This window comes from Sinohyriopsis cumingii, chromosome 1 (assembly GCF_028554795.1).
Source record: "Sinohyriopsis cumingii isolate HCF-2022 chromosome 1, ASM2855479v2, whole genome shotgun sequence".
In the NCBI taxonomy this organism is placed as follows: domain Eukaryota; kingdom Metazoa; phylum Mollusca; class Bivalvia; order Unionida; family Unionidae; genus Sinohyriopsis; species Sinohyriopsis cumingii.
This window is the reverse complement of record NC_142961.1, coordinates 170,621,187-170,765,365: the sequence shown is the minus strand read 5'-3', so window position 1 is coordinate 170,765,365 and position 144,179 is coordinate 170,621,187. Positions and strand designations below refer to the sequence as shown.

Here is a 144,179-nt window from a genome sequence, read left to right as displayed (position 1 = left end):
TGAAATTCCATTCTAGCTTCCTGATATTTTGAGCAGCTATTGAATATATGTGGCAGGTCTTCAATGGTTTTGCAGTGATAGCAATTGATATTAGCAGGCTTGGGTCCTAGATGTTTGCCAAACCTTCCTGCTAATTTTGTTTTTCCGGTTACGATGCGATTGATAATTGTTTGGTCCAGGCTGTTCGCTTTGGGTGGTTTGATGGACCTATTGGTTTCTTTTATAATGGAGTAGAGTATCCTGCCTTTGGTAGTGGAATTCCAGTGCTCCTACCATTTCTGGTTAATATAGTTTCTTGTCATGCTTTGGGCTTCTGTTATGCTATATCTGAGTGTGGCAGGGTTAGGGTTCCCTAACATGTTTTTTGCGACTTTGTCGGCTAGCTCATTACCAGGGGTTTCTATATGCGAGGATATCCACATGAATTCAACTATCTGATCCGCTGTGGATAATTCCTTAAGCATATAAAACGCGCTAGCCAAGAATTGTTCTCTTGATTTGGTGCTGTGTGATTTGATGGATTATATTACACTAAGTGAGTCACTGATGATAACTACTTTTGGAACTTTTTGGTCGTTAATCCATTGTAATGATTATATTATTGCCCAGAACTCCGTGGTGAAAGTAGAGCAGTGGTCTGGTAATCTGGATCCCATTTGTATGATGAATTCGGGAATAACCACTGCAGCTGCTGTTCTTGGGGTGGGGGGGGGGGTGTTCGGTTGTTTTGGATCCGTCAGTGAAAATGTTTACGAAGCCAAAGTAGGTGTCTTGTATTTCCATTGCTACGATGGTTTGGAGTTTAGGTTCTTGTTCCAATTTGTTTCCATAATTGGTGACTCTAGTGTTCATCCTAGGGATAGGGTTTGTCCAAGGGGCTGGGTCAGGGGAGTGAGTGTACTCTTCTTGTAGAGCAAGTGTTGGCAGCTTTTCCCTGTGTTCTAGGATTTGTTTGCCACCGGGACGGTTAGAAACTAGTTTGCGGCTAAACGGTTTGTTGCATTTGCTAATTGTTACTTTTGTAGCATGCGAGTCGGGATGATTTGTTAATTGATTAGAGAGTATCGGAGGAGCATTTCCTGTCTTCTTATTTTTAATGGCAGTTCACCGGTGAGGACTTGAAGTTCGTCCATTGATGTCAATGGTAGAGTGCCAGTGCAAACAGATAAAGCTTTCCTTTGGATGGTATCCAGTTTGTTCAGTAATGTTTGTTTCGCTGAGTTGTAAACTTGGCATCCATAATCTAGCTACGACCTTATAAGTGATCTGTAGATGGTTAATAGGGTTTCTTGATTGAATCCCCAGGTTGTCCCTTTAAGATTTCTTAAGAGATTAATATCTTTATTGCAATTTTGAATTAGTTGTTCAATCTGGTGTTTCCAAAATAGATGCTTATCGAAGAACATACCTAGGAATTTTACTACCTTAATATATTTGATTAACTGGTTTTGAATATAGAAGTTGTGATAAATTATTTGGTTATTGCGTTTAGGGGAGAAGATTATTGCTATCGTTTTTTTCATGTGAGATCTCCCTATGTTATCTAGGCTTTCCTGGATTTCTTTGACTACTTGATTGCTAGCAGGGTTTCCTGCCCTCCAGATACCGCTGTCATCAGCAAATTGGGAAATGTTAACCCGTTTTGTCGATAGGCTAAGGTCAAGGTCGTTAATCATGATGTTAAATAGCGTAGGACTGAGTACACTCCCTTGTGGGGTACCGTTTTCAAGGGGGTATTCTTTTGAGGTGGTGTTTCCTACTCTGGTGATTATTCTGCGATCTGTTAGGAAGTTTTCGATTAATATAAACATGCGGCCAGTAATTCCGAAGTGGATGAGTTTTGCAATCAATGCTTTAGTCCAGACAAGATCAAACGCTTTTTCAAGGTCAAGGAAGACTGCTATAAGTTGTTTGTCTGATTTTCTTTTGGAGTTGAAAGCAAGTTTGATATCGGCTTCTAGTCTTAAAAGTTGATCTGTGGTAGAGCGCCTGTTACGGACGCCACATCGGTTTTCTGATAGGAGTTTGTTACTTTCTAGGTGGTGTTTTAATATTTTGGCTAGGATTGTTTCCATCATTTTACATATGTTATTAGTGAGGGAGATGGGACGATACGAGTTAATATTATTAGGGTCTTTATCTGGTTTAGGGATTGGGATGACAATTGCTTGTTTCCAGCTGAGTGGTAGTTTTCCACTTCGCCAAATTTGATTAAGCAGTTTTATAATGGTTATTGTAATGTACAATCATCATTTTAATGAAACGAAATAATACAATTTTCTGAAAAATAGTCTGCGACATACTTCAGACTTATTGCAGTTGCAGATATATTTTATCGTGAATTAGACACTTTTTTGCGTTTTATGTATTTGCTATTACATTAAAGCGCGCTTTTAATAAGACACGATACAAAAACCACAGTTCTCTCCCTTTAACAATCTCGCAGGACCTGTGTTGTCATCGTCGTCAATATCAATAAATATTTATCACAGATACAAACAAAAAGTCCCTATGTTATGTATATTCAATTTTTATTGTTAGTTTGTTATTCTTCAAGATCATACGGTGCATATAATTGTATTTTGCATGTGTATCGAGTTCATTGTGTACAGAACATCCTGCTTCATCTTTTGTGTCTTTTTTATTATTTATTTATTCTTGCTTTAACATTCTGAGGCAAAATCAGCTTTGTTGTGCTCAGTATTATATTTGGGTGGAATTATTTATTCACTGGAAATACAAAGTGTTCATCAATATCATTCTTGGACAGAAAAATTAATTTGGAAGTATAGTGATTTCAGACAAGACCAATTTTGGATTATATTTTGATTTATCAAAAGACTGTTGGCACATCATCACACTTTAGGTCATTGACACATTACCATATTCGAGACTACAGACACATTATCACTTTCTGCGTAGGATCTTATTTGGAATACCACTGGAATTTAATTAGAACTTTATTTATTAGGACTGGCAATAGAACGTTTTTGACTATTTTGGATTTAATTCGCAATACTGTAAGTACTTTTTAACTTGTTATTTTTGTATTCTATGGCGTTACGACTCTAACGTTACAAACTTAAGTGACAAAAAATAAGCAAAACCAAAAAGATTTTAAAAACTTTAACAATTTAATTATCAAAGTTATAAATGATAATTGTGAGAGGAACTTACAGTGTTGTGAAGTGAATACTTCGTATTAGTCCTTATTAGTCCTTATAAACATATATGAATGTACTTAAGGAATGAAAAGTTCCTTTTAAATTTCAATACCAGCAATTTACTGGTCCTCAAAGAACCGTGACGTTGTCAAGATGTTTAGAATTCCTTCGAATAATTTATAACAGTTCTAGAATAGTATAATCCAATCGGCGCCGTAACAAAAGCGTGTCGACTTCAGGGCGCCAACAAAAGCGCGTCGACAACTGCATGCAATGATAAACAACCCGACAAATACGCGCAAGACAAAAGCAAACATGTATGCAAAGATACGTTTAATGAGAAGACAATACACACAAGTAAATTGTACAATTTAACTGTGTGGATCAACTGACTTTTTCTCATAGTACATTAATTTTAAGCAATGCCAACTTCTCAGTCTTCTCAACCGTTTAAGTTAATTGATCCACACAGTTAAATTGTAAAGAAGACCGTAATATTGGACTTCATGGTATCTGCTCAACCTTTTCCACTCATTCTTGTTTCGATCAAATATAAATAAATTTAACCCTCCGTCGATCGGCAATAATTGACCAGTGTAGCGTGTTAATTGGCAATACATGTGGTTTGTTCGAAAATGTTCTAAAATTTATAAAGACGTATGCCTAAATTTTTAAAATCTAAAACAAATTTACAATCATGGAGAAAATGCTATCGCAGAAACAAAAGGATCATCTTTTGTATGATGGATACAGACTTCATTTGTTCACACGTTCTTAGGAGCGCTTATGTCGGCGCGCATTTGTCTTGCGCGCTTTTGTCAGGTCACCAGTCCAAATAATAAGCACTTTCTATTTCCACTGAACAGTCCAAACCAATGTTTTTCCTCTCGAAATATATATAAGCACAACATAAAACACGTCTTCAGACTTGCAACGGGAACACAATAAGTGAGAATGATTCCAAAAATTGGTAAGAATCCGAATGCTTAATTTTCTCCTTATAGACACCGTATATTGCGACTTTATCTCTCCAATAGACCCCACGTGACAGCATATGCTACTCATTTTGCGTTAATTTGGCCTGTTCCTGTGACCTAGCGCAACCAATGGGAATTATTCTCGAAACATCGAAATCCCATCAGTCACTGAGAAAGTAAGGCATAGGTGTCATATTAAGTCTTATTAAGATTATTGAGATTGTTATTTTAAAAAATTTAACACCAACGTTAACATCTATTTAGAGTTCCTATGCAATATGGATCCTTAACAGAGCCAGATCACGTACAACTTGTTGGTTTTTGCTCTTTCCGAATATTTTATCCTCATGCTTAGAGGTCTGCCTCGGATGCGGGAGGTCAAGTCATACCAAAGATTTATTTAAAAAAATGGTACAAACATCTGCCTTATATATATATATATATATATATATATATATATATATATATATATATATATATATATATATATATATATATATATATATATATATATATGTGTGTGTGTGTGTGTGTGTGTGTGTGTGTGTGTGTGTGTGTGAATACAATACGCAGGTGCTCATATATATATATATATATATATATATATATATATATATATATATATATATATATATATATATATATATATATATATATATATATATATATATATATATATATATGGTATTTAAAACGAAGGACAAATAATATCGTACCAACTTCGGCGGATTCAATATTTACAGAACTAAATGCGGTGAAAGAAGAGAGGAAAAGAAGCGAAATGTAAACCGGCAAATAAGTCATATCATCGTATAAATTTCAGGAATGTTAAGTAGTTGTTTTCGCTAAACACTGCAGATCACAACTGCACTCTCAATACGGAAAGTTCTTAGCCATCGTCTTGCAGTTACGCATACAATATGACTGTCAATGATTTGACCGGGTTCATTGGAAGAAGACCGATACAACAGTCCAAATTACGTGGTATGGCGATCTTTACCACAAGCAGTGTATGTATGGTGTATATGTAAATGCAAAATGTAACGCTCGATGCTTCTTGCTTCGTTTTCATTCCACACGATAATTACAATTCAAAAGCTCCATTATATCTCAATATATAGATGTATTGGGCATAAAATGCAATATCAGATTGTCTATTGAAGTTCTTGTAAATACTTTTTCCGCAAAACTAATTGTACCTGCTCATATAAATGGCAGTTTTTTAAAACAAAAACTTAATGTTCCATTTCCAATAAATGATTCTGGCTATGAGACACCCACCCAACCTTGATACCTATTCACGTTACCAATAACCATTAAGGGCCAATAACTGTGGCTACAGTATTTGACCTTTACAAACAGTTGATAACAGTCGCAAAGTTCTGAGTTCTCGGCGCAGAAACCTTAATCATAACGGTTGAAAAAATGGTAGAACAGAAACTTCTGAACCGTACGCGCGTTGAACTCGTTCCCATCGGCGGCATCGATGATAACGAAAAATAAACTGCACAATGTGAATCATCTAAAATATACCACCACCAGCCAGAAAATTATTTCATTATCTGACTTCCCGGAGTTTTTCTTTAATTTTATTTTAATTTAGGAAGTATACTTAGAGGAACCTTCAATTTATGTGTTAATATTATTGAGATTTCAAAGTAGCTGAGTAAATCTGAGGATAAAATTTTAAAATTTGCAGCATAAATGTAGACGTATCATAGAGAGAAGCTACTGGATTGACTTGGATTGAACGTTATTTGAATTTTATATAGTTACTATGTTGTTCAGACTTCTTAATCCCCGGGGCAAGAGCAGAGAATTGTATTTTTGTTCCTGTTTGAAATTCTTGCATATTTTGAAGATGAAAAAGATGGAAACGAAACAACATCGTTTATAATTTATTTGGTAAAACATCCGAACATCCAAATGAGTAATAAAAATCATGTCCGCGTGTTATAAAGACATTGTTAAAATATTTTTAATTGTCACCTTAAAGTTTACTGCATGAATTACAACTTCCTATGATAACATAAAAAGTACTGACTTTGTAAGTACTGTAAATCGATGGGCCTTCTGTACATTTAAATGTATTTCTGTTAGTGAATTAGACTAGCCCTGAAATTAGCTTGAGTAGGTGGTGTATTCAGTAAATAGGGTGTAAGGATGGGTGAACTTACAGGTCACATAGCCGTTTCCCACTAACGACACAAAAGAATCCACTCATCTGTGCAATGTCAGTTCATACGTATCATACAAAACATTTTAAATTGTATCTAAAGAGGACACCACCAAATCAGTGATGCAGACAACCCTAGCCCTGATTTTGTTTTCTTCAGTCGGTTGTATATAATCTTTTCTCTTTTTTGTTGAAAAAAGAATATATTAAAAGTAAAAAAAAAGTTGTATGAATAAAAACTGGATATGTAATGAATAAAATGTCAGATTATTGCTCTTTATCAAATCGGGAGAGTGAACTTGTTTTATATAGCGTACGAATAGATCCTTCGCCATATGAAACTGGGTTTTTACGGTGACTTGGACAAAAAAGCCTCCTCTACTTGGATTTATTTTTAGTGAGATATAAACAAGCCAGCCAGTATGGACGATGGAGAGGTAAGAAACTTAACAATTTGTAACTGTACTCGTAGAGCACTCGTTGTATTTACAAGCACAGGAAGCAATAGTAATATCTGACACTTTAAATTAGCATTATGGCAACCATCTCTTACACAATGAAAATTATGATTAAAAGGGAACATAAGGTCTATTGGAAATGAACATCATGCCTTAATGGAAACATTAACACTTTGACGATATGGAGCCATTTTATACTAAGAAGGATCAAAGAAATATGGGGTCATTGGGGGTAAAGTATTATGATATCAGAGTGTAACATTTGCAAGGGAATATGGGGTAAATGGAAGATCAGCATTATGACCTCATAATGTCCTTTTTGCAATGGAATATGTAGTCGATGGGAAATTAACATTTTGACCCCAATGTGTCATTTTTGCAAGATGATATGGGTGAATTGGAAGTTGACATGGGAAGTAACTATAACCACACAATGTTATTTTTCCATGGGAATATGGGATCAATGGAAAATAACCATTTTTTTCCCCACGGAGCATTTCTACAAGGGGATATGGGGACAACGGGAAATTAACACTATGTCCCAATAGTGTATACTTTGCATGGGAATATAGGATAATTGGGAAAATAAAATTATAACTTCGCAGTGTCATTTTTGCAATGAAATATAGGATCAGTGAATATCAAGATCGTGACCCCGTAGTGTCATCACTGATTTTATTGGAATATGGAATTGATGGGAAATTAATATAATGACCCCATAGTGTAATGTTTGCAAGGGAATATGGGATCAATAGCAAATTACCATTACGACCCCATATTGACATTTTTGCAAGGGTATGTGGGATCAATCGGGGGTAAACTTACATTATGTCCCCATTAGGTCAGTTTTATAATGGGTGGGTGGGTCTTGGCAATGGGTCAGACCAAAATTCCTGGATATAATTCTATATTTATGGTGTACCGGTAGTATTTAGAAAGCACAAAGGTTATTCCGAATATATTTTTATAGACTCATAAGAAGGCCGAAGTGTAACATTCAACAACTTTGTCAAAAGCAAAGAATTCATTCCGTCTCATTTCATTATATACCTTTCTATTTCGTTTCCTTGACCGTCCGCCATTCAGTTACTGATTCACCAATGCGGTAAGTGTGAGAAACGATTATTTCCAGCGTCTTGATTCTGAATGCCAAGCAGTCATATTAACCGATCTAATAAGTGAGTAGATAAATGACGTTTTACAGTAAAACTGATACAATATAAACTAATAAACAGAATCGATAGCGAGGTCAGGAAGTTCGTAACATATAATCGCTGGGCTATGTCGATTAAGTTCTTTTCTCATCGTCGTCATATTATAGTAAAGCATATAAAGTTCTTACCTTAAATAAACAAAAATGTAAAAAAATTGACCATTCTACAGCTGAACATTTTAAAAAATCAATCGAATCAATTAACGATCATCAAGAGCTAGATTTGGAAATAAACAAAAACATAAATGACTAAACTAACTGCGGATGTGAAATGCCGAGATTTATTTTTGCCGTAACGTTTCAGCTGACTTGACGTCATGATACTAATGTATTTTAAAATGACTCTCTAGAGAGAACCACAGTCCTTCTCTCGTCTTGGTCGATCGATTGATCGATCGATCGATCGATTAATCGATCGATCGATCGAGAGAGCTAGCTAACTATGTCCTCATTTCCGTTTAAATCTGGACCAAAATTGCCATACAATCAAGGTTTGTGACATCATCCGGAAATAAGCGTTATATTTTCTTCACAGAGCTACTACCCGATAGTTATTTAGTAGAAGAAGCAGTATAAAACGTTGTCAAAGGTTGCCTACGACAACATTATTTACTTAATTCATTCCAAGGAGCACCGCTACGGTGGCCTGGTTGTTTGAGTGTCTGCTTCGGATGGGGGAGGTCGCCTGTTCGAACCACGGCTGAGTTATACAAAAGTCATTTACAAAAATGGTACTAACAGCCACCTCGCTAGGCGCTAAGCATTAAGAGGACGGTGTTAGGATTGGTTGACCTGGTGTCAGGATAATGTGACTGGGTGGGACATCATGCCACAGTGCTAGACATCACTAAAAATGGCCACACTGAGGACATCGAAGCGATATGACTGAACATTTGTTCAAGTTACGTTAAAAATCCAAATCACACACACACACACACACACACACACACACACACACACACACACACACTTTCCAAGGCCTATTAGGAGAAAGGAATGAAAGCATTTAGATGGTCCGTATGGTCATTTTATTATGTTCAAAATGGATGAGCAAATTACATGGAGTTAAGGATCTTCACAGATAAAACAAGACACATAGACCTTGTTCAATCTAAAACAGATACTGTCCCAATACGTCTAATTTAGTTTGAGTTACAAGGGAATATCTGAAACTCTTGGACCACGAGGAATTAAAGGAGTATGTGCCCAAGGAACGTGTATCGCTGTGTGTTTAGAAAGGGACTAGACTAATTAACATCGTTATTGCCCCTGAGCAGTCTACTCTAATCAGTTCAGTGGCACTAATACGTAGATCACATGAAATGGACTATAGTATGATAACAGAAAATCTTGTTTATCTTGTAAAACCTTCTACAAAGGATATCTATCTCACACAGGAAAAGCAACATCAACTCACAGAAAGAAAGAAAAAAATCAAAGCAGAATACAAAACTGTTCCGTGGAAACATCCATCTTCACTATTCAAATCTATCCCAAGGACGTGCCGTGCTGATTCTATAAATTTCTTACCAATGATCTATACCTGCGTTTTAAAGAATAGGCATTCGCCAAACATAGAAATGTCTCAGATCCAGTGTCAAGAAATGGTTAGGAGAACTAATTTCGTGTGGAAATCTTACTTATTGGTACATTTGCTGCTGTTGTTGTTTTTGTTGTTGAAGGGTTTAACGCCATTTTTCAGCACACGATAGGCAATACATGGCGGACAGTATGAATGGTGGATGAAGAACCCGGGAAAACCCCGGAAAGAACCACCGACCCACGAGAAGCTACTGGCAAGCTTTCTCACATACCCACATTGGCTGAATCCGATACGCCAACCCACGCAGACAGAGGTGAGATGGCAGTGATCCGTAACGGAGAGCGCTTTAGACCACTATGCCACTCGGGGCCCCTTGTTACATTTGTGTGCGATAGGGACATATTTCTATCGGACAGTTGTAATGGAATCATTGACTGTGAGACTAGAGTTGCAATTAAATTTCCAGCTAAGCCAATAAACGAACTTGCAACAAGTTAAAAATATGACGGGACATTGGCAGGTGATTTCGATATTCTCAACCAAAGAGGTACAGTCAGGTATGTAGTATAAACGATTTTGTAGGAGATCATGTATCTCGTGTATATTATTTTGAACAGCTACTTGTTCACATAGATGATGATTTCTATTCAAAGAGATTGAAGCCGAGAGAACGGTATTTGGCATTATGTAAGAATTGAGTGTATGATATCATCTCTTGTAAAAGCAATTCAAACCTGTATATTTCAAAGTAGTATGATTCCCAGAGCTGGCTCAATCACCTCACTCTTTACTGTGTGCATTCTAATTTGTGTCCTTTTGGTCTTGAAAATCCTGCTGAGTAACCACGGGAAGATGATGCCTCTCTAAATCTCTTTTCTTTGATCAGATATTGGTTCCAGTACGTACTGAGTACGTAGCTTTAACAATTTTGGTCATATCGCTACGATGTCTGAAGTGTGGTGATTTATAGTGATGTCTAGCACAGGGGCATCAAGTCGTAGACATGTAGCACGATGTCCCACCCAGTCACATTATCCTAACACATGGCCGACCAGTCCTAACGCTAACCTCGTAATGCTGAGCGCCTAGCGAGGCAGTTGTTAGTACTATTTTTATAAAATTTTAGTATGACTCGACCAGGGTTCGAACCCGCGACCTCCCGCATACGAGGCGGACGTTCTAAAAACTAAGTCACCCGTGCGGTCCTTAGACGTACGTCATTCTTTAGTTAATTATGCCGTCCACTTCAGCGCCTTTTCTGTTTTTAGTTGCTTAAACCAAACTTATGTTGAAAGTTTGTGATTGATTGACAATTAGTTTTCCCTTATCTTTTTTTTTTTGGGGGGGGAGGGGCATTTGTAGACAGCCACAATTTAGTGGACTTTTTATCCACATTATATATAGCCTGGTAACGTTGAATCTTGTTTTAGTAATAAAGGTTAAAGCTTGGCATGCATATCTACGTTACCTTTGTTTGCAATGATAAAATTGATTCGCTCCTCTTCATCCACACAGTGAGCATATTCCCCTCATATTAAAATTCATTGTTTTGTTTAAGACAATACAAGATTGTTATCAGTTTGCTTTACGCTCGAAACAGTATGACATGTTAGTAAATTTCTTCCGTGACAAAGTACAAACCATTAGAGATAAGCTTGACACCATAATTTAAATTGACTCGTCGTCACCATACAGTTGGGATACAGAATTTGAGTGGGAACCATTAGCAGCATTTGAACCTGTCTCTATGGATTTCGTACGTATAATCCTGATGAAGAGTGCATCAAAGTCATTGAACTTGATTCAATTCCAACATCGCTGCTGCTTGAGTGCTTAGATCCAGTATTGCCTTCACTAACTGATGTTATTAATACCTCTCTCTCATTAGGAGAATTCCCATCATTTTTTAAAACTGCCATTGTACAGACTCTGCTGAAGAAACCAACACTAGACCATAACGATTTAAAGAACTACCACCCAGTGTCTAATCTCCCATTCATTTCAAAAATCTTAGAAAAGGTTATCCTATCCCAGCTTGTATCTCATCTGAATTCAAACAGTCTTTTTAGCACTGTACAATCTGCATATCGCCCTTGCCACAGTACTGAAACTACTCTTCTAAAAGTAGTTAATTGCTTTCTCTCTGCTTTGGATAGCGGAAAGATTACAGTCCTCAGCCTCCTTGATTTGTCTGCAGCATTTGACACAATAGACCATTATATATTACTTCACCGTCTCCTTCATGTATTTGGCATTCATGATACAGCCTTACTGTGGTTCAAGTCCTACTTGGTCAACAGGACACAAATTGTGTCTGCAAATGGAATACACTCCAGCCCAGTTGATCGATGTTGTGGTGTTCTATAGGGGTCTGTTCTTAGACCTGTTCTCTTCATTCTATACACTCAACCGCTCTCAGGTGTCATAGATCATCATCCAGTGTATCACCAATTGTATGTTGATGACACCCAAATATACAAATCTAGCCACCCAGCTGAAGTTGATTATAGCATCCAAGGTGTAGAGAGTTGCATTTCTGATGTGAAATCATGGATGACATGTAACAAGCTGCAGATGAATGATAATAAAACCGAGGCCATTCTGATCACAACACAAAGACTTTCTCATTCACATCCTTTACCTCAAACAATAAATATCAGCAACGCCAACATTAAATTCACACAATCAGTACGAAACCTAGGTGTTACTCTGGACAGTACTCTCACATTGCACCAACATGTCATGAACATATGCAAGGCTGCATATCTTGAGCTGAGACGCATCAGCTCAGTTCGCAAATATCTTTCAGTTGATGCCACTAAAACACTTGTGTGTTCATTAGTACTTTCAAGACTAGACTATTGTAACTAAATTCTGTCTGGTTCATCTCAATATCTACTCCAGAAACTTCAAAAAGTTCAAAACACAGCTGTTCGGATCATACTTAGAGTACCACGATCAGAGCACACCTCCCCGCTGCTCTGTACCCTACATTGGCTATCCATTCGATCCAGAATCAAACACAAAATTTGTTCTCTGTGCTACGTTTCATTGACAGACTATAGTCCAACATACCTATCCGACCTCACCCGTGTGTACACACCAGCAAGATACTTACGCTCCTCCTCTGACGATCGTATACTCATTATTCCCACTATGAAAAAAAAATCATATGGACAGCGTTCTTTTGCATACCAGGGCCCAGCAACGTGGAATGAATTGTCCACTGAACTTAGACACAAAAACACAGTGATCACATTCAAGAAGGCTCTCAAAACTCACTTATTTCGACTGCAAGAACAAACTTAAATATCTAATAATGTTTCCTACCTGAAATATTCTCAGCATGCTTTTATTTTTTAATGTTTTTTCTTCTAATATCATGGTGTTTTTTTTTAATATATTGCTATATATTTCTTTTATCTTATAGGTGTTGTCTAATGTTGTAAAGTGCTTAGAGCTTCTAAAGATTAGGCGCTATACGAAGTCCTCATTATATATATATATATATATATATATATATATATATATATATATATATATATATATATATATATATATATATATATATATATATATATATATATTTCTGGCTTGAATTTTCAAAACTTTACTTGAAAGTACGTTTCACAATACCACATCAAAGGTAAAGATAGAGTGAGTTTTGAATGCAGAAAACATGGAGAATGTTTAGGTACAATAAAATCGCTTAATTGTCGTATGTCATGAAACCGCCAGAAACAATGGAAGATTTATGTTTAATTTTGTAGATTATTTTTTTTCTAACAGAAACGATTGAAACTGGATGGACAATCGAACTATGCTTGAAAAGAAAGGTGTTAATATCACGCGAAAGAATGTTCTAACATTTCGCAGACATGCAGTTTCAGATGACAGATACGGTATAGGTTCCTTCTTTTTGTGTCATGTATTTATTCATACTTAAATTTTCCTGAGACAGCTTCGTATTTAAGTGCACACTGGAAGATGAGAAATACATCTGAAAAGATTTCGGAAATAAAACAACTCATTATACTCCCTTGCAAATTAAATCATTTTTGCAGAAAGCATAAGGGAAAATAGAAACAAATTATCGCATTCAGTGACACTAATGATTTTGAAGAACAATAGTTACATACACGGCATTCAAATGGATGTTGTTAACATTGATAACGCGTCCATTCTGCGTCAACGTTATAGTGAGATATAAGCATAATAAAAAAACCCAATATGGACGGCGAAGAGGTAAGAAATTTCAGAGTACAACACATAGTTACAGTTTTGAAGTGAGTTATTTCAATTGCCTAATAGGTACAGGGAACAAAGTGTAATGCATTAATAGCACATGTATTTCACCTATAAGCGTATTGCATTAATAGCACATTTATTTCAACTGTAAGTGTAATGTATCAATAGCACATGAATTTCAGCTGTAAGCATAATGCATTAATAGATCATGTATTTCAACTATAAGCGTAGTGCATTAATAGTAAATGTCTTTCAACTTTAAGCGTAACGCATTAATAGCACATGTATTTCAACTGTAAGTGTAATATATTAATAGTACATGTATTTCAGCTGGAAGCGTAAATAAATGCATCAATAGCACGTGTATTTCAGCGTAAGCGTAATGCATAAATAGTACGTGTATTTCAACTGCAAGCACAATCCACCGATAGTACGTGTATTTCAACTACAAACGTAATGCATCAATAACAGGCGTATTTCTACTGTAAGCTTAATGCATTAATACTAATGTATTTCAACTGTAAGCGTAGTGCATTAATAGCACACGTATTTCAGCTGTAAACGTAATAAATTAATAGCACATGTATTTCAACTCTAAGCGGAATGCATTAATAGCACACGTTTCAACTGTAAGTGTAGTGCATTAATAGCATATGTATTTCAACTGTAAGTGTAGTGCATTAATATCACGTTTTTCAACTGTAAGCTAGGTCCATTAATGGTAATGCATTTCAACTGTAATCGTAATGCATTAATAGCACATGTATTTAAACTGTAAGTAAAATACATTAATAGTACATGCATTTCAACTATACGCCTAATGCAGAAAAAGCATATCTAATTCAACTTTCATCGTAGTGCATTAATAGCACGTTTATATCAACTGTAATCGTAATGCATTAATAGCTCATGTATTTCAACTGTAAGCGTAGTGCATGAAGAGTACACGTATTTTTCTACTGTATATTTGATGCATTAATAGTAAATGTGTGTGTGTGTGTGTGTGTGTGTGTGTGTGTGTGATTTGGATTTTTAACGTAGCTTTAACAATTTTTCAGTCATATCGTTACGATGTCTGCAGTGTGGCAGTTTATAGTGACGTCTAGCACTGGGGCATCATGCCGCAGACATGTAGCGTGATGTCCCACCCAGTCACATTATCCTGACACCAGGCTGGCCAGTCCTAACACTAACCTCTTAATGCTGAGCGTCAAGCGAGGCCGCTGTTAGTACCATTGTTATAAGTCTTTGGTATGACTCGGCCGAGGATATAACCCACGACCTCCCGCAACCGAGGCGGACGCTAGTAAATCTGTTTCAACTGTAAGCGTAGTGCATTAATAGTACATGTATTTAAAGTATAAGAGTAATGCATTAATAGTACATTTACTTCAGCTGTACGCGTATTACATTAATAGTACATGTATTTAAATTATAAGTGTAGTGCATTTTTAGTATATGTATTTCAACTGTAAGCGTATTGCATTAATAGTGTACGTATTTACTAACATATGTGCTGTGCTTCAATCTGAACCATGACTGCTTCAAATACAGCCGAACGCATGCGAAATTCGTAAGATTTACTTCAAGATGTCTTAATTTCTTCTGCTTACGATATAAATGTTAGATACTATGTCACAATGTTACATTGGTTAATAAACAAGAGTTGCTCAATGCGACCGTCACTCTACGAACCCAAAAGAATTTCTAGGAATCTAAAATAAGACGGTCTCTGCTTTCTGACTGCTTCGTGTTGATATCATCTCATAGTTTTGAGAGATAACAAGCTTTTCCAATTGGCCGCTGTAGCGTACATATTGATGTAAAATCGGCACTATTTTCGTATAAGACCAATTAGATATCCTTGGAAGTCTATTTGTAAACACCCACGCCATTATGGCCGTGAATTCAAGAAGGCCGGAGTAGCGATAACAAGATTTCAAAGATGGTAATGGTGGCAGCCATATCGATTGCAAGATTAGCACCATTTTCATTTACATCCAACGTCTATTGGTGGGAAGCTGTTTAAAGTTCTAGAAGCTCTAAGAAGATTTGTTTGTGACAAATCCCGGCTGATATCACCATCCAGTCAGCATGAGAAACGTAAACAATATTTTTCAAGATGGTCGCGCTGGCCACCATACTGGATGTCCGAGGGGAACAATTAACATTTAATACCAACACGACCAGTTGACGAATGTATGTATACATAGTCATGGCAATCCTCCAAGTAGTTTAGGACGAGTTGCTATAACACACATGTGTGCTTACGGACGGAAGGCCGACATCACACGATCCCATTACTTCTTCTGGTCGATGATGAAAAGAGTTGACATACAACGCCAGTGTGTTGACATACAACGCCAGTGTGTGTGCATATGAATGTAGTGCGCTTGAAAGAGTGAATTTCTTACCGATTCTTGAAATCAATCTAGCTTTTGTGCACTCGATGTGAGTATACATTCGAAACAATTTTAGAAACCTTTACTGTATTTTAATTGCAGTAAATGAAAGTAAATTGCATGTTTGCTAATAAGACAAAATTGTCAACAGGTATTTGAGGAAGCATTTGATTCAGTACTTTACAACGTACACAATACTCAATATTCTGGAGTGAAGTTGTTTGTTTATAAATATACTTTTCGTCAATGCCGACTTTACATACGCACGACTTCTTTTTTGATAAAGGTATCGAGTGCTCTCACTGGAACGACACCTGGGCAAGGGTACGGACATTCTGTAAAGTTTCAAGAGGGTGAAGAATATGGGTGCTTTTCTTTCAAGCCCAGGTGAGTATATACATATATATTTGTGTGTGTGTGTGTGTGTGTGACAACATATACATATTCGGGTTCTTTCGGCAATTTTGAGAATGGTTCTTTTTTATGATTATATATAGCGAAAATGCTGAACAAAATCAGTTGAAACTTGTTTAAATCTATATGTCTTTTCTTCTCAAATCAAAGGCATAAATACCAGTTTATGATAATCACTCACGACCGACTCATTAACAGCTTTCTAGCATGCGATACGTGACGACATGCTTGATGCCAGAATCGAGATGTGATATAGCTGTTACCAAGTACCGTAGTCGAAAGTGATACAGTTCAAACCATTGTCGATATTCCGATGTGCCAAATGAACAAAAGTCACGCATTTGTATGTACTATCTGTAAATATTCACGCTGCACTTGAAATAAGAAGGAATATGCTGCGCCTGCGTGTGTGTGTGTGTATATATAATATATATATATATATATATATATATATATATATATATATATATATATATATATATATATATATATATATATATATAACGATTATGTCTATAGTCTTTTCTTTTCAAGATATCTATCGATCTGTACTTTGACTGGTATGAAATAATTACTTTGTAGTCCTCAAAACATCCACTATAATTCAAATGATATTGCACAGTTCTTTCATATAATATTATTATGTCATATTAAAGAAGTTAGCTTTGTGAATTATTTCTTGTTATAATTTCTTCATGCATTCCAGTAATTTTCGTAATCGAGCAAAGTCAGAGAGGCGTGGTCCTAATTCTAATAAAATTATTTTCAGATATCTTCAACGCTTCAACATTATCGGGTGGCACGTGTTTTGGCAATGTGTTTTCAACTTTTTCGAGGGTTTTGCAGTGAATGGAATAATAAACGTTATCATTCCAGCTCTGGAGAAAAGATACGCCCTGTCGAGCTCCAGGTCTGGACTCATCTCCAGTAGCAACGACTTCGGTGCCTTTTTGTGTTATTTCTTGATTGGATATTTTGGGGAACAGAGGCATAAGCCAAGGATTCTGGCAACCGGTATAGTTCTGATGTCAGTTGGATGTTTGATCTTCTCCCTTCCACATTTTATTGGCGGCAAATATGAGTATACTATTTCCGGTAAGGATGATTCTCGTTGATATTCACCTGGGAAAAGTCTTTCTTATTTTATCTGTGTCATTTCCAAGGTTTTTCATATTTAGAGTTTCAAGGGCGAAACATGCTGTTGCAGGATTCTGGCAATATCAAACTAGAGCACAAATTCTTGTCTATACAAATTCTCTTTTCATTAAACTTGATATTTTAACTACCATATTTGTAAATATCCACTTTCAGACGTATGTCTTGCACCCTGTCTCCTACTTGAACCAAATGTAATATTAGAATCGCTGCCCACCTGAATTGCAAACAAATTAAGCTAAAGATGGACGTTATCCTACCTAATTGTCTATATATCGACGTCCAAGAATTATTATTCTTTTGAAAGTAGAGAGATCTCTGTATGATCGACGTCCAAGTTATTGTTTTTCTTTCTAAAGTAGCTATTACTCTGTATAGTCGACGTACAAGAGTTATTATTCTTTCAAAGGAAGCTATCGTCTGCAATGAACATTTCATTCTGCTTGAGGTTTATCGTCTTTATTATTCTAGATGAAGCAATGTTTTTATGTTTTTCAATCCTGTTTGACAATTCAAGAACATATCTATAATACCATGGTTCCCGACAAACAAGAATAATCAAAATTAAAATAATTATACAATCAATATTGAGTTTGTACATTTAATAGAGGGAAATAACCAAGCTGCAAACGTGAAAGGCATAAATATGTAATTGGAAACAAAATATATCCATTTTAGAAAACGAAGTTACGGAATGAAGAAAATTGTTGTAATTACCAGATTCATTAAACAACTGTGAAAATAACATGGCATTAACATAGCTATCCTGACTGATTTCAAAACAGATAAAAAAATAACATAGAATTAACCTCTCACCTAACTTACCATACTTATTTTTTTTAAACACTCACACAAAAAAAAACCATGAATCAACCTCGCTTAAAAGACTGATTTAAGTTAAGTTAAGCCATCGTTAGTATATATATAACCAAGCCTTCACGATACAATGTCATATAAAATCAATGCATTTTAATTTAGTTTAAACATGTTTTATTAATAAATTTGAAAGTTGGAGATTGCAAGACGTATACTATGGAAGGTAAAGGATTAGAACGAAAATCAATGGCTTATAATGTTGTTCTCTCGTTAAAAAAATGTTTAACTTAGGGAATAAATTTTTACATACAATTGAAAAGGTACATGATAGGTTCTGCACTAGATTTCAAAACCTTGTGGAAGACTGCCTCTTTATTTTCATTAATATTGAAAATGTATTAAGCATTGGATTAGAGTGATTAGAAAGGGAGATAACCGATATCCAAGAAAATGTTATATTATGCTGAAAGAAATGGACGAGTCGGGTAAAGTTCCGTGGGTTTCGAATGTTCAAGACGTACTTTTCAGATATGTATTTGGCTATAGTTGTTTCACACAGGATGTCGGGAAAAAAGTATTTGAGATAGGTACCACCAATAGACGACAATGTTAGAGTCCCTTTCATACATGCTTTATCAATACCAATGGTCACGGGAGATGAAATTCAGTTCGAACTATTCAGCTATTCGTACGGGCACTAAACCATCTTTGGCTTGTGTGTTTAAGATGTATCATTACATACATTGGACAGTTTCTGAACAACCGTTTGATGACAATGTTGCAGAATTTACCGATAGTGTGTTGGGCCAGTTTGACATAAGATGCCAACATTGATACTGATGTTGTGCCTCTTGTCGACGAGTATCTGCTTCAACATTGTGGTATTGGTAATCCATTGTATACGCTAAAATATAATCGTGTCGAAGGCTAAATTAGCAATGCCAAGTCAAGGGCACCTGGAATCATTGTATCAGCACGTAGAAACACCCAGTCGGCGACTACACTGTCATGCATATAACTCAGAGATTGTTTCTACAACGAAATAGTGCAATTCACCACAAATTCATCCCGGTTACATTCCTTGTCGATTATTTTACACAAAATTCACTCAACGAATAAGAGATAATCTCGACTATTATTCAAGAAGTAAACACTTGCCTGTATAACAGCTCTTTTGCAAAAATGAGAACAATTGTTTCAAATACCAAGCACGGGCGGAATCAGCATGGTTATATACGAAGTTTGTGCCAGGCCCCAAGAACGCACAATCGCCGGAGACAAATGTTCCCCAGGTAGATATTTTATGATTGTATGGCAGTTGTACCAGAAAAAAGGTAATTGGTGATAAATGTATGTGCGTCTTGTACCCAAACTAGACCAATGCCAGTCATTTGTAAATTACGATCACAATATTAATAGAAGAACTGTGACTGACCCTTAAAGCTAGCGACACGAACAAATAATCGAAGCGTAACAACAGCTGTGAGATGAAATCACCAAGAAAACTGCTTTACTCGCGAAATATAATCGCACGTGTCTGGCCGTATATGATATATGTAGAATCACCTTGGTGTTGCTTGAATTATGACCACAGCAACATCAGTCGGATTTGCTGTCGGGACTATATAAGTAGTAACTGGTGTCAAGGGTGGCCCTGGGGAAAAAATGATTCCGCTACACCTACATTCGTGAATACATGTCTATTCAGGATTTCTCGCTTGGACACTAATTAGTTTGATCATAATTGCCACGCTGTACTCAGTGATAATTGAGGTTAAACAATTAGTATTGCGGAATTTCGACATGGAGCTAGTTGAGATGGAGATGTGCAGACATGCTACAAGCCGCTAGCGACCCAGACCTAGCATCTGATTTACGGGCAGCAAACGTCGAGCTCACTGCGGCTGTATTGAGCTGATTAAGAAACCACGTGGGAACTTCGCTTGTGAACTCACACAGGTTACAGTCACACATTTTGAGGAATGCACATCTTATGGACGAGAGAATACCTTGTCATAACCCATATTGATCTTCATTAATTATCTTCCTTTCAGTTGACTATGTTGTCAGCCTGTTATTCAAGATGCCGGTGAGTTTCTTTTTTAACACACCAATGAATAAAAAGCCTCGATAATTCTTGGAATAATCCCGTTTTTGTATATTCGCAAAAAACAAACGGTCTCCCCCTGCATATATTAAACATTTGATATTGAAATACAGTATTAAACAAATGGATTAATTTTGTTGAATAATTTCTGCCACAGTGTGTTTTAACATCTCAATCAACATACCACCTCGATTCCAGTTTTCCAGATCTAATATTTTGCATACTAATAAGTTCTTCCTCCTTAATATTCCCCTCATAGATATTATCAGCATAATCGCCATCGGGAAGTGAGTCCACATGAACCTGAATATAATTGTCTTTGTGTAGAAGTCTATTAAAGTGATCGTACCACTCTTAAAATAAAATACACTACTGACTGAAGGAAGAAGTGAGTTGAAGAAAAGTACTGTTCGATGCTGTATTGGTTGTACATAATGTAAGTTATTGCGAGTAATATCACTAACAGCTGGTGGAATCAGAGATATGAGAGATGACATGGGTTTGAACCAGTTCTCTTTTATACAGAAGTGTCTGAATTTGCACCATCGCTGCTACGTAATCGCCTCTGCTACCTGGTAATTTATTATCCAGTTTTGGGTATTATCCATACACCGACCAGCAATGCGGTCATTTGCATATGTTAAGAGTCTTACATAGCACTTCCGAACACCTGAAAACATTATTTTGTTTTCGTTGTAAGGACTTGCCATTGCCGCTCTAATATATCTTATTTCCAGTTTGAAATAAGACTCAGTAAAATTCTTCATAAAATTGTGCAAAAGATAAAGTTGTCAATACTCAAAGGTTCATTTCCGTTGTGAGATCTTAAATTTAGAAGTATGTAGCTATAGCACGTTGTCAAGCGGTTTAGGTACTTAAATCTCGCCTGTAGTCCGCAATCCCATGATGCTTTAATAGAAGTGATCGGTTTTTACTAATGACGTTTTGTATCAGTTTGTGCTTTCGTCGACTGAATTAAAGACTTCACCAAACTATTCACGGTGTAAAGCTTTAACAGATACTTACTGTGTTGCACAGTCACAACCTTTGTTGCCTTGATTAGTATTTTTAGTTCAATTTTCTCAGGTAATTTGCAGTTCTCCCAAACCACATTACCATATTCCCGAATAGGTTACATAAAAGACGACTGTATAATTTATAAGTTTTCTGTCAAGCTGAAGTATGAGTATGAACATTATAGTTATTCTTTAACAGTCCTTATCGTTTGTATACTCTCAATATTTGTGTCATTGGCGGTGTTTTGAGAGAAAAACACTAACATGTTTGCACGAGTCAACTGTCTCAACGTTCTGATTGAGTGTATGTATGTATATATATATATATATATATATATATATATATATATATATATATATATATGGAATAGTCTTGTTCATTTTCTTAGAATTGTCAGGGATTTGGTGTTTAAACAATTAGAGAGAGAGACGTGTATCATCTGCAGAGAAACTTATTTTGGATTGTACATGTTGTACGATATCATTTATCTATAAACTAAAATTAAGGGACCTAAATCGGATCTTTGGGGTGCAACATTTCTAATACACCTCTTCTCTGCAACATACATCAAGAAGTATTAATCGTTCTTTTCCGTTTTTGAAAACACGTAGAAAATCATTTTACTAGGTCACATGTAAAGTCAGTAGGTTTCAATTATGAACGAGTCCTTAACAACACACGTGATCAAAACTCTACTCATATCGCGCAAGAACAATTCTAAATTTCTTACCGGAATCTACTGTTCGGCAAAACATATAACAGAAATACGTTAAATGTTTGGTTGTAGAATCACCCGGAATGAAAGCTGACTGGAATGGTGTAAAAATGTTATTTTCACATTCCCCTTAAACGATATATCTGGATCCGTAGATGTCTCGAATCAAGTAAACATTCTCTTTCTATTTGCAGACATCTCAAATGCGTCTGACAACCTATGCAACAAACATAATCAACTCAACGCATCAGAAAGTGAACATAACGTTGTGGATTCTCAGAATTCAAACGCTGTCATGTATGGATTGTTTGTGATTGGTCAAACTCTTATTGGAGTCGGGGCTTCACCTATGTTCACCCTCGGATTAACTTACATAGACGAAAACTGCAAGCCGAAGCTGACGTCATTCTATATCAGTAAGTGGAATTAGCACGTGCTGTGCTTGCTATTAATTCTTTTTTAAAAAAATGCAAATCATTTATTTAAGTTTGATTTATTATTCTTTTCATCACTGACCTATAACCAAAGATATTTAAATATTATTATCGTAGATGATCGTATAGTATTGCAAACTGCTAAGAAGCGTTAATTTGAATTTAATTAAATGTAAAAATTAGATACATGATCAAAATGCAAGATCGTCTATTAGCAAGAGAAGAAGAAATTCATACAGGACATTTGCTGTCGATATTTTAAAGGTCTCCATTTCCGTTTGAATCGGAACGTAAAATTAAAAGACCTGGTTTTAAAATAACGGAATGGCTGTTACAGGTTGGACGTTCTGTTTTGCTGCAATTGGCGTCGCTGTTGGATACGTCGTAGGTGGACAGACACTAGGCCTTTTTGTTGACGTTAACAGAATTGACCCATCCAGGTAAATAGTTTTTGAAACAAAGCGATGACTATTAGAAAGTTTGATAGTAAGTGTTTGATGCTATGCACTCTAGTCTTGATAAACAACCCTTGCATATAGAATGTATGGTAGTGAGAGAAAGCATGTCATTTTTGTGTTTGACAAAAAGTATCCTATCATCTTCAAAGGGACGCTAGAAATGAAAACTTAACGTATTAAAATGAGGATTTCTGTCGGAAGGTGTGTGTGTGTGTGTGTGTGTGAGAGAGAGAGAGAGAGAGAGAGAGAAACAGAGAGAAGAAAAGAAGGAGAGAGATATATATTATAATACACGGTTTTACCGGAGCACGTGGAAGGATACATTTAGAGCCCGAAGGTTTATGGTTCTTTTCAAATTCTCCAGCAAATCTTTGTACTCGTCAAGTAGTGTACTATCGCTTATTATTCCATGATAAATTACTAAGTGTCATAAACTTTATAGCACATACCCAGAAAATGAGATTTAGACATGAAACAAATAAGAAAAATGAACTCGGGCAGCTGACATAAAAACACATAACTTTGAGAGAGCCTATAATAACGTGTTTGTGTGTGCATGTGTGTAAAAGTTTTTTTTTGCAGAGCCAGTATTATATAACCGTATCGGTCTAGAGTACCATGTAAAATAATAATGGAATTGATATTATGTTGAATAAGACTAACATTTCTTTACTGATAAGATTCTGATTCTTAATTAGTTAAGCAAATTCGGCAAATTAAAACATGCTTGCCGTAGTTTTGTCTATACCAAAATGCTTACTTGGTAGTTTTCAATATTGACTTACAGCTATATTAGATTTTCTTTCAAGTAATGTTAAGGAAATAAGAATTTTAGAATCAGTGAACATTTCAATATTTCTATAACTTTTGATGTTAAAATTAGTCCGACCTTTTCAGTGTTCCTTTAACTTCTATGGATCCCCAGTGGGTTGGAGCTTGGTGGATTGGTACAACCATTTCTATCGGAGCTTTTCTAATCGTAGCCTTTCCAATCCTTGGTTACCCGAAAAGGCTTCCAGGTACAACATTTCAGCCTGCTTAGTCACAATCAATTCACAGAGATAGATCTTCAGACAAATTTCAGTTGAGGTAGTTTGTCAATTAAATTTTCTTTTCTATCGATGGACACTAAAACTTCTCTTTCACTCAGATGAAATAAGTTGTTTAAAATTACTTTACAGAGTGAGAGAAGTTTCCGACATTGTTAATTGGTTTGATAAATTGTATATGGTAATATTTACACTGTCTCCACTTTAGAACTGCTTCTTTGGAGCATACAATTTAGTACAATAAGCTTTTTAATTAATTCCTGTATTTCTTGACCAGCAGCTAACAATTAAATTGTGAGTATATTATTTAAATTCAAAATTTAGTTACAGTAGAACGTCGATTATCAAACTCGTCGGATGATATACAAATCGTTCGGATGAACGACAATTCGGATAATAGAATTTATTCGCCTCTCTTATTTATCGCAAGATGGGGCGAGTGTGCTATGAAATTTCTAGAATGGCTCTCTTTGCTCATTACTAAATATGTTGAAACAGGGAACCAAAAGGTTGAACTAGACACACGCTCCGTCTGGACATGCATTGTGTAGGGGAGTTCCTTTATGTATTCGTGCATGTTATAAATGTCTGAGGGACATGGTGTTGGTTCACATAAAATGAAAATTCCAACAATCGGTATTATTATAATTTAAGGCATATTGTTCACATTTTCTTTTTGTCGGGAAAAATGGAAGGCCAGTATTACCTCAGTCTAACTCCCTATGATTAATGTGAATTGCCAAGTTTGCCAGAAGCTGCAATGATGCGTTTTTTGTATTTTTATATACCTTTCTTATAGTCTATTTTGACGAATATTTAGTTGCTTTTAGAAAGCATATTGGAAAATGACGGCCCCTATGAGTTTCATTTTAAATTTCAGTTACTGGTATTTTTCACCTCGAGCACTAATAACAAGTTTTAATTTTGAAAAACTTAACATAAGTTATCTGGTAATTGAATTTTCGAACAGAAACTAAAACTGATTCACCAGATTATGTTTCTGAAGGATATCATCAGCTCCAGCAGATGCGTCGGTCAGAGGCACACACGGGTACCGATAACGAGTTGGTGGCACAAGCCGGTTTTGGAAAATCCATCAAAGACTTTCCTATGGCTCTGCTATTGTTGGTATGCTTGAAACATATATGAATTCAAATTATTTACAAATTACAGAGATAATTTCAGATATTGCCAATCCGATATGTATTAATGTTTCCTTTTTGTCTCTGTTAACCGTGTTTCCTGACATATTGTCAGAGTCGTGACTATTTATAGGTACTGTAACATTTGTTCAGTGCAGACGTTTTTAGCGATTTATTTAGCATTGCAGTTCAGATTCTAATAATTAATCAATTTTAGTTCATTAAAGCAACAAATAGTGGAGAAAATGCGATCTAATTTAGTAAAATAGTTCATAAGCAACAAATAGTGGAGAAAATGCGATCTAAGTTGGTAAAATAGTGTCTCCCAACCATCTGCTTTGCAAAAAGTCCATAAATATATTTAAATTAAACCAATAAATACTTGACACGAAGTGGTTCAAAGTTGATTTTATTTCTAACCAAATCGAACACATCGGTCAAAAGATGTTGCATATGTGTAACTGATTTGTTAAGGCGCATGATATCTGCGTATTCAGTTTTATGACATGGGTATCGCAGATGATTACTAAACAAATCATGTTTCTTTGAAAAACCAGCCCCTAACATTATGTACTTTTCAGAGTCAAAATATTCTCAAGAAAAGAAATGCTAAATAATATAATTAAATCTTGCAATTAAGACTCTTTTTTTGTTTCATCACTAGGTCTTACTGATGTGAACGTGTTCAGTTTGCCGACACAATTCATTAAAACCATTCAACTTAGACTAATGTTGTTTTCATGTGATACTATCTCATATACAGCTGTGGATTTTCATATCGCTTTCCAGTTGCGGAATCTCCCGTTTCTGCTAGTTTCTTTCGCATGCTCGGCGGAGGCTCTCATCGTCGAAGGGTACGCCACATTCGGGGTAAAAATTCTCCACCAGAGATTTAACTTGGACCTTCCTACAGCTGGGAGCATTTTTGGTAGCACATAATTATATTTGATTTACTTTTAAATACAAATATTTTTGTTTAACGCAAAAGTGGCCCTTGGTGACGGAAAAGTCATTGAATCAACAAATCTTTCTTGCAGCAAAGTTTTGCTTTAACAAACCTAATATCAACAATGAGTTTTGCCTTCAAACTGTTAACTTGAAAACAGCATAATAATTTCAATCAATAAGAAACAACTACTTGCCAATGTTTACAACAACAACAACAGTCATACTCCGCCATAATTTAAGAAGGGGAAATGTATTGATTTGATTATGTAATTTATTGCTCATACAATCGTACAAATTGAAAGGATTTCAAATACACATAATGTATAGTTTCCTTTGTTCAGGGATCGTGACAATCATTGGTTCTGGTGGTGGAATGCTTCTAGGTGGCTATCTGGTGAAGTGGTTCCATCTGAAGTGTCTCGGTATACTGCGGCTGTGCAGCGGTTTTATGCTCGTCTCACTGCTACTGTCTCCGACCTTTCTGATATACTGTCCTTCCCCGTCTATTCCTGGAATTTCTGCATTTTATCCTGGACAGTAAGTTATCTACTGTAAAGATAATAAATTGTTTTAATTTATAGTGGATTGAATGGAGACTGTTAGGGTGTTTTTATACCAAGTTATTCATGAATTTAAGTATTGTTCTCTTTCATTTCTGTCAAAGATATATCACCTGAAACTTTGTCACATTCATGTATATTTGTACTAATGTTAGAATATTATTCCTTCAGGGCTTTCATGTCCTGTCGGTTTTTTTAGGAAGTTTTCTTTTTTATATTTTTACTCGTATTCTAAAGAGTTATGCATGGTACATACTTGGATGTATTTAGAAGAAATCTAACGGGAGTTAGGTACACATGGAAGGAGAATCACAATGACCATAAACAGTCATATTCTGGATCGTAATATAAAGAGGCAATTATCACACAATGCAATCTCCAAAGAAAACTCTCTTCATGCATATAAATTTCTATATAATGTTGTTTGTTTTGTTTGTTATTTTGCTCGTTAAAACTTGTTAAATTTATGAAGAGACAGTTACGAAGGATTATCGTCCGGCTGTAACGAGGAATGCTTCTGTACCACGGCTGGTTTTGAACCAGTGTGTTCTGGCTTGGAAGAGATGATGTTCTTCAACCCATGCTTCGCTGGGTGTAGTCAGGTGATACAGGAGAATGGAAGTAAGGTAATTTAAATTCATCTGTCATATCTGGCTATTAATTCTAGGTGCAAAAATGGATTTTAAACGGGGTAATTTTTCATAACTTTGATTGACAAGGGAGAAAGTATGCCATGAAATATATCTATTAGACTGAAATTTCCCGTTTGATATTGACACAATGTATTTATTACTTATAGTATTCTGTGTTTGAATTTTGTCCTTAGCTCTGCGAGAATAATATTTGGACGGTTGTTTACCACTTGCCGCACTTTCAAGCATTACTTAGTGCATAATGTTACTCAATTCTATTGACATCATTCAACATGAAAACTATAAATTTTAGGCTAAACCTAAACTGATATTTCCTGTAACAGTTGTTCAGATCAGATACAAACGATACATAAACGTTGAAAAGCACACTGACGTGCTGCTTTTTGCTGCGGTTTCCGGTTATACATATACGAGGTTAACATTAGCTAATGTTATTGACGAGATGATGAGGGCAGAAATAACTTGTGTGTTTAAATGTTTCGCAGATACGTGCAGAAGGTCCAAATGTTTGGCTTGAGTTCTGAGTTATTGAGATTTTCGAGGAACAATATTAGCTGAAAGTTTACGCTAAGACCTGGGAAGTCATTTGAGTGATACTGCTTATTTGAGCAATTGATGTTCGAGTTATCGAAGTAAAATTACAGTATTTTTACTTCCAGATTTTTAAGAATTGCAGATGTTACAATGAAACATATACCAATAGAACAATTCCTGACTTGATGGGCGGGACGTGCACAAACACATGTGATCGGATGTACGTGTACTGTGTACTAATGTTTCTTATGATGATTGTGACCTTCGCCACAATGTCACCAGCGACAACAGCTACCTTCAGGCAAGAACACATTAGAGCTGATACCTTGACTGAGTGATGTCTTGGTTGTGATTTCTTAGCAACTATAAATGATATTAATTACTTTTGAAATTCTAGGCATCATATACAATATTTTTGATAAGTTACGTTTTCTATGGAGTACCTGAACTTGCGCTATTTTTGAAAACTCCAACATTTCCTCCAATGGCCTATTTCTTTCGTAAAAATATTAAAATTGTTTTCTATTTCTATCCAAAGAGAAATACAGAGCATGCACACTTTATTTTGGAGTTCATTCGAAAGACAATGACTAATTAATATATGGTTCGTTAATTAAATAAAGCGTTTTCATAAATTAAATATGGCATGCATTTCATTGTTAGTCATATATTTCATTACTCGCCTATATATATATATATATATATATATATATATATATATATATATATATATATATATATATATATATATATATAAAGAGAGAGAGAGAGAGAGACAGACAGAGACAGACAGACAGACAGACAGAGACAGACAGACAGAGAGAGACAAAGAGAGAGAGAGATTCACGAGTCGAACTTTATACTAGAATTATTATTAATTTTTTATATTCAAGGTGTGTGCCGAATAAGATGAGATCAATGGCCCTAGGAATAAGTATTTTGATTGTGCGACTCTTGGGTAAGATATAATTTTCTGAAAAAAATAATACAACAACGTTTTAGTGGTGCTCCATTTAATTAGACAAACGAAACGTTGCTAACAATCGTAATGCCTTTCAATGCAAGAGAGATTCCGTTCTTAACATAAATTCAAAGTTAGTACGTAACAATAAGTGCGAATTATCGAAGTACATAAATTATATTTAATATAACGTTTTAGGTGTAGCGTTCTAGAGAAGGTTTTTGCACTGTTTTCTTCGATTTATTCAGCATAATATTCAGTTTACTGCTGTTACTACAATGACAATAATTGCAATTAAAAAGATACAGTAGCAAGCACATCTAAATTGTAAGGTGGCAATGTACCATTTTATAGCGAAACGCATTGCTAAAGAGACACGTGGTAATTATGCAAAAAGAAAACTTTTGCAAAATAGGAACTAGATATACATTATATTCAGGTTTTGAAAGATCTCAAACTTTGTATTGGTTATACTTAAGGGTATTGGTGTATTTAATATTTTCAGGTACAACGCCTGGTCCAGTTTTACTGGGAACCATCATTGATAGCACGTGCCAGGTCTGGGAAAGCAAGAGGGGAGGTGGCATCGGCGCGTGCTGGGTGTACAACAGTTTCGATATGGGCGTTAAGTTAATGATCTGGTGGATCGCTCTCAAAGCTACAGGGGCCTCACTTTTTATAATAGCATCATTTATATATAAACCACCAAGTGAGGATGATTCGCAAATAAACATTCCTAGACCAGTACCAGTCGAAACCGTACACGATGACATCTGCAAGAAATATTTTGATGAAGAAACTACCTAGGGACGGCATTCTATAATTTTTTTCTTCTTATACGTTTCTGACAGGATCAGTAGAAAACAAGTAAAACACAAAAGCATATTTTATTTTTTTCATCATGACCATTGCGTGGACTGGCGATAGTTCTGTACCCATCAGATAGACAGACACATAGAAAGTCGATCGATCGATCGATAGATAGATAATAGATAGATAGTCCAAGTGAATACATTGTTTTAACTCAGCCTTGTAAAAACAAAGAGAGTTTATGGAACTGCCCTGCCTATGTATTGCTTCGATCCACCTTTTGCTTTTTTTGACGTTTCAAACACCGTCGTGAAAGTTTCAAGCAAACTTGAAGGAATTTTCCTGCATGCTCTAAAAACAAATGTATCTAGGATGGCCGACTTAGCAATGGTGTGATTTCTATAGTAACCATATATAAAATATATCTTCAAATTCTCGAGAAATACTTAGTCAGTTTTTATCAGATTTGATATATATTTTTCTTAGGATCTTCTCTGTCAAAACTGCGTCAGGACTGGCTCTCCCAGCAACAGTGTGGTTTCCCTAGCAACCACGTGGAAACCCTATATCAGCTTTTTCTCTAAAACCAATGAGCCATTTTTGATGAAAACTGTCAGGAATATGTCTCAGAATAAGCTCTATCGACGCTGTAATTAGGGGCCCCGAATGGCCGAGTGGTCTAAAGCGCTGTACGGATCACTGCCATCTCACCTCTGTCTGCGTGGATCAGCCAATGTGGGTATGTGAGAAAGCTTGCTAGTAGCTCCTCGTGGATCGGTGGTTCTTTCCGGGGTTTTCCCAGTTCTTCGTCCACCATTAATACTGGCCGCCATGTATAGCCTATCGTGTGCTGAAAAATGGCGTTAAAACCCACTACAACAACAACAACACTATAATTATTCTAGCAGCTCATCTAGTAACGGTGTGGCTTTCGTATCAAGCATATGAAAAGCTTATCTCAACTTTTCAAGAATGTCTCTTTTGTCATTCTCGATGAAAATTAGCCATGACCCTAATTTTAGCAACTTGCCTGTAGTTTATCATCCTTATACTGGCAGCTGGACTTTCAAACATAAATAATTTTGAAGGATCTCGCAGATGGCTATACCTAGCATAACTGATCATCCATAGCCAGTTGTCTCAATTCTTTCTATACCAGCGGCAATCTAAACTATTAATTATCAGTGGCGTACTAAGGGTAAATGGTCCCCGTGGCGACAATTATGGCCCGAAGGGGTTTTGGTGCCCCAAGACTTCTGGCACCCGTGCCCCGTCCACTCACCCCTACCACCGTTTCAACGCTACTGATAATTATACAAATGCTTGCACTGGGTGCAGTAGAACATTCTTTGCATTTCAGTGAATTGAAGTGCTTGATCAAAAATAGTACAACTCTAGTATGTCGCATCTCTAAGCAAATTGACATACCGTAAAATTAATATGTGTGATCGTAAAATTAACATGTGTAAGACTTTCTCGTATTGTCGTGAAATTCGATCAAATTTTGGTAGGAATCTTTCTTCGAATAAACTCTCTCAAAATTGTCACGGTGACTCTTCCATCAGCAGTGTAGATTCATTAGCAACCAGTTGAAAATGACTATTTGCAACTCTTTCAAACAGCGTTGCCAATTACGATCAAACGCGATATGAGTATTTCATTGGAAATATCTATAAGAATTGGTACTGGAATGGCTCCCCTGGTGATGCTGTAGCGTCCATAAAACCAGACAAAAACTTGTTTTTAACTTCGTTTACATTCCGTAAAAAATTAAATAAAGCGTTTTCATAAATTGAATATGGCATGCATTTCATTGTTAGTCATATATTTCATTACTCGCCTATGGGTGGGGTGGGGTGGAGAGAGAATCACGAGTCGAAATTTATACTAGAATTATTTATTTATTTTTATTAAAGTGTGTCGAATAAGTTGACATCAATGGACCTAGGAATAAGTATTTTGACTGTGCGACTCTTGGGTAAAATGTAATTTTCTGAAAAAATAATACAACAACGTTTCTGTGGTATTCAATGGAATTGGACAAACGAAACGTTACTAACAATCGTAATGCCTTTCAATACCATTCCGGCTGGGTCAATTTAGATCAAACGTGGTAGGAATGTTTCTTAAGTTATTCCCTGTCAGATATTTATACATGCTTGCTTCCTTAGCAACGGTGTAGCCTTTACAGCAACCCCGTGAAAAACATTTTCTTCTTCTCTACAACGGATGAGTTAATGTCGATTAAGCTTTGTATGCATAATTTTAACATCTCCAGAAAGGCTAAACCAGATCGCACCAGCAGCAGAAGAGGGAGACCAAAATTAAATAGTGACCGATTTTGTTTTTGTCGCGGGGGGGGGGGGGGCTCATCATGGCCCCGTTTTGCAAAATAGGGGCTAAACAAAAATGTTTTCGCCAAGTGACGTTGACTCATTAAACTATCCAAATGCCAATACGAGGCCTGTATGAAAGTCCGACCCCCCCCAACAAAAAAAGAAGTGGTGACGACTTTTTTTTTTGGGGGGGGGCAGACCCCTTCATCAAGGCCCTCGAGACTAAAAAAATTATATTTTTCAGTAAAATGACGTTGACTCATTAACTATCCAAAAAGCCAATCCGAGGCTTGTATGTAAGCATGGTTACTATTCATGAAGGAGGTTGGTCAACCTCAAAAACACGCGTTATGGGAGGGGTTCGGGCGACCTGACGACACGTAATTAACCACGTTACTTAATTCTGAGGTTTTGTTATTATTTTATTTGGCATAAATAATTTTCGTTAAAATACCTTCCTTTGGAGTTTCGTGCAGCAAAAATAAACAGTAAGAGCTGAACATTTTCTTTGTGCCAATTTAGTTTATTCCCATTTTATGGGGTCTCTTCGTGCAGTGCCCTTCACATTTTGCCAGTTTAAGATAGGTCAAAAATTAGTGTACACGCATTTATTAAGTATCTGAGCATTTCGGTTTCACAACATGTATTAGTTTTCCCTGAGGCTGAAAAACCACATGTGCCATTATCAGCGATCAATTTATCACAGGTATTATTAACATGTCGCCCGGGCGAAGTCTATATTATGAGTCGAATTAAAATTTCGGCAATTTGCTGCGGTAAACAAAATTATTTTCTGATACACTGAAATCTTTTATGTCAACTGACTTAGTAATCTGTAATTAAATAGTTGTTGTAACAATAATAATAATGAGTGATTCTGCTCTTATCATGGCATCTCGTGCAGAAACGACTGGGGAAAATTAAGAAATATCTTCCAGTCCGTGAGTCTGTAAAACAGGAGCTGAAACAACGTCAGCAAGCTCACGTGGAATTTCCAGAAGGTACAGAGCAGCTATTTAAACAAATCGTCGAACCAAACCAAAAAATCGTTACAGCAACTGAGGCAATACAGAAAACTCTTGAGACATTGAACCACAACCACCAAAAGTTAAAACCAGTATGATGGATAAATCTACCGAGGAAGGTATTGCCTCAATCACTGATAAAACCAAAATAGTTTATATTGCCGCGTTTGGTTGAGATGAAAGAGAAAAATAAAAGAAACCTGAACATAGTAAAAATGTAAGCCGTACTGATTGACTTAAATATACATATCGCATTTTTTCCGGTGCTAACCAGGCCAAAGTTGATAATGCAGATTTTAACAACTTTAGACGGGTAGTAGATATACATGCTGATAGAGTAAATGAAAAAATGACGCAAGCTCAATACAAAGTTGAGCGTCAGCTTGAAAAAGCGAAAGAAGAAAGAAGAAAAACATGGGTCTAAAACAACAAGGGGAAAGAGAAAATCGGAAATGGCCTCGCCTTTTGCTATCGACGTCGTTAAAAACAAACCTTGCCGGTGATTCAGGATAAACTTTGTCCAAATAATATCCTCGCTGATGTTGATCGACTGGAAATTCTGATTGGTGGAAGAAGAGCCGGCAATAACTCCCATAAATCATCAATAAAGCAGCTAATGTTTGTCTGTGTTTATATGCCGCTGTCATCATGGACAGCAGCGTCAATCGAACTGACCGATTAAATTACCCACGATTGCTACAGTGAGTGATCAATTAGATCGGCGATAACAAAATAGCATGATTATAAACAATATCTAACGTGGACATGAAAGCTTCAGGTTCATAATTTCACGAACACCTGTTTGCAGCGCGATCTACGGAGATGGACTCGGCGATATTATTCGGAGTTTTTTCAGAAGGATGGCCCCAAAAGCTATTCCGATTGCAAAACATTTAGGCATGAAAGCCATCAAAGTTGCTCGTGATAAGGGTATTTTCACTGTTGATGATGTTGTTGGTAAAACATTATCGGAGATCAAAGAGGGTATACAGACCACAAGCAATGCGGCCACCACCGGTTAAACTTCGCAGCACCGACGTGATGTCAGCAAGATAATAAATCAAGCCGCAAACGAGAGGTTGAATTAATGAGCTGGCGGGTCATCTCTGACAAAAGAAGCAGCAGACGACATAAAAAAAATATATAACCGCAAACCTAATAACGGGTAATGGTCTGGCCCGTCTTACCCGGCCATATTAATGACAAACGTGGATTCGTTAATGATGGTGTTATGGCGTTATTTAAAAGTGCCGTGACTATGATTGATAGTACACAAATCGAAGTATGTCACATTGACGTTGATGTTGCTACGATGATAATCGGTCTTGCAAGATATTCCGATGATCATTCAAGGTCTGCTATTACATCAATGATGTTCTCAAAGGATATTACTGACCATCCTGACCACACACAGTATGACATAAGACAACCAAGAAACTTCGTTGACGCTAACGACTCCGACGTAAACCCGGTAGCCCATGGCGCTAATCCAGAATTTAACCTGTGATTTGCAGCCCGACGATCTCAAACTGATGCTCAAGAAAGATTTAGCTGTGTGATACTGCTTTCAAATATCTTTCGATTCTGCAGGCATGTTAGGAAAGTTATATTTGGGGCAAAACGCAAGGTTGAGTTTGTTCGAAAATCCACCGACAGCGACGCAGTTTGGTCGATAAAGTAATACTAACAAAACTCGCGTTCAAGGATAGTGGTGGTAAGTCAACGTTGTCGTGGCTGACAATGACCACAGATTCAGTTACAAGCACAGAAAATTCACTTCTATGGCAGATAGCGTCTCAGCAGGGAATTGCAGCACCACGGCATTAACTCGTTTCGTTTCAAGATAACACAAGATTTCAAAAATCAAGAAATAAACCCAATGGTGTTTGACAGTTTAACAGTTACCACGACTTCACTGAGAATAAACGGATATCAGAAACCACCCGAAAACATAAAACTGAATTTCGAACAAAACAACGTAGCACGGGCATATCATAGTTTGATTTCATGATATTGATATTCGTGGGGCGTAAGCGGAATGCTGAGTTTGGTTTGCAGATATCTCAAGCGTGGTTTCTTAACACTGTATCCAATCTATTAGTTTTCGTTTGAATATCTGGTTTTGTTCAGACAATCTGTCGTAGATATACACGTGCTAGCTACTATGAACGATATACCGGCTGGTCCTGGTGGTTGCAGAGCAATCGCTGTCATACTGTCAGATAAAACTATGTTGCTTGAAGGTGTTGGCGGACGAATGAGAGTCTTTGATGCGCCCATAGAAAATATGTCATTAGATCATTCATGATAATATGATGTCATATCATCACGTCGACTTTACTCAGACAGCCAGTCAGACTAAAAAGTTGCAATGGGCATCAAAGAAGAATTCTGGGGCAAAATATACCTGAAACCAGCGGCGTTACAAGGCCCAAATAAGTTATCACTGAGAGAACGTTAGCTGAAAAACTACAATGACGTCAAGGAATCAAAACCCGGAGTTCGACTTGAATTTTCCGCGAATGCAATCAGCGACACAGCAAAGATCGGTGGCATATTTCCGCTGCAGCTCAAGCTGTTGCAAAAGCAGCTTCACTGGCTGCCTGTTGGAAGAGCTGCCGGCATGGCGTTATAAAAAGGCAACAGGACACGGAATGTCCCGACACGGATTAAAGACCTAAAAAAAAATGGGGTCTAAGATTACCAGGAGCGTGGTACGGTCAAGATCTGAGACTGCCGGGTACTCTTCGTTAAAGTTCCCCATGTCCAATTTCTATTTACTAGATGTTGATCGGCGATTAAACATAAAAACTTCAAAGGCATTTTAATGCCCGATCATTTGCTGAGAAAAACCAAACCGCGTTGAAACTATTAGCATTAATCTTTCTGGTCCAGGTACTCAATGAGTTGCATACGCTGTTGACCCACGTAGCGCTGTTTATTTATATTCGTATGGACTGGCATCACCGATGGAATTTTTAAAATATGTCAACAGAGTGTGAATAACTCCAATCTAGTATTCAACATTACCAACGCAGACAATAACTGATCCACCAATATGAGGTCCAGAAGTACCTGCCGTACTTGACGCCGTGTCAAGGGCATCAGACGGCGGCTCAGGAAGTAATGCATTAATACACCGCCTGCCGTTTTAATCAGGTTAATGGCTTATAATGGTAGATATTTACAGAAGATCTCCTAAAGGGAAGCCCGAGGCTGGTATTAATATGTCGGCGTATGCAACACGAGATGAAGTTGCCGATATTTTGCTTCTCGCCGATATTGATCTGGATGAGGTTGTTATTTTTCAGGATCAGCAAGATTGAATGGGTCGATATTATCCAGCTAGTTTCATGTGCAACCATCAGTAACATCGGGATTCTTACTGGCGATGGAAGAATCAAAGACTCAGACGTATCACTCACGATTATCCACATTGATCTCAGCAAACGTGTTGCTAAAGCCGGAGGTACAATGACAGGTGAACTCAACATGGGCAGAAATAGTATTTTTAATTTGAAAGAACCAGGATCATGGACAACAACGACATCGCAATAAGGACCTCGTTAACAACAATCAATGAATGATTGGCAATATTCAGAGCTGAATATAATAATCATATGATCGTGTTCACGAATTTTCGAGGAGCCATAAGTAGAATCATCAATGGATTCTTTGGAGTTCCAAATTTTGCCGACATTAGTCTCGCTGAAATTCACACAAGACTTGATGAAATCGCCGAAAAACATCAAAACAATTTCCACTGGTGTAATTTATACGACTCCACTCATCAACACGGCATACATAGTAGCGTCTGGGTCAGCAACGTGGTCGCAACAAAACAACTCGCTCAAACATACCGTTGAGGTCACCCGGGTATACAGGCTGTCAGTATTTAGCGCCGCTAAATATAGGGTATTCGCCAAATGTTTATGGTGTTATTCCACCGATAGATTTCCCAGAACGTGTCAGTCGTGTTAAATAAAAATGCAGAGGAAACTTTCATGCTGGAAACAGCAGATAAAGTCTTAACCACGAAGACTCATTGGTGGTGTCTGGAATGTGTCGCACAAACACCTCAGTTGGTAATTTAGTATGTACCATAATGAATCGCACACAGACATTCCGGTATAATTAAGCGTGTGCGTGGAAGGAAATTTCTGAAAGAAATCAACGACAAGAACATGACAAAACAGAAAACATATCGCGGACAAATCATCTTCATTGACGCGGTTTCCTCGCTGATCGCTGAAACAACGACGTTAATCGGTATGCTATCAGCGACGCACGTGATATCGCCCGTGATTGGAATCGGTGTAACTGTTGTCGTCGGCGTCGCTTATATCCTCAATATCATCGCGAAAAAATATCTACATGTGCCAGCAAGAATTTACATCAGCACACAGAAATAACGTACACAGCGAAGTATTCGAGTATAAATATAACGTCGATACTGTCAAGCGGGTTAAACGACGTTGCAATATCAGACAATGCATTTTCTGTGTTCAGGGATATTTATTATCGGTATCGCAAGAATGCAAACTCGCCGTTGCCAACGTTACCACCACCACATTTAGAAGACGCTATATAGATAATAATAATGAACACAGAAATAATCACATAAGCTTCTCTCGGCCAAGGAAAAGAACAAAAGAACATGTTTGTCGTTATTTTTATATATATTGCTATCCCAATTTTATTTTGTTACCGATGACTTTGCTATTCTGTGGATTCCTTGGCGGATTCGAAATCTGGAATACTAACCGATTCCAACACGAGTTTCTTTAGCTGTCTCGCACGCGCTCTTACAGCCGCACGAGTTTCATATTGCCGAGACATCGCTGATCGTATGTCCTCAATGGCGCTTGCCAGTGGAAAAAATGTAGCAATCTCATGTTGTTCCTGTAAATCTGCCAGTGACGACTCCATTTCGCCTGAGGTAATTTGATAAATATATACTCTGCCGCTAGTGTGTATATGCCTTCTTCAGGTATCATCTCAATATCGTCGTTGACTTTTTCAACATGAAGTTGAAGCGCGAAACCATCTTGCTGTAATTGCTTGATCTCAGAGATAATCTCTTTAATATTTTCTTGGTTCATTATACAACAAATGTATTTCTTTAATAATATATTTTCTCGAGACCAATTCGATAGCGTACTGCTGCATCATGTAAACTGATTGTGATAGATCCATGCGGGGTTTTCTGAGCATGTATAAAGAAATTTTGAACTTGTTTGAGTCAATGTGACCGGGACAACATATCTGATAAATATTTACAAGCGTGTGTGTGTGAATACCGTCAAAAATAACCAAAATCTTACAATTATATCTATTAAATTTGGGAATCTAAGTGTAGCGCTGTGTCACGTAAATGACATCTGTGTTTTATTTCTGCCTCGCGAAAATATTCTGGCTGGATTTGTTTGTTTGTTAATCATAAAATCATCGTAAACCCACAGATTGTTGATATCCCCGTCAAGATCTTCGACGAACGGAGCATCATCGATGTCAGAGATAAATTCAATAAAGTCGATGCTTTCCAGACACTCCGCCGATTCACTAAATTCTTTAAGAACGTCGTAGCTTCGTTGGTAATCTAAATTCTTTAAGAACGTCGTAGCTTCGTTGGTAATCTGCGGATGTCACTACTAAATAAAGTTTGTTCCATTTGAGACACCTCATTATCAGGTTGAGCAACAACTGAGTTTTACCAGAACCGGACGAATTAATTATGAGAGCTTGAATGGAATTGGTAAATATGGATGATGCCTGACCGGTACCTGCTCGCGTATCGCTGAAAGTCAATCACGTTCATATTGTACAAATATTATCTATATGATAGATCTCTATGTCGTATGCAGTTTGACAATTTATAATGATGTCTAGCACATACAGCATCGCGTCCCACCAAGTCACCAGGCCTACCAGTCCTAACACTAACCTCTTAATGCTGAGCGCCAAGCAAGGCAGCTGTTGGGACCATTTTTATAAGTCTTTGGTATGACTCGGCCGGGGATCGAACCCATGACCTCCCGCATCCGCGATGGACGCTCTAACCACTAGGCCACCGGAGCAGTCGAAAGATCTGCAGCAACAACATATAGTGGTAGTCAACTTGATTCACACACTAAAGTCGATAAAAGATAAAAACGTACGAAAATCACTTGCGAACAGGTTGATAAGATCGGCGATGAACGTAAAATAGTGTTAGGAGCTGATAATTAATGGTCGACAATTACATAATAGAGTCGATTTATTGTTACCAAAGAGGATTTTGGAGAAGCGTTGGAGCGATTAGCAAACTAACTGATGAAACAGGTGTCACGCGTGCTGTTTTCGCAGATTGATTGTCACGACAGGCCGTATGGCAAAGTTATCTGCCACGAACCAAAACGATTCAGCATAGACGGTTTGATGTCAGCACGCCCTGTGGAAGTTCATCAGGCAGATACATTGTTTTTGCCACATGACGTCGTTGGCATATCACGTAAACGGCGCACATACAAATAGGCACTTACGGTCGTCGACGTTGCAAGCAGGGACAAAGAAGCGGAGCCGGTGTCGACTAAAACTGAGACTGTTTGCGTAGAGGTCTGCATTGGCCACAGTAGCTACAGGATGATCCTGGAAACGAATTTCTCGGTGCAGTAACAACACTGATGTAGCAACTTAACGTCAAAATCAAACGTGGACATATCGCATTACATCGCGATCAGGCAATCGTTTAGCAATTTAATCAAATACTTCCACAGCGACTGTTTGGACATCAATACACGCACGAATTTCTTGAGGAAAGACAGACATATTAAATGGGTTGGGAGACTACCTCACGTGGCGGCCGCGTTAAACAACGAGGTCACGAGAGGAATTAACATGAAACCCATCTATGCAATTGCGAGAAAACACATAACACGACAAAAATCGCCAGGAAATCAATTACAACAACCAGTACTGGGCTGCAACGTGACAGTCGGGTATTTATACGAATCTGGCAAACTTGAGGGCAGTGCAGCAGGAGCAACGGATCCTATCTAGAGTGTATACATGCATACAATTCTCAGCGTGGTAAGATCCACTGTGCAGACACTAATCTATGGATTATATTCATCCGCTCCTCAACGTGGATTTGTCCGTGAACAATGACAGGTATTTCGTAAAAACACCCATTTACCACCGAGTTTGATACGAGCAAACAAAACACGTTAACCTTGCCCAGGTGGACTTTCTCGGATGAACGAATATCCCTACTTCTGTTACATTACAGAAACAACAATGTGACATCTTCTCGTGTGTGGTAGAGACTACTATCGATTCTGTCCACGGTAAATTGTCACGCAGCTGTAGTTTCCATATTGTAAATCAGATCGATACCACTTTCATTTCCAATTAAATATATATATCATAACAAGCCTTCTGATTAAAACCCCATGTTGATGTGACAATCCATTCAGGAAGATTATTAATAATATATTTTGTAAGACTGTCACTGCGATGATCATATTGGACATCATTTAGGATAAACAAGGTGTTTTAAGAAGTCTTCTGGTGAAAATTACTCTTCATTCAGGATGAGTAGCGATAACAAAATTTTCTTAATGGCCACTATTTCAATTTATGCCCAGCTAGGCATCATAAGAAGTCTTTTACTTTTACGGAAAATCCCCTGTTAATACTACTAATCTTTCAGGAGGAGGAGAGATACTAATATTTTCCAGATGGCCGCTATGATCCTGACGGATAGATCGATTGATAAGCGTAAATGTGGATAATCTGTGGATCATTGTGAATGAGTCTCCATCTGTGTACGACAGTAAATCCCTCCTCAGCGGTAATTCCATGAGTAAAGCCTAGCAGCATGTCAAGGGGAACGTTGAAGCAGAACGTAATGCAGAAGTCCTGTGTCTGAATTGCGGGATGTTTATGCCTACAGGTGAGCCCACTTCTGACTGAAGTGTCTAATATCCATGCTGTGTAGTCTGGAACTGGAGCAATCAAGATGTAGATTGTTAACATTCTTGAAGAAATGGTATCATTGGCCTTTTCCATAGCTGAAGAAAGGATCCTGATAATCGACTAGTGTAGATACAGTCAGGTGATGACCGCAGTCCCTACATAAACAGGGTGTCTTCCTCGGTGCCTTTAAAGGTCTATGTATTCACTGATAATTTGTATTCTTAAAAGAGCGTATTGAGGTTTTGGTGGATAATTCAGTGTAAACTTAGAAAGAAGAAAAAAAAAACACACAGATCACATAAACTGTTAAGTTAGAACTGATATGTAAGAGACAGACAATGTCATTTCATGATATTTATCTCAAATTTGTATTGTGTGTTGGCATTTATCCATGATTATATGTTATGTATATCTATATCTTGTGTTTGGCCTAGGTCCGTAATTGTCTTTAGGCCTACCTCATTTTAGATTATATATTAAGATCATTATTATTGGAGGCTAACGTGTTTGCCTGTGTCTGAGTTTAGGGACATTCATTTTTCACTAGGACATTCATGATCTTGTTGACAACTAAGAATGTTCTACGAATAATCAAACATTTTTTGACTGCACTGCTACGTTTCGGAATTCTGATTTTTGATTCACCACTCACCTATTTAAAAACAAAATTAACATTTATTTTCAGACTATATTTTGGATTTCCGGTTTGCAGCTGCCCTAGACACGGTGCTCTGCTTGTGCATCTAAAGTTTAGTCTACAGCTAATATCTTCACTTTGAAAATGATTATAAAGACAGTCGAGAAAGGTACAGACACCCTAATGTACCAAACTACTCGATTATTATTGGTGTAATTACTGTATAATACCATTTTATTGTCAGTTGCCTGGTCAACATGTTTTGGGCGCCATTTCCGGATCTTAATCATATGCGTGATTGCGCTTTAAATTTTATAGGCGAAGGTCGACTTTAGTAATTTCAGGCACAGGTAATGCAAAAAGTTAAGTCCTGTGTGACTCGCTCTAGAATAGTTAGTAGAAGTATTCATAACACTACAGATACTACCATGGCAATTGTGTCGCAAGTTGGAGAGATATTGGAGACCTCCAGTTTTGAAAAGAAATCAAGGTTGAAATAATAGAAATGCTAGTTAGGATGAACAAAGGAATTGGCGCCTTGAAAGTATCACTGAACGAGAAGATGTATCGGATAGAAACAAAATTCCTGAGTCTATTTGCTGACATGGAAGATGAGATAGAGCATGTTAAAGTCACTTTCTCTTCTGATATGGAGGACTTGAAATGTAGAATGAACGTTGTCGAAAAGACCATGCAGTTTCATTCTGAAATCATTAGCGCGTGCAAGAGAGAGAGAGAGAGAGAGAGAGAGAGAGAGAGAGAGAGAGAGAGAGCAGATATCTGTGTTAGAGGCCCATGAAGAACAAATAATAAGACAAACTGAGGGAAAGCAAGGGTAACTTCAAACAAGGCTACAGAATCGGGCACATACCGTTGCAATGACAATCGTTAACTAATTTGTAAGAATATACCCGAAGCCAAATCTTTCCGAAGCTCTGCAACAGGAGTTAGGATGTCGAGCCAATAAACCAATCTATCTTGTGACATGCAATAGCTGTGCCATTCAGTATGTTGGAAAAACAATTATTTCAGAAAACAAATGAATAATCACAAAAGCCACATTCGCAACAAACTCAACGCGCAAGTCGCCAACCATTACAACTCGAATGGACATTCAGTTGAGTTCCTCGAGATGTCTCCGACTGAATCTTAACCTTGGTGGACAGACAATGTACAATAAGGAACGATACTGGATACTACAATTGAAACATATGGAGAGTTTTCTTCAATGAAAATATATTCCCTTTGCAGTCTTAACAAAATTGAAGCCAGTCATCAGTTTTGCACCCGACGCAACTTATGCGCTTATATCTACCCAAGTAAGTATATACTATTATGATTGCATTGGTTTTATTATTAGTATTATTATTATTGTTCTTTCCATTATCCCGATACACAATTATCTTAACATCTTTCCTCAGAACCTCTCTGCATAACTCTACCGGGACATGATTTCTTTACCAAATGATGTTGATGGCGTTGATCTCTCTCGACGCTATGCTTCCGTCCTTTGTTCACAATTTAGAATTAGGTCAAAAGATCCTGGTTCTCTATGTGATAGCCACTATAACACGCTCGTCTGTTATTTTTGAGCAAATTTGTAAGTTTATATCTCCTTTTGTAGATTGAAGTAAGTGATTTTAACATTTTGCAGATTTTGTGTTATGTGTTTGATTTGAATATTTAAATTGTCCCCCCCCCCCTTGACAAAGAGCTTGTTTAGCCAGAAACGTTCGGAAACCATTTTCAATTTGCGCCGTGTGTGTGTTTGTGTACTCTGTAAAAAAATACACTTTATTAAAGCAGCAGTTAAAAGCTTTAATACTTTCACATAGCATATAGATATATACTCTATGCAGTTATCTTCCTTAATCCATTTAATTTGTGTGTTGTTTTAGCATGGTTCAGTAAGTAGTTAAGGGGGACACCATAGGGACAATGGGACTTATCATTAAAAACACCCCTGGGACGATATAGGGACTATGTAAATTTAACATGGGGAAAAATCGTGGGACGATATAGGGTCAAGGGGAATTAACATGGGGAATAAATCGTGGGACGATATAGTGACCAGGGAAATTTAACATGGGAGAAAAAAGCAATTCTAGGGACAAGGGGAATTGAACATGGGAATAGAGTTTGGGCTTGTCTAGGGACAAGGGGAATTTAACATGGGAGAAAAAAACTACTTTAGGGACAAGGGGAATTTAACATGGGATTTTTTTTTAAAAAAAATGAAATAAAAAAGGGGTTGGCAATTGAAAGTCAATCTCTTTTCGAGACCTATGAGTGGCCCTCAAAAGGGCCTTTTAGTTTCGTCTTCTTCTTTTAATTTCTTCTATTTCTCCACCAGCTTCTTATTTTCTGTCCTACACTCTTTCTCTTCTTTTCTTTCTTTTCTTCCTTCTTTTTCTCTTCTTTCTGCTTCTCCTCCTCTTCTTTCTTCCTCTTCTCATTTTCTTCTTCCCATTTCAATTTTCTCGTTCCATACTCTCATCCTTATCCTTTCCTCTTCATCCTCCTTCTCCTCTTTTATTTCTTTCATCAGAGCACTGATCATTTCCTTTACTTTTCTTAAATTGTTTGTCTCCATCTTCACACAATGGGGACTATAAGAATAGTGATCCTCGTTTATGTTAACCAACATTTGCTCCCTCATACCCAAATTCTCCAGGACGTCTTGCAATGTTTTCATTTTATCAAGTTGGTTTGAAGTCATCTTCTTTTTTATTCTTTGTAGAATGGTTTGAACGACGAATACTGTGGGTTCTTATAGTGAAAGCGCGGACGTGATGGAAAACATCCCCTAAAACAAAATTGATCTTACCTAGATCATAACCAAACAACGCGCGGACGTGAAGGAAAACATCCCTACTTTTTTCTCATTTCATATGATCTACTATCCACATACGTGAACCAGCAATAAACAAACCCCAAATCTACTATTTACACACGCAAATCATTAAAACTAAATTCATAATCTACTATCCACACAAACTTACGTGAGCGCTTACAAAACCCCATAATCTACCATTCACACTAACCTACTTGATCACTTACTAACACTAATACATACACTCGCAATTAGAAAAAAGAGTCAGTGTTTATATTCACACTACTCTACATACACACATTGGCAAATAGATTACTATATCTTTTCTAGAGATTGGGGTAGCCCTGAAAAGGGTTGTTTGTTTTTGAACTCCAGTGACACCTGGTTAATGATGGCACCTTCCAGGCCTGGCACCACACACACATCTTCTTCCCCAGTCTCCTTTTACTTTTTTTCTTGAGAGCGCAGAGGGAGGATGATTGGCTTCAGCACCCCAATCCTCTGTCTCTGGTATCTTGTAAGCCATCCTCTCTCCTATTTTCTTTTCCTCCTCTTCCCTCTGTCTTCTCTCCTCCTCTTCCTTCTTTATTCTTCCCTCTTCTACTATGGCCTCCGCTGCCAGTTCATTTAACAGGCGCCTGACATATTCCAGATGTATCTGGAGTTCAAAAAGTTTGCTTATTTGGTATTCATTGTCTTGTTAACGAATGAACAGGGTAACTAGACTGCCAAGCGAGTTTCAATTTAAACTAAAAGCGCGGACGTGATGGAAAACATCCCCCTAAAACAAAATTGATCTTAGCTAGATCATGGCCAAACAACGCGCGGACCTAAAAGAAACACTCACTCACTTTTTTATACTGCCCATCACTATTCTAAAAAATTTTATTAAACAAATAATATACTATTCACATACGCAAAGCAATCCAATCAAACCCCAAATCTGCTCTCCCCACACCTCAAACAGCCAAGAACATGATCTTAATCTACTATCTACACAAACGTACGTGAGCACTTACAAACACACAATCCTATACACAAACACATACACTCACACTATAAAAAAGAGCCATTGTTTATATTCACACTACTCTACATACACACATTGGCAAATCGACTGTCATTTCTTTTCTAGAGTATTGAGTAGCCCTGAAAAAGGCTGCTTTTTTTGTTTGCTATGGCAATCTTTTAGTTTCTAAGAATGTGACGTCCTCTGAGGATAGACTTTCTGACGATAGGTCTGCTTCTTCGGAAAGAGAAGAAGAACTCTTTGGTGTCGATACGACAATCGACAAAGCCTCTGTCAGGTTCAGGTTGCTGCTGCTGCTACTGTTGTTGTTGCTGTTGCTGCTGTCTCTGAAGTCTGTACTTCTCTGTCCATTCTTCTTTCTCCCTGTTCACTTCTTCTCTGAAGAGCTCTTCTATCAGGTCTTCAGTGACTTTTAGCATTCTCACATTCTCTATCTCTTCTGGCTTCGGTATCAGACTGTGTCTGACCCTGTGCAAATTCACGTAGGCTTCGTTTAGCTTAGCTAGTTTGGAGCACATCTTCGTAGGAGGATGAGTCGACAATGGATGGTTAGACTGGAAACTACCCCGGTTCTTAAAGTCAAAGCGCGGACGTGAAGGAAAACATCCCTCTACGGTTTTCGAGCCGGAACGATCAATGAGTGTCATGAGAGAGATAGAGAGAAGTCAAAGAGCATGAATCAACATTCTTATAGCCAAACAAAAGACAAAGGCATTTGTTTCAAAACACAACATTTTTTATTCAAAATCACTTAACACTAACCAACAACTCTAACATTTTTAACAATAATCCAACAATATAACATCAAACATTTTTTTTCAAATCACAAACATTTTTTTCAATTTACACATTATTTTGGACAGGGCTGACAACGTTGTGAATGAAATTGTGATTTCCACTGTTGGAAGTCATTAGGCCATTGATGGACACTACGTTTCCTTGCTTGAGACAAAAGATAAGCATAATGGTCACAAAACCATCGATCTACTTTCACATCGTTTCTTGAAGAAGAACGAGGATCAAAATGAGTCACTAAATGTTCTAAGGAATAGCCCAGGCTGCGATGATGCAGAAAATACACACAATATTGTCCACACACCAAGGAATCTGTGCCTTGTAATTTCACATTATTGAATCGGGTGGTCTGAGCATTTCTTCTCATAAAGTCGATGATATCGTCTTCCAAAGGGGGCAATCCGTACGAATCGAAATATTCCACACATCCTTCTTGAGGAAAGTAGACGGCTACCCAGTGGGTTCCTGGGAGATGACTGTCGTCCGTGTTGATCACATAAGCTTGATGGTCTTGAGGTCTGCGATGAGGGAGTTCATCTCTAGCACAGACGACAGGATTCCAAGAAGCCGTGTACGAGCTGTGGTTCAAAAGGTAATAAAGTTCCCAGGTATCCATGTTTTTTTCTTCTTCACAGGTAATGATAAGTGATCAATTCGATCCTGACTTTTTGCTTGAAAATGTCTGACAAGTAACCGTTTCTTCGCTTCGTCTCCCCACTCTGATTCAGGACAGCTTCGATACGATGAATCTCTTGCGTGGTTAATGGTGGACAAGAATATTCACGCAAGTCTTTATACCACTGATGCAACACGACTTCGTCCGAGATGAGACTCCAAGCTTCGTCCAGATACTCATCCAATTTTTCTTCTTGACTCAGCATCAGGCATTTATCTTGTTGAATTTGACTGGGATGATCAGGCATTTTTCGTGTTGAATTTGACTGGGATGATCGTTTTGACATCCATAGCAATCTTTCTTGATCAATTCCGTCATTTTTTCGACCAAGTGTTTGGCAAAACAGGAGACTAAATGGGCTTCTTGTTCTGGCCATCTTGACTTCATCATAACTTCATCGTCTTTGTCTTGGGATTCTCCTTCCACGGTCTCCTCACATTCCATCTCCAAAGTTTCTCCACTAGGTAAAGAGGGATAACAGTCTTCCATGGCTTCTAATAGTCTAGAATGACTTCTCTCAAACTGTTGATTTCTATGGTATTATCGAATTCGGCATACAGGAGGACGTTCACCGTCTCTGTTAGATTTGTAGTAAACTGAATTTCCACACGAATCTGGCCAGATTTTATAGGGTGGAAATGTCCCTCGTCGCTGCCTTGGTCTGGAGTGAAATCGAAAGTCCACAAAGGGTAGCCTCCTGCGTAATCCTCGTACGTAATGCCGTGACTGGTGTTGGTTCCTAACTGACCGGTGGCTTCGTACAGGGACAAGTACGACCTCAAGTAATTCTTCTTGTCAAAGTTAGGTTCGAAAGGTCGGGTACACAAGGTCTTGCCATCGCGGAAAGGATTTTTAGCCAAAGCTCCGTTGAAGGTTGCATTCTCGACGATACCAAGGATCAAACGTTTGGGTAACTGTCCTTGGAACAGATGATCTTCGATCATGGATCGCAGCCCCGTAGGAATGGTGAAGGTTTTCACTTCCACGCGTCGTATGGGATACTTGGCGGTCGTTCTGCTCAACGTCTGATTGATGTCGTTACCCACTTTAGGTAACACTTCCACGCGTCGTACGTAGAGCCTGGCTTCCTCGATGACAGTTTTGCAAGCACTAGTACATATCAAATGGAAAGCGGCACTACTACGATTCAGTCTCAGGCGGAGATTCACTCCGTTCAGCAAATACTTTTCTTGTAACCACATGTCCAAATGCAAACGATCCATCAGTTCTAAACTATCTCCACTTTTGATTCTGTCTCTTCGTTCTACAAATCCCGCATTGTGTTCTTTGGTTGTATTAATTTCGAATTCTTCAAACTGGCCTGCATCGTTAGCTTCCCATACCACACAGGCATTGAGATGAGTGTTCTTGGCGTCTATTCCGTACGTCAAGAGATTTTCCAGGTACGCTCGATAAGGGTAAGTATCCATGCTTCTACTGACTAGTTTGTTATTCAAGTACAAGTCCACTCCACTGAACAAGGAATGCATGAAATTGTTGACGGGAGCTATTACCTCATCACCATCTAGGGGCGTATTATCCTCATCGACAACTTTGACTTTCAGGACAAGTAACTGCTATTCAGATCGATGTAATCTTCGGGCTGTCCTTTGATTTCAAACTCGATGGGAGCTGAGGCTGTCAAAGAGGAGACGGGGTGAAATTCCACTCACTGAGATTCTTGCATGGTCATCATGGTGGAGGGCATGGCAAACAGATCCAGTTCCGACTTGGAATAGGCGCATGACTCTCGGTGCATCATTTTTTTGTTGCTGTGTCTCAATAATCGAAAACGTCTAAGTCTCGAACGGTTCTTCTTTTCTTTGCCTTTCTAGCTTTAGACGTGTGAAGTCTGGTGAAAGGGTGTTTTCTTCGTCGTCTCTTTCTGCATTGTCCTTGCTGAATGCCTGACTCGGTAGCGTGCAGGGCATTTATAGGTGTTTCTCGTCGGCCCAAAAGGTCTTTGCCCGTTTGCAGCAAGACATTTTTGCCTGCCCTCATGAAGGCTTCTTTAGGGTTTTGTTTGTCGATGATGACATTTTGGAGAAATTCTTTGCCTTGTGTCAGTGCCGCATCTTTCAAGGCGTGCAATCCGCGTGTCACCATCGGTTTCAAGACTGGGGCCACCGAACGAAAAGCCGATTTCAGCATATCTCCTAAACCGTGTCCTCGCTGTCGAGCAACCCCTCGGTACACTGGATACATGACTTACGAGTCGTGAGAGAACCGTTTTCGAAAATGGAGTTTCACCGTGACTTTTCCTTTGGTGAATGGAATATTTTGTCCCAGATCTCCTTTTATAGCAATGTTGACCGTGTCCAAATAAGACTTACTGACAGGCAAATAGTGAGGATGTACAAATTCGCGGTGAACGTGGTAAATGTTTCCACCTTCCTCGTCAGCGGTCGTGGCAGAATCCACTTTGAAAGGAATGACACGCAGTAACGGTACGGAGGTGTGTCCCACCACGTTGTACTCCACCACATCGGAGTACACAAACATCAAATTCAGTCCTTGGTTCAGTTCTACCGGGGCACGAAATAACTTGCTAAAAGACTCGTTGTCGTAAACGATTGGTAATTCGTTTTTCTTGAGCATGGCCATTCTCATGTCCATGTCTCCGCCCAACATGTCAAACAATTCAGGACAAAATAAAATGGACAGGATTTTACTCCTGTCAAATTTCATCAAGAAGCGACGAGCTGCTTTGTGGTATTCCATAGTGACACTTTTTTTGACACTTTCCAAAGCTTTCAGAAACACGACATTAAACCTGGAGGTAATGGTGCTCACCAAATGTTGACCACTAAAATAATAGCCTGGGGGAATGAACAAGTGATAGGTGGTGTACTTTTGATTTTTTGTGCCAGGGGTTTTCTTGTCATATTTGCCATGGGTATCCAAGTACTGTTGCATTTGCTCGTCATAAACTTCCACATCAAAAAAGTGTTGATTGGGAAGGACATTGAGGACTTGGGTCGGGTGAATGATTTCCACTAAAGCCACTTCCCAATGGGCTTCGTGATCTAATGGGATGGCCTGAGGTAATTTGGCCGTGTAACAGCACAACGTGTTGTTGGGAAACACCTCCATGGAACTGTCACTGGGTAAGGTTAAGTAAAATTGGTTTTGGTGACTCATAATTCCAGAGTTCTGTGGCTGTCCGAGGGGTTACTGGACGTCAGAGGCGTGTCTCCGCCCAAAATGGGGTTCTGGTTGTGGTTGTTGTTGGAGTGGTGACTGGCACTGGCACTGGACACAAGGTACCCGTGGTTCCCGTTCGAGGAGAATTTCAGGGAGGGATTGGGAAGCAGGTAACCGATGCAACTGCTCAATAAAATGGTCCACAATTGTTTGTCTCCTTGATGCAAACTCAAATTGGCAATGGCTTCCCCGATGACACAATACACCACGAAGATTTGGCAGAAAAAGTCGATTTGCTTTTAGGCACACGTTCTCCGCACCACACTCACAAAGGTTTTGTTTTTGTAAATCTTGCAGAGAAGAACTGGGTGAAGGAGTGGTCAACGTAGCTGCGTCTGTGTGAGAGGGCATGATGGTCACTTCTTTTTATAGTCGATGACTTGCGAAGCGTCGATCCAAGAATCAAAACTGGGTGGATATCCTTTCCAACGTACTTTGACTTCTTTGACACGTCGTTTACCCACTTTACGGGTTCTGCGTTCGAGAATGCTTTCGATGTCGTACACGTCGTCTTCTTTTTTGGTGACACGTTGTAACTCGGGCAAATTAAACGTTCCTTTGAGCACTTCTCCGTTCATGTCTTCCAATTTATAGACAGCAGGATGACGGCCATGCACTCGTCCAGTGACACGAAACAATTCGGTAGTCCAGTTAGGTAAGTAACCTTTGTCGAAAGTGCGTTTGGTTTTGCCAATGCGCACCCAATCTTCTACGGCCAACTCTCCACTTTTCTTGGGGAGAGCCCTCGTCGGGGACGTACCAAACAGGCGCTCAAACACCAGCACTTCGTTGTCGGGAGTCACTTCTTGCGGGGCACGTCCGATGCTTCGATGGTAAGATTGGTTGTACGCTTGCACCAGGTGCGGTAAGATGTCGATGTACTTCAGAGTGTGGTGATGCGTAAAATATTTCCACATGCGTTCTTTCAAAGTGCGTTGAAAACGTTTCACAATGCTGGCTTTGGTTTTGGGATTCTCGGTGGTAAAAAAATGAATGTCACGTTTCTTTAATTCTTTTTGGAAAGCTTGGTTCAGAAATTCGCTGCCTTTGTCCGTTTGCCATCGAAGAGGGTGTCGACCGCTTTGTTTCAACACTCGTTGCAGGGCTCGAACTAACTCGCTGCTCGATTTGGAAGTCAAGGGTACGACCCAGGCAAATTTGGAAAAGACGTCGATGACACAAAACAAATATTTGTAGCCACGATTGTAGCTGGCCAAATGATAGACATCGGCTAAATCGGCTTGCCATTGATGATCGATGCCTTCCACTCGGGTGCGACTTCTGGAAAACTTGCGTCGAATGGGTTTGTGTAAAGTGTAGGTAGCTTGTTCTTGTAACCATCGTTGCACTTGAGGTAAACGGAGACTTTTCAGTTGCATTTTGGCAGCACGATACAATTTTTGAACTCCTGCGTAACCTGCAGGATGGGAGGGATCGTAGTAAATGCTGGTTAAGACTTTTTCCATTTTTTTGTGTGTTTGTTTGTTAATAAGACACCCACTCTTGGAGGATGCTACTCTTTCTCTCTTGGGGTATTTTTTTGGATTGCAATGCTTTGCGTGTGCGACCGGCAATAGGTGTCGAGGAGGAGGATATGTGAACAGGGAATATCGGTTCGTGTTTCACTTCTGTCTTCACTTCTGTCTTCACTTTCTTTTTCTCTTGTGATGAAGAAGGGGTGGCCATCATCTTTTTAATCCATCCAATTCTGGAGGTACGTGGTGATGTTAACTTGCGTACTTTTTCTGGTGGAGTTTGAAACCCTTCTTCTTCTCCTTCTCCTTTTTCTGTCTTGGTCACTGGTAGTGGTGGTAGTGGTACTGGTGATGGTGCTGGACTTTTCATCAAGATCTTAAAATCTTTCAGAGTGGGTAGGGCTGTTTCGTCTAAAGCTTTCTGGTGAAAGAGCTGCAGTCGTTGCAAGAGTTGACCGTACTTTTGCGATTTTTCTGTTTCGGACAAATCTTGGCGATCCATCAAGGACTGCAGTTCGTGTTGTAACTGGGACATCTCGCTCAAATTGGGATTGGGAGGTAAATGCGGGGTGCGTTGTTCTTGCCAACGATGGTATTCCATCCATCTTTTGTAAGGCTCTAAAGCTAGTTTTCATCCTTCCATGGGGTTGTCAGGGGTCGATTCTGAGATCTTGGGACTTCAGAGAGCCTTTTTATCTTGCTCCCACCAGTCCTCCCAACATGGTTCCCAAGACTCCTTTCAGTAAGGGGCCTAACAAGAGGGGTAAAATACCTCCACGTTGGACCAACATCTTCTTCTTTTGACGAATGGGAATTTTCTTTTGAATCATTTCGCGAAGAACGTGACGATGTTTGCCTAAGCATTGTTTCTGGTGTTTGGACAAAGGGATCGTACCTTTCAAGACGTTCAAACAACATTCGCACACGGTATCGATGACCTCTTTGGAGGCTGATTGAATGAGTTTTTTTCGTAGAGGTGGAGAAGCTTTGGACAGGACAGATAACATGTCCCCATGTTTGACTAAACGAGGAGGCAGTCCTTTCCTTTTCTTTCCTTGGGGTTGTTTAGAAGAGGGATGTTTTCTGGAGGGTGACATCTTTGAGTCTTCAGCACCAAAAACAGATACCCCGACTTGGTCACAGACCTTTTTTATACTGGAACACGTCGTCACTGATTGTCTTTACGTCGTATCTATTTGAGGACAGGCATGACACGTCGTGCAGGGGTACGCAACAGACTAAATCGAGCCAGTTCTTGCTTGGACAAATCCAGTAAACTTTGTAACATGCCCGATCTTTCTTGGACTTTGATTTTGGGAGAAGGTACTTTGTGAGCAGCAGCCACTGCCACTAAATTGGAGGGTCCTGCCACTGGGGAAGTTCTTGGGGTCATCAACGGAGAAGTTCTTGGTGTGATCAACGTCTCCAAGTACTCTTCAGTTCTTGGTGTCATCAACGGAGAAGTGGATGAACGTGAGGCTGCCGGAGACGCATTCACCGCCGTGGCAGGTCGTGGTTTGCGAGTGTAAGGTTGCGTCCTGGCCGAAGTGCCTCTCTTGCGACTAGTTTTTTGTGGACTTTTCTTTTTCTGGGGACTTTTTCTCTGTTTCTTTTTCTGGGGGCTTCTTTTCTTTTTCCGGGGTGGTGTTTGGTAAGAGGAGGGTCCCGCCACTGGAGAAGTTCTTCTTGGGGACCTGGTCTTTTTCTTCTTGTAGCTTCGTTTGACTTTTTTCTTGGGGAGAAGTTTGGGGGCATTAGGATCCCATCTTAAGAGAGAGCGAATGATGACCCCTCCTAGAGTACCACTCCCTCCAGGTTTCAAAATGATTTGTTTTTCGGTTTGAGTGTCGATGCGGGGATCGGCCAGTTGGGTCAAAGCGACTTTGTTTCGATCAAAAAAGCGTTTGGTTTGATGAGGAATCTGAATGATCCCTTGGAGTAATTGACGTGCCGTCACCGTGAACCATCGTAAGACTTCTTTGAGACTAGCTTCTAAGACACGAGCTCGTGTTTGTGGATTTTTTTCTCGACTGATGCCATACAAGGCACGAATCAATTTGACAGGAAGATGCGACTGAAGGGACGTCATGTTCAAAAAGTGTGTGAGACAGACGAAAAGGGTCTGAGGTTTTTATAGATTTTTTTGTGGAATGAAGTTAAGTCGAGGACAGAGACGTGTACAGGACAGGCCCTCCGTCTTGTCACCAGTGGTGAAAGAAGTGGGTACGAAATCGCAAATCATCGGGGATCGTAGGTTTCAAATCGACGAGTAAATAGGCGTGTGGAGTTTGAGTGGCATCGTCGTACGCCTGAGTCAGCCAAGGCGTCCCTAACTGTTTGGCTAAGACTTGCACTTGCGATTTATCTCGAGGGCTTTTAAACAAGACCACGTAATGCGCATTGAGACTGATGGTGCGATGGGCTTTACTTTGTTGAAACAAATTTTGAGTGATGTAAACGACACTGGCATTACGATGATGCCCTTTGCGCGTGAACCACAGTTTAATTTCTTCTTCGTCTTCTCCTAACATGTCGTCGAAAATGACCAAATGGGTTTGACGGGAGTCAGAGACGATGCCGTCGTCTTCTTTAGGAATGCCTTCCACAAACACGATGGAATCGCCTTGACTTTCTCGCAAGAGGCTGTACGCCGATTGCCACTCTTTGTAAGACCACACTATGCGTTGAGGTGGTCGATCGATCAAATGATGTTTATGTTCGATCAAGCGTTTGACGAATTCGGTTTTGCCTGAACCGCTAGGTCCAGCAATGAGCATGTTAAAGGGATGGCGAAGATACAAAGCCTCCCAAATGGCACGATCTAAGTGTTCGTCGACGACTTTGACAGTGGAGGAAGAGGGAGGAGAGACAGTAGAGGTAGCCATAGTGTTAGAAATGTCACTTGTGACACGAAAACAAACAAGACGAGAGTTTATATACTTTTTTTCAGAACACGTTTATTGAATGTTTTAAACATGAATACGAAAGACAAAAATACATAAAAGCCAAAGGCTTAAGTACAACGATAAAAGGCACATGATGACCATCAATGTGGAATAAACACAAGTGTCTGTACAACATGTTTTGGGTAATGTTCTGACCAGTTCTATAGAGGGTAAGGTCACACAAGTGTCCTCCCGAAAGGGTCTTTCAGGCCTGTCCACGGCAGGCCTGTCCTGGGTGATGGGTTCTTCTGGCACCGTCACTAACACTGGTTGAAAAGTAACTTTTTTCCTTGAACAACTCTCGTGCATACTGGGCCACTTCTTGGGTCCAAGCCTCAAAATCCCATTCTTTCCATGCACGGACATCTGTCCAATGGGGGTGTAAGTCACAAGCTACACACACATCGTCATACATGTCTTGGGTATCTAAAAGTTGACGAATCTTTTTTTTCCCGTAGAGGTCGAGAAGTATCCAGATGAAAACGCAAGGCTTTGAGCAAAAGGAGTCTTTCGTGGCCATTTAAGGCCATTGGGGTGGTAAGTACTGTTCGTAAAGAGTCCACAAGGAATCGGCTGGTAAACGAAATCCCAGAAAACAAGTCACTAAGACACACACCACTTGTCAACCCAAATTGAATGGATACAGTTCTTGTAATAATCGATGGTAATGATCCACGGTTTGAATATGGTCATTGAGTTCCTTCCACGGAATCTGTTCGATAACATGTGACATAATCCATGGCATGGCAGCCTGATTTTATAGTCTCTTTGTTTCGGAAGCAATAAAGGTAATTTCTAACTAGACATCTTCGTTCTTCAGTAGGGAATCTAAATCTTGCATACTGTAACCGAAACGTCAGAGTTTATCTAGATGTTTCGTCTTCCGCTAAGCAGATTCCACGTAAAATATGTTGGTAATCCTTTAACTCGTCTTCCTCAATACGTTGCACTAGGTGAATCTCGAAGTAACCAAAATTACGAACGTTTAGTTCATTCACTAACTGAAAGTGTTCAACAAGGTCTGACCACTGAAACAATTTCTGACGAATCAGTCCTCTTATACCATTCAGGTACCAGTGGTTAAAGATCTGGTGACGTAACGGATGCAACTGTTCTTTACGTTTGACTTGTATTTTGACCAGCTCTCGGTAAATGCGTTCTAACTCCACAGGCAAAGCACGAATGTTCTCTTGTAAAGTATCCATGAATAGGTCAGTCCGTACAATTCACAATCTTCTCCTAGAGCAAAAGTAATCCACATAGTGAGTAATTTCTGACCACTGCCATTCAGGGTAACGTCCAAGAATGTCACTGAACTCTTTTGATGTAAACTGTCTAAAGCGATATAATAGGATGAATGCACCCTTGACCCAGAGAAATCTAACACACTGGTTGACTTTTTTCACTTTCCTCTTGTGAATTTCTCAGCACAAAAGTTCTACAGTGACCCATTGAGATTTCACTCTGGCAAGTCCCTGCCAAACGTCCTTGTAAATCTTCTCTTGTAGTTCTTTAGGTAATGATTCAATATCTTTTTTGAAATGAAGTTTAAATACTGGTCTCGGTGATGTCCAACATTTGACTCCTAGCCAAACTGGTTTCTTCTTCGTCAACGACATGGTAAGTTACTTTAATGTCTCGGTCCCACTAAGGGTAAGTAATGACAATTCGGTGACCATCGAGCATGTTCTACGTAGGCCGAATCTTTCGGTTCCCAGTGGTGAAGTGACACACCGCAACTGAAGCACTTGACTTTATCTCCTTCGCCCAAGTAGAAAAATCCGGCTCTGGTTAATTCTTCGGGGGTCGGGCCTCCCAGATACTTAGGCCATTTTCCTTTGAACGATTGAAGACGATTTTCAAAGTCGCAGTATTCCGACAAACGCACAGGAAACGAATATTCGTCTTTCACAGGTTCGTTTCGATGAGGGTTGGGTGACATGGACAGGAGTTTGCTCAGGGCTGGATGACATCCGTAGGGGGGTAGACGTGAAGGTGAACATCCACCTTCAAAACGAAACCCAGTAAAATGTCCAAGAGGACGAGCGGCATCGCTTTCGCATCCCTCAGGTTTGACACGCACAGCATCACTTTCCATTATAGGGGTAGTGAGAACAAAGTTCCCATGATGCTTTACGGCATCGCTAAGGTCACAACGTACAGCATCGTACATATCGCAAGGCTCACAATCGCATTCCACTTCAGAAGCCCCACACTTGAATTGTGCCTTTCTAAATTTGTTTTGTGTTTCTCTGAAAGTATTCATCTTGTTCGGTTGGTCTTGGTAGTCACAATGAACTATCGATCTTGCCTATTGTTCCTTTTTATATACAGACCAATACCGACGTGTCCATACGGTAAGGTGAAAAGATTGGGATGTCGCAATCGCTTCTGGTACACGATTTGATAGACTTTTTCCAAGGGTCGACTGACGATGTGGTGAGTGGGTAAACGTACAATCTTGTTGGGCTGGTAGGTGGTCACTTTAAAGTTTGCATCCTCTCCAGATTGCAAGGCTTCTTTCAATACCCCAAAGTTCATCACACGGCTGGTACGATAATTCAGAGTCAATCCCTTCACTTTGCACTGCGTGTGCACTTCTCCTTGTTTGTCCCGGTATTCGTAGCCGTAATTTTTGGGACCACCACTGACGAAACTTAGAATCTTGTCGTCGGGATGCTCGTCTGTCCAGGCTCCTAAACGGTCTCCTTCGATGTCAGGGTGCTGTTGACTCGGGTGATGGATGTAAATGCAACTGTCCGTGTCAAAGGACAGGACACGTTCCCCTAACAGTTCTAAAGCTTCGTACAATTTTAAGCGAGCATGAGCTGTCACGTAATCCGCAATGATGACATTTCCAAAGGGGTCGTCTTGTACAAAGTCCAGATCTTCTTCGTAATTGACCAAGATCAAATCCTCGCGAACAACGTCCACGTGTTTCATGTATTTGGTTTTGTCGTGAATCATCTGGAAGTAGCGGGAAGGTTCTGTCAAATATTCCGTCTTGGGTAAACACGGTCGTTGTGCCATTTTACCCCACAAGCAATTTAACATCACTTTGGCAAACGATCGCCTGCCTTCGTTTTTCTCGATGTGGTCTAAAGAGATGCCTTCTTGTTCATAGTATTTCTCTTTGAATTTTATTTGGTCTTCGGGAGTGTGACACCAGGAAGGATAGCCGCTGGCTTCTTGCTTCAGTTTCAAAAAGGCATCCACGTAGTCGGCGAAAATGCCTTTCTGAGTGGGGTCACACTTGTGGTATTGTTGTGTCTTGGGAAAGTGGCAAATTTCGTACACTTCTAACAGTTGGTATCCCATGTCCAGAGCTTTGAACAATTCTACGCTGACCCAGGTTCCCGTCAAAGCCCGTTCTTCCTGGGTGTGCTGACAAGGCTGATCTTGGTTGCACGTTTCGGCACAAGTACGGCACAAAGGAAACATCAGTTTGCCTTGGCAATGGTGAGGTAACACGGGATGGTACAAGTCCGTGGGAGGCAAAACTTTACACTTGATCAGACCTTCGTATTGTCGAATGTTTTTCAGGTCGATGTGTTCCGTTAACAATTGTGGATGCCCTACAGGAAAGCGACAATATTTGCACACGTAGGGATACAGCGAACACACGTCCAAGAATATGATTTCTTCTCCTTTCTCTTCGTCGGCTTGGTACAGCAAACAGGTGGCATTGGTTCTTCCTCCTTACAAACTATCCCTCGGGTTCAGCGGATCCATGAACTGGTAACTTTCCACGAGGCGTTTAAACTCGGGATCGGTTTTCAAACGGTGATCGTACTCGTGTTCCCACATTTCCACCACTTGGTATCCTTCCTGTTCTAACTTTAGGCGTCGCTGACAAGTGGCCTGGTACAAGTCTTCCATGGTTCGTTGTAAAAACTGATTTTTAGTGTCACGATCAGGGTAACAGACGGGACATCCGTGAAATAAGCAACCGTTAAACTCGTACACGATCTTGGGGTTTTCTAAGTCCCAGCCATCGACCGAATGCGTTCCGATGGTCTTTTCGCCTCCTCCGTTGCGGGCATGCTGAATCCACTTGTCTTCCTTGTCGCACAAGTAATGTAACCAGCGTAGGGCTTTGACCGAGTATTGACGTTTGACATAGTTGGTCGTTTGAGGACTGATGACAGCCACGGTCTTTTCAGGCATGAATCGTTGTCGATACACTAAGGAACACGCTTTGGCAATGGTGCAAGCCTCTTTCAAAGGATCGACCCCTCCGTGTTCCATGAACAGTTCTCGAAATTTTCCACAGCAACGCCGTAAAATGTCCACGTCGGAACGACAATACTTTAGCATTTCTTCCTGAAAGTTGAAAGGGTCCGAGGCGTGAGCCTGGTACCAAGCGTAGAAAGCTTCTCGTTGTTCGGTACGCATGTTGTCGGGGTCGTAATAGTGAGCCTCAGGTAAATGGGGTAGAACGGCATGTTGATTGGCTTCCGTATTGAAAAAGTGTGGAAAGTACCCTTTAGCCATTTCTGTCATTCCAAACGTTTTAGGCATTCGACTCAAAGGCATGGCCAAATAGCTCATCGAATCTTTAAACTGTACTTGTCCCACTTGCATGAAAATGATTTTGGCTCCGTTCAAAGTCACTTTAGGACGTTCGGTGCCATGTTCCGTATAGTACCTCAAAAGAAACTGTCCATCGTATCCGGAGAAATTGTGAGCCATCACCGTGGCATGACGATGACAATCTCCGTAACGCTCGATGTCCTCTTGGCTCCACGTCTTGTCGATGGGGTGTAAGACCCATCGAGCGAAATCGGCTAGCGTGTTCGGTCCCCGAAAGATTTTTTCACGTCCTCCAGGAATCTTGCTGCAGTGAGGGCAATGACTGAAGATAGGTTCTTGAATGCACTTCTCGCACGCCCGATGAGCCACGCAGAAATTAGGAATGTGAATACCAGTCTCTTGCATGCATTCGAAATCGAAAAAGATGAAATTGCATTTCTCCTTGTTCTTGTGACCATCCTATTTCTCTGGTTGGGCTTGGTATTTTTGCACGTAGCATTGGTGTTCCAAGTCCACGATGTAGTGACAAATGTGACATTTTTTCTTTCCTGAACATACGTGTGCCTTGGCATTATTGGTACGTATGCCTTGTCCACACGTAGGGCACAATCTCAGCAGTTGACAAGCACATTTCTTCTGTGAACCTTACGTCTTCAGATGTTGTTGGTAACAGGCAGGGTTGACAAACGTGCGCAGACAAGTTGAACAATGCACTGGTCCTTCGCTCAGACAGGGTTGAGAGGCCAAACATCCTGAGCATTTCAATCCGCAATGTTTGTGTTGCTCTCGATTATTATAACCATGGTCACATTTCTCACAGTAATATTTGTATCCCAGGAATCCGGTGATACTGGTAATGGTATCGAAATGGTCATCGTGATAATAGACATGAATGTATTTTCCATCCTTAAAGTCTTTCCCTCGAAACAACAGAGGCCCGCGCATTTCTTGAGGGTACACTTTCAAGGTGTATCGTGGAGGTAGGACATCTTGCAATTTTTGCATTTCAGGAATGCCACAGGGTGTGTCTTTGGACAGTCCGGCTTGTTGCAACAGGAGTTCTGCTTCACTTCGTTGTTTGGCTCGGTCCGATTTTCGAATATTCTCCCAGGCTCTTTTCTATTCTACTGTGTCGTTTTTGTTGGCATAGGTTCGTCCCACCACGATAGCCCTGGCTAAACACATCTGGTCTTGAGGGTTGTAAATTTGGACAAGGCTACGCTTAATGCTGCGAAGCTCGTTCACCAATAACATCTTTTTGCGTCCAGTCCCTTGAGGAGGAGAGACGTGGGTCATGTCCAGTGTGTCTTTTCCATCGGTGATGTCAAACTTATCATTGGATTGTTGTACGTGTTGAATTTTGTCCATGACTTTGGAAGCGGTCAATTCTGCAGGGGTGCTAAACTCGATCCAAACAGGGGATTTCAAACCGTCGTGTTGTATGGAGAGTCTCAAGCGATCGTCTTCTTTGGGTTGACATTGTCGCTTGAGTGTGGTGAGCAAAGAATCCCACACTCCGGTGATGAACCCTTCTGCTTTCTCTAACGGTACTTCAGCCTTGAAATCTTTAAACTTCACCGTGTATTTGTAAGCCGTGGTTCTAAATTTTCTAGAGGAGCGCTTTTCGGTCTCTCGAATGGAATAGTATTTTTCAGGGTTGACTAAGGGTGGCGAACTTTGTTTAGAGGGTTTATATTCTGGTTCACTCATGTCCTCTTCAAAATCACTGGCATGAATTTGTGCCAAGACTTCAGCTCTGGTACGAGGCGATAGATCACGTTTCTGCCTCTTACTTTCTTCTTCTTTCTTCTCAAATGAATTGGATCGTTTCATCTTGAGTGCAAAACGTCAAATGACTAAAGTTTAAACACCATAGACTAATTTATAGTCATGGCAGACCAGCGTATATAAAAGGGTGTGTGTCTTGTCCTTTCACTATTCATTTCACTCTCAAACCGAGCACAACGATGGAAGAGACTACCCAGATGGAACGTTTCATCAGAGCTTTGCGAGGGGTCATTAGAAAATTCTCTTCAGACCAGCCGACGGACTACTCTCCTTCCTTTCGGGATAAAAGTCAAGATACTTGCTATACCTGTCAGAAGAAAGGGCATTGGTCTTCAGAGTGTCCAGACCATCAAAAAAGAAAAAAAGGGGCTAGAAAAGACAAAAGTCAAGATACCTGTTATTATTGTCAAGAAAAAGGACATTGGACTCCAGATTGCTCAAAAAAGAAACAAGAGGAGTGAGAAGAAAAGAAGGATTCTTCAGAAGAAGAGAGGGATTCTTCAGAGGAAGAAAGCAGCCAGGTAAAGAAAAAGAAACAGGAGAAGAAAAGAAGAAGGGAAGAAAGTGAGGAGGAAGAGGAGGAAAAGACTGTGACGGTGAAGAAATTGAAAAAAACAGAGAGACTAAACAGTGAGACAGAAGAAGTGTATGAACTTTTTAAAGTGCTCTGTTGTGAATTGTGAATTGGATTGTAACTATTGATAAAAGAATACATTAATTATATAAGGTAAGTGTCTTTGGGTTTTGATTTTAAAATAAGAACGTACACTCACGCACTCATACACACGTACTATAGGGGTAAAATGTTGTTTTTTTTTTTTTTGTTTTTTTTTTTGAGTTATTGGCAATTGAAAGTGTATCTCTTTTCGAGAGAAGTGGGTGGCCCTGAAAAGGGCCTTTGGTTTTTGGTGTAGGGGTGAGTTTAAGCAATCAACTTTAACTGCCTTAAGCCTTTGCCACGGCCGAGGCCTACTTCTGATGATGATGATTGGGTTGAAATCACTAAGGGTGGTACGGTAGGCTTAGTCACAGGGTTGGCGTGTTTAGCTCGGGAAGGTCGTATTCTCTTCGGTCGTGATAAAGAAGTCTGATACATTTGTTTCAGACTTCTTAACTCCGCTAAAATGTCTAACAGTACCGTGACCGTTTGATTTTCACCCTCTTGTTTCTTTGCTGCTGCTTCTTGTTGTTGTTGTTGTTGTTTTCTTCTTACCTCTTCTTGCTGTTGTTGCTGTAAAAGAAAAGCTTGTTCCGCTTCCTTTTGTCGTTGTATAAATTTCTCCAATTCTTCTTTCTGTCTCTGTCTAAAATTCTCCACGTGTGGTAATGAAGGTGACGAAGGTTCCGGAACAAATTCTTGCGAGGTAAGAAAATCCACAAAATCCCATTTCACCTCTTCTGAAAGTAAGTCCGGGTTCCCTTGGGTGGTCTCCACTGCTGGTGCACCCCAATGAATCGTTTTCTGAGTTTCCGTCATGTTGAATCACTATCGCATGGATTGACACCGCACAGGCGCTAGCGAATCTATATAGACCACGTGACGTCACAGACTGTTCTCTTCGGATTGGATGCGGACTGACTGAATTTTGTAACGCGTGTTTGGATTGGTCAATGAACTCAATCCGTTTCAATCCTTCCTCTACCTATAAATAAGCGCAGTTCACTGCATTGATTCACCTGTTCTCGGCGCCTCAAGATGTGGACCACAGTCGAATCATCCACCCTTGTGTCTTCAATGATGTTTAGGACGGACATGCTAATGTATGTCCGATCCAAGTGGACAGTTGTCCACAAGTCAGACACCAGTCTGTGGATACGAAGAGTCTATGTGGAAAGACAAGGATGCCTTAAGAGGACTCTGATTTATGGCCCTACACTAAGACGCAGCTTGAGGACAAGAAGATGCCGCAGATGCCCTTTATGTTAAGGGCATATTAACATAAACCCAAAGGCCCTTTTCAGGGCCACTCATAGGTCTCGAAAAGAGATTGACTTTCAATTGCCAACCCATTTTTTATTTCATTTTTTTTTTATAAAAAATCCCATGTTAAATTCCCCTTGTCCCTAAAGTAGTTTTTTCTCCCATGTTAAATTCCCCTTGTCGCTAGACAAGCCCAAACTCTATTCCCATGTTCAATTCCCCTTGTCCCTAGAATTGCTTTTTTCTCCCATGTTAAATTCCCCTTGTCCCTATATCGTCCCACGATTTTTCCCCATGTTAAATTTACATAGTCACTATATCGTCCCAGGGGTGTTTTTAATGATAAGTCCCATTGTCCCTATGGTGTCCCCCTTAACTTCTTCAGTATGTTTTTTATACTTTGGCTGATGCTGATGCTTGCATTTTAGCATTGGCAGCCTTGCTTTAATAACAGCCTAAATAATGTTGGTACTTTTAGAGGGGTTGCTTTTAGCACCAAAACAATGAATCTAATAATACTCAGTTATATGTATTCAGTATTTCTTTTCTTTTGTGTGAATATCAATTGTATCACAAAAATAACTCTTTTAAAGCATTGTGTACCGAGCTAATCTGGTTGCTTTCACAGTTTACTTCTTAAAGTTTAGACCATCAGCATGACACACCGCAATAGTCGGAAGTCTAGTTTGCTATGGAAGCATTTTGTTTTGTATTATATGAGATTTGCAAAGTTAGTAATACACACGAATGTACTCTGCAAAGAATATTATTTATTAAAATATCAGATAAAAACTTAATTTTGTTAAATACCATACACATGAATATACTTATACATAGGTACTGCAAGGAGTTAGCTCATTTTAGTCCATACGATTCTTGTTCCCTATACTGCACCATGACGCCAATGAGGATTGTGCATTATAGACTAACAGGATTTAATATTTATAATTTAGGCAAAAGACATTGACAAAATTTAAACTTGAAGGACGGGTATACAAGTTAGCTTTTTCTTTTTGACATTGACTTTCGGCCTTGTGCTGATCTCTTAAATGATTTGAAATTTACTAATCAAATTTGTTTACATGGTCATTGTGAAACTTCACAGATATCTAGTACTGATTTACAACCATGTCTCATCTTGTTTAACATAATATCTGCATAATCTGGAGATGACATTGGTCCGGTACGTCCACTATCAAACATTTCTTGAATAGCAAAATGGAAGCCTTTCAGATTTTTACAATACCATGCCAGGGACGAGGGACCCTAGCAAGAGAAGAGGTTTTCATTTTTTCTACGCAAACAACAATTTATATATTTTACCAGATGCACGTTTTGTTAAGAATTTGTAAAAATTCACAAGGTTCACGTGGGGATATGAATATTTATTTTATTTCAATACATGTAATGTAAGGGGTGTTGCTATTTTACTAAATAATAATTTTGAATAGCATTAAAGGGGATAATCAGGGTGATAATCTTATTTAAAATATTGATATCCAGGATCGCAAAATTATATATATATATATATATATATATATATATATATATATATATATATATATATATATATATATATATATATATATATATATATATATATATATATATATATATATATATATATGTCTTTTATAAACAGATAGCAATGGCTATAATGAAAACAAATTTTGCAGGTAACTCTACCCTTGCAATGAACCCTACTATAAAAACGTATCATTATTTTAATATGAATTATCGAAAGGTAATGGAGAAAGTCGTTGATCGTAGTCATGAATTTTACTGTTATATCTGCAGGAAAGCAAACCCTTTAAAATTAGCTAGGTTATATATCTTTTTGGTATCAGAACATCTTTTAGTGGATATTAATGAAGCTTTGATCTAACCTGTGTACAGAGCAAATTGCTCTGTGGTGATTTTTAAATTTCAGTTATAAAAATTTTCAAAGGGAAACGCTTATTTGAAGTATAAAAATGCTTTCCTGAAAGATGCAGAATATGTACAACTAGGTAAACAAACTGTGCATGATGTTGTAGAGCAATACGCGGAAAACCCACTTGAGATTGCACATGACGTATGACAAATACCACTTGTGATAAATGAACCGTTATTATTTGAAATATTATTATTATTATAAATAAGGGGTAAAACTACGTCGTATGCCACATACAAGATAGAGGAGAACATTAAAAGATGCATAGTTATTAGAGGATATTAAGGAATTAAAATGGTATTATGAAACTTTAGAAGAAGTTATAGAAATGAGCAGGTAAAACGAAGAGTTGATAGAATACAAGAGGATGAAAATGAAATGGTTTATGATTAGTTCTAGAACAAAATGGATTGACAAAGCAGAAAATGTTACAAAGTATTTTTTGCACCCTTGAGAAAAGAAATTATATTAGTAAAATGATGCCTATGTTAATAAGGGGCAATAAAAGTCCAGCATCAGATGGTATTACTACCGAGTTTGTTTGGTTGGAATTTTTTTGGAGCGATCTAGGATTTATGTCATTTTCTTGTGAGATCCATAGACTATGATTACAGTATAGGGGAAATTTCATCAACACAGAATGAGAAAATAATTAGATGCATACCGAATGGCGACAAAATAAAACAGAACTGGAGATCACTAATATTACCGAATGCTTTCTCTGAAACACTTCTGTTTGTATAGATAACAGAGGGAAAATAGTTTTACCTCACCTTATAAATGAGGGTCAAAACGGTTTCATTAAAGGTATAATTTATTCGGGGAAAACATCAAAACTTTGTACGATTGAATGTTTTACATTCAAAAACACAAATTTATTATCATCAATTGACTTTGAGAAGGTATTTGATTGGGATGATTGTTCCTGCATTCAGAATGTCTTGTCTTTATTCAGTTGTGGGGATCCTATTATATGCTGAATATCAACATTTTGCAATAATATCCAATCACGTGTTACAGTAATTACAGTAATTAACTTCATCTCTTCTTTGTTTTACATACAAGGAGCACGAAGGCAAAGGTCCCTTGTCTTCATATACAGCTATCATTTGTGCATATATACTGGCACATATAGAAAGGATAAGTCCAAATAACAACGGAATACAAAATAATGACAGAATATTTGATCTCTCACTATGCAGAAAAAAACTATATTTACCCTGGATGGGAATTGTAAAATCGTCAAGTCTGCCCTTGATCTTTTGTATCACTGTTATGATATATCATCTGCTTTAGAAGTAAAGATGGATCGATTTTGTCATTGTTATCAAATTAGTCAGACTGAGTTTACCTTAATATGTGTGAAGTTTTCAACTCAAAGAGCCCTTGCACCATTTTCTTGAATCACTGTTGTAAAATGTTTACGATTATCTAAAAAAAGCCATATACTTCTATTCTTACCATCCCCATAATAAATTCTAAACGAAATTAACAATATATTTTATAAATTTATTTGGGATAGTTGAGTTGATAATGTTGGAAGAAAAGTTCATCACGATTTGGGAGGAGTGAGAAATATTCATGTTTTTGTATTCGCAGAACTTGGATTAGAGGACTTACAACAACATCAAATGAAGAAAGTTACACAAATGAATTCTTTGATGATTTGAGTGAATATTTAAGCAGCGGTGATGAAGATATCCAAGAGCAAATCAATTAATTAAATGTTTTTGCTATGCTACGAGTGTATGCTCTTAAAAATGGTAAGAGAACAAACAAAGACAACAAACTTTGTAAAATATAACAAATAATTTATTTCCCTAGAATACAAAGTGAAAATGAGGGAAAAAGAACTTACGGTATTGTGAATTAAATCCCAGTTGTAATCCAAGAATTAAAAACACAAGTCCTAGTAACAAAACGTCCTGAATGAAACTGAGTTCAAGTCTCTATGATATCCAAAATTGAAGGCGTTGACGTGTCTGTTATGGTCAGCGAAGTGCTGATGTGTCAACAGTCTCTTGTTGAATCACATAAATATAATTCCAGGTTTGAATTCAGTATAAATTCCAATGAACGTCTTTATCCAAGAATTTTGTCAGAGCACTTTGTATTTCCAGAGAAAATAATCACCTGAATTCAATAATTTGAAGAAAATAAAATTCAGCCCAAACTAGTCACAACATAATACAAATTATAGTGCTAGGTTTTAAAGAACGGCCGGTAAAATTCTCACAGTCACAAGATGTGTGCGTGTGTGTGATTTGGATTTTTTAACGTAGCTTTAACAGTTTTTCAGTCATATCGCTACGATATCTGCAGTGTGGCAGTTTATAGTGATGTCTAGCACTGGGGCATCATGTCGCGGACATGTAGCATGATGTCCCACCCAGTCACATTATCCTGACACCAGGCCGACCAGTCCTGACCATAACCTCTTAATGCTGAACGCCCAGCGAGGCAGCTGTTAGTACCATTTTTGTAAGTCTTTGGTATGATTTGGCCGGGGATCGAACCCACGACCTTACGCGGACGCTCTATCCACTAGTTGAATATTCATTGGAGTGCATGAGCGATTGGAACAAGTTTACTGAAACTCAGTTGCCATCGACTGAAGCGTTTTATTCATCGCTGTCACGTGAAGGTATTTCTGCCAACAACTATGCGCACTCAAACAAAGTTTGGTCGGCATTTGATTGTCAAAACATGAGTGACTATCACGATTTGTATCTCATCACTGATGTATCGCTGCTCACTGATTTGTTTAAAAATTTCGTGACACTGCAATGCACGTGTACAGGTTAGATCCTGCACATTACTTCTCATCACCGGGAATGGCTTGGGATACGTTGTTTTCAAAAACCAAAATCGAGTTGGAATTGCTCACCGACATTGACCAATATATGTTTAAGTTGATATTTCTATGGCGAGCCACAGATACACGCATACAAACAACTCAAACAATGACGGATATGACCCGTCTGTTCCTAACAGTGATATCATGTATCTATATAATTTAATACCGGGTAAGTAGTACAACGTTGTGCACCTTCTAATACTCCTGATGCATACAGATATCGAAAAAACTTGTTTGCGAATGTTGCAACGGTGTAAACTGTGAAATCATTTTCTGAGTAGTCTTTGGCTGAATCGCATCAGCTGGTCTGATTACACACGTGACGTCATTGTTTTGTGCTGCTATGACAAATAGAAGTCGTGTTACCCATTTAATAGTTCTTGCTCGTATTGATGACCAAATAGCCATTCCGAGAGTGTGCGATTAAATCGTTCTACAATAGTTCGATCACGATGTATATTGTATGTCTAACACGAACTAGTACCCGATGTTTCGCCAACAAAGCAGCAGCAGTAATTCTTTACCATGATCCACTTGTAATAATCGTGGCCATGTTAGTGGCACGCTTGCTTAAATGTGCTCGAATGCATCTGCGACACTTGTAGTATCTTTTGATGTCAATGGCTCAGCTTCTTTGTATCTGCATGCAACATGAACAATGGCTTACTCGTGTTTGTATAGTTTGCCAAGTAAACGATTATGTGGCTGACGTGGGTGGGGTTATACATGATTATGCCGTCGGCTGGTGATCAACCATATTATGATGTTTTAAAAGATTTTCAAAAAGCGTTGAATGACAATGTCGAGACGACAAAGTCGTGGCTACCACCATTGATGAAACACTGACGATTTACGCTTTGGATGCAGGTGAAAATAATCTTGTAGTGTAGGACGATGTGATGCTTGAGCACCAAAATCAATCCCGCGCAAATATTTTCAGGAGGTCGACACAAAAGAACTAACCTGCTTATTTGACTCAACGATATGCACTTGTGCCTACAGTGATCAGTGACAATTATAACAGGATAATATTCGTTGCATTAACGCTCACTGCCTTGCAAATATTCATTGGATATGGTGTGCCGCCGAACACTCTTAGGATGAATTTGATGCCATGTGGGCGCGAATCACAAGCAACCCACATATGTTTTTCACTATTGATTCATCCGGAACTTCCGTGCGATGTGGATAAGAACGCCTCTCACGTAACAATTTTGCAATCATAACAATTACATAAAATGTCTGCCAGCAATATCATAGAAGAGCATGAAATGCGACGCCGTAAAACCGCTCGTGAGCACCAGGAATCGATTTTCAATGTTATGGAAGTCTGCAAATGTGTCAAAGACATGTTACAGTTTCAACAGCCTGCGCGAGAATACCTCACGGGGGGTTTTGAATAAACATTTGAGCCGCTGATTAAACAAACGAAGGAAATTGTTGAATGAGCTAAGGGTGTTAAAAAGACAACAAAATAGACAGTGGAACAAGTGGCAGAATAAGAACCGTGTCCAATTCGGAAAATAGCTAAATTCAGACCAACTGCAGAGACTATTAGATCCGTGCCACATGAATATGGAACTGGCATCGGTGACGTTTCTCGTGATTGTTCACAGATACACCAAAGGTACTCGCGAGATGGACTTCACAATCTCCACCAATCGCTATACAAGCTGCAATGCGAGTCGTTAATAGAATCCAAAACGTTGATGCGTAAAGGTTAAACAATCTGAGATTTTTAGCGGTTCAATTGATACGACATTTATTACGAGCACCTTCAAAATCGATACCAGTTACATAACCATAGAGATAAAAAATGCCGGTTCTTGTTGGTAGCAGTATTAATGAAGTTCTTCAACAATGACTGCCAAATTCGATGATTGTAAATCTGGCAATGTAGAGTAGATGCAATTTGATGTGGTTTAGGTGCCACTGATGGTAGAATTGAGTTAGAAATATTGACATTGTGTATGCTTGTACGAGTGGTTGCATGGGGGTCTTTGATGCGCCTGTGGAAAATTCGTAATTGATTTTCTTATTTATTAAATAATATTGACCTATCATGAAGTGAATGTCGGCGTTAGTGAAAATCAGCTGAAAAATTAAAACGCAATATAAACAGGTGTGGAGTCACATTAAAACGATCGTCAACAAAACTGACTGGAAATATTCCTGTGTGGTTGACTGTTACGACTATGTAGTCTTAAATTAAATAACAGAAAGAAGCAACAACCACTAAATTGTTAAATAATGAAAATGTAAGAGGAACTTACAGTATTATGAATGGAATCCAAAATAATCCTAACATGTTTTATTTAAGTCCAAAAGAATTAAACGTTCCGTATTAACTGCAGAACTACGAATATACTGATCCGTCAACAGTTATGACGTGTCAGAATGGCGTTGTCCACAACTTCTTTGAATAATTCACGATAGTCCCTGAATAATAATATAGTCCAATGAGCACTTTCTATTTTTACTGAATAATCCTAACAAATGTTTCCTCTCAAATTACCTACACACAACATTAAATACATCTGCAGACTGACTGTAACATATGAAACAAGAATCTAATATAGGAACGGATCCACACAAAAAAGAATGAATATGATTACTCAGTTCTTTTCTTATATACATCTCATCTTCAAGATTCTATTACAACTATATGCAACAATATATCCTACCTGATAGATCCTACTACTCAATTTAATATTTCAAAACACCTATTCATGTGATCTAAACCCTCCAGTGGGATTTAACCAAAAACTAGTAAACAGTTCTTATCATTAATAGTATTATTAATGGTCGTAAGCGCCTAAGTCATCAACTATGTACAGATTCTACATACTATACACTCTTAAAATATAATTTTATATACGTGTACAAAAATTAACTATCTAATATGTTGACCTTAGATGATCATTACAATCTATAATCTTAAATAAAAACTACATATAAGATGGACACAACCATCTACCAAGAGTTACAAAACTATAGATATACATAACATTGACCCAAAGAGAACTCAATCAGCTTAATGCAGAAAACATAATACACGTCAGTGCTAAAATTATCCTAATCAGAGGTGATGCAGTTGTACAAGACCGGTGGAAAATATCCATTACGATCCCAGCGTTGTTAGCAACAACCGCTCCAACGGTTTCAAACGCAGCCACGTTAGGGGCTGTCGGAACTGCATCAGGCATAGCTTTGAAAAATGCGGTTTTCTGTAGCATACGGAAAAAAGGAAAAGGACTTCGACTACTCGGTACAACACGCAGAAGGCCATGGGCCAATTTACTAATCTTGATTTACTCACGAGGGTAAAATTAGTCAAGCATTTTTGTTGTGTCTTTATGAGCAATGAATTGCATCGATGGTGCCACGGGCACCTGAAACTGGTATAATCAACCTGGATTTGACAACATGGCCTTAAACTCATTGGCTCACATATGTGGTTACATCTCGATATCGTTTGAATTTTGACTTGTGAATTTTGACTTGTAATGATTTGAGCCACCATTTGAAGATGTCAATTATTTAACGAAGGACACTAGCATCCATGGTGGATTACATCAGTGTTTTAGTCAACTATAAAAAAAATGAATGCAAAGATCGCTGAGTTGTCCGCATCACCACGCATAGTAAGTTCATATACAGGATACTTAAAACTAATGGCCAGGAAACAAGAGGAAATAACTGAATTTCAAATAACAAATGGTCTCATTACTTTTGATAACGTAAATGGTCTTGACAAACCAAAATCTCATTTCTTAATAGTGCGTGAGTCTGGGTCGTATTTATTTACTACATCCGGTTATTATAATGGATGAAGGCAATTAACACCATTGATAAATAATCAGCCTGGTCAACGGATGATAATACATAACGAACACGACACCGGTGCTCCAAAATCTTTCACATATACGACAACGATATGACTAATAGCTAAAGATGACATTCAGTTAGAAGCAGTTCACATCTATCTTGCTGAATACTTAACGGTCTTTGGTGTTTGCGTTTAAGATTAGATTTTTCATTGCGTGTTATTAATGAGTTCTCACCGTGGTGATGAGGTTGCGACATTTATCGACGGGGTATTAGACCAATTCACAGCGGATGATGACATTGATGGTGATAGTTTTGCACATGACGAATATCTGCGCCAGAGTGGTATTAGCAGACCCTCGTATACACTAAAATATAATCTTGTTAAGCACCAAAGAAAAATTGACCAGTTGTGTCATCCACATGCACCAATGTCAACTCGAGGTTAGCTTGGAATCATCGTGAGTACAAATGTCCAACAGTTGACTGCAATACCAGGAGTCAAAGCACTCAGGGATTGTTTCTTCAATGACGAAGTGGAATTCACAGTTGTATTCATCCCGGTTATGTTTTTAAATGAATATGTTACACCAACATTGATCTCAAATGAGACAAAAAGCTCGACTGTTATTCAGCAAGGACGCACTTGTCTCCTCCCCCGGTACATCTAACATATGTCATCAGTTGTACGTATTTGCGTCACATTTTAAGATCCCATTGGTCAGATGATGAAGATATGATGAGACATTACAGATTTTTGTGTACTTGAGCAAACATGCTTCTACGTAAATTTAAAAATTGTTCTTTGAAAATTAAACTTAGATTATTCAAATCTTATTACTGCACAATGTATTGTACACCTCTGTGGACAAAAGTTAGTGAATATATGAAGACAAAATTTAGTAAACGTATGAAAAGAAAACTAGTTATTGGTTATAATAATAGTCTTCGGTTTTTTATCAAGACTTCCAAGGTAGAACAGTGCCTCCAACATGTTTGTAAATTATAACGTATTCAGTTTTGATGAAGTAATGAGAAAGTATGTGTTCTCAATGATGACAAGAATATCTAATCTTCAGAACTGTATCTTGAAATCTCTGTGGAACTATGACATTCGTTTAAATTCTCGTATTATAAGTGAATGGAACAAATTACTCTTTAAATCTACTACATAATTTCATCCTTAACAATGCAGGACACACTCCATTGTTGTAGATGTATCTGTATACTTGTACATAATATATCTATGATCTTTTGTGCTTAAAATAATTTTATTTTATATCCATAGTTTAATTTAGATGTACGGACTATGTAGGGTGAAATAAAGAATTCTGAACCTATTTCATCTTATCTTATAATAGTTACTGGACGAAGATGAGAACGATCGTTTCAGACCCTAGGCATAGGTGTAACCGGTGTATTTTTATTTGACCGTTATGATAGGCACAAAGAACTTAGAATTGTTGAAAACATAAAAATTCTTCAGCATAGACTGTTTATAATTGTATGAGAGTTGTGCCAGTACGAAAAGGGCAATTGGTCTGAAGTGTGTGTGGGAATTGCGCCTGGGCGCGGTTTGCCAGGACAGGTCCTGTCTGTCGTGCAATTGTACCACGTGATTGTATTTTTAATGGAAGAATTATGATTGATCATCGATTACATTCACGAATGCGTATTTATTCAGAACTGCTGGCAGCTGCATGAAGTAATCTCAACACGATTAGTCAAATGGCTATCGAGGATAAAATAATTAACATGGCGAATTCGAGACAGTGTTGGCGGAAATGGAAAATCACCGACGACTCCTAGCACAGATAAAGAACCGCGTAACGGATTTACAGACATTAAAAGTCGAGTAAAACAATCTTCTCTATCGCGGATTAATAATCCACGGTTGCAAATAGTATGTGGCTTGCTTCCTAGATTTAGCACAAGTCATGGGGATAGAGGCTGTGACCTATGTCAAGAATAACAAGTCCAAATAAAAGACAAAACCCCTCTTATGACACTGCTCCAGGTTATGATTTGACATTACATCACACGAAAGTAGTCTGGTGTTGATTCCTTTCATGATATATGATCCTGTAACCAGGGTCTTTGTTGGTGGGAGAGGAGCATCACTAAATCGATGTTGATCTGTATGAGGTTGGGATCAGGTCACAATTAAATAGTTCCGGTTCAGTACCCACGAATGTAGTTCTAGTCTATTTTTAGAACATTTAGAAGAGTTTAGGTTTATGCATATTTGGTAGGAATTTTAAAGGTAATTGTTTATTCTTGAGAATATGAGCTCAGGGTGTGGTTATCCGTGTGTATTTCGGCGACAGTGCACAGTGAGTAATAAAGCCTTGGTGATGATCCGGAAATGAAAGATGTGTTCTGTTTACATGCCGCTTTGTTTATAGTCCAGCCTCTCAAAAAAATATAGGTGAACCTTTGACAAGAACTTCACCGTGAAGTCATCTTTGAAGGTATTTTAGATTAACATATGATTTGTATTGATTGTCACACAGTGAAAAGGTCAGTACTGAGAAACAAATGTAGACAATATGTAGTAAAATTAATTGCTGTTCGCAACTTTCTTAAGTGTGTATTGGTTTGCCAGTTACTGATTTACCCCCTGTCTATCTGGAGAGAGGCCCCTTGGTGTTCTCACTTTGGATACTTTGTATTAATTCTTATCAATTCGACTACGTTTTGTGTTTTGTTTAGTAAAACAACCGTTTTCGTATCTATTTTATATTTGACATCTAATATTTGCTGTTTGATTTCTTTAAATCGATTTTAAATTGATTCTTCATACACAGTCATGCGTTCTTATGTTTACAAATGTTTATTTTATATTGTTTGACAGAGTCTGCATTTGGATTAAAATGTCCTTTGTACATGCATGTAATTCATCTATCGAAGTATGATCCGCTCTCAAGCCCTTAGGAGTTTTCTACATTGAGTACAGAATCAGAATCATACTGAGTCAGTTTTGGCTAAAACGAACACAAGTATCATGGTAGAAAGACATGCTAATGTTGCAACTTCCCATGTTTTTAATTTTTTTGGTTGATTTTTCTATTAATTTACAATCGGAGCTACATATTTGTTTATTTTCTGCTTCGGTACTATTTTCATCATGAATCGCTAGACACTGCTTAAGATTATATATACCTGTTTCACCTGAGTTATACTGTCGTCCACAATGCTTGGTTCTTTCTCCTGGCTATTGAGCTTATCACAATATGCATCGTTCCTATGTTCACCTGGTTCATCGCCATCCAGTTCTGAAACAGGGACATCACTTTTCCTGACAGTGCAAAGTGAAGCGCTTGATGGGGTTGATTCGTTCTCTTTTCGACCTGCAGGTTTTCTTAATATTTACCTCCGTTTTCTAGCTTTCAAACGCGGTACCTTATTGCAGAGTATGTGTCTGCTGTAATGCGCTGCGCTTTGAAGATATTTTTTCGTTACGACTACAAATGAATTCACGTGTCGGCACCAATCATGTCTCTGTCATGAATTTTGTTGTAGTAGTTTACTTCGTAAAGATAGAGAACACTATCAGGGTATATATCTTTCTCGTGATTCCATGTCAACTTTCGCAAGTTCTCTATTGGTTTGCTGAATGAAATGCATATACTTTGTGCTTGTAGTTGTGATTACAAATTGCACTCGGACGAGGATACTCGCAAAGAGTAGAAGGGAATTGTCTAACATTAGAAGTCTGTACACGGCAATTTTCTTTCTTACAGTTTGGCTACTGTCCACACAATGTAGTCATGGGTCGTCCTCTTTTAAGGAACATAATGTATATCATGCCCGATAGACTGATCAACATCCTTTGTTGAACAATGGGCTCCAAAAATAAAACTGTTGTAACACTCTTGAGTTTTGTTTCAATGTGGGTTCATAAAATAGCATAAAGGTAAGTTAATGAATGATGCCATCCCTTCCAATTTAGAAAAGTTGTTTTCTAGACATGGGACATACAATTAAAATTTACGAGGGTTGGGGTTAACTATAAATATGCCATGTACTATAGCATAAGAATATCATAAGTTATAATTATTTAGTGGATTTACTACAACTCGCACATATAAAGAGCTTAATTAAATTTATGAATTTAAAGTTGAAATTTTGTTATCAAATGTGTCATTTTACATAATTTTTCCTGACGTTTTTTAAAAATATTTCTTCGACTTTGCTACCGTAGTACTGACGATTACTGTACAAGGCTAATAAGTAATTCACCATGTAAGCGATGCAAACAGACCTAGTCAAGGACGTTTATCAGTTGGTTTGTACATAATCTTTCATAAACTTTCAAATGCCATAATTAAGACTTTTGATCTTCTTATGTCATATTACATGGCATATGTATCGTTAACCACAAGCCCCGTAAATATAATATAATATGTAAATATAACATAATATATAAATCTAACATAACAATATGTAATTATAACATAACAATATGTAAATCTAACAAAACGTAATATAACATTATAATATCACTAGTCATAAGTATTTAATGGATTTACTACAAATCGGGCATATACAGATCTTAATTTAAATTTATGAATTTAATGTTGAAATTTTTTATCAAATGTGTCGTTAAATATATTTCCTGATGTTTAAAAATATATATATATTTTAAACTTTGATAGCGTAATAACGATGGCCACTGTTCAAAGCAATAAATAATAACCATATCAGCAATGCAGACAGACCTGATCCTGGATAGTTATCCGTGTGTTGTACATTCCATTAGATATACATCCGGGTTTTTCGTCAAAGAAAAGGATGTGTGAATAACACGGAAACATGTATTACATACAGTGCTTTGTACCGAGTCGGGGCAATTAATTCGTTTGATACCGCATAGGAATACATCCTACTTTCGTTGTAAATTGGTTCTTTCCGCCGACTCATAATTGAACACGTATGTAGTTTTCAATATGTAACGAGTTAATTTGACTCCACGCCTTGTGAGATACAAACGAACGAGCCAATATGGACGAAGAAGAGGTAAGAAACTTAGAAATTGTCTACTATAAGCGTACATCATTAGGAGTATTTTCTGACACAGCAGGCAATATAAAATTTGACACTTTGGGGATAATGGGAAATTAACATTACGTCCTCTATCCCCATACAAGGAAGACACTTTATGGGAATTATGACTCGATAGTGCCTTTTTTACAAGGGAATAGGGGGGTCAGTAGGATACTAACGATGCAAAGAAATATGGGTTCAATGGGTTATTAACATTACGACCCCATAGTGTCATTTTTACAATGAAATATGGGGTGAATTGGAAGTTACCTTTATGGCCCAGTAGCGTCATTTTTGGAAAGAAAGATGGCGTCAATAGGAAATTAGCATTATGACCCCACAGTGTTATTTTTTTCAATAGAATATGGAGTCAGTGGGAAATTAATATTGTCTCCATGGTGTCATTTTTGCAAAGAAATATGGGGTCAATAGGAAATTACCATTATTACCAAAATATCTCTGCTCAGAACCATTTAACATCGCTGGGAACCAATAGCCATACCTAAACCGCGCGTCGAAGCAATATTGAGTCCGGTACTTATGACATTTTTCCTTATTATACTTATACTTATATTATGACTATTATTATTATTATTATTATTATTAACATTATTTCTCATTACCACACTGCTGATTAAAGTTAAAAATATTATCATTGCCCAATTATTGATATAGCAAAACTATTGTTATTGATGTAGGCCCTTTAATCATATTTATAGATATAATATTTAACATTTAAGAAAGTACCCTTTACTTCTTTACTGATTTGCCTTAATGAAATTGAAAATTTTCTGACAAACTTACATCGGCTCAACTAGGTCAAAATCTGGGTAAAACAGACTGGCTGACCGACGAGGGCATGTTTAGGAGCTGACTAAAGTGTTCTTTCCATCTTTCCTTAATGCCATTCTTGTCCTTTATTAGTGTAATGCCATCTGCAGCGAGCAAGGGCGCAGAGCTGGACTTTGCGTGGCTGAAGATTGACTTGATGGAGTTATAGAATTCTTTGGAGCTGTTAGTGTCAGCATAGCTTTGCACTTCATCTGCTTTCTTTTCCCACCAATGGTCAGGCATCTTGCGGATTTCCCTCTGAGCCTCAGCTTGATAGAATTTAAAGCGGTCTTTTTTGTTGATGGAGTTTGTGTCATTCTGCTAGTCCATGAATGCTTTGTTCTTTCTGGCAAGAAGATCTTCAATGGCATCGTTGTTGTCGTCGAACCAGTCTTGATGGATTTGCTTCTTTTGGCCTAGGATCGCCATAGCTGTTTCTCTTATCGTGTCCCTGAGCTTGTTCCATTTTTTGGAGGCATTTCCACATATCGGTCCGTTTTTTGACAGCTTGTCATCTAGTCTTTTCTGGAAATTGAGCTTTGTGGAAGGCTGCTGGAGTTTGACAATGTTGAAGGATGTGCGCACAAGTTTAGGACGTCTTAGGTGATGAGGGGCAATGTGCAGCTGTAGGGTAGTTCTGACAAGTCTTTGGCTGTCCAGCATTCTGCTCCTCGCATGGCCTTGGTGATGAAGACATCCTTGGCATCACGCCGGCGGACTATTACATAGTCGATTAAGTGCCATTGGCGAGATCTGGGGTGCATCCAGGTGTTCTTGTGTTTGTTCGCCATTCTGAACATTGAGTTGCGATTAGGAGGTTAAATTCTGCGCATTTGCTGAGTAGGAGCAGGCCGTTGTTGTTCATTCTGCCGACACCGTGTTTGCCAAGCACACCTTTCCATCGACCATAATCACAGCCAACACGGGCGTTGAAGTCCCCCAGTAGTATGATCTTGTCGTCAGCTGAAACTGAGCTAAGGGGCGGAGGCACTGATGATTGTTGTATGGCGTTTGTGGCTGATAGGTATTCGCAATTTCATTAGCCTCTCATTGATACCAAAAGGCATTTCCGGAAGCTGCTTCAGAAGACATGATTTGATAGCCAGGCCGACTCCATGCATCCTGTCTCACTTTGGGCTTTTCCTTTCCGGAGAATGTGTAACCGCTTGCTAGCTCAGTAAGAGAACCCTCCTCTGCGAACCTGGTTTCACTCAAGGCTGCAATGTCAATATTGTAGCCTGAAAGCTCCTTAGCAACTAGAGCTGTTCTCCTGTGTGGTCTTGCTACGTTCTCTTTGTCCATGAGAGTACGGATGTTCCATGCTCTAATAATAAGCTTTTTCTCTTTGATTATTTCGACCGCGGATATGGATGATCTTGCCAGCCGCGGAAAGCTGGCCAGATATTTTAGGGCAAGCTTTTTTAGGCCACCTTTTCTAGGCCTCTCCCTATACAGGGTGAGCAGCGCCGTCCTGAAAAGGTCTGCTCAGTCGCCCCTGGATGCCGCAGAACTGTTCTGCTGCCCTGGGTGCAGAGCAAAACGACCACTTGTCCAAGGGCCGCCTTCGTGCAGGTCTCTGACTACAACTCCCAGTGGTCATCTCCACCTGTTGCATCGCTAGTTGCCCATCGCCGTAGGACTTTGGTAGGTTCAGGTAAGGAACAATGAGTGTGATGATGAGGATGAATGATAGGTGCACAACATAACCTGTGCGTGAAGGAGATTAAAGTGAAACAGCCTTTGCACAGAGACAGCCTCACTCTCTCGGCCTTGGTAGTTAGAACTCAGTGGTACGAAGATTCGTCACGGTTGGGGACTACTTTGGCTGCATTGGATGGCTATGACGTCGTCCGTGCCTTGTCATACCCTCCGATCTCCACAAAACGTTTGCAGATTCGCCTTCGTGGCCGTTGGATCACTCAGTTGATCTCTTCCTCCCAGTCTGCCGAAACTGGCTTTGCATGCAAGGATAGGCAAGCTCCTAAGTCACCGAGGGTTTTTTGAGGCCCGTCGGCTGCCCTCTAACTGGTTTAGCCGGCCAGTCGAAGCCGTTGCCCGTAGTGTGGCAGCTGCGCATGCTACAGCTACTTGGAGCCACAGGTGAGGGCTGAGCGCCTGGTGAGGACCAAAGATGGACAAGCTACTCCCGAAGGAGCACGACGTGCCCATCCACCAGAGGTACTACCCCTCCCAGGTCACCCCGAACACCACAATGATGCTGGAAACAGTGCTTATAATTTTTGTTTTTTAAGGAAAGTATTAACAATAAATACTTTTAGCACTGTCCTTTCTAACGGATTAGTCGATGCATGTGTTCCATTGGAATCATCATTTCCAAAACTTTACATTCAAGAACATACTCACAAAGCTATGGGTAACTGTGATAGAGAAAGTCAGTGTCATCCATGTTATCAGGGTAATTCATGATTAGGTCAAAAGATAAGAAGTTCTATATTACATAGCGGTGATAAAGCCAAAATTAGAGATGATATTTTATAACTCATTTCTAAAAGAATTGTTTTCCTCCTAATTACTTTCAATTTTACTATTAATACTTCATTTGGATATTACCTTCCTATTATTGTTTCGTTCATCGTCATAGCACCATAATCTCCTTCCAATGACGCTTTGCCTTTTTCTTAACAATGAATAGCGAAAGCAAACTTGAACAATAAGTCTTCACTTAACTCATCTCTCAACATTTAGAACCACAAAGTGTTCGACTGAAGCAGTACCATGAGATATTGCTACTACGTTATTCAAATAATATAATCTTATCCCATATCATAATATTCCTGCAAGAAATTATTTTGAATTAAACGCTTAATGATTCAAGTGTGTAATGCAATTAAACGCTTTAAGCAAAACTTTCACTGAGTTCTCAAGGCATTATAAGTGTCACAACCCCGCTGCTGTATTATAAATAATGCTGATCTTCAACGGTATCATAAATAATACTGCAGAAGGTGTGCATTAAAATTTAATGACTCACGAGCCACCAGTCAGCAGTTCCGACTCTCTAGACACATATAACAACTCAAGGTTGAATAAATAACAGTTTTATCAAATATACCAATGCAAGAATTTCATGGACATACATCTTCAGCTCAATATATCATAATACAATAATGGCCGGGTTGACCAAATGCCCTTTACTCTTTACCTCGTCATATAGAAATTACTGTCCTATTGTGAGAGTCTCTGTTAAGTGAGTTTTCCCAAGTACTCATCTAATTTCTCTTCTTTCCTCCTTCCTTCCACGGCTTCCTTCTTATTTTCTCGGTGTCGTCACTTCGTACACCCTGGAATATATCTGCACCGACTCTCACGGCATCCTGGGAGCTTCCTGAAGAAACATAAGGGTCGTGCACCTTTGTCGCCCCACTCTACCCTTGCCCTATGTACATATAAATTTCCACTTATCGGATTCATGCCTTGCGCTCTACACACGAATAGCATAACTCAATAAATTTTTGTAACACACTCACACTGTATCTACCCATGGCTATTATGTAATCATTCCTATTGCATGCGTCCTAAGAATTACAGAATTATACCTGTAAATACTGATGCACATAAATCCAACTTCGTCTAATTTTGCATAGTGCTCAATCTACATTCTGACAGATGTTAAGTACATGTCATAATTGAAAATTATTTAATAAATTCAACAATAGGATGCGATTAAATATCTTAATAAATGCAACTATACGTGAGAATTCAATATTCTAATATATTCAACTATCTACTCAAATCATGGGCAGTGGCAGATGGTTTATCTGCTCGGGAAATGGACGCACCCGCCCATCCATGATTCTCCTGCTGCCTGTTAGGTCGGCTTTGGTTAGCCAAAGGCTAAGAGAGTAAACCATAAAAGAAAATTCGGAGTGGAGACCCTAAGGCAGCTGGACGATGTACTACATCCCCTTCTGGCAACTCCTTAATCTGGAGAGGGATGGGCTCCGCCAGACGACTTTTGCCCAAGACACACTGATAATGCTGGACATATCTGAACTTATCATACCGGATCAGTCGTCGCCCGGGTCAATAAGGACCGCGCCTGCCGTTGTCCACCAGGACGGAGGTGACAAGTGTGCTACTGGTACTATACATACAATCAGAGCGAGAGACAACATTGCCATCGCCACCTGGAACATTAGAACTCTGGCGCAAATAGGAAGAATCCAAGAGTTGACACATGAGCTGGAACACTACACATGGCACATTCTGGGACTCTGTGAAGTTAGATGGAAATCCCTAGGAGAACACCAAACTGAAGATGGGCATATATTATACTATAGTGGAGAGTGTGACAAGTCCATAAATGGAGTAGGCTTCCTTGTAAACAAAGCCATCAAGGGATCTGTGCTTGAATGCTGCCCTATATCTAGCAGAATCATTTCCATTCGATTGAAAGTATCATCCTTTAACATCACAATTATTAAAGTCTATGCTGCAACTACCAATCATGATAATGAAGAAATAGAGGAGTTTTACAACAAACTACAGGGTATTCTAAACATGGACAGTAAGAAAGATATCCTCATTGTCCAAGGAGACTGGAATGCCAAAGTTGGCAAAGATGCTCTAAAAGACTGGGGAGTACATTGTGGACCTTCTTGCAATGAGCTTACCAATGAAAGAGGGAGACGGCTGCTCGAGTTCGCAAGCTACAACAACTTGGTACTAGCCAACACCCTGGGACAACATAAAGCTTCACGATGCTGGACATGGCACTCACCAAATGGAACCCATCACAACCAGATCGACTACATACTGGTTCAAAACCGTTACCGATCTGGCATCAATAGAGCAAAAACAAGGACATTCCCAGGTGCTGATGTTGGGAGTGATCACGACCTCGTGATTATGAACTTCCGAGTGAGGCTGAAGAAAATTAACAAGCCAAAGAACATCAGGCTCAAATTCAACCTTGAACAACTGAAGGACCCTAACATCTGCAAGTCATTCCAAGCCACAATTGGAGGAAAATTTGCTCCACTCCTTGTAATGGATGGTGATGTCAATGAGATGACAGACACCTTCAACACAGTCATGACAGCAACTGCCAAGGACATCATTGGTCTCCATCGACCGACGAAAAAACCCTGGGTTACAGAAGAGATTCTGAAGTTGTGTGATGCCCGAAGAGAACTAAAAAACACCAGACACACAACAGGGGCATTGAAGTACCGAGAAATAAACAAGAATATCAGAAAAAACTTGAGCAAAGCAAAAGAAAATTGGATTGGACAAAAGTGCACAGAAATGGAGAACAGTCTGATAAAGAATAACAGCAAAAAGGCATTCCAAATTGTGAAAGACCTCACCAGACAGAAACAACCAAGAGTCAGTACCATTCAAGACAAAAATGGAAAATGCCTCACAGAAGCGAGTGACATTGCAGAAAGATGGATTGAGTATTGCAAAGAACTCTACAACCATCAGTCCACAGGAGACCCAGAGGTGCTTGAAGTTCCAAACTCCACAAATGATGATGACTTCCCCATTCTCAAAGAAGAGGTGGAGTCAGCAATAAGAGCACTGAAGAATGGGAAGGCAGCTGGAGTAGACAACATCCCAGCTGAACTTATCAAGAATGGGGGAGAATCAGTGAAAGAGCTACTAACAAAAATCTGCAACAAGATCTGGCAGACAGGTGAATGGCCAACACAATGGACCCAGTCACTGATTATAACACTTCCCAAAGAAGGCAATCTCCAGCTATGCCAAAATTACAGAACTATCAGTCTGATCAGCCATGCTAGTAAGGTAATGCTGAAGATCATCTTGAACAGACTGAAACCACAAGCAGAAGAAATAATCGCTGAAGAACAGGCTGGGTTCCGGAGTGGAAGAAGCACAACAGAACAAATATTCAATCTCAGGGTTCTGTGCGAAAAGTACTCGCAACACCAACAATACATCTATCACGTGTTCGTCGATTTCAAAAAGGCCTTTGACAGAGTGTGGCATGATGCATTGTGGGCCACAATGAAGAAGTAGAACATGGGTCAAAAGTTAATCAATACCATCAAGCAGCTGTACGCCAAGGCTACCAGTGCAGTAATTGCCCAAGGTGCTGTGGGGGACTGGTTCCAGACAACAGTGGGAGTGCGTCAAGGCTGTCTCCTGTCACCCACGCTTTTCAACATCTACTTAGAGCGCATCATGAGCGAAGCCCTGGAAAACCACTGTGGGACAGTCAGCATTGGAGGGCGTAACATCACCAACCTCTGCTTTGCAGACGACATTGATGGACTGGCAGGCAGTGAAGACGAGCTAGCCACCTTAGTGAGGAACCTGGATGAAACATCTTCCAGATTTGACATGGAGATAAGCGCTGAGAAGACAAAACTGATGACAAATAGTGGCAAACAAATCTCAGCCAAGATTGAAGTCAGAGGACATGAATTGGAAACAGTGAGCCAGTTCAAATATATTGGTTCCATAATCACTGAAGAGGGATCAAGAGCAGAAATTTTGTCAAGAGCAGCACAAACAATGGCAGCTATGTCAAAGCTAAGACCATCTGGAGAGACAAGAATATCTGTCTGAAAACTAAAATCAGACTATTGCGAGCTCTAGTCATCTCAGTCTTTTTGTACTCATGTGAGGCATGGACCCTGACAGCAGAATTACAACGAAGAATCCAGTCACTTGAAATGAGATGCTACAGAACCATCCTTGGCATCTCTTACATGGACCACATCACAAATGAAGAAGTGCGTAACACCATCAGGCGCAAAGTGGGCCAATATGAGGACCTCCTCACCACCGTCAAAAAGAGAAAGCTGAAATGGTATGGCCATGTCACTAGAGCCAACAGTCTATCCACAACAGTCCTGCAGGGCAGCGTCCAGGGTGGCAGAAGGAGAGGTAGACAGAGAAAAAAGTGGACTGACAACATCACAGAATGGACCAGGAAAAGTTTTGCGGAGACACAGGTATTGGCACATGATCGAGACAAGTGGAGGGAACTGGTCAGATGTTCAGCAGCACAGTGCCTCAACGACCACACTACGTCACGAGACTGATGATGATGATGACTCAAATCAAGCACAAAGACTCGGCCAATATACTGTCTTACCTTTGATAAGCTTGTTTACCAAGTTCAATTCCCTTCTTTTTACGAGTTAAGTCTCGGAGCGGCTTTTAGCTAAAATTCCCTCCTCAACATAAGCTTCCTGCTTTCCGATACAAAACGTCTCTCTCCTCCGAGAATTAGCAGCTCACTGACGGATCTGTGCGTGTTTACGATTAAGAATGAAGCATTTTCCCGCCTTAAGTATTAGCCCCTCCCAGCGGATGATCTAGCTTCTCTCATCCCTAATTAGTCGACACGCCTACCGTTTGATGTTCTTTCCGCCTAGGTACAGGTTTCTTCACACCATCTTGGCACGCTACGGGGTATCCGGCCCGAATATGCCCTTCGGCAGAAGCCCCGCTTGCACAAGGATTAAGTACCTTTGAAGCCAATTTAGAGATAAATAGTTATGTAACTCCTAGTAAGCCGTCCGGCCCACATGCTTTGATTCTGCAAAATTCTGCCCTCGGTTCGTTACAATACGTTTAAGCTTCTTGTTGTTTCCTAACAAATCCTTCTCTTTCTTCCAGTTGTTTCAATAATGCATTTAACATTTAGTTTTGTATCACGAGTTGATGCCAAAATAAAAATAAGTATAATTTTACAGTCCTCACCCTCCTTGATTTGTCTGCAGCATTTGACACAATAGACCATTATATATTACTTCACCGTCTCCTTCATGTATTTGGCATTCATGATACAGCCTTACTGTGGTTCAAGTCCTGCTTGGTCAACAGGACACAAATTGTGTCTGCAAATGGAATACACTCCAGCCCAGTTGATCGATGTTGTGGTGTTCCATAGGGATCTGTTCTTATACCTGTTCTCTTCATTCTATACACTCAACCGCTCTCAAGTGTCATAGATCATCATCCAGTGTATCACCAATTGTACGTTGATGACACCCAAATATACAAATCTAGCCACCCAACTGAAGTTGATGCTACCATCCAAGGTGTAGAGAGTTGCATTTCTGATGTGAAATCATGGATGACATGTAACAAGCTGCAGATGAATGATGATAAAACCGAGGACATTCTGATCACAACACAAAGACTTTCTCATTCACATCCTTTACCTCAAACAACAAATATCAGCAACGCCAACATTAAATTCACACAGTCAGTACGAAACCTAGGTGTTATTCTGGACAGTACTCTCACATTGCACCAACATGTCATGAACATATGCAAGGCTGCATATCTTGAGCTGAGACGCATTAGCTCAGTTCGCAAATATCTTTCAGTTGATGCCACTAAAGCACTTGTGTGTTCATTAGTACTTTCAAGACTGGACTATTGTAACTCAATTCTGTCTGGTTCCTCTCAATATCTACTCCAGAAACTTCAGAAAGTTCAAAACACAGCTGCTCGGATCATACTTAGAGTACCACGATCAGAGCACACCTCCCTGCTGCTCTGTACCCTACACTGGCTATCCATTCGATCCAGAATCAAACACAAAATTTGTTTTCTGTGCTACGTTTGACTGACAGACTCTAGTCCAACATACCTATCCGACCTCACCCGTGTGTACACACCAGCAAGATACTTACGCACCTCTTCTGACAGTCGTATACTTATTATTCCCACTATGAAAACAAAGTCATATGGACAGCGTTCTTTAGCATACCAGGGCACGGCAACGTGGAATGAATTGCCCACTGAACTTAGACACAAAGACACAGTGATCCCATTCAAAAGTGCTTTGTTGTTGTTGAGTTGGGTTATAGAGGTGTTCGTCTGCAATAGACATGTACCTCTGGTTTGTTTGCACAAAGTGCAATTTTTGATTACTCCTGAGGGGAGGAATGGTACCACACCCCTCAGGCATTTATGTACTCATAGAGTACTATTTAATTGGGCCGTTAGGTCGTAAACAGTAGTGGCGTGCCCAAACGATACTAAATGTAAGGCCTTAGATATGACTAGGAGTAGTGCAAGCCCACACTCGTGTATTCAGTTTGCTTTTAGCTGCCCCAGGTGTCAACCCAAGCAGTATGTAACGTCAGCTACCATAAGTCAGCTATGACGTCACATTAGGACACCTGGGCTTGTGGCAAGTGGAAATCGTTCCACATCTTGCCACTTTTGTACGAAATCCGAGATTGGTAAAGGAGGAAAAGGTGCTCAGCAAGCCAGGCATGGATGTTGTATACTTCCCGAAACGCCAGCCCGTACTTATTTCAAATCGAGTCCAGTTATACTAATGGACAGAAAAATACCAATATTGTGTAAGCCACCTGTGCAATTTAGTTCAAATTCTGCTAGTCTGTTGAATTTCCTATCCCTAAACGTTCTATATAATCTAGTACAGAAGTGTACATAAACGAACTCCCTATTATTCCTTATTTAATGTAATATGTCTAAGCGACATTTAAAAGTTTAGTCACTGGTAGGTTTTTAGATAGTTGTGAATTTTGAGCGGTGGTCCAATGGTTCAAATTTGTAGGTTTTTTGGTAATTTCAAAGAGGGAAACCACGCCAATTTAGGTTTCCCTATTAAATAAGAGGCAAACTTTTTAGCCCTAAGAAGGGCTGTTTTTAGGAAAACATCCCCCGTCTGTTTTCCGCCTCCCAGCATCGCTGCGCCGTCCTTTTTTCTTCTTGGCGAATTTTCGGGAAGGCATAGCCGTGGACTGAGGCAATGTGTTGAGCCGCTGTAGAGAGCTGGTGAAGAGAGAAATCCGTGTAAGCTTTGGGGTAGAATTGGCTCAGGATTCGGTGACCGTAGTGCCATTGGTGGGTCATTGGTTGCTTTGTACGTAGGGAGCGCCAGTTGACGTACGAGACTGCATTTATGTAGTGTCCCGCCTTTTTTAAATCGTCTAATGCTGGGCTCAATCCCATATTCCTGCAGTCAGTGGTTATATTATCTCTCGTCCCAGTTTCTTTTGTTGGTCTGGTCTCAGTTTCCTTTGTGGTGCTTGTTGTTTTAGCCTCAGTTTCCTTTGTTGCCCTTGTTGTTTGAGTAGGGGGGCTGCCGTTGTCTCATCTTCGCTAGAGGAAGATACCTCTAAGTCCGCAGCAAGCGTGGAAGAATTGTTTGATGCGGGGTCGTCTCCTGTGAAGGCTGCCTCAAATTGTCTGAATACCGGCAAAGTGATTTCCTCTTTTGCTTTTTCGAGTAATTCAGTTAGATGTTGATAAGTGATCAAATGTTCTTGGTCCTTAGGTGTTATTTGTTGTTGCAGTACAGCTAGATCAATTTCCTGGGCTCTTTGTTCTTACTCCACTCTCGCTGGGGTGGTTTCTTTGTTAGGAGTTGACTGCTGTTGGCTGCTTATTTTTTCTTGATGTCTCGCTGTAGTGGGGCTGCTAACTGTCTGGGTCTGCATAATCTGCTCCCGCTGACGCTGCATATTATTTCCTCCACGTCGAGTTCTTGGCCTGTTTCTTTCTTCTTCTTTGTTTTCCCATATTAATAAGAGCGTGGTTCGCTTTTGTTGCGCTCTTATGCTCCAGCCGGAGGCAATGTTCAGGCTTAAGCCTTTAATTGCGCTTAACGCTTGGGAGGGAATAACTGTTTCCGTCGCTAGCTCCATTTCTTGTGTTGCTTGTTGCTCTGTTCGCTGCAGACCCCTGACGTAATAAATTAATAGCACATGTATTTCAACTGTAAGCGGAATGCATTAATAGCACATGTATTTCAACTGTAAGTGTAGTGCATTAATAGCATATGTATTTCAACTGTAAGTGTAGTGCATTAATATCACGTTTTTCAACTGTAAGCTTAGTCCATTAATGGTAATGCATTTCAACTGTAATCGTAATGCATTAATAGCACATGTATTTAAACTGTAAGTAAAATGCATTAATAGTACATGCATTTCAACTATACGCCTAATGCAGAAAAAGCACATCTAATTCAACTGTCAGCGTAGTGCATTAATAGCACGTTTATATCAACTGTAATCGTAATGCATTAATAGCTCATGTATTTCAACTGTAAGCGTAGTGCATGAAGACTACACGTATTTCTACTGTATATTTGATGCATTAATAGTAAATGTGTGTGTGTGTGTGTGTGTGTGTGTGTGTGATTTGGATTTTTAACGTAGCTTTAACAATTTTTCAGTCATATCGCTATGATGTCTGCAGTGTGGCAGTTTATAGTGACGTCTAGCACTGGGACATCATGCCGTAGACATGTAGCGTGATGTCCCACCCAGTCACATTATCCTGACACCAGGCCGGCCAGTCCTAACACTAACCTCTTAATGCTGAGCGCCAAGCGAGGCCGCTGTTAGTACCATTGTTATAAGTCTTTGGTATGACTCGGCCGAGGATATATATAATCCACGACCTCCCGCATCCGAGGCGGACGCTAGTAAATCTGTTTCAACTGTAAGCGTAGTGTATTAATAGTACATGTATTTAAAGTATAAGAGTAATGCATTAATATTACATTTACTTCAGCTGTACGCGTATTACATTAATAGTACATGTATTTAAATTATAAGTGTAGTGCATTTTTAGTATATGTATTTCAACTGTAAGCGTATTGCATTAATAGTGAACGTATTTACTGACATATGTGCTGTGCTTCAATCTGAACCATGACTGCTTCAAATACAGCCGAACGCATGCGAAATTCGTAAGATTTACTTCAAGATGTCTTAATTAGCAGCAGGGAAGTTTAACAGACCTTTGCGTTCCACCAAAATAAACCTTCCTACGCGAACTTTCTCCGTAGAAGCCTCAGAATTAAAAAATAAAGCCTTCTACGGAAGCTAATTTTCATGCATTTCAGACCGGGTGCATCGGGTGGTCGCGCCGGTGTGTTAGTAAATATAGCATCCGAGACAGGAAAAATAAATGAGGGGAATAATTTTTGTTTTTGTTGCAACGTGGGGCTGCTTTGGCCAATTTTACGTCGCATTAAAATAATATACTTGAAAATAATATGAGTTCGAAAACTAGCATAGTTGGAGAGCCTCATTCTGCTAGATTAGCGCGAGAACAATTAGCGGCACTAAAGAAACTTATTCCAGTAAAAAAATTGTTCAAGAAAAATGTTCGCGATTACGAAGACGCGAAGTATCATCTTACCGATTTATCGTCGAGATTGTTAAGTCCAGTTACCGAAACAGTCGAGCGAGTCGCATATGGTGACAAAAAAGATGATAAGGAACTCAGGAAACGCGGAATTGTTCCCATGGTGAAAGACATTGAGGAACATACTCGAGCAGTGCCAGATAGACTGGATCAAATTCGCCAAGCACAAGCACAAGCGCGGCAAGAACAATTGCAGCAAGCACAAGCACAAGAACGAGAGTTGCAAGAACAATTATTACAAAAAGAAGAAGAATTATTGGAAAAAGAGGAGGAAGAAGAAGAAGAGGAGGAGAAAGATCCTATCGGTAAAATAATGGAATATTTTACCCCTGGAGGCTGGGCCGCGTTAGGAATTGAACTTGATAAAAAGGATGATATCAATGAAATTGGTGAATTTGCGGAAGATTCTTTCACCGATAGAGGAATAAAATATTTAACGAAGGAGGGACTAAAAAAAATTAATGGGCGAGATAAATGGTATAAAACGATATATCGGGCTAAATTTAGATTACCCAGGATAGACACCAATGAGGCGAGGTATATTCAATTTCGGATATCTGCGCGTAACAGAAAGGATCCTAAGAGGAGAAAAATAAAGATAGATACATCTTCAGGATTTTCCCCTAAAGTAAAAGAAAAATTACCGGAAACGACATCCAAAGTTGAAAAACCTAAATTTCATATTAGTAGTTATTTTACCAAAGATGCTCTTGAAAAACTCAAAGACGAGGATAAATTAGTCGATATTGCCGCAAATTATGATAAAAGGAACGAATATTTAATAAAAAGACTTCACGAAAAAGATATCGACAAATTAAAATGGATCGATTGGGTGTATTTTGCAGCAAAGCCTCACCCTCACGAAACAGATTCTAAATATATAGAATATTTAGAAAAAGTAAAACGAAGAGAGAAAGAAAAAGAAGAAGAAGAAAGAATAAAACAAAAAGAAGAACAAGAAGATGAAGATGTAGTGTCGGCGTGGTTTAGTGAGCCATCAACGCCGGTACCAAAAACAGGAAGCGGATATACCATTTGCCCTGACAGCGTTGTCAACGACGTATCTCGCCTCGAAATATTAATCGGAGGAAAACGAGCCGGAAATAACTCTCGTGAAATAATCAACGAGGCCTCAGATATTTGTCGGCGATTATTTCGCGGCGGTGTTATTGATTCTTACATTTACAAGGAACTCGTTGACGAACTCATCGATTAAAACAACGCAATTGAAATAACATGATTGTTCACAAACATCAGCGCAGACCTAGACAGGTCCGCATAGTTAACTCTCGATTGCCTGTATACAAATATATTCACGGCAATGGACTCGGCGACATCGTTAAAAGTTTCGTTACGCGAGTAGTCCCTAAAATCGGACCCGCAGCCAAACAAATTGCATCAAAGGCAATAGGAAAGATAGGCGAGACTGTCATTTCTGGTATTGGTAATTTGGCCAGCAAAGGCTTCGATTTTGTCAAAGGTAAAATATCAAATTTAACGCGTAAAAAAAAGCTGCCCGTCAAATTACCTAGCACCAGCGAAATGCCCCCCGAGGTTAGTAAAGCTATAAACGACGCGGCAAATAAAAAAATAAATGAACTAGCACAGGAAGTTGCTAACACAAATCTTGCAAATGAAGTCGCGAACACAAGTTTCATATCGGGCAGCGGTCTTCGTTTTAGATGAAATTCTTATTAATAAATGTTCGCACAAGTGTCAAACGAAGTGTTCGACATGGACGAGCCTGTAGGTAGAGACACATCCGTGCGAGATTTCCAGTATTTCTCGTACGACGCAGTTGAACCAAATACTGGAAATCGCTTGGAAATTCAGGTTCACGATACAACAAGATATTTTCTCCCATCTGAGGCGTATATCGAAGTTGTTGGGGAAGTTGTTAAAACGGATGGTACCAATTATGGAGCAGATTTTAGAGTCGGATTTGTTAACAACGGTATTATGGCATTATTCAAGAGCGCCACTTATATGATTGATGGAAGAGAAATTGAGTCAATTACCAATGATGTTGATTTGGCAACGACGATAATAGGCCTAGCTAGATACTCGGATGATTTTACTAGATCAGCTGGCCCTAGTATGATGTTTGCCAAGGATAATACTAATCGTCCCGAAAATAGGCCGTTCCTTGTCAGACAACCCAACGATCGCGCCGCTGCTCCCGCTGCTATAGAAGATATGATCATTAACTCTTATCCTGATTATAATCTCGGATTTACCACGCGAATGTCTATGCTAGCACCAGGTAACAGAAGATTCTCTTGTGCTATCCCGTTATCCCATATATTCGGATTTTGCAGACATTTCAGGAAAATTATCTACGGAGCAAAACACACCGTTACGTTTGTCAGAAAGGAAAATAGCAACGATGCTATCTGGCGAGAAGGTGCTGTCGATTACGCTACTGGCGTGATAGGTCCCAATGATGCCGCGAATAATAACGGTATAGTAAGATTACTTAAATTTACTTTGTGGATGCCAGCGATAACTCCATCAATAATCGAGGAAGAAAAATTATTATCATTCATGAACCAAGGTGGTAAATCTATCATGTCATGGCTGACAACAACAACAGATTCCATAAACACCAATATTAACGGTGATTTTACTTGGCGTATTGCATCGCAGCAAGGTACCTCTGCGCCTAGGCATATCTTTATCGCTTTTTTGCGTACTAGTAGATATCATCAATTATACAGTCACATGATATTTGATCACATTGGAGCAACAAACGTATCGTTGAGAATAAACGGGCAACAAGAACCATCGGAGGAAATATCGATTGATTTTGCCAACTATTCTACGGCCCGCGCGTATCATCGCTTGTTAAGTTTCATGGGTCGTGATCAAAATATCGATACCGGATTGCAAATATCACAGCTAGATTTTAATAAATTTTATCCTATCTATTACTTTTCCCTGGAACATCTCGATTTGGTAAAGCAATCTGTCGTTGATATCCATTTCAAAGCCAGAATTAACACAGGTGGACTTAATCACAAAGCGATCGCGGTTATTCTCAGCGATAGAACAATGATCTTGGAAGGAATTAGTGGCAGAATGAGAATCATCGACGCTCCTGTCGAGAAAATGTGACAAAAATCTAGATTTTCTAAATTTAGATTAAACGATTATTAATATGCCATACGAACACGTCAGCGTAACTCTGACCCCGGGTCAGATGAAAAAACTCCAAACAGCAACAGCAAAGCGATGCGGTGTGAAATTAACCCTGAAAAATGATCAAATTCAGGGCGGTCCTAACAAACTGTCGCTAACTAGGGGTCAACGTGAACGTTTCACCAAAGCCAAATCAGCGAATTCCGGCGTTCATGTGAATCTTAGTATAGGTGCCATCAGAGACATGGTCAAAACGGGCGGAATTTTCCCTTTCCTAGCTGCTATTCCTGGATTATTATCCGGGGCTCTTCCGGCAATTGCAAAAGCGATAGGATTAGGTGCGGCCGGAGCTGTAGGCGACAAACTAGTACACAAAGTAATGGGAAGGCGATATGGTAAAAAAAAAGGAAGCGGCCTTTATCTAAGACGACCCCCGTACGGATCCGGCCTAAGATTAGCACGGCCTATTCAAATTTAGATTTATTCAACGAAGCAAAGAATAAAAAAATAAAATTTTTCAGAGGCGTATTTATGCGGGATCAACTACCAGAAAAACCAAACCCCACCGAGACAGGAATAATAAATCTCGATTCAAATACCGGCCCTGGCACACACTGGGTCGCCTAGGCGATTAATCCTCGCGAAGTTGTTTACTTTGACTCGTACGGACTAGCGCCACCAAACGAATTTATCAATTACGTGTCAAAGTTAAATATTCCAATTTGGTATTCGACACTTCCGACGCAGACGTTAATGGATCCACCGATATGCGGCCCAGAATCAATTGATGTCCTCGACGCAATTTCAAAATCATCCGGTCCGTATCATAGAATCGTATTTGAATATGCCATAGATAAATATCATGGTTGATATTTACGGTAGATTTATCTACAGGAAGAAGGAAGCAGAAGTGACTGACGTCGATCTATCAAAATTCGCCACAAGGGATGATATTAATAATCTTCTATCGCTGTCAGAAGTGGATCCTGGCGAAGTTGCTATTTTTCAGAGCCGCGAAGGAAGATTACAAACAAGCAACGTCAAAATAACTGATATAATCAAGCGAGACGAATATAACGATCGCATTAATCAATTTACTAGCCTGTCAGATTCGGTATCAAAATCCATCGCTGATATCGCCGATATTATAGCGAAGTTACCCCTGAAGGCTAATATCGCGGATGTGGAAAAAAAGGACAACGAGCTATCAGCAACGTTGCTTCTAAAGGCCGATAAAACATTACACGACGATCTTCAGGACAGAATGACAAAAAGACTTAACAGGCTAAATCACGACCTTAAAAAACTCGACGATGCCTTAGCTAAATTTAGCAAAAAATTTGAGGATGATATAAAAACATCCAGCGATACTTCCTCCGCCGCAAACGAACTAGCAAAGAAAAAAACCGATCAAGCATCGCATGACGATCTTAGCGATAAAGTGAGAAAAATCAACGAGGATATTACTAAAATTCTCGCCGATATTACCAAAATAAATACTGTAATGAGTCAGAAAAGCGATCAAGCATCGCACGACGATATCAACAAGGAAATAAAAAGAATCAACGAGAATATTGACAACATTGACAGGGATCTTAACATAGTGCATGGATTGGCGCTTCAAAAGGTCGATGTATCGTTGTACGACGGAGAAATTCGAGACTTAAATGCGAAACTTCTCGACGCAACTACAAAAATTAGCGATATTAACACAAAAATATCGCCATTGAATCTTCCAAAATTAGCGCGTTTTTATGTGCCGGATGAGGTGGTAACAAAAAATCTCCCCTGCCATGTACCATTTGTGGTAAAAACACTGAATAGTATATGGACACCCGAGAATGACACATTTAGCTTCACCGCGCCAATTACTGGCATATATCGAATATATTTTATCGCTGGGTTAAAATTTAAAGTACAACTAAGACAAGATAGAAAAATCCATGAATTTTACCCTGGATATTTTATTATTTCGCTAAGTGAAGATAGCAACACAGTATTCGTTCTAGAACCACCAGAGAGAACCACCACAGGATCAGTGCATTATTTTGTAATTTTCGAATATTTATCGGTATGGTATGAAGTTGGTGAACTCGAATAAACTACAATTGTTCACATAGGTACTAATAAATGACCGCATCGGATTACCGATACAATCAGGCGCGTTCATGGCAGGATTCGTTAAAAAAGCTCCTCGACGAATATCAAACAAAAATAAAAAAATATCAGCGTAGATTAGTTGCCATCGATGTCGCCGTGTACGCGGTAAGCGCAATAATCGCCGGCGCAGGTATAATCTTATCCGCGGTGACAACAATCGCGCCGATCGCAGCAACGATAATAATCTCGTCGACAACAACAATCGCTGGTGTTCTTAATATTATCGCAAAAAAAATATCATCATGCACGAATGAAAAATTGTCCTTGTACACGAGTAAACTATCCCAGGTCAACGAGGCGTATTCGAAATTATCATCGCTGCTTTCTGAGAGTCTCAACGACGGCGTTATATCCGATCTAGAATTTTCTGTGATGGTAAATATCTACTCTGAGATTGAACAAATGAATATCAATAATGTCGGAACTAACTCAAATCGTGACAAACACGACACCGCCGATAACAACGCTGATATCGGCAAGCTCAACCAGGCCAGAATTTAGTATCGATTTTCCAATACCAATTAGCGTCAAGGAAATTGCGCTGTCACAGTTACGCGTCTATAACAGCTGGCCCAATGTTAGGTCGAAATCATTTGGTAGATTATCATCGAATAATTCGCTTGTTTTTGCCAATAAAAACCGCCCCGATGGAACTCCTGATTGGATCGTCGTTGGCATACCAACAGGCAGTTACGAAATTGAGCAAATCGACAAGGAAATAACCTATAGGATATCAAATATAACCGGCGATGCTGAACCAGGAATAAAAATATTAGCACACGAACCAACGTTGTCATCGATAATCGAAGTAAAATCGCCATATGTCGTCGATATTTACCAGTCATCGATTAGGACAGTTCTAGGTTGGCCCGAAATCGCACCTCTGGCAAAACCAGAAAAATCTGATTTTATTATTCCAGGTTGGCACGAAGAAGCTCCTCCAGAACTACCGGAGCCAAAAAAATCAGATTTTACCACCGACGAAGGATGGTACGGAGATTTTAGACACAAGCCTATAATCCACAGCGCCATTAATCTCATGAACAACCACAAATTTAACCTGGTAATGTTCGCTTTTACTTTTAGGGACGAAAGAATTCTCTCGTGGTTGCCTCTTCCTAAAATTCCCCCCGGTGTGAAAATCTTCGACGCTACCAATATTAACAGGATAATAACCCCCGTAGACGGTATCTTGATAAGAAGAACCCTCGACGAATTTATTCAAGAACATAAATTACAATTAAATTTATTGCGGGAATCCTTTCATGAATGCATCTTAAATAAATCAGGTTCATGTAGCGAAATTATCGAACGCGTGAAGATTTTAAATCAACTCGCGAATGATGTTGAATATTATCATGGCATGTTCATTCGGGCGATAATCGACGATATATCAATTGCCGATTATGTTCTTCCTATTAGCAGCTTCACGTTGATCAGAAATTCAGGAGAAAAACAAAAATTCATGAGAGTATTTGGATTAACCGAGGAAACGCTACCAAATTTCAAATTTCCCGATTATGATGTTGATAAAATGAGAAAATCCGTCACTGATACCATCGATGATTTATTTCCGAAATTACATGCCGCGTGGACTAAAAAAATACAATCAGAATCGATTCTCAAACATAATAATGATCCTGCTGGGCAAGGGCGGCATATCTCGCCAGGTATCGTTAACATAACGGAAGTTATCGCGATTTATCTTCACGCGGATGTCGTCGAAGGTAGCTACAACGTGGATTCGTCTGTGTCAGAGCAGGCACAGCAGGGATTTATCTTATATTCGTTTTCACCTAGCGCCTCTCCGGGTTTTTTGATAATAAAAGAGCCAGTAAATCCGTTTTATCTGCGATGTCACAATCGATTATTATCGAAGATAAATTTCAAACTGACGGATCAGAATGGAAATTTACTTGATATACGCGAGGAAACACTGAGTATCAACTTGCTGGTGAGATCGTGAAATAATCGAAGATTCTTAAGATTCTTAAATCTGCCCGCCAGAGAAAAATAAATAAAAACCAGGAAATTTTTCAAAATTAGTAAATTTCTTAATTTTGATGGGGTAAATACCCGTCAAATTGAATAATTTATATAATTTAGTAAATCTGTTGGGGTAAATACCCGTCAAATTGAGTAATTTATGTAATTTTATGTTTTTGATGGGGTAAATACCCGTCAAAATTAAGAAAATTGCACAATTTCAGTAAATAAATTAATTCAGTAAATAAATAAAAAAAATAATAAAAATCAGGGAAATTAAGAAATTTGTGTAATTTTATGTTTTTGATGGGGTAAATACCCGTCAAATTGAGCAATTTACATAATTTCGTGAATATGCTGGGGTAAATACCCGTCAAATTGTGCAATTTATATAATTTCGTAAATTTGTTGGGGTAAATGGTAGTCAGAAACAAGAAAATTGTACAATTTCAGTAAAATGAATAAAAAAAAAATAATAAAAATTAGAATTAGAATCGAAGATTCTTAAGATTCTTGAAATTTTGTTTTTTTTTTTGTGGCAAGAATGAAAATCAAAGATTTTTAAGAATCTTAAGAATCTTTGACGCTAATTTTACTTTCATCGACCAGCTTTTTTAGCTGCCTGACGCGCGAGCTGGTAATTTTTCTTGACTCATATTCGTCAGACAAACTCGACCTAACTTTTTCTACCAGCGTCGATAATTTAACAAAATCCTCGATTTGATCATCGCTGACAGTCGCAAGAGATTGGTACATCGCAATCTGGATTTTCTTTATAAATTTGTATTCTGACGGTAGCGTGTATCTGTATTCGAGTTTTCCTTGGACGATCGTCTCAAATTCGGACCGGATTTTACCTGTGTCCAAATCTGAGGATAAATTTACATTTTTATTTTTTAAATCCTCGATGGCCTCGATGATGTTATTTATATTCTTCTCGTTCATTATACAAATTTGTAATATTTAATTAATTTTTAGAAAATCCTGAAGAATCTCCGATTCCTTATTTTTAGTCTGAAATTATCGGATTATAAGAAAACTCGATCCATTCACCAAATCGATAGGAAAATGTCGCGTTGATTATTTTTTCTGTTGCACGTCGCACCGAGACCATGTGAATACCAAAGTACCTTGCAGCGGCATTCATCGATGTGAATATGATTTCTTCATTTGTTTCTTTATTTATTGATTTAACCGCCTTAGCTGGTCGATATTCGCGGCCGGTATTGCCGGATATGCAATTTTCACTCTGAGTTACCGCGCGAAGATTGGACAGTTTGTTGTTAAGTTTATTTCCGTCAATATGGTCGATTACCAAATTATTCTTGATGGGTCCGTGAAAACACTCGAACACAAATCTATGAAGGGTATAATTTGTGTATCTTCCTTTTCTACCCCCGCTGAAGGTACATATCAAATAACCCGAATTGCCAACTCTACCAACATGTTTCTTCGTTTTGATATGTCTGACAACACCATCCGATGACGCCTCGTATCCTTCGATCGTTGGATGAGATTTAAACTCGCATGTCATTGTTGTTTCTGGAATCACTGATTTCAAGTTCATTATATAATAATTATATGTCTAAATCGTTATTTGCCTTGAATCGATTAATATAATCTTCTTCACATGTTATCACCGACGAGGATCTTTTTTCATAATATCTCCGCAATTCCCGATAATTCTTTCCTCCGCAGGCCAAACACAACCGAGTTTTTCCTCGCGTGCCAACTTGACAAACTAAACATCGCTGTGGTCCTTTACTGCCACGTCGAATCGCATGTATATGAGCGCCGCAATAATCGCCTCTGCAGGATTTGTCACAGAATTTTGTTGAGCCGATTAATATCCACTTGCATTGATTCATTATAATTTAAACATTTGTCTAAAATATAATCATGGATGTATTTGATCTTGATGAGGCAGAATATATTATACCTGAGGCTGATCTGGCGAAGAAAGAATTTTTCGATGACGGAGCCGTTCACACTTGGTCGACATGGAAAACAAATTCCATCGATGCCACGATGAACCTGGAGCGAGCTAAGAAAATAATCGAGTACATAAAAACCGAACACAAAGAAGAGCGATTTATCTTTGGAATAAAATTTATCGCACAAATGCCCGACGATACTTGGATTATTCGCGATAAACGAGATCCAGTGCGTGGCGGTAAGAAAAATGTTATTCTCGATAAAAATTCTAAGCCTGGATTATTACTGGGAATCGATGGCCCTTATTATGCTAGGGCATATCCATCTAGTGCAGTTGTTTATGGAATTTATCGGCTAAATAATAATCCGGATGTGAAAAATCTACCTGCGATGAAAGAATCGCCGATGATAAATTGCGTGGCTAAGCGTGTTATCGAACATATGAAAAACGCTCGACGTGGATCTGGTTTGACCCAGTTGAGGTTGGATAAAATTAACGCGTGGGCGAAGACCGTCGCTGATGGTGCATCGGTGGACGATGTAGCTGCGTTGAGTAAAAAACTTAAATTTCCGATCACGGTGAAAACGTTATCGGGAGAAATATTATATTCGTCGCCGTATAGATCCCGAGGAGCACCAATCGAGATTGTCGATCATAATTCACATGCGTGGTCGCAGTCGGTAATGATATTTCCGCGGGATCGTATTGTTAAATTTTATCCCACAGATAATAAATCTGCGGAATTTTCCACGGCAGATGTTGAGAATAATAATTCCGATGCCATGTTTAGATTTATCAAAAAATTAAGCGCATCTGATCCAATATCGATATGGTTATTCTCGAGTGAAGAAAAATACGATCAATTTATTTTGCCATGTGGCGATATTTACAGGGATGAAATATTACACGAGTCGATGAGAAAACTTGCGGTAAAATATTCGTCGAATCCCGATCAGTTACTGACAAATTGCTTTACAATTCCGTCTGTGGCCGCTCACGCCGCCAGAGAGAAAAACTCGTGGAAGCCTACAAGGAACGAATTCCTCGCTGATGTTCAACTTAGTTGTATCGAATACGGCCATGGTGGATTGTGGAATACCAAGTACGATTTCGAAGATATGATCTCTGTTGACATGAGCGCGTGTTATCCTGGAAGTTTCCTCGGATATGGCGATTGTGCAGATTATTTTGCTAAATTTGGCCATCCTACCAGCGAAATGAAAAGAGTAGCGATTAACGGACCGTTGCCTGATTTTGTCATGACCGGATTCGCTTGTGTAACGTCGTTTGAGTTTGCTGAAAATTTACATAAAATTTGTTATATTTGGTTCGGAAGGCATTCATCTCAACGCCGTTGGGTTCCTACGGTGTTATTGAGATATATGCTAGATTCGTCGATGTTAGTGTCGTTGACGGTGAGTGAGGCGATTATATCTTACAAAAAACAGATCGAGGTGTGGTTGCCGACAGACTGTGACAACGCGAAAGATATAGGAAGAAAAATAATCGGTAAATATACTCAAGGTGGATCCGTTGATCACAAACATCGACACGCTAGATTATTTATCAATGACGCCGAGATGGATTTTATAATCGCCGATACGGTATCACGAGGAATATTTTGTAACAGAGAGAATATTATCATTGATGGAGCAAAATTAGGTACCGTGATTAGCTACCTTGACGGAGAATCAGCGCAATATACGCATTTGCGGTCGTCGATGCTCGCCTATGTAAGTATAAATTTACTCTCGATGATAAATAAATTTTCTGATATCGCAGTAAGGGTCGCGACGGATTCGTTTTATATCGATAAAAAATATCAGGACAAGTTGGAAAATTTAATCACCGATGGTAGCTCATGGGGAACTTGGAGGATAAAAAACGAGGATATTCTAGATTATTGCGAAGACGCTGATGTTGAAGATCGCGATGAATTTCACCAAGGTAAATTTGGAGAATCTTCGATTCTGGAATCTTCGACAGCCGCATCTGCATTTGACCCAATTTCACGCAGCAAATTCGTTTACCTAAATGGGCCTGGTGGTAGCGGTAAAACAACGCGAGTGATAAATTTATTTGCGAACTCCGATATGATTGTATTAACTCCGACACACAGATTAGCGCGAGAAATAAAGCAACGTGGCGTTAATTCGTGCACGTATCACAGTTATTTCAAATACAGCGGTGGATCATGGGACTCGGTGCGTATGGGAGACAAATATATCAACAAGATTATAATCTTCGATGAGATTTGTACGGTAAATTTAGATATATTAAAATCGATATTAGCTTGGCTGGAAGGGAAAAATACCGCCGTAATAATGTGCGGCGATCATGGCCAACCTAATCCGATTGATGGTGAATCGCCTCACCAATGGCTCAGAAACTTCGTTGATTATTACGAGGAAATCGACGCTGATTATAGATCGACGGATATTTTGTTGACCGAGCTTAAAAAATTGATTCGACTACAACCGAATAAGATTCAGTGTGACGTTATGAGAAAAATAATCGACGAGACTCCGATGAGCGATTTTCTAAATTTGTGGCGTCCCGATCATTTGATCGTCGCTAGTAGGAAAATTATTCGTGATATTATCCAGGAAATGTTATTCAAGCTGCATTGCGAGAAATTTCCAACACTGCAGGTACCATTATGCTACAGGCCCGCTAATACTCGACGACAAAATATTAATATTACTTTGCCATGTGGAAAGGAAAAGATTTTGGTCCTAAATGATATTATCTTTGTTGATATTAGTCTCGTTAATGACGCGATAAATGCAGAAAAATCACCGTGGAAATTAGGCTACGCAACAACGATACACTCGTCACAAGGATTAACCGTAGATGGACAAGTTTGGATCGTCGATGATAGAATATCTTGGTCAAATCTAGTGTATTTGGCCGTGTCGAGAGTAAGAAAATTATCTCAGCTAGGACGAATTCGAGTAAATTATCTTAGTGACACTGGCGGTAGTTGAGTATCTTCTGGTACTATTTGTAATTCTTCTTTGGTAAATCCGCGTTGAGGCGCTAACGAATCTAGGATATAAATCGCTGGTCTTCCTGACGATCTTGTTACGGCGGATATTTTGTGTGTTGTAACGCTCCAGGTTGGGTCGGTTGCTCTTTTTCTGCCTCCTTCGGCCTCACCTTCTTTATACAAATATCTGACTGTGACACTACCTAGTACAGGCTGAATTGTGGAATCTCGCTTTAGGGGTATATTCGATTTTGTAATTGCAATTGCGGGTTTCATTGCTATTGTTCGAGTCATCTCATTATTCAGCGCGTTGATTACATGAGGCAATCTTGATACCCAATCGTGAGATCGATTATTCTGAATAAATTCACGCGCGTATTGGTATCCGAATAATCGTTCTGCAAGCGTTTTATTGAATCTTTCGACGATAGCTTGATTGTGATGAACACCTACGATACCGCGTCGGATTTTCACATTATTTTTTTTCATCAATGAAGTAACCACGCCAAGAAATTCTCGACCTGGATCAACCTGGAGAAGATTCGGCCATGTTAACGGGGATCGGGAATAAATTTCGCTAAACGCCTTAGCGATCTCCGTTGCTGTTTTATTCGATAATGGCTCTGCTTCTTTATACCTGCTAGCGATATCAACGATGGTCAAAACGTATTTATATGTGACTCCGTCGACGGTATCGTGAGGAAGAAACATAAGATCCGCTTGATGGACCTCGTTGGGGACACTGACGGTGAAACTCGCGTACGGTATTTTTTTAGGCGGAGGAAGATATATTTGCCAAATTGCCTGTTTTGATAACCACGATTCAGCGACGGATTGTTTTACTTTAGCGGCTTTAGCGAGTTTGGCAATCGCTGATTTTCCTCGCCAGAATCCTCGCGGAGAATAATATATTTGCTCCATATTATTTAGCAGCACCGAATACTAATTTACCTTTCATCGCGCCTTTTATCAACCAGGATGCCAATTTTTCTTTGAAACTTTTATTAGGAATCGCGTCTAATGCGTGAATTAGCTTGATATCAGCGAGATGTCTTTGTTGTAAATCTCCGCTGCGATATGCGAGGTCGTGATCATAACAAGCGTTATCGATGGCGTTTACTGGATCTTCACCCTGAAATGGTTGGTTATTATCGTCGAGTCTGATATCGAGCCTCGTTCCGGGTCCGCAGTAATTGTATCCTGGCAGATGCTTCTCTCCGGGATATTTCGCCCAGGGCAGCCCAGGTAGATTTTTCATGGAGGCGGCAATGTCTCCTCCGGTTCTAGTTTTTTTTTTACAAATCTAAACTTGCGTGTCTTGCAAACTTCGCATTCTCCTGCAATTGCGTTCCTGTTGTTACGTGTAACGATTTCGGTTGGATTTATCGTAGCTGTGTGCGTGCGACACTTAATACAATATAGATCCATGTATTCTAGTAACATGAATGTAATTGATTTTTCAGCCACGAAACGACGAGAGCAGGTGAAACATCATGCGGTATTACCAAATTCGATTAGAATGATAATCATTGGTCCATCTGGATCTGGTAAGACGCAATTGTTATTGAATTTGATCATGCGATGGCTAAAATGGGACAAATTGTATTTGGTTGCACCATCCGTTGACGATCAACGATGTTATCAAGTGTTAAGGGAATTTAGCGACAATACCGACCAAGGCACAATCGAATTCATCACAGACATCAATGAAGCTCCATCTGTGGAAAATTTGGACGGCGATGTTAATAATCTTGTTGTATTCGACGATGTTATGCTGGACAAGCAGACCAACCCGGCTAGGATATTCTCGCGTGGCAGACACAAGAACACCCATGTTATTTACGTAACACAGAGATATACGCAGATTCCAAAGGTGATTAGGGACAATTGTAATATTTTATCGGTGTTCAATGGCGTAGACACGCACACGCTGAGAAATATTCATCAGACCTGGTGTAACGGCGACATGGATATAAATAAGTTTAAAAATTTGTTCAGCCGCGCTCAGGCAACGCCGCATGGGTTTATTACGATAAATCTTCATGATCCACGCAGTCGGTATCGAATTGGTCTCGATCAAATTTATTCATGAAAAAGTAGCCCCGCGTTGCAAAAACTTATTCCCAATAATTTATTTTTCCTGTCCTTAACGCTATATTTACTAACACACCGGCGCGACCAACCGATGCACCCGGTCTGAAATGCATGAAAATTGATCTCCGTAGAAGGCTTTATTTTTGAATTCTGAGGCTTCTACGGAGAAAGTTCTCGTAGGAAGCTTTATTTTGGTGGAACGCAAAGGTCTGTTAAACTTCCCTGCTGCTCTTAATTTCTTCTGCTTACGATATAAATGTTAGATAATATGTCACAATGTTACACTGGTTAATAAACAAGAGTTGCTCAATGCGACCGACACTCTACGAACCCAAAAGAATTTCTAGGAATCTAAAATAAGACGGTCTCTGCTTTCTGACTGCTTCGTGTTGATATCATCCCATTGTTTTGAGAGATAACAAGCTTTTCCAATTGGCCGCTGTAGCGTACATATTGATGTAAAATCGGCACTATTTTCATTAAGACCAATTAGATATCCTTGGAAGTCTATTTGTAAACACCCACGCCATTATGGCCGTGAGTTCAAGAAGGCCGGAGTAGCGATAACAAGATTTCAAAGATGGTAATGGTGGCAGCCATATCGATTGCAAGATTAGCACCATTTTCATTTACATCCAACATCTATTGGTGGGAAGCTGTTTAAAGTTCTAGAAGTTCTAAGAAGATTTGTTTGTGACAAATCCCGGCTGATATCACCATCCAGTCAGCATGAGAAACGTAAACAATATTTTTCAAGATGGTCGCGCTGGCCACCATATTGGATGTCCAAGGGGAACAACTAACATTTAATACCAACAAGACCAGTTGACGAATGTATGTATACATAGTCATGGCAATCCTCCAAGTAGTTTAGGACGAGTTGCTATAACACACATGTGTGCTAACGGACGGAAGGCCGACATCACACGATCCCATTAGTTCTTCTGGTCGGTGATAAAAAGAGTTGACATACAACGCCAGTGTGTGTGTGCATATGAATGTAGTGCGCTTGTAAGAGTGAATTTCTTACCGATTCTTGAGATCAACCTAACTTTTGTGCACTCGGTGTGAGTATACATTCGAAACAATTTTAGAAACCTTCACTGTATTTTAATTGCAGTAAATGAAAGTAAATTGCATGTTTGCTAATAAGACAAAATTGTCAACAGATATTTGAGGAAGCATTTGATTCAGTACTTTACAACGTACACAATACTCAATATTCTGGAGTTAAGTTGTTTGTTTATAAATATACTCTACGTCAATGCCGACTTTACATAAGCACGACTTTTTTTGATAAAGGTATCGAGTGCTCTCACTGGAACGACACCTGGGCAAGGGTACGGACATTCTGTAAAGTTTCAAGAGGATGAAGAATATGGGTGCTTTTCTTTCAAGCCCAGGTGAGTATATACATATATGTGTGTGTGTGTGTGTGTGTGTGTGTGTGTGTGTGTGTGTTTGTGTGTGTGACAACATATACAAATTCGGGTTCATTCGGCAATTTTGAGAATGGTTCTTATTTTTATGATTATATATAGCAAAAATGTTGAACAAAATCAGTTGAAACTTGTTTAAATCTACATGTCTTTTCTTTTCAAATCAAAGGCATAAATACCAGTTTATGATAATCACTCACGACCGACTCATTAACAGCTTTCTAGCATGCGATACGTGACGACATGCTTGATGCCAGAATCGAGATGTGATATAGCTGTTACCAAGTACCGTAGTCGAAAGTGATACAGTTCAAACCATTGTCGATATTCCGATGTGCCAAATGAACAAAAGTCACGCATTTGTATGTACTATCTGTAAATATTCACGCTGCACTTGAAATAAGAAGGAATATGCTGCGCCTGCGTGTGTGTTTATATATATATATATATATATATATATATATATATATATATATATATATATATATATATATATATATATATATATATAACGATTATGTCTATAGTCTTTTCTTTTCAAGATATATATCGATCTGTACTTTGACTCGTATGAAATAATTACTTTGTAGTCCTCAAAACATCCACTCTAATTCAAATGATATTGCACACTTCTTTCATATAATATTATTATGTCATATTAAAGAAGTTAGCTTTGTGAATTATTTCTTGTTATAATTTCTTCATGCATTCCAGTAATTTTCGTAATCGAGCAAAGTCAGAGAGGTGTGGTCCTAATTCTAATAAAATTATTTTCAGATATCTTCAACGCTTCAACACTATCGGGTGGCACGTGTTTTGGCAATGTGTTTTCAACTTTTTCGAGGGTTTTGCAGTGAATGGAATAATAAACGTTATCATTCCAGCTCTGGAGAAAAGATACGCCCTGTCAAGCTCCAGGTCTGGACTCATCTCCAGTAGCAACGACTTCGGTGCCTTTTTGTGTTATTTCTTGATTGGATATTTTGGGGAACAGAGGCATAAGCCAAGGATTCTGGCAACCGGTATAGTTCTGATGTCAGTTGGATGTTTGATCTTCTCCCTTCCACATTTTATTGGCGGCAAATATGAGTATACTATTTCCGGTAAGGATGATTCTCGTTGATATTCACCTGGGAAAAGTCTTTCTTATTTTAACTGTGTCATTTCCAAGGTTTTTCATATTTAGAGTATCGTAGGGTCAAGGGCGAAACATGATGTTGCAGGATTTTGGCAATATCAAACTAGAGCACAAATTTTTGTCTATACAAATTCTCTTTTCATTAAACTTGATATTTTACCTACCTTATTTGTAAATATCCACTTTCAGACGTATGTCTTGCACCCTGTCTCCTACTTGAACCAAATGTAATATCGGAATCGCTGCCCACCTTAATTGCAAACAAATTAAGCTAAAGATGGACGTTATCCTACCTAATTGTCTATATAATCGACGTCCAAGAATTATTATTCTTTTAAAGTAGAGAGATCTCTGTATGATCGACGTCCAAGTTATTGTTTTTCTTTATAAAGTAGCTATTACTCTGTGTAATCGACATACGAGAGTTATTATACTTTCAAAACTAGTTCGTACTCTGTATAATCGACGTACAAGAGTTATTATTCTTTCAAAAGAAGCTATCGTCTGCGATGAACATTTCATTCTGCTTGAGGTTTATCGTCTTTATTATTCTAGATGAAGCAATGTTTTTATGTTTTTCAATCCTGTTTGACAATTCAAGAACATATCTATAATACCATGGTTCCCGACAAACAAGAATAATCAAAATTAAAATAATTATACAATCAATATTGAATTTGTACATTTAATAGAGGGAAATAACCAAGCTGCAAACGTGAAAGGCATAAATATGTAATTGGAAACAAAATATATCCATTTTAGAAAACGAAGTTACGGAATGAAGAAAATTGTTGTAATTACCAGATTCATTAAACAACTGTGAAAATAACATGGCATTAACATAGCTATCCTGACTGATTTCAAAACAGATAAAAAAATAACATAGAATTAACCTCTCACCTAACTTACCATACTTATTTTTTTAAACAGTCACACAAAAAAACCATGAAATCAACCTCGCTTCCCAGACTGATTTAAGTTAAGTTAAGCCATCGTTAGTATATATATAACCAAGCCTCCACGATACAATGTCATATAAAATCAATGCATTTTAATGTAGTTTAAACATGTTTTATTAATAAATTTGAAAGTTGGAGATTGCAAGACGTATACTATGGAAGGTAAAGGATTAGAACGAAAATCAATGGCTTATAATGTTGTTCTCTCGTTAAAAAAATGTTTAACTTAGGGAATAAATTTTTACATACATTTGAAAAGGTACATGATAGGTTCTGCACTAGATTTCAAAACCTTGTGGAAGACTGCCTCTTTATTTTCATTAATATTGAAAATGTATTAAGCATTGGAGTAGATTGATTAGAAAGGGAGATAACCGATATCCAAGAAAATGTTATATTATGCTGAAAGAAATGGACGAGTCGGGTAAAATTCCGTGGGTTTCGAATGTTCAAGACGTACTTTTCAGATATGTATTTGGCTATAGTTGTTTCGCACAGGATGTCGGGAAAAAAGTATTTGATATAGGTACCACCAATAGACGACAATGTTAAAGCCCCTTTCATACATGCTTTATCAATACCACTGGTCACGGGAGATGAAATTCAGTTCGAACGATTCAGCATGTATTCGTACGGGCACTAAACCATCTTTGGCTTGTGTGTTTAAGATGTATCATTACATATATTCGACGGTTTCTGAACAACCGTTTGATGACAATGTTGCGGAATTTACCGATAGTGTGTTGGGCCAGTTTGACATAAGATGCCAACATTGATACTGATGTTGTGCCTCTTGTCGACGAGTATCTGCTTCAACATTGTGGTATTGATAATCCATTGTATACGTTAAAATATAATCGTGTCGAAGGCTAAATTAGCAATGCCAAGTCAAGGGCACCTGGAATCATTGTATCAGCACGTGGAAACACCCAGTCGGCGACTACACTGTCATGCGTATAACTCAGAGATTGTTTGTACAACGAAATAGTGCAATTCACCACAAATTCATCCTGGTTACATTCCTTGTCGATTATTTTGCACCAAAATTCACTCAACGAATAAGAGAAAATCTCGACTATTATTCAAGAAGTAAACACTTGCCTGTATAACAGCTCTTTTGCAAAAATGAGAACAATTGTTTCAGATACCAAGCACGGGCGGAATCAATATGGTTATATACGAAGTTTGTGCCAGGCCCCAAGAACGCACAATCGCCGGAGACAAATGTTCCCCAGGTAGATATTTTATGATTGTATGGCAGTTGTACCAGAAAAAGGTAATTGGTGATAAATGTATGTGCGTCTTGTACCCAAACCAGACCATTGCGAATCATTTGTAAATTACGATCACAATATTAATAGAAGAACTGTGACTGACCCTTAAAGCTAGCGACACGAGCAAATAATCGAAGCGTAACAACAGCTGTGAGATGAAATCACCAAGAAAACTGCTTTACTCGCGAAATATAATCGCGCGTGTCTGGCCGTATATGATATATGTAGAATCACCTTGGTGTTACTTGAATTATGACCACAGCAACATCAGTCAGATTTGCTGTCGGGACTATATTAGTAGTAATTGGTGTCAATGGTGGCCCTGGGGAAAAAATGATTCCGCTACACCTACATTCGTGAATACATGTCTATTCAGAATTTCTTGCTTGGACACTAATTAGTTTAATCATAATTGCCACGCTGTACTCAGTGATAATCGAGGTTAAACAATTAGTATTGCGGAATTTCGACATGGAGCTAGTTGAGATGGAGATGCGCAGACATGCTACAAGCCGCTAGCGACCCAGGCCTAGCATCTGATTTACGGGTAGCAAACGTCGAGCTCACTGCGGCTGTATTGAGCTGATTAAGAAACCACGTGGGAACTTCGCTTGTGAACTCACACAGGTTGCAGTCACACATTTTGAGGAAAGCACATCTTATCGACGAGAGAATACCTTGTCATAACCCATATTAGTAGTTATGTGGGACAGGATAGCGACAATGAAAATTAGCATTACAGAACCCCTTGGGAACATATAGCGACAATGGAAATTTAACATGGAGAAAAATCGTGGGAACATATAGCGACAAGGGAAATTTAACATGGAGAAAAATCGTGGGACTGTTGAGCGACAAGGGGATTTGAACATGGAGAAAAATCGTGGGAACATATAGCGACAAAGGAAATTAACATGGGATTTTTTTTTAAAATTTTAAAAAAATAAAAAAAGGGGTAGGCAATTCAAAGACTATCTCTTTTCGAGAAATATGGCTGGCCCTGAAAAGGGCCTTTGGGTTTTTTCTTCTTTTAACTTCTTAACTTCTTCCACCATCCTCTTATTTTGTCCATCATTCCTTTCTTCTTTTTCTTTTCTGTTTCCGGCAACCAGTCCGGGTGACCCATGGCTCGGAACTTCTCTTGGATTTTCATCCAGTTTGCATTTAGTTTCTCTAGTTCTTCCTTTTTCTTTCTATTTTCTTCTTCTTTTCTTTCCTTTGACCACTTTTCTTTGATCTTCTTGACCTCTTCGGTCAGCACATTCCTCATTACTTCTTCCGCTTTCTTAAGCTTGTCTAAGCCCCACTTCGCGAAACACCAATCTGTCCATTCCACAATGTCTTCTAAAAAACACCTTACACTTGTCACATAAACTATCGCTTCTTTTAACTTACCCACTTTCACATACGGTGGGTTAATTAAACCTCTGATTCTCTTCTCCTCATCCTCTATCATTTCTTTTACTATATCGATGGCTAAGTGGAGGCTGGTTACTTGTCTTGAGACGAAGTCTTTTGTCACTGCATGCCTCCATTCCTGTTCAAGCCTTTCTGCTACATTCAATCCATCCACCATCCAATACCAACTTCCCATAAGGTTGTTGTACAAAGCTGAAGCTGCTGGCATCTTCTTGTTTGCTTATTCCGTAGAATGGGCTCCAATGGCAAACACTGTTAGTTTTATACTTAAAGCGCGAACGTGAAGGAAAACATCCCCCTAAAAACATAAAATGGATCTTACCTAGATCATGACCCAACAACGCGCGTACGTGAAGGAAAACATCCCCTACTTTCTCATTTCATATAATAAAACCCTAACTTTACTCTTCACATACGCTAAGAAACCCATAATCTACTATTCACACTAACATACCTGAGCTCTTACAAACACAAACACACTAACACATACCCTCACAATTTTTAAGAAAGAGTTAGTGTTTATATACACACTACTCTACCTACACACATTGGCAAATCTATCGTTACTTCTTTTCTAGAGTATTGGGTAGCCCTGAAAAGGGCTGTTTTTTTAAACTCCAGATGCACCTATCTAATGGTTGCACCGTCCTGGCCTGGCGCCGCACACGCATCTTCTTCCCCAGTCTTCTTTCACCTTTCTTCTGGGGAGCGCAGAGGGAGGATGATTCGCTTCAACACCCCAATCCTCTGTCTCGGGAATATTGAACGACATCCTCTCTTCTCTTTTCTTTTCTTCTTCTTCCCTCTGTCTTCTCTCCTCTTCTTCCTTCTTTATTCTTGCTTCTTCTACTATAGCCTCCGCTGATAGTTCGTTTACTATCCGCCTGGCATATTCCAGGTGCATCTGGAGTTCTAACAGTTTCACTATTCTGCTAGTCATTCTTCTGGCTGTGTTGATCAATCAACAAGGGTAGCTGGACTGCCGAACGAGTTTCAATTTATAGTGAAAGCGCGGACGTGATGGAAAACATCCCCTAAAAAACATAAAATGGATCTTACCTAGATCGTGACCAAAATCAACAACAACGCGCGGACCTAAAAGAAACACTCACTCACTATTCTAAAATTTTTTATTAATCACTTCAATAGACTATCCACATACGCAAAGCAATCCAATCTAACCCCAAATATACACCTCTAACAGCCAAAAAACTAACATCATTTTAATCTACTATCCATACCAAGTTACGTGAGCTCTTACAAACACAAACACACAAACACACAAACACATACCCTCACATTTTTTATAAAAGAGTTAGTGTTTATATACACACTACTCCACCTACACACATTGGCAAATTAATAGTTATTTCTTTTCTAGAGTATTGTGTAGCCCTGAAAAGGGCTGTTTTTTGTTTTGCTATGGCATTCTTTTTTTAGTTTCTAAGAATGCGATGTCCTCTGATTATAGACTTTCTGGCAATAGGTCTGCTTCTTCGGAAAGAGAAGAAGAACTCTTTGGTGTCGATACGGCAATCGACAAAGCCTCTGTCAGGTTCAGGTTGCTGCTGCTGCTGTTGTTGTTGCTGTTGCTGCTGTTTTTGAAGTCTGTACTTCTCTGTCCATTCTTCTTTCTCCCTGTTCACTTCTTCTCTGAAGAGCTCTTCTATCAGGTCTTCAGTGATTTTTAACATTCTCACATTCTCTATTTCTTCTGGCTTCGGTATCAGACTGTGTCTGACCCTATGCAAATTCACGTAGGCTTCGTTGAGCTTAGCTAGTTTGGAGCACATCTTCGTAGGAGGATGAGTCGACAATGGATGGTTTGACTGGAAACAACCCCGGTTCTTATAGTGAAAGCGCGGACGTGAAGGAAAACATCCCCCACACGGTTTTCGATTCGCAACGTTCAGTGAGTGTCATGAGAGGGATAGTAAGAAATGAAAGAGCATCAATTCAACATTCTTATAGCTAAACAAAAGACAAAAGCATTTTTTCAAAACACAACATTTTTTATTCAAAAATCACTTAACACTAAACAACAACTCTAACATTTTTAACACTAATCCAACACTATAACATCAAACAATTTTTTTCAAATCACAAACATTTTTTTCTTCAAATACAATCTACTTTAAACAAGGCTGACAACGTTGTGAATGAAATTGTGATTTCCACTGTTGGAAATCATTAGGCCATTGATGGACACTACGTTTCCTAGCTTGAGACAAAAGATAAGCATAATGGTCACAAAACCATCGATCTACTTTCACATCGTTTCTAGCAGAAGAACGAGGATCAAAATGAGTCACTAAATGTTCTAAGGAATAGCCCAGGCTGCGATGATGCAGAAAATACACACAGTACTGTCCACACACCAAGGAATCTGTGCCTTGTAATTTCACATTATTGAATCGGGTGGTTTGAGCATTTCTTCTCATAAAGTCGATGATATCGTCTTCCAAAGGGGGCAATCCGTACGAATCGAAATATTCCACACATCCTTCTTGAGGAAAGTAGACGGCTACCCAGTGGGTTCCTGGGAGATGACTGTCGTCCGTGTTGATCACGTAAGCTTGATGGTCTTTAGGTTTGCGATGAGGGAGTTCATCTTTAGCACAGACGACAGGATTCCAAGAAGCCGTATACGAACTGTGGTTCAAAAGGTAATAAAGTTCCCAGGTATCCATTGATTTGTGTTTTTTTCTTCTTCACAGGTAATAATAAGTCGTCAATTCGATCCTGACTTTTTGCTTGAAAATGTCTGACGAATAAACGGTTATTCGTTCTGTTTCCTCACTCTGATTCAGGAGAGCTTCGATACGATGGATCTCTTGAGTGGTTAATGGTGGACAAGAATGTTCACGCAAGTCTTTATACCACTGGTGCAACACGTCTTTGTTCGAGATGAGGCTCCAAGCTTCGTCCAGATACTCGTCCAATTTTTCTTCTTGACTCAACATCAGGCATTTATCGTGTTGAATTTGACTCGGATGATCGTTTTGACATCCATAGCAATTTTTCTTGATCAATTCCGTCATTTTCTCAACCAAGTGTTTGGCAAAACAGGAGACTAAATGGGCTTCTTGTTCTGGCCATCTCGACTTCATCATGACAATTTCTTCGTCTTGGGATTCTCCTTCCACGGTCTCCTCACATTTCATGTCCAAAGTTTCTTCACTTTGTAAAGAGGGATAACAGTCTTCCATGGCTTCTAATAATCTAGAATGACTTCTCTCAAACTGTTGATTTCTATGGTATTATCGAATTCTGCATACAGGATGACGTTCACTGTCTCTGGCAGAGGATTTGCAAACTGAAGTTCCACACGAATCTGGCCGGATTTTATAGGGTGGAAATGTCCCTCGTCGCTGCCTTGGTCTGGAGTGAAATCAAACGCCCACAAAGCATAGCCTCCTGCATAATCTTCGTACGTAATACCGTGACTGGTGTTGGTTCCTAACTGACCGGTGGCTTCGTACAAGGACAAGTACGATCTCAAGTAATTCTTCTCTTTAAAGTCAGGTTCAAAAGGTCGGGTACACAAGGTCTTACCATCGCGACTGACTTCGATCTTAGACACGCCAAAGTGTTCAAAGTTGAAAGGATTTTTATCGGCAGCTCCGTTGAAGGCTGTATTCTCGACCATACCAACGATCAAACGTTTGGGTAACTGTCCTTGAAACAGATGATCTTCGATCATGGATCGTTGTCCCTTGGGAATGGTGAAGGTTTTCACTTCCACGCGTCGGATCGGATACTTAGCGGTCGTTCTGCTCAACGTCTGACTGATGTCGTTTCCCACTTTAGGTAACACTTCCACACGGCGTACGTAGAGTCTGGCTTCTAGGATTTTGGTTTTGTACTCGTCAGCATTACCCAATAAATGGAAAGCGGTACTGCTCCGATTCAGTCTCAGGCGAACATTCACTCCGTTTAGCAAATATTTCTCTTGCAACCACATGTCCAAATGCAAACGGTCCATCAGTTCTAAACTCTGTCCATCTTTGATTCTGTCTCTTCGTTCTATAAATCCCGCATTGTTTGGTGTTTTTTTTACATCAATTTCGAATGTTTCAAACTCGTCTGCTTCGTCAGCTTCCCATACCACACAGGAATTGAGATGAGTGTTCTTGGCATCTATTCCGTACGTCAAGAGATTTTCCAGGTAGGCACGATAAGGGTAAGTATCCATGCTGCTACTGACCAGTTTGTTATTCAAGTACAAGTCCACTCCACTGAACAAGGAATGCATGAAATTGTTGACGGGAGCTACTGCTTCAGTGTCTATAGGACCTCCAGTCTTATCTAGAATTTTGACTTTCAGGTACAAGTAACTGCTATTCAGATCGATGTAATCTTCGGGCTGTCCTTTGATTTCAAACTCGATGGGAGCGGAATCGGTCAATGAGGAGACGGGGTGAAATTCCACCCACTGAGATTCTTGCATGGTCATCATGGTGGGGGGCATGGCAAACAGATCCAGTTCCGTCTTGGAACAAGCGCAAGACTCTCGGTGCATCATTTTTTTGTTCTGTGTCTCAATAATCGAAAACGTCTAAGTCTCGAACGGTTCTTCTTTTCTTGGCCTTTCTCGCTTGAAGTCTGGTGAAAGGGTGTTTTCTTCTTCGTCGTCTCTTTCTGCCTTGTCCTTGCTGAATGCCTGACTCGGTAGCGTGCAGGGCATTTATAGGTGTGTCTCGTCGGCCCAAAATGTCTTTTCCCGTTTGCAGCAAGACATTTTTGCCTGCCCTCATGAAGGCTTCTTTAGGGTTTTGTTTGTCGATGATGACATTTTGGAGAAATTCTTTGCCTTGCGTCAGTGCCGCATCTTTCAAGGCGTGCAATCCTCGTGTCACCATCGGTTTCAACACTGGGGCCACCGAACGAAAGGCCGATTTTAACATGTCTCCTAAACCGTGTCCTCGCTGTCGAGCCACCCCTTGGTACACTGGATACATGACTTGCTTACGAGTCGTGAGAGAACCGTTTTCGAAAATGGAGTTTCACCGTGACTTTTCCTTTGGTGAATGGAATATTTTGTCCCAGATCTCCTTTTATAGTAATGTTGACCGTGTCCAAATACGACTTGCTGACCGGTAAATAGTGAGGATGGACAAATTCGCGGTGGACGTGGTAAGTGTTTCCACCTTCCTCGTCAACGTTCGTGGTAGAATCCACTTTGAAAGGAATGACACGCAGTAATGGCACAGAGGTGTGTCCCACCACGTTATACTCCACCACATCGGAGTACACGAACATTAAATTCATTCCTTGGTTCAGTTCTACCGGTTTTCCAAAAGCTTTGTAAAAATCCATATTACTGTTGATCTTGGGGCTCCAATTGTTTGTGACCATTGTTGAATGTCCACCCAAAATTTCAAACAAAATACCATTGAACCTGAAGGACAATGTGTCCGTATCTGGAAATTTCATCAGTAAGCGACGAGCCACTTTATGGTACTCCAGGGTGACACTTTTTTTGACTCTGATCAGGGCTTTGCCAAAGGCGAACTCGAACCTGTCCGCAATAGTGTCCACCAAATGTTGACCACTAAAATAAAACCCTGCTGGAATTTTCACGGTGTAGATACTGAAGGCTGGTTTGCTGGCTGGTCTTGTGATCCCTGAAAACCCGATGTCAGTCATGGCTTCTTGTAATTGTTGGTTCAGGATTTCCACCTCAAAAAAGTTTTGTTTTTCGGTGATGTTTTGGATTTGTGTAGGGTGAATCATTTCTACTAAAGCCACTTCCCAATGGGCTTCGTGATCTAACGCGATGGCTTGAGGTAATTTGGCCGTGTAACAGCACAACGTGTTGTGGGGAAACACCTCCATGGAACTGTCACTGGGTAAGGTTAAGTAAAATTGGTTTTGGTGACTCATAATTCCAGAGTTCTGTGGCTGTCCGAGGGAATATTAGTGGATGTCAGAGGTGTGTCTCCGCCCAAAATGGGGTTCTGATTGTGGTTGGACTGGTGACTGGCACTGGCACTGGACACAACGTTCCCGTTCGAGGAGAATTTCAGGGAGGGATTGGGAAGCAGGTAACCGATGCAACTGCTCAATAAAATGGTCCACAATTGTTTGTCTCCTTGTTGCAAACTCAAATTGGCGATGGCTGCCCCGATGACACAATACACCACGAAGATTTGGCAGAAAAAGACGATTTGCGTTTTAGGCACACGTTCTCCACACCACACCCACAAGGGTTGTTTTTGTAAATCTTGCACAGAAGAACTAGGTGAAGGAGGAGTGGTCGACGTAGCTGCGTCTGCTGTGTGAAAGGGCATGATGGTCACTTCTTTTTATAGTCGATGACTTGCGAAGCGTCGATCCAAGAATCGAAACTGGGTGGATATCCTTTCCAACGTACTTTGACTTCTTTGACACGTCGTTTGCCCACTTTACGGGTTCTGCGTTCGAGAATGCTTTCGATGTCGTACACGTCGTCTTCTTTTTTGGTGACACGTTGTAACTCGGGCAAATAAAACGTTCCTTTGAGCACTTCTCCGTTCATGTCTTCCAATTTATAGACGGCAGGATGACGGCCATGCACTCGTCCAGTGACGCGAAACAATTCGGTCGTCCAGTTAGGTAAGTAACCTTTGTCGAAAGTGCGTTTGGTTTTGCCAATGCGCACCCAATCTCCTACGGTCAACTCTCCACTTTTCTTGGGGACAGCCCTCGTCGGGGACGTACCGAACAGACGCTCGAACACCAGCACTTCGTTGTCGGGAGTCACGTCTTGCGGGGCACGTCCGATGCTTCGATGGTAAGATTGGTTGTACGCTTGCACCAGATGCGGTAAGATGTCGATGTACTTCAGAGTGTGGTGATGCGTAAAATATTTCCACATGCGTTCTTTCAAAGTGCGTTGAAAACGCTCCACGATGCTGGCTTTGGTTTCGGGATTCTCGGTGGTAAAAAAATGAATGTCACGTTTCTTTAATTCTTTTTGGAAAGCTTGGTTCAGAAATTCGGTGCCTTTGTCCGTTTGCCATCGAAGAGGGTGACGGCCGCTTTGTTTCAACACTCGTTGCAGGGCTTGCACTAACTCGCTGCTGGATTTGGAAGTCAAGGGCACGACCCAGGCAAATTTGGAAAAGACGTCGATGACACAAAACAGATATTTGTAGCCACGATTGTAGCTGGCCAAATGAGAGACATCGGCTAAATCGGCTTGCCATTGATGATCGATGCCTTCCACTTGGGTGCGACTTCTGGCAAACTTGCGTCGAATGGGTTTGTGTAAAGTGTAGGTAGCTTGTTCTTGTAACCATCGTTGCACTTGAGGTAAACGGAGACTTTTCAGTCGCGTTTTGGCAGCACGATACAATTTTTGAACTCCTGCGTAACCTGCAGGATGCGAGGGATCGTAGTAAATGCTAGCTAAGACTTTTTCCATTTTTTTGTGTGGATTGGTGTGTTAATAAGGCACCCACTCTTGGAAGAGGCTACTCTTTTTCTCTTGGGGTATTTTCTTGGATTGCAAGGCTTTGCGTGTGCGACCGGCAATAGGTGTTGAAGAGGAGGATGTCTGAGCGGGGGATATCGGTTCTTGTTTCACTTCTGTCTTCACTTTCTTTTTCTCTTGTGATGAAGAAGGGGTGGCCATCATCTTTTTAATCCATCCAATTCTGGAGGTAGGTGGTGTTGTTAACTTGCGTACTTTTTCTGGTGGAGTTTGAAACCCTTCTTCTTCTTCTTCTTTTCCTTTTTCTGTCTTGGTCACGGGTAGTGGTGGAACTGGTACTGGTACTGGTGATGGTGCTGGACTTTTCATCAAGGTCTTAAAATCTTTCAAAGTGGGTAAAGCTGTTTCGTCTAAAGCTTTCTGGTGAAAGAGTTGCAGTCGTTGCAAGAGTTGACCGTACTTTTGCGATTTTTCTGTTTCGGACAAATCTTGGCGATCCATCAAGGATTGCAATTCGTGTTGTAACTGGGACATCTCGCTCAAATGGGGATTGGGAGGTAAATGCGGGGTGCGTTGTTCTTGCCACCGATGGTATTCCATCCATCGTTTGTAAGGCACTAAAGCTAGTTTTCGTCCTTCCATGGGGTTGTCAGGGGTCGATTCTGAGATCTTGGAACTTCCGAGGCCTTTTTATCTTGCTCCCATCAGTCCTCCCAACATGGTTCCCAAGACTCCTTTCAGTATGGGGCCTAACAAGAGAGGTAAAATGCCTCCACGTTGGACCAACATCTTCTTTTTTTGACGAATGGGAATTTTCTTTTGAACCATTTGGCGAAGAACGTGACGATGTTTGCCTAAGCATTGTTTCTGGTGTTTGGACAAAGGGATCGTGCCTTTCAAAACGTTCAAACAACATTCGCACACGGTATCGATGACCTCTTTGGAGGCCGTTTGAATGAGTTTTTTTCGTAGGGGTGAAGAAGCTTTGGACAGGACAGATAACAGGTCCCCATGTTTAGCTAAACGTGGTGGCAGTCCTTTCCTTTTCTTTCCTTGGGGTTTTCTGGAGGGTGACATTTTTTGCTTGTGGTTCCGGGACATTCACCGAACAGACACTAACGTCGATGACTTAACGCACACCCTTTTATCTTTTTTTTGGGACTATCGCTTTGTCATAAAGGTGACAATGTTTTTCCCAAAATCACCAAGGAATCCTCCCCTTTGTTGACGCCTCTTTTTCTTGGAACGACTGTGTCTTTTCTTAGGGTAATGTCGATGCTTGGCTAAGCGCTTTGTCGGATGACGCGTCTGCCTTTGTCTCTTTCTTTTGTGGCTTCTTGGAGGTGACATCTTTTTTACAAGTTCACTGATACCCCGACTTGGTCACAGGCTCTTTTTATACTGGAACGCGTCGCCACTGATTGTCTTTACGTTTTATCAGTTTGAGGACAGGCATGACACGTCGTGCAGGGGTACGCAACGGACTAAATCGAGCCAGTTCTTGCTTGGACAAATCCAGTAAACTTTGTAACATGCCCGATCTTTCTTGGACTTTGATTTTGGGAGAAGGTACTTTGTGAGCAGCAGCCACTGCCGCTAAATGGGAGGGTCCTGCCACTGGGGAAATTCTTTTGGGGGTCATCAACGGAGATGTTCTTGGTGTGATCAACGTCTCCAAGTACTCTTCAGTTCTGGGTGTCATCAACGGAGAAGTGGATGAACGTGAGGATGCCGGAGACGCAGTCACTGCCGTGGCAGGTCGTGGTTTGCGAGTGTAAGGTTGCGTCCTGGCCGAAGTGCCTCTCTTGCGACTAGTTTTCTTCTGTGGACTTTTCTTTTTCTGGGGACTTTTTCTCTGTTTCTTTTTCTGGGGGCTTCTTTTCTTTTTCCGGGGTGGTGGTGTCTGGTAAGAGGAGGGTCCTGCCACTGGAGAAGTTATTCTTCTTGGGGACCTGGTCTTTTTCTTTTTCTTCTTGGGGCTTCGTTGGACTTTTGTCTTGGGGATAACTTTGGGGGCATTAGGATCCCATCTTAAGAGTGAGCGAATGATGACCCCTCCTAGAGTACCGCTCCCTCCAGGTTTCAAAATGATTTGTTTTTTGGTTTGAGTGTCGATGCGGGGATCGGCCAGTTGGACCAAAGCGACTTTGTTTCGATCGAAAAAGCGTTTGGTTTGATGAGGAATCTGAATGATTCCTTGGAGTAATTGACGTGCCGTCACCGTGAACCATCGTAAGACTTCTTTGAGACTAGCTTCTAAGACACGGGCTCGTGTTTGTGGATTTTTTTCTCGACTGATGCCATACAAGGCACGAATCAATTTGACGGGAAGATGCGACTGAAGGGACGTCATGTTCACACTGTGTGAGACAGACGAAAAAGGGTCTGAGGTTTTTATAGATTTTTTATGGGGAGTGAAATGAAGTCGAGGACGGAGACGTGTACAGGACAAGCCCTCCGTCTTGGCACCAGTGGTGAAACAAGTGGGTACGAAATCGCAAATCCTCGGGGGTCGTAGGTTTCAAATCGACGAGTAAATAGGCGTGTGGCGTTTGAGTGGCATCGTCGTACGCCTGAGTCAGCCAAGGCGTTCCTAACTGTTTGGCTAAGACTTGCACTTGCGATTTATCTCGAGGGCTTTTAAACAAGACCACGTAATGCGCATTGAGACTGATGGTGCGATGGGCTTTACTTTGTTGAAACAAATTTTGGGTGATGTAAACGACACTGGCATTACGGTGATGCCCTTTGCGCGTGAACCACAATTTAATTTCTTCTTCGTCTTCTCCTAACATGTCGTCGAAAATGACCAAATGGGTTTGACGGGAGTCAGAGACGATGCCGTCGTCTTCTTTAGGAATGCCTTCCACAAACACGATGGAATCGCCTTGACTTTCTCGCAAGAGGCTGTACGCCGATTGCCACTCTTTGTAACACCACACGATCCGTTGAGGGGGCCGATCGATCAAATGATGTTTATGTTCGATCAAACGTTTGACGAATTCGGTTTTGCCTGAACCGCTAGGTCCAGCAATGAGCATGTTAAAGGGATGGCGAAGATACAAAGCCTCCCAACTGGCACGATCTAAGTGTTCGTCGATGACTTTGACAGTAGAGGAAGAGGGAGCAGAGACAGCAGAGGTAGCCATGGTGTGAGAAATGTCACTTGTGACACGAAAACAAACAAGACAAGAGTTTATATACTTTTTCAGAACACGTTTATTGAATGTTTTTTTTCAAACATGAATACGAAAGACAAAAATACATAAAAGCCAAAGGCTTAAGTACAAGGATAAAAGGCACATGATAACGATGAACGTGGAATAAACACAAGTGTCTGTACAACAATCACATCTTTTGGGTAATGTTCTAACCAGTTCAACAGGGGGTAAGGTCACACAAGTGTCCTCCCGAAAGGGTCTTTCAGGTCTGTCCACGACAGTCCTGTCCTGGGTGACGGGTTCTTCTGGCACCGTCACTAACACGGGTTGAAAAGTAACTTTTTTCCTTGAACAACTCTCGTGCATACTGGGCCACTTCTTGGGTCCAAGCCTCAAAATCCCATTCTTTCCAGGCACGGACATCTGTCCAATGGGGATGTAAGTCACAAGCTACACACACATCGTCATACACGTCTTGGGTAGCTAAAAGTTGACGAATCTTTTTTTCCCGTAGAGGTCGAGAAGTATCCAGATGAAAACGCAAGGCTTTGAGCAAAAGGAGTTTTTCGTGACCATTTAAGGCCATGGAGGTGGTAAGTACTGATCGTAAAGAGTCCACAAAGAATCGGCTGGTAAACGAAATCCCAAAAAACAAGTCACTAAGACACACACCACTTGTCGTCCCAAATTGAATGGATACAGTTCTTGTAATAATCGATGGTAATGATCCACGGTTTGAATATGGTCATTGAGTTCCTTCCACGGAATCTGTTGGATGACATGTGACATAAGTCGTGGCATGACAGCCTGTTTTTATAGTCTCTTTGTTTCGGAAACAATACACGTACTTTCTAGCCAGAGATCTTCGTTCTCCAGTAGGGAATCTAAATCTTGCATACTGTAACCGAAACTTCAGAGTTCGTTTAGAAGTTTCCTCTTCCTCTAAGTAGATTCCACGTAAAATATGTTGATAATCCTTTAACTTGTCTTCCTCAATGTATTGCTGTAGGTGAATCTCGAAGTAACCAAAATAATGAACATTTCGATCATTCACTAACTCAAAGTGTTGAACAAGGTCTGACCACTGAAACAATTTCTGACGAATCAGTTCTCTTATACCATTCAGGTACCAGTGGTTAAAGATCTGGTGACGTAACGGATGCAATTGTTCTTTACGTTTCACTTGTATTTTCACCAGCTCTCGGTAAATGCGTTCTCTCAACTCCACAGGCAAAGCACGAATGTTCTCTTGCAAAGTATCCATGAATAGGTCATACTAAATCCTCTTTGGTCTGACACAAGAAATGTACTCTTTGCACAAACATGGTTTCACTTCAGTGTCGAATTTAAATCGTTGAGTCACTAATCTACACATGACAATTCGTTCAGAAGTTTCCTCTTTCACTAAGTTGACATTGTGTTCAAGATGTTGGTAATTCGTTAACTCTTCCTCTGGAATTCGATGCAGTACGTTTACAATGATGTAGGTAGAATCGTCCATACCAAACCAATCCTTTTTAAAACTAGAGGATCGTTGATCAATGTCTGTCCGATGGAACACTTTCAATTGAATCAGTCCTTGTATAGCCTTCAGGTACCAGTGGTTCAAACACCGGTGACGTAACGGATGCAATTGTTCTTTACGTTTCACTTGTATTTTGACCAGCTCTCGGTAAATGCGTTCTCTCAACTCCACAGGCAAAGCACGAATGTTCTCTTGTAAAGTATCCATGAACAGATGATTATGGTAAGAAGTTACTTCAATGTCTCGGTCCCACTAAGGGTAAGTAATGACAATTCGGTGACCATCGAGCATGTTCTACGTAGGCCGAATCTTGCGGTTCCCAGTGGTGAAGTGTCACATCGCAACTGAAGCACCTGACTTTATCTCCTTCGCCCAAGTAGAAAAATCCGGCTCTGGCTAATTCTTCGGGGGTCGGTCCTCCCAGATACTTTGGCCATTTTCCTTTGAACGATTGAAGACGATTTTCAAAGTCGCAGTATTCCGACAAACGCACAGGAAACGAATATTCGTTTTTCACAGGTTCGTTTCGATGAGGGTTGAGTGACATGGGTAGGAGTTTGCTCAAGGCTGGATGACATCCGTAGGGGGGTAGACGTGAAGGTGAACATTCCCCTTTAAAACGAAACCCAGTAAAATGTCCAAGAGGACGAGCGGCATCACTTTCGCATCCGACAGGTTTGACACGCACAGCATCACTTTCCATGATAGGGGTAGGGGCACTAAAGTTCCCATGATGCTTTACGGCATCGCTCAGGTCACAAGGTACAGCATCGTATCCATCGCAAGGCTCACAATCGCACTCGTCTGCAAACTCCGTTACGCAATTACAATGGTAACCACATGGACAATCGCAGTCTCCTTCCGGACATTTTCCGTCGCAATGCCTGGGTCTTATCCATCCAGTATTAGTCACACTAGAGGAAGATACAACTTTTTTACAATCCCCAAACTGGAACGATGTCTCTTTCAAAGTATTCATCTTGTTTGCTCGGTCTTGGTAGTCCCAATGAACTATCGATCTTGCCTAGGGTTCCTTTTTATATACAGACCAATACCGATGTGACCGTACGGTAAGGTGAAATGATTGGGAAGTCGAACTCGCTTCTGGTACACGATTTGATAAACTTTTTCCAAAGGTCGACTGACGATGTGGTGAGTGGGTAAACGTACAATCTTGTTCGGTTGATAGGTGGTCACTTTAAAGTTTCCATCCTCTCCCGATTGCAAGGCTTCTTTCAATACCCCAAAGTTGACCACTCGACTGGTACGATAATTCAGAGTCAGTCCTTTCACTTTGCACGTCGTGTGCACTTCTCCTTGTTTGTCCCGGTATTCGTAGCCGTAATTTTTGGGACCGCCACTGACGAAACTTAGAATCTTGTCGTCGGGATGCTCGTCTGTCCAGGCTCCTAAACGGTCTCCTTCGATGTCAGGGTGCTGTTGAATCGGGTGATGGATGTAAATGCAACTGTCCGTGTCAAAGTACAGGACGCGTTCTTCTAACAGTTCTAAAGCTTCGTACAATTTTAAGCGAGCATGGGCTGTCACGTAAGCCGCAATGATGACATTTCCAAAAGGGTCGTCTTGTACAAAGTCCAGATCTTCTTCGTAATTGACCAAGATCAAATCCTCTCGAACGACGTCCACGTGTTTCATGTATTTGGTTTTGTCGTGAATCATCTGAAAGTAGCGGGAAGGTTCTGTCAAATATTCCGTCTTGGGTAAACACGGGCGTTGTGCCATTTTACCCCACAAGCAATTTAACATCACTTTGGCAAACGATCGCCTGCCTTCGTTTTTCTCGATGTGGTCTAAAGTGATGCCTTCTTGTTCGTAGTATTTCTCTTTGAATTGTATTTGGTCTTCGGGAGTGTGACACCAGGAAGGATAGCCGCTGGCTTCTTGCTTCAGTTTCAAAAAGGCATCCACGTAGTCTGCGAAAATGCCTTTCTGAGTGGGGTCACCCTTGTGGTATTGTTGTGTCTTGGGAAAGTGGCAAATTTCGTACACTTCTAACAGTTGGTATCCCATGTCCAAAGCTTTGAACAATTCTACGCTGACCCAGGTTCCCGTCAAGGCCCGTTCTTCCTGGCTGTGATGACAAGGCTGGTCTTGGTTGCACGTTTCGGCACAAGTACGGCACAAGGGAAACATCAGTTTGCCTTGACAATGGTGAGGTAAGACGGGATGGTATAGGTTCGTGGGAGGCAAAACTTTACACTTGATCAAGCCTTCGTATTGTCGAATGTTGACCAGGTCGATGTGTTCCGTCAACAATTGCGGGTGCCCTACGGGAAAGCGACAATATTTGCACACGTAGGGATACAGCGAACACACGTCCAAGTATTTGATTTCTTCTCCTTTCTCTTCGTCGGCTTGGTACAGCAAACAGGTGGCATTGGTCCTTCCTCCGTACAAACTATCCCTCGGGTTCAGCGAGTCCATGAACTGGTAACTTTCCACGAGGCGTTTAAACTCGGGATCGGTTTTCATACGGTGATCGTACTCGTGTTCCCACATTTCCACCACTTGGTATCCTTGCTGTTCTAACTTTAGACGTCGCTGACAAGTGTCCTGGTACAAGTCTTCCATGGTTCGTTGCAAAAACTGATTTTTAGTGCCACGGTCAGGGTAACAAACAGGACATCCGTGAAATAAGCAACCGTTAAACTCGTACACGATCTTGGGGTTTTCTAAGTCCCAGCCATCGACCGAATACGTTCCGATGGTCTTTTCGCCCCCTCCGTTGCGGGCATGCTGAATCCACTTGTCTTCCTTGTCGCACAAGTAATGTAACCAACGTAGGGCTTTGACCGAGTATTGACGTTTGACAAAGTGGGTCGTTTGAGGGCTGATGACAGCCACGGTGTTTTCAGGCATGAATCGTTGTCGATACACTAGGGAACACGCTTTGGCAATGGTGCAAGCTTCTTTCAAAGGATCCACCCCTCCGTGTTCCATGAACAGTTCTCGAAATTTTCCACAGCAACGCCGTAAAATGTCCACGTCGGAACGACAATACTTTAGCATTTCTTCCTGAAAGTCGAAAGGGTCCGAGGCGTGAGCCTGGTACCAAGCGTAGAAAGCTTCTCGTTGTTCGGTACGCATGTTGTCGGGGTCGTAATAGTGAGCCTCAGGTAAATGGGGTAGAACGGCGTGTTGATTGGCTTCCGTATTGAAAAAGTGTGGAAAGTACCCTTTAGCCATTTCTGTCATTCCAAACGTTTTAGGCATTCGGCTCAAAGGCATGGCCAAATAGCTCATCGAATCTTTAAACTGCACTTGTCCCACTTGCATGAAAATGATTTTGGCTCCGTTCAAAGTGACTTTAGGACGTTCGGTGCCATGTTCCGTATAGTACCTCAAAAGAAACTGTCCATCGTATCCGGAGAAATTGTGAGCCATCACTGTGGCATGACGATGACAATCTCGGTAACGTTCGATGTCCTCTTGGCTCCACGTCTTGTCGACGGGGTCTAAGACCCATTTGGCAAAATCGTCTAGCGTCTTTGGTCCTCGAAAGATTTTTTCACGCCCTCCAGGAATTTTGCTGCAGTGAGGGCAATAACTGAAGATAGGTTCTTGAATACACTTCTCGCACGCTCGATGAGCCACGCAGAAATTAGGAATGTGAATGCCAGTCTCTTGCATGCATTCGAAATCGAAAAAGATGAAACTGCCTTTCTTATTATTCTTGTGACCGTCCTCTTTCTCTGGTGGGGGTTGGTATTTTTGCACGTAACATTGGTGTTCCAAGTCCACGATGTGGTGACAAATGTGACATTTTTTCTTTCCTGAACACACGTGTGCCTTGGCATTGTTGGTAAGTATGCCTTGTCCACACGTAGAGCACAATCTCAGGAGTTGACAAGCACATTTCTTCTGTGAACCTCGTGTTTTCAAATGTTGTTGGTAACAGGTAGGGCTGACAAACGTGCGCAGACAAGTTGAACAAGGCACTGGTTCTTCGCTCAGACAGGGTGGAGAGGCCAAACATCCTGGGCATTTCGATCCACAATGCTTGTGTTGCTCTCGATTGTTATAACCATAATCACATTTCTCACAATAATAACCGTATCCTAGGAATCCAGTGATACTGGTAATGGTATCGAAATGGTCATCGTGATGATAAACGTGAATGTATTTTCCGTCCTTAAAATCTTGCCCTCGAAACAACAAAGACCCGCGCACTTCTTGAGGGTGCACTTTCAAGGTGTATCGTGGAGCTAGGGCATCTTGCAATTTTTGCATCTCAGGTATGCCACAGGGTGTGTCTTTGGACATGCCAGCTTGTCGTAACAGGAGTTCTGCTTCACTTCGTTGTTTGGCTCGATCGGATCGTTGAATAGTTTTCCAGGTTCTTTTCCATTCTACCGTGTCGTTCTTGTTGACATAGGTTCGTCCCACCACGATGGCACGGGCTAAACACATCTGGTCATGAGGATTGTGAATTTGGACAAGGCTACGCTTAATGCTGCGAAGGTCATTCACCAATAACATCTTTTTGCGTCCGGTTCCTTGAGGAGGAGAGACGTGGGTCATGTCCAATGTGGCTTTTCCATCGGTGATGTCAAACTGGTCATTAGATTGTTGCACGTGTTGAATCTTGTCCATGACTTTGGAAGCGGTCAATTCTGCAGGGGTGCTAAACTCGATCCAAACAGGGGATTTCAAACCGTCGTGTTGTATGGAAAGTCTCAAGCGATCGTCTTCTTTGGGTTGACATTGTCGCTTGAGTGCAGTGAGCAGAGAATCCCACACTCCGGTGATGAACCCTTCTGCTTTCTCTAACGGTACTTCGGACTTGAAATCTTTAAACTTCACCGTGTATTTGTAAGCCGTGGTTCTAAATTTTCTAGAGGAGCGCTTTTCCGTCTCTCGAATGGAATAGTATTTTTCAGGGTTGACTAAGGGTGGTGAACTTGGTTTAGAGGGTTCTGATTCTGGTTCACTCATGTCCTCTTCAAAATCACTGGCATGAATTTGTGCCAAGATTTCAGCCCTGGTACGAGGCGATAGATCACGTTTCTGCCTCTTACTTTCTTTTTCTTCTTTCTTCTCGAATGAATGGGATCGTTTCATCTTGAAAGCAAAAAGTCAAATGACTCAAGTTGAAACACCATGAGCTACTTTATAGTCATAGCAGACCAGCGTATATAAAAGGGTGTGTGTCTTGTCCTTTCACTATTCATTTCACTCTCAAGCCGAGCACAACGATGGAAGAGACTAACCAGATGGAACGTTTCGTCAGAGCTTTGCGAGGGGTCATTAGAAAATTCTCTTCAGACCAGCCTACGGACTACTCTCCTTCCTTTCGAGATAAAAGTCAAGATACTTGCTATATCTGTCAGAAGAAAGGGCATTGGTCTTCAGAGTGTCCAGACCGTCAAAAAACAGGAGCTAAAAAAGACAAAAGTCAAGATACCTGTTATTATTGTAAAGAAAAAGGACATTGGTCTCCAGATTGCCCAAAAAAGAAACAAGAGGAGTCAGAAGAAAAGAAGGATTCTTCAGAAGAAGAGAGGGATTCTTCAGAGGAAGAAAGCAGACAGGTGAAGAAAAAGAAACAGGAGAAGAAAAGAAGAAGGGAAGAAAGTGAGGAGGAAGAAGAGGAAAAGAGTGTGACGGTGAAGAAATTCAAAAAACCGAGAGACTAAACAAGGAGAAAGAAGAAGTCAATGAACTTTTTATTAAAGTGTTGTGTTGTGAATTGTGAATTGGATTGTAAAAAATGGAGAAAAGAATAAATGAATGATATAAGGTAAGAGTCTTTGAGTTATGATTTTAAAATAAGAAGCTACACTCACGCACTCATACACAGACACGTACTATAAGGGTAAAATGGGTGGGTTATTTTTTTTTGAGTTATTGGCAAATTGAAATTGTATTTCTTTTCGAGATATGTGGGTGGCCCTGAAAAGGGCCTTTTTTACGATGTAGGGGTGAGTTTAAGCAATCAACTTTAACTGTCTTATGCCTTTGCCACGGCCAAGGCCTACTTCTGGACTGCGTAATGTTGATGATGATGATAATGATTGGGTTGAAATCACTAAGGGTGGTACGGTAGGCTTAGTCACAGGGTTGACGTGTTTAGCTCGGGAAGGTCGTATTCTCTTCGGTCGTGATAAAGAAGTCTGATACATTTGTTTCAGACTTCTTAACTCCGCTAAAATATCCAACAGTACCGTGACCGTTTGATTTTCACCCTCTTGTTTCTTTGCTGCTACTTCTTCTTGCTGTTGTTTTTTTCTTACCTCTTCTTCTTGTTGCTGTTGCTGTAAGAGAAAAGCCTGTTCCGCTTCCTTTTGTCGTTGCATAAATTTCTCCAATTCTTCTTTCTGTCTCTGTCTAAAATTCTCCACTTGCGGTAATGAAGAAGGTAACGAAGGTTCCGGAACAAATTCTTGCGAGGAGAGAAAATCGACAAAATCCCAATTCACCTCTTCTGAAAGTAAGTCCGGGTTCCCTTGGGCGGTCTCCGCTGCTGGTGCACCCCATTGGATCGTTTTCTGAGTTTCCGTCATGTTGAATCACTGTCGCATAGATTGACTGCACACAAGCGCTAACAGATCTATATTGACTACGTGACGTCACAGACTGCTCTCTTCGGATTGGATGCGGGCTGACTGAATTCTGTAACGCGTGTTCGGATTGGTGAATGAACTCAATCCGTTTCAATCCTACCTGTCCCTATAAATAAGCGCAGTTCAGTGCATTGATTCACCTATTGTAGGAGCCTCAACATGTGGACCGACGTTGAATCTTCAACCCTTGTGTCAACAATGATGTTCAGGACGGACATACTCATGTATGTCCGATCCAAGTGGACCGTTGTCCACAGGACCAGCAGCAGCCTGTGGATAAGAAGAGTCTATATAGAGAGACAAGGTTGCCTCAAGAGGACTCTGATGTATGGCCCTGCTGTAAGACGAAGTTTGAGGACAAGAAGATGTCGCAAATGCCCTTTATGTTAAGGGCATATTAACATAAACCAAAGGCCCTTTTCAGGGCCAGCCATATTTCTCGAAAAGAGATAGTCTTTGAATTGCCTACCCCTTTTTTTATTTTTTTAAAATTTAAAAAAAAAATCCCATGTTAATTTCCTTTGTCGCTATATGTTCCCACGATTTTTCTCCATGTTCAAATCCCCTTGTCGCTCAACAGTCCCACGATTTTTCTCCATGTTAAATTTCCCTTGTCGCTATATGTTCCCACGATTTTTCTCCATGTTAAATTTCCATTGTCGCTATATGTTCCCAAGGGGTTCTGTAATGCTAATTTTCATTGTCGCTATCCTGTCCCACATAACTACTCATATTGATCTTCATTAATTATCTTCCTTTCAGTTGATTATGTTGTCAGCCTGTTATTCAAGATGCCGGTGAGTTTCTTTTTTAACACACCAATGAATAAAAAGCCTCGATAATTCTTGGAATAATCCCGTTTTTGTATATTCGCAAAAAACAAACGGTCTCCCCCTGCATATATTAAACATTTGATATTGAAATACAGTATTAAACAAATGGATTAATTTTGTTGAATAATTTCTGCCACATTGTGCTTTAAAATCTCAATCAACATACCACCTGGATTCCAGTTTTCCAGATCTAATGGTTTGCATACTAATAAGTTCTTCATCCTTAATATTCCCCTCATAGATATTATCAGCATAATCGCCATCGGGAAGTGAGTCCACATGAACCTGAATATAATTGTCTTTGTGTAGAAGTCTATTAAAGTGATCGTACCACTCTTAAAATAAAATACACTACTGACTGAAGGAAGAAGTGAGTTGAAGAAAAGTACTGTTCGATGCTGTATTGATTGCACATAATGTAAGTTATTGCGAGTAATATCACTAACAGCTGGTGGAATCAGAGATATGAGAGATGACATGGGTTTGAACCAGTTCTCTTTTATACAGAAGTGTCTGAATTTGCACCATCGCTGCTACGTAAGCGCCTCTGCTACCTGGTAATTTATTATCCAGTTTTGGATATTATCCATTCACCGACCAGCAATGCGGTTACTTGCATATGTTAAGAGTCTTACATAGCACTTCCGAACACCTGAAAACATTATTTTGTTTTCGTTGTAAGGACTTGCCATTGCCGCTCTAATATATCTTATTTCCAGTTTGAAATAAGACTCAGTAAAATTCTTCATAAAATTGTGCAAAAGATAAAGTTGTCAATGCTCAAAGGTTCATTTCCGTTGTGAGATCTTAAATTTAGAAGTATGTAGCTATAGCACGTTGTCAAGCGGTTTAGGTACTTAAATCTCGCCTGTAGTCCGCAATCCCACGATGCTTTAATAGTTTGGACTAAAAAGGGAACTAATGACGTTTTGTGTCAGTTTGTGCTTTCGTCGTCTGAATTAAAGACTTTACCAAACTGTTCACGGTGTAAAGCTTTAACAGATACTTATTGTGATGCACAGTCACGACCCTGGTTGCCTTGATTAGTATTTTTAGTTCAATTTTCTCAGGTAATTTACAGTTCTCCCAAACCACATTACCATATTCCCGAATAGGTTACATAAAAGACGAGTGTATAATTTATAACAGTTTTCTGTCAAGCTGAAATATAAGTATGAACATTAAAGTTATTCTTTAACAGTCCTTATCGTTTGTATACTTTCATTATTTGTGTCATAAGCAGTGATTTGAGAGAAAAACACTAACATGTTTGCACGAGTCATCTGTCGCAACGTTCTGATTGAATATATATATATATATATATATATATATATATATATATATATATATATATATATATGGATGGAATAGTCTTGTTCATTTTCTTAGAATTGTCAGGGATTTGGTGTTTAAACAATTAGAGAGAGAGACGTGTATCATCTGCAGAGAAACTTATTTTGGATTGTAAATGTTGTACGATATCATTTATCTATAAACGAAAATTAAAGGACCTAAATCGGAACTTTGGGGTACACCATCTCTAATACACCTCTTCTCTGCAAAATACATAAAGAAGTATTAATCGTTCTTTTCCGTTTTTGAAAACACGTAGAAAACCATTTTACTAGGCCACATGTAAAGTCAGTAGGTTTCAAGTATGAACGAGTCCTTATCAACACACGTGATCAAAACTCTACTCATATCGCGCAAGAACAATTCTAAATTTCTTACCGGAATCTACTGTTCGGCAAAGCATATAACAGAAATACGTTAAATGTTTGGTTGTAGAATCACCCGGAATGAAAGCTGACTGGAATGGTGTAAAAATGTTATTTTCACATTCCCCTTAAACGATATATCTGGATCCGTAGATGTCTCGAATCAAGTAAACATTCTCTTTCTATTTGCAGACATCTCAAATGCGTCTGACAACCTATGCAACAAACATAATCAACTCAACGCATCAGAAAGTGAACATAACGTTGTGGATTATCAGAATTCAAACGCTGTCATGTATGGATTGTTTGTGATTGGTCAAACACTTATTGGAGTCGGGGCTTCACCTATGTTCACCCTCGGATTAACTTACATAGACGAAAACTGCAAGCCGAAGCTGACGTCATTCTATATCAGTAAGTGGAATTAGCACGTGCTGTGCTTGCTATTAATTCTTTTTAAAAAAAATGCAAATCATTTATTTAAGTTTGATTTATTATTCTTTTCATCACTGACCTATAACCAAAGATATTTAAATATTATTATCGTAGATGATCGTATAGTATTACAAACTGCTAAGAAGCGTTAATTTAAATATAATTAAATGTAAAAATTAGATACATGATCAAAATGCAAGATCGTCTATTAGCAAGAGAAGAAGAAATTCATACAGGACATTTGCTGTCGATATTTAAAGGTCTCCATTTCCGTTTGAATCGGAACGTAAAATTAAAAGACCTGGTTTTAAAATAACGGAATGGCTGTTACAGGTTGGACGTTCTGTTTTGCTGCAATTGGCGTCGCTGTTGGATACGTCGTAGGTGGACAGACACTAGGCCTTTTTGTTGACGTTAACAGAATTGACCCATCCAGGTAAATAGTTTTTGAAACAAAGCGATGACTATTAGAAAGTTTTATAGTAAGTGTTTGATGCTATGCACTCTAGTCTAGATAAACAACCCTTGCATATAGAATGTATGGTAGTGAGAGAAAGCATGTCATTTTTGTGTTTGACAAAAAGTATCCTATCATCTTCAAAGGGACGCTAGAAATGAAAACTTAACGTATTAAAATGAGGATTTCTGTCGGAAGGTGTGTGTGTGTGTGTGTGTGAGAGAGAGAGAGAGAGAGAGAGAGAGACAGAGACAGAGAGAAGAAAAGAAGGAGAGAGATATATATTATAATACACGGTTTTACCGGAGCACGTGGAAGGATACATTTAGAGCCCGAAGGTTTATGGTTCTTTTCAAATTCTCCAGCAAATCTTTGTACTCGTCAAGTAGTGTACTATCGCTTATTATTCCATGATAAATTACTAAGTGTCATAAACTTTATAGCATATACCCAGAAAATGAGATTTAGACATGAAACAAATAAGAAAAATGAACTCGGGCAGCTGACATAAAAACACATAACTTTGAGAGAGCCTATAATAACGTGTTTGTGTGTGCATGTGTGTAAAAGTTATTTTTTGCAGAGCCAGTAGTATATAACCATATCGGTCTAGAGTACCATGTAAAATAATAATGGAATTGATATTATGTTGAATAAGACTAACATTTCTTTACTGATAAGATTCTGATTCTTAATTAGTTAAGCAAATTCGGCAAATTAAAACATGCTTGCCGTAGTTTTGTCTATACCAAAATGCTTACTTGGTAGTTTTCAATATTGACTTACAGCTGTATTAGATTTTCTTTCAAGTAATGTTAAGGAAATAAGAATTTTAGAATCAGTGAACATTTCAATATTTCTATAACTTTTGATGTTAAATTAGTCCGACCTTTTCAGTGTCCCTTTAACTTCTATGGATCCCCAGTGGGTTGGAGCTTGGTGGATTGGTACAACCATTTCTATCGGAGCTTTTCTAATCGTAGCCTTTCCAATCCTTGGTTACCCGAAAAGGCTTCCAGGTACAACATTTCAGCCTGCTTAGTCACAATCAATTCACAGAGATAGATCTTCAGACAAATTTCAGTTGAGGTAGTTTGTAAATTAAATTTTCTTTTCTATCGATGGACACTAAAACTTCTCTTTCACTCAAATGAAATAAGTTGTTTAAAATTACTTTACAGAGTGAGAGAATTTTCCGAATTTAGTACAATAAAGCTTTTTAATTAATTCCTGTATTTTTTGACCAGCACCTAACAATTAAATTGTGAGTATATTATTTAAATTCAAGATTTAGTTACAGTAGAACGTCGATTATCAAACTCGTCGGATGATATACAAATCGTTCGGATGAACGACAATTCGGATAATAGAATTTATTCGCCTCTCTTGTTTATCGCAAGATGGCGCGAGTGTGCTATGAAATTTCTAGAATGGCTCTCATTGCTCATTACTAAATATGTTGAAACAGGGAACCAAAAGGTTGAACTAGACACACGCTCCGTCTGGACATGCACTGTGTAGGGGAGTTCCTTTATGTATTCGTGCATGTTATAAATGTCTGAGGGACATGGTGTTGGTTCACATAAAATGAAAATTCCAACAATCGGTATTATTATAATTTAAGGCATATTGTTCACATTTTCTTTTTGTCGGGAAAAATGGAAGGCCAGTATTACCTCAGTCTAACTCCCTATGATTAATGTGAATTGCCAAGTTTGCCAGAAGCTGCAATGATGCATTTTTTTTGTATTTTTATATACCCTTCTTATAGTCTATTTTGACGAATATTTAGTTGCTTTTAGAAAGCATATTGAAAAATGACGACCCCTGTGAGTTTCACTTCAAATTTCAGTTACTGGTATTTTTCACCTCGAGCACTAATAACAAGTTTTAATTTTGAAAAACTTAACATAAGTTATCTGGTAATTGAATTTTCGAACAGAAACTAAAACTGATCCACCAGATTATGTTTCTTAAGGATATCATCAGCTCCAGCAGATGCGTCGGTCAGAGGCACACACGGGTACCGATAACGAGTTGGTGGCACAAGCCGGTTTTGGAAAATCCATCAAAGACTTTCCTATGGCTCTGCTATTGTTGGTATGCTTGAATCATATATTAATTCAAATTATTTACAAATTACAGAGATAATTTCAGATATTACCAATCCGATATGTATTAATGTTTCCTTTTTGTCTCTGTTAACCTTGTTTCCTGACATATTGTCAGAGTCGTGACTATTTATAGGTACTGTAACATTTGTTCAGTGCAGACGTTTTTAGCGATTTATTTAGCATTGCAGTTCAGATTCTAATAATTAATCAATTTTAGTTCATTCAAGCAACAAATAGTGGAGAAAATGCGATCTAATTTAGTAAAATAGTTCATAAACAACAAATAGTGGAGAAAATGCGATCTAAGTTGGTAAAATAGTGTCTCCCAACCATCTGCTTTGCAAAAAGTCCATAAATAGATTTAAATTAAACTAATAAATACTTGACACGAAGTGGTTCAAAGTTGATTTTATTTCTAACCAAATCGAACACATCGGTCAAAACATATTGCATATCTGTAACTCACTTTTTAAGGCGCATGATATCTGCGTGTTCAGTTTTATGACATGGGTACCGCAGATGATTGCTAAACAAATCATGTTTCTTTGAAAAACCAGCCCCTAACATTATGTACTTTTCAGAGTCAAAATATTCTCAAGAAAAGAAATGCTAAATAATATAATTAAATCTTATAATTAAATCTTGCAATTATGGCCCTAAAAGACTCTTTTTCTTGTTTCATCACTAGATCTTACTGATGTGAACGTGTTCAGGTTGCCGACACAATTCATTAAAACCATTCAACTTAAACTAATGTTGTTTTCCATGTGATACTATCTCATATACAACTGTGGATTTTCATATCGCTTTCCAGTTGCGGAATCTCCCGTTTCTGCTAGTTTCTCTCGCATGCTCGGCGGAGGCTCTCATCGTCGAAGGGTACGCCACATTCGGGGTAAAAATTCTCCACCAGAGATTTAACTTGGACCTTCCTACAGCTGGGGGCATTTTTGGTAGCACATAATTATATTTGATTTACTTTTAAATACAAATATTTTTGTTTAACGCAAAATTGGCCTTAGTGACGGAAAAGTCATTGAATCAACAAATCTTTCTTGCAGCTAAGTTTGCTTTAACAAACCTAATATCAACAATGAGTTTTGCCTTCAAACTGTTAACTTGAAAACAGCATAATAATTTCAATCAATAAGAAACAACTACTTGCCAATGTATACTACTGAAGAGATATATAAATTTGGAGAGTCATGACGTCATCTTAGTAGTAATGTCATTATATATATATATATATATATATATATATATATATATATATATATATATATATATATATATATATTATAAGAAGAAGAAGAAGAGTCATACTCCGCCATAATTTAAGAAGGGGAAATGTATTGATTTGATTATGTAATTTATTGCTCATACAATCGTACAAATTGAAAGGATTTCAAATACACATAATGTATAGTTTCCTTTGTTCAGGGATCGTGACAATCATTGGTTCTGGTGGTGGAATGCTTCTAGGTGGCTATCTGGTGAAGCGGTTCCAACTGAAGTGTCTCGGTATACTGCGGCTGTGCAGCGGTTTTATGCTCGTCTCACTGCTACTGTCTCCGACCTTTCTGATATACTGTCCTTCCCCGTCTATTCCTGGAATTTCTGCATTTTATCCTGGACAGTAAGTTATCTACTGTAAAGATAATAAATTGTTTTAATTTATAGTGGATTGAATGGAGGCTGTTAGGGTGGTTTTATACCAAGTTATTCATGAATTTAAGTATTGTTCTATTTCATTGCTTTCAAAGATATATTGCCTGAAAGATTGTCACATTCATGTATATTTACTAATGTTAGAATATTATTCCTTCAGGGCTTTCATGTCCTGTCGGTTTTTTTAGGAAGTTTTCTTTTTTTATATTTTTACTCGTATTCTAAAGAGTTATGCATGGTACATAATTGCATGTATTTAGAAGAAATCTAACGGGAGTTAGGTACACATGGATGGAGAATCACAATGCCCATAAACAGTCATATTCTGGATCGTAATATAAAGAGGCAATTATCACACAATGCAATCTCCAATGAAAACTCTCTTCATGCATATAAATTTCTATATAATGTTTTTTTTTTTTTTTTTTTTTTTTTTTTTTTTGCTCGTTAAAACTTGTTAAATTTATGAAGAGACAGTTACGAAGGATTATCGTCCAGCTGCAACGAGGAATGCTTCTGTACCACGGCTGGTTTTGAACCAGTGTGTGCTGGCTTGGAAGAGATGATGTTCTTCAACCCATGCTTCGCTGGTTGTAGTCAGGTGATACAGGCGAATGGAAGTAAGGTAATTTAAATTCATCTGTCATATCTGGCTATTAATTCTAGGTGCAAAAATGGATTTTAAACGGGGTAATTTTTCATAACTTTGATTGACAAGGAAGAAAGTATGCCATGAAATATACTTATTAGACTAAAATTTCCCGTTTGATATTGACACAATGTATTTATTATTTATATATTCTGTTTTTGAATTTTGTCCTTAGCTCTGCGAGAATAATGTTTGGACGGTTGTTTACCACATGCTCGCACTTTCAAGCATTACTTAGTGCATAATGTTTCTCAATTCTATTGACATCATTCAACATGAAAACTTTAAATTTTAGGCTAAAACTTGGATATTTCCTGTAATAGTTGCTCAGATCAGATACAAAGGATACATAAACGTTGAAAAGCACACTGACGTGCTGCTCTTTGCTGCGGTTTCGGTTATACATATACGAGGTTAACATTAGCTGATGTTATTCACGAGATGATGAGGGCAGAAATAACTTGTGTGTTTAAATGTTTCGCAGATACGTGCAGAAGGTCCAAATGTTTGGCTTGAGTTTTGAGTTGTTGAGATTTTCGAGGAGCAATATTAGCTGAAATTTCACGCTAAGACCTGGGAAGTCATTTGAGTGATACTGCGTATTTAAGCAATTTATGTTCGAGTTATCGAAGTAAAATTATAGTATTTTTACTCCAGATTTTCAAGAATTGCACATGTTACAATGAAACATATACCAACAGAACAATTCCTGACTTGATGGGCGGGACGTGCACAAACACATGTGATTGGATGTACGTGTACTGTGTACTAATGTTTCTTATGATGATTGTGACCTTCGCCACAATGTCACCAGCGACAACAGCTACCTTCAGGCAAGCACACATTAGAGCTGATACCTTGACTGAGTGATGTCTTGGTTGCGATTTCTTTGCAACTATAAATGATATTAATTACTTTTGAAATTCTAGGCATCATATACAATATTTTTGACAAGTTACGTTTTCTATGGAGTACCTGAACTTGCGCTATTTTTTAAAACTCCAACATTTCCTCCAATGGCCTATTTCTTTCTTAAAAATAGGAAAATTGTTTTCTATTTCTATCCAAAGAGAAATACAAAGCATGCACACTTTATTTTGGAGTTCATTCGAAAGACAATGACTAATTAATATATGGTTCGTTAATTAAATAAAGCGTTTTCATAAATTAAATATGGCATGCATTTCATTGTTAGTCATATATTTCATTACTCGCCTATATATCTATATCTATATATATATATATATATATATATATATATATATATATATATATATATATATATAGAGAGAGAGAGAGAGAGAGAGAGAGAGAGAGAGAGAGAGATTCACGAGTCGAACTTTATCCTAGAATTATTATTAATATTTTTATATTAAAGGTGTGTACCGAATAAGATGAGATCAATGGCCCTAGGAATCAGTATTTTGATTGTGCGACTCTTGGGTAAGATATAATTTTCTGAAAAAAATAATACAACAAAGTTTTTGTGGTATTCCATGAAATTAGACAAACGAAACGTTGCTAACAATCGTAATGCCTTTCAATGCAAGAGAGATTCCCTTCTTAACATAAATTCAAAGTTAGTACGTAACAATAAGTGCGAATTATCGAAGTGCATAAATTATATTTAATATAACGTTTTAGGTGTAGCGTTCTAGAGAAGGTTTTTGCACTGCTTTCTTCAATTTATTCAGCATAATATTCAGTTTACTGCTGTTACTACAATGACAATAATTGCAATTAAAAAGATACAGTAGCAAGCACATCTAAAATGTAAGGTGGCAATGTACCATTTTATAGCGAAACGCATTGTTAAGAGAGACACGTGGTAATTATGCAAAAACAAAACTGTTGCAAGATAGGAACCATATATACATTATATTCTGTCTCTAAAAGATCTCAAACTTTGTATTGGTTATACTTAAGGGTATTGGTGTATTTAATATTTTCAGGTACAACGCCTGGTCCAGTTTTACTGGGAACCATCATTGATAGCACGTGCCAGGTCTGGGAAAGCAAGAAGGGAGGTGGCATCGGCGCGTGCTGGGTGTACAACAGTTTCGATATGGGCGTTAAGTTAATGATCTGGTGGATCGCTCTCAAAACTACAGAGGCCTCACTTTTTATAATAGCATCATTTATATATAAACCAACAAATGAGGATGTTTCACAAATAAACATTCCATGACCAGTACCAGTCGAAACCGTACATGATGACATCTGCAAGAAACATTTTGATGAAGAAACTACCTAGGGACGGCATTCTATCATTTTTTTCTTCTTATACTTTTCTGACAGTTTCAGTTGAAAACAAGTAAAACACAAAAGCACATTTTATTTTATTTTTCATCATGACCAGTGCGTGGACTGGCGATAGTTATGTACCCATCAGATAGACAGACACATAGAATGTCGATCGATCGATCGATAGATCAATAATAGATAGATAGTCCAAGTGTATACATTGTTTTAACTCAACCTTGTAAAAACAAAGAGAGTTTATGGAACTGCCCTGCCTATGTATTGCTTCGATCCACCTTTTGCTATTTTTGACGTTTCAAACACCGTCGTGAAAGTTTCAATCAAACTTTGAAGGAATTTTCCTGCATGCTCTGAAAACAAATATATCTAGGATAGCCGACTTAGCAATGGTGTGAGTAGTTAAGTGGGATACCTTAGCGACAATGGGAATTAGCATTACAGACCCCCTGGGACTGTTTAGCGACTATGTAAATTTAACATGGAGAAAAACCCTGGGACTGTTTAGCGACTATGTAAATTTAACATGGAGAAAAACCCTGGGACTGTTTACCGACTATGTAAATTTAACATGGGAAGAACTCGTGGGACTGTATAGCGTCAAGGGAAATTAAACATGGGGAATAGATCGTGGGACTGTCTAGGGACAATGGGAAATTTAACATCCGGAATAGATCGTGGGACTGTCTAGGGACAATGGGAAATTTAACATTACGAAAACCCCTGGGGGATATAGCCTCAAGGGAATCTAACATGGGAAAAAGTCTTGGGCAACTCTAGCCTCAAGGGGAATTTAACATATGGAAATTGAACATGGTGGGTCAGCAGCAGGGGGGGCGAATCGGACATTTTGTCCAATCGTCATTTGGTTTAATTAATACCTTCTGCACTCAGCGGATCCAGCGTCGTCAGCGCCCGGTAAAAAAAAACGACGTCGTCGTCGGGGGGATTGTCCGGAACGTCATTTAGTTTAATATACTTTCTGCGCGCCGATCCCAGTGTCGTCAGCGTCGGGTAAAAAAGCGCGACGGCCGCGTCGATGTCATCGCCCCCCCCCCCCCCGCTGCTAAGGGGCTATTTACAATTTAACCGAATATTTGGTCAAGTCCGATACGATATCGTGTCCGGGGATCATGTAAATTTATCGTTACGAATCCATGTCGGGTCGACTGAGCATGACTAAAAAAGTTTCGAAAAACATTAAAGTCCATGTCACCGCCGCACCATGTCTGCCAAATATTTCGTAGCGTGTGTGTATCGACGCCGTTGAACACAGCAAGAATATTACAGTTGTCTCTGATTACTTTTGGAATCTGAGTGTATCGTTGAGTGACATATATCGCATCCGTGTTTTTATGCCTGCCTCGCGAAAATATCCTAGCTGGGTTTTCTTGATTGTCTAACATAACATCATCGTACACGACTAGATTGTTAACGTCGCCATCAATATCATCGATACCTGGTGCATCATTGATATCTGTAATAAACTCAATAACATTTTTTTCAGCGATCGCTGATGCATTCTCGTTAAAATCTTTCAACACCTCGTAGCATCGTTGATCATCTACGCTAGGGGCGATTAAATACAACTTGTCCCACTTCATCCATCTCATTATTAAATTAAGTAACAATTGCGTCTTGCCGGATCCAGATGGTCCGATGATAATCATCCGGATCGAGTTTGGTAACGCTGCAACATGCTTAACTGGTTCTCTTGTTTTAGTCGCCGAAAAATCAATTATATTCATATCTCTATACATAAATTATGGATCTATATTGTGTGAAGTGTAGAGTGCGTACTGGCACAAATGATATGACAACCGTTACAACAAGAAATAACAGATCGGCACTTACTGGTAAGTGTGTACAATGCGGTACAAAAAAATTTAGATTTATTTCTGTTAGACCCGGTGATGCTTTAAAAAAAAGCGAGGAGGTGATATTGCAGCCAAGTTATCAAAACTCCCCGGAACACCGTGGGCAAAGTATCCAGGAGAAAAGCACCTCCCAGGATATAACTACTGTGGCCCCGGAACACGATTAGATATCAGACTCGATGATCAAAATCAGCCCAAACCCGGTGAGTATCCAATAAACGCTATCGATAAGGCGTGTCATGCTCATGATGTTGCTTACTATAAAAGTAGCGATCTGCAACAGCGTCATATTGCGGATGTAAAATTAATTCACGCGTTAAATGCTATTCCTGATAAATCCTTCAAAGAAAAATTGGCTTCATGGTTGGTAAAATCGGCTATGAAAGGTAAATTAATGATGGGCGCTGGTAATTAATAACAACGTGGAATCCATCTATTATTCTCCGAGAGGATACTGGAAGGGGAAGGCCGCAATTGGTAAGCTTGCAAGCGCTGCAAAAGTAACGAGGGCCACTGCGGCTAATTGGTTATCCAAACAGGTTATATGGCAAATCTATCTACCACCGCCTAAACAAATCAACTTCTCGCGCTTTGATGTCAGCGTACCTAATGAAGTTCATCAGGCTGATATACTATTTCTGCCGCATGACAACGGTTACAAATACGCGCTAACCGTAGTTGATGTTGCGAGTCGATACAAACAAGCGGAGCCGTTAAAAACAAAGTCAGCAACTGAAGTAGCCGATGCGTTTGATCGGATTTATCGAAGAGGCCCTCTGCGCTGGCCAAATCTATTACAAGTTGATCCCGGTAGTGAATTTCGCGGCGCTGTTCTATCAACGCTGAAACGTCATAGCGTCGCGGTACGACGAGGTCATACTGCGCTACATCGTGATCAGGCAATTGTTGAACGATTCAATCGGACTCTTGCTGAACGGTTATTTGGATATCAGTACGCAAAAGAATTTATCCAAGAAAAACGATCTCGTGAATGGGTCAAAAGGTTGCCAGGCGTAATTGCAGCGTTAAATAACGATATTACCCGAGCAATCAACATGAAGCCCAGCGACGCGATTAAAAAAAAGTATATACCCAAAAGATCAAAAATAGATAGCGTTTCCAAGCCGATTCTCGGCGATGTCACTGTTAGATATCTATATGAACCAGGAGAGCTTGAAGGCGGTAAAAAAAGAGCTACTGATCCTATTTGGAGTGTTACCACACATAACATATCAACGATAACACGATCAACTGATAGACCACCGATCTATAGACTGGATTCAACTGCCCCACAGCGGAGGTTTACACGCGAGCAACTACAAGTGATACCTGACGATACTCAATTACCCCCGCGTGGTCTTAACTAGCGCCGTTGCGTCTATTGCACTCAAGACAGGTCAACCTCACATTGATTTTGACATGACCGAGACTGTTATCGATCCTGTCCACGGTAAATTGGCGAGCGTCTTTATCCGAATAACGCCAACGCATTACACAATTACAACTCGCGCAGTGATTATTCTGTTGTTGTCGTAGCAAGATTATTAATTCGGCATCAATATCAAAACGCCGCTGTTTTTTATCCTGTTGGCGGTAACCCGAGAGTTTTTTATCAATGACGCTTGCATCGATGATGTCGTTGTCGGTGACGTTGTCACTGGCTTCGTCAATAACAATTCTTCGAAGCTGATTTATCCTCCGTACTCGGGACACCGCAAGATAGACTAGATTTGACCATTCGATGCGATTATCAACTATCCAAACAATTGTGTCCGTGAAGGTTAGTCCCTGCGAGGAATGTATTGTTGTTGCGTATCCTAGCGTCCACGGGGATTTATCAGCACGTAGCGCGTCCTCGACGACGCTGATATCAACGAGCACGATATCATTCAGCACAAGAATTTGTTTTTTTGTCCCTGACGCTGTCGGGCCTGGAATTTCAACTTCAATGTTCTGCCGCCGTGTAAACGCGGGTCTATAACATAACGGCACTGGGCGCGTTGGAAACTTTTCCTTATGCAACATAAACAACTTTTGCTGAAGTGTGTCTCTGACTATCTTTCTACTCGCTACAATCAAATCGTTTGGTCTCCATGTTTCCCAAAATTCATTCATTGGAGTTTCGGGAATCACCTCGCGGACTATTTCACATTGAACTCTATCCGGCTGTAATCTGATTAATTTCTTAACCTCGCGCAGTTGTTCATCAAGTGCTCGGTAATCAGTATCGGTTTCTTCATTATAGTCCACAAAACCCTTTAACCAATCATGTGGACCCTCGCCGACAAATGGTGGTGGTTGGCCATGATCTCCGCACATTATCACCGCTGTATTCGCGCGCAGCGACCACTCAAGAAACATTTGTAAAACATCTAACGAAACAGTACATATCTCATCCCAGATGATAACCTCAGGAATAAATTTTTCACCCATTCGATCAGGAGTCCACTCACCGCCGCTGTATCGAAAAAAGCTGTGATAAGTAACGGCGTCAACATTTCGTTGTTTTATCTCTCGCGCTAGTCTAGGGGTCTGTGTAAGCACGATTATACTTGCCCGCGTTCGAAATAATTCAATTGCCCGAGTCGTTTTTCCCGACCCGCCACAGCCGCTTAAATAAACTGTTTTGTATCTACAAATTGGATCAGAACACGGTGGTGCTTTAGACCATTCTGATAGATTATCACCGCGTAAGTAGTTGTTCTCAAAGGTGACATCTGCTGACGGAGAATAATCGCGTCGTATTTCTTTTTTAATTCTCCATGTACCCCAACTCTCGTCCGGACTAGTAAATTCGGCTATGTTTCCCTTATACTTTACGTCAATATAAAATGAATCAATCGCAACTCTGACTGCGGTGTCGGGAAATCTATTTATCATCGAGAATAAATTTATGCAAGCATAACCCAGCATAGATGCCCTCAAATGTGGATATGCCGGGCTGTCTCCATCGCTGTAGGTAACAACTGTACCCAACCTTGTTCCATTGGACAAGAAAGCTGTTTTGCAGTTTACGTATCTATTTTTTGCCACTGCGTCCTTGATTACGAAATCATATTCTGCGTCATCTATAATCAGCCGTGAGCAATATCGTTTGTAGTCGCAGTTTTTTCCACCTTGTGTGAACTTACCGATTATTCTTCTACCGAGATCTTTTGCCTCGCGGTTTCGTTGGTTAAATATCCTCCTGGACCATTCGATGA

The 144,179-nt window shown here is 39.5% G+C and overlaps 2 protein-coding genes across 4 annotated transcripts; both read left to right on the top strand.

The window, feature by feature from the left end:
• The first annotated feature begins 13,761 nt into the window (after nt 1–13,761).
• Nucleotides 13,762–30,154, top strand: LOC149808377 (solute carrier organic anion transporter family member 4A1-like). Its single transcript, XM_089967905.1, has 13 exons — nt 13,762–13,776; nt 16,468–16,568; nt 17,365–17,690; nt 22,600–22,821; nt 23,177–23,279; nt 24,195–24,316; nt 25,353–25,474; nt 26,278–26,416; nt 26,778–26,973; nt 27,469–27,622; nt 28,309–28,484; nt 29,077–29,141; nt 29,650–30,154. The coding sequence occupies exons 1-13, from the start codon at nt 13,762–13,764 to the stop codon at nt 29,949–29,951; spliced, it is 2,043 nt and encodes a 680-aa protein (XP_089824031.1). The 3' UTR covers nt 29,952–30,154.
• Nucleotides 30,155–76,503: 46,349 nt separating this feature from the next.
• On the top strand, nt 76,504–139,172 carry LOC149808376 (solute carrier organic anion transporter family member 4A1-like). 3 transcript variants are annotated; one of them, XM_089976365.1, is made up of 13 exons: nt 76,504–76,745; nt 105,353–105,453; nt 106,267–106,592; nt 131,710–131,931; nt 132,286–132,388; nt 133,307–133,428; nt 134,388–134,509; nt 135,338–135,476; nt 135,964–136,159; nt 136,663–136,816; nt 137,498–137,673; nt 138,219–138,283; nt 138,793–139,172. In XM_089976365.1, the coding sequence occupies exons 1-13, from the start codon at nt 76,731–76,733 to the stop codon at nt 139,026–139,028; spliced, it is 1,977 nt and encodes a 658-aa protein (XP_089832491.1). In that variant the 5' UTR covers nt 76,504–76,730; the 3' UTR covers nt 139,029–139,172. The 3 variants fall into 3 exon arrangements, with proteins under 3 accessions (XP_089832491.1, XP_089832484.1, XP_089832500.1); XM_089976358.1 differs by having other exon boundaries at nt 136,660–136,816; XM_089976374.1 differs by lacking the exons at nt 76,504–76,745; nt 105,353–105,453 and adding an exon at nt 108,731–108,821 and having other exon boundaries at nt 106,441–106,592; nt 136,660–136,816.
• Nucleotides 139,173–144,179: the final 5,007 nt, after the last annotated feature.

Coding starts and splice junctions, on each gene's coding strand:
- LOC149808377 (XM_089967905.1), top strand. Junction 26,417..26,777: donor TACAGCTGGGAGCATTTTTG/GTAGCACATAAT, acceptor TCCTTTGTTCAG/GGATCGTGACAATCATTGGT. Junction 26,974..27,468: donor TCTGCATTTTATCCTGGACA/GTAAGTTATCTA, acceptor AAATTTATGAAG/AGACAGTTACGAAGGATTAT.
- LOC149808376 (XM_089976358.1), top strand. Junction 105,454..106,266: donor TGCTTTTCTTTCAAGCCCAG/GTGAGTATATAC, acceptor AATTATTTTCAG/ATATCTTCAACGCTTCAACA. Junction 106,593..131,709: donor ATATGAGTATACTATTTCCG/GTAAGGATGATT, acceptor TTCTATTTGCAG/ACATCTCAAATGCGTCTGAC.